The sequence below is a fragment of the Aythya ferina genome (assembly GCF_964211825.1).
Source record: "Aythya ferina genome assembly, chromosome: 29".
Taxonomy (NCBI): domain Eukaryota; kingdom Metazoa; phylum Chordata; class Aves; order Anseriformes; family Anatidae; genus Aythya; species Aythya ferina.
The window spans coordinates 1767538-1881225 of NC_140326.1; the positions used below are offsets into that span (position 1 = coordinate 1767538).

Here is a 113688-nt window from a genome sequence, read left to right on the forward strand (position 1 = left end):
GTGTGGCACAACGCACACGCACAAAAAAAAAAAAAAAAGAGTAAAAATAGAGAAACCCCTTTGGGATTTGTCATGGGGCTTCTTCCCACTGCCTGCTCGCTGCTCGCGATCCCAGGGGCTGCAGCATCCAGAAAATGCCCCCCAAAACCCAGCGAAGAGCACAAGAACCAGGGGCCAGAGCAGCGGAGGTGCGCGGCCCCGGCTGCCCTTCCCACCCCAACTTGCCGTACCTGCTGCTGCACAATGGCCCTTTGTCTCCCAGCCCATTAGCGGGGGTGCCCCGCGTTTTATTGCCATTAACGTCCAGAAAATAAATGGAAAATAAACTGTCTCTTCACAGCTGAACCGCCACAGTCCCCCCCCCTCCCCCCCACTCCCCGCATTAATACAGCGCCGAGCGGCTCTGACAAATATTCCCTTTTAAAAATGCCAGCAGAGCCGAGAAGGGATTTGTTTTCATTTAGGGAGATGGGTAATTTTTGCCCTAATAAATGTTTTTCCTCATTTCCACCGCAGTGGTGTATTTATGAGGGGCTCGTTTGATATTGCAGCCATGCGGCAGCGCGCGCCGCGGATCCGGGTGTCAGGATTATCACGACAAGGCATCGCTGCTCCGTGCCACGATTTTAAGCCTCGAGACTGGCTGAACTCCATGCTGCTCAACTTCATTTATTAACGTTTCATCTCACGTGTCATCTAAAAATACGACATTTTTATTATCCTACCTATAGAGCACGGGGAACTGCAAAGCAATTGGCTAAATTCAGATGTGGTCAAAATATTTTTAGCATATTCTTGCATGTTTTTTTTTTTTTTTTTTTTTTTTTTTTTGGTGTTTTTGTTGAATGCTCACTGGCTGTATGGATATTTCATGACAAGAAAATCTGGCTTACTGATCGAGGGTTATTTCTGTTCAAATACAAGAAGCTGTTGATTTTTATTTGATGGAAGTTTAAGAACTGTCCACGCTCCGTTAAAAAATGAAGGGCAGGATCCTGCCCCTGCCTATCGCACACCCCTGACTCTGCTCCGAGCATCCCTGCCCCATGGCCCCGCATCTGAGGTGGGTTTGCTCATCACCACCAGCCTGCCCCAGCCCCCTGCAGATCTGGCGTTCATTTTTCACCCATTTTCCAGCTTTTTGCAGCTCCCCCCAGCACAGGGCTGGGTCGACACTGCGGTTCCAGCAGCATCGGAGGCTCCTGGAGCTGCTTTCCTGTACGATGATCCCGGCTGCTCCATCACCTCCCGGTCCCAAAAACACACCCAGAGCACCCAGCACAGCTCCCTGGGTGGTTTCAGCTCCTGGGGTCCCCACGGGACTGGGGGATTCGATGGTGTCTAGAGCAGGGTGAGTGCCCACCGCCCTCTGCCTCGGCAGGGCAAAGCCACCGCCACTGCTTTTCTTTCCCCTTCTTTCCACTAAAACCCACGTTGAGGTGGCTGACCTCAGCCAAAGGGCTCCACTATTAGGGCAGGGGGAGATGGAGCTGCTCCCCATCTGATTTTTCTGGGGAAAAAAAAAAAAAAAGCACAAAACCAAACAATTCTGCTCGTAAAGAAAAAACCCCTTTCCCTTCCCTGTGCTGAGCCAAGCGTTTGGCAACAACCCCACAAGCAGCACAAGGCCCCTTTTGCCCACCAGGAATGGAGCAAAACCTCCAGGAACCGCCTTCCCTGAGCCTGGAGCTGCTTCGCCTTCCCAAAACCTCTCTGGGTGCAGGGGGGGGGGGGATGCCCAAGTCCCATTCCCTTCAAAACCCCCGCACCCTGCACCCCTGGGCACGCCGAGCACCCCCGGTTGATTTGGGTGGATGGGGAGGAGGTGGGGGGGGACAGGAGTGGAAATAGGGGGGAAACCCAAACCTGGCCAAGCCCTGGAGCTGTCCTGGTGGTGTTTTGGTGTCTCTGGGGTTTGGCTGGGCTGGCCGAGGGGTGCAAGGAAAGCTCTCGTCTCTATTTGTACACAAATCAGGGCACCCGGCTTAGTGCGTGGAGCTGGCCGGAGGATTTTCTGGTGGGAAATGACAATTCATCCAAAGCGTCATTCAGCAAAGGTGCCACGCAGAAGCCCAGCCCGTGCCTACCAAGAGTTTGTTTTGAATGAGAAATGGGGGGGTAGGATGGGGGGGGGAAGCACTGAAATGAGATCAACACTTTTCGCTCTGGGCTTTTCGAGGAACGCTGAACCTGTTTAAAAAAAAAAAATCACTTTTCATTTCAATATTCCACATTATAGAGTCTGAAGTAATTTACTTTGCAATTTCAGTCCGAGAAAAACATTGAAGTTTCTGCTCTTATTCTTTCTTAGAAGTGGAAGAAAAGGGGGAAGGAGAAGGAAAGAAAAACCTCAAGTATTGCCCATGAATTTAAAACACGCAGTTCCCCTTCCGGCTGCCTTAATGAGATCAGCCTTGAATCTGTAGGAACCCTGCTCGGGAAAACCTCATTTGAGAGGTTTTCTCTGCAAGGAAAAAAGATGAGGGATGGAAACGCTCATGGGGAAGGAATTGGAGAACAATTTTGGGGGAGATTTTGGAGAAGCCACGTGCAAGGAGGTCCCGTGGGGAGGGGAAGGGGCCAGCTGGGACCAGCGCCAGGGGCAGCACGGGGTGAGGGTGCCAAGGGGGCTCTGACCCTTCCCTCCCTGCAGCCCCTGCCCAGGGGAACCCCAACATTGGGGTCTCTGGGGACAACACAGACCCATGGTCCAGGGATCGGGTGGTTTTGCTAGGGGTAAAAGCAGATTTGAAGCCTCTCCATAAAATAAAAATGAAGGGGAAATGCTTCAAAGAGCTTGTGGACGAGGCAGAGCAGTGAGCCACGATGCTGGAGGAAGGAGGGGGCCATGAAATGCTGCAGTAGGGGTGATAGGGACCCCCACAGCCCCTCCATGCCACCGAGGTCCCCCCGTGTGCAGTGCCACTGTCCCCTTCCCACAGTGGGGAAGGAGAGGGAGGAGACCCCACACCGCACGCCATCGGTACCCAAAGCAGCACAACCAGGGAAAAAAAAAATCCCCAACCTTTTCTATTTTTTTGGACAAACCATGGGAAACAAAAAATGGGACGGGGACAGAGGGACCCCATGCCCTGCTCCTCCTCCATCCACCCCCAGCACCTGCCCCCGGCAGAGCCGCATCCACCGCGATTGTGCGGGCATGGGGACGGGGGCGATGCCAGCCGCATCCCCCTTTGTCTGAGGGCATTAAACCCCAAAAAAAGCCATCGGGGGAGGGGGGACACCGGGAGGCTGTCGGTGGCTGATGAGCGGCTGCGCGGCGCTGCCCGTCTGGCACCGGTGCCCCTCGCCACGGATGCCATTGGCAAAGCGCTGCACAAACATCTTTTCAGGGCTCGCCTGGTTCTCCCGGCTGCCATAGAAACCCCCGTTTAGCTGAAAGTATATTAAAGGGTGGCGCTGGCCCTCGGACTGAATTCATCACATTGTATTCCCCCAGAAAAAAAAAAAAAAAAAAAGGAAAAAAAAAAATAAAGGGAGAAAGCCCAAAGCCCACCCCTTTGTGCCTCCGCCGCTGCTTTCTCTGTCCGGGGGTGGTGGTCGCTGGGCTCATTTTGCACTCGTGGTTGCAGCCCCGAAGGAAACCCGCCTGTGTCCCACCAGCCCTTTGCCACCTTCCCCATCACCTAAGAAAAGGTTTCTCAGAGCGAGGAAATGTGGATATGGGAAAAGTGGGGGGTAAAATCTTCCCCGCACCCACCCTGCTCCTGCCTGTCATTGCAAAGAGCTCCGACCCGAGCACATCGAGCATCCCGAGCTGGGCTTTTCCCATGGCAAAGACACGTCTGGTCACACATCTCCCTTTCCTCTCAGGGCTGGGTTGAATGGGAAATTCCCAGTTTTTTACAGATTTTTTTTCCTGCTTAAATTCCCAGAAATTCCCAGCAGCAAAAATACCGCAGAATACACCCACATCCAAATAAAAGACCCCCAAGGCACGGTTCGAAGAGGCAAAAACCCATTTCACCCCCAAACCGCTGAGCAGCCGGAGCAGGGACGCGGCCCCAAAACCTCCCCACGGTGTCGCCCACCCCGGGCAACCCCGGAGGGCGCCGGGGGGCAAATCGGTGTCGGGGGGCGCAGGGGAGGTTGCGGGCTGGGAGGCGCCTTCAGGCAGATTTCATGCCCTGCCACCAGCCCTGCGTCTCTATCAGGAGCAGATCCCAGGCGCCCAGGGCCGAGCGATGCTCGGGGCACGCGCACCCCTCTCCAGGTCAAAAGCCCACAGGATTTGGGGATTAAAGCTCTGTTTTCACCTTGTTTCTTTCGGAATTTGCTCATGGTCGGCCATACGTTTTTCTGAAGTTTTAATCCCCTGGAAGATTTCAATTTCTTGGAAATTTCCTCCCCGTTTTAACAAAAAGGGATCACTTCTGCCCGGAATTATTGACCATTATTTTTATCCAGTTCCTCCCACAGCAGAGTCCTCAAACCCAAACCGAACTCGTCCTTCTCTGACATCCACAGAGGTGACAGAGCACAGCTGCCTGGAGGTATTTCCTCATTTTTAAAAACCCTTTTTCCAACATAATTTTGACACCTTTAATTTTACCTTTACCAACAGTAAAAGAAACAAAACCAAGCTCGTCCGTGGTGTGCCATCAGCTCCCTTTTGCTCAGAAATACCCTCGTGGAAACTCTCCCTTCGGTCAAAAACCAGTTGTAAAAAAAAAAGCCAGGTGCTTTTAGGGGTGTACGAGGGTCAGCGCGTCCGTAAAGCCACCAAACAATCCCCACACCTTGCACGAGGCAGAATTGGGTTGAATTTCCCCGGAGCAGAGGAGCACAGCGGCTGGGCCATGTCCTTGGTAGAGGAAAAGGGCGATCCCCACGCACCCCATCCCTCCTTGCTTTCCCTCTCCCTGCTGCATGCAGCACATCCCGGGCTGTAGGATCCCCTCAGGAGCACGGTGCCGGGGTTTGCTCACCCCCAGCAGCTTGGATATTCCCCACAGACACCCCGGGGGTCTCACTGGGGAGATTTGGGGTCCGCACAGCCCCATGAAACCCCCCTGAGCCCTGCAGTAAGGCTGGGCTGAACCGGCACCGGGAAGAGGGACCCAAAACCATCCCATTCCCAACCCATGCATGGGAAGGGGGGGACACGGGGCAGGCTGCGTGCCAATCCTACACCAGAGCTGAGCATCCTGCACCCCATAACCCGAACAAACCCCGTCCTCACACCACAGCCCCTCTGGCACACAGAGCCTCCAAAACCGCCCCGCGAGCAGCCGGCGGTGCCCCCACCCGTGCCCCCCGGTCCCACCGGTCCCACGCGATGCCACGGCGGTGGCGGGGACCCTGCCACGCTCATCTGGCCGCTCTGGGCCGATCTGCATGACAAAAGCCCCATTCTTGCGAACTTGGGCGACCTCCCGACCCCGCCGGCTCGGGGAGTGAATGGCTTTAGTCTGCCACGACCATCATGTCACTTTGATTAGTGCGTGAATAAACTCTCAATCCCGGGCTGGGGGAGGCAGCAGGGCTGGACGAGCTGTGCCGGGGACAGCACCCACGGCCCCGTACCCAGGGGATGCCGCCCAGGGACCCCCCCATTTTGGGCACCCTCGCCCCTTTTCCATCCGGGCACCCGGCTCAGTGCACGGGGTGGCCCCACTCCCTTCCCATCCTTGCAACTTGGTGGGGAGCGAGCCAAAATTAGGACCCACAGGGAAATGCCACCCGCTCTTGCTCCTTCAGTGCCCAAATCTCAGGAAGCAGCCCCAAAAGGACTGCCCCAAAAGGACCCCCAAAGTGGGATGGATCCAGCTCTCGCTGCCAGTAAGGGGCTTCAGGAGACCCCGAAATGCCTGAGCCGTCCCAAAACGTGGGGTTTTGGAGCTCGCCCTCATGTCTGGATGCACATGAGGCTCAGCCCCATGTTTCCGTGACAACAAGGATGTGCCCAAAGGGATGGGGCTGGGGGCCGGTGGGGCTGCCCCCAGCCCCAGGGGTGCTCCCAGGTCCCTCAGGACCAGTGGCCACATCCTGCTCCATGGGATTTGCCATCGCCCCTTGCTCCAGATAAAAAAAAACAGCGATGTCAGGGGGATGGAGGATGTCTGTGAGAGTTTCGGGGTGGGCAGACTGCTTCTAGACACTACTTTTGGGGGAAATCCTGTGGGATTTTGCATCCCAGGAGGCTCTGAGGTGTGTTCCAGTTCCCCGGCCGGGCTGGGGTCCTTTTCCCATTCCCTTTTGCCTTGGGGGAGCCGAGCTCTTGCACTCCCTTGCCTCTTGCTGTGTGTCCCACGCCACCCAATACAGCCCAAGTTGCCCAACACCTATCAAACCTGCCAAAATCTCCCCGTTCCGCGCCTCAGAATGCAAGATCTGTAGGAAGGGGTGAGGAAGACAGTAAATTAGGCCCCGCACGAAGGGCTCTACATGGGAAGCTAATGACCTTTTGTCTCTCCTGTCTACAGACGGGCCTCATTTGCATGTATGCACTCGGAATAATCTCGCCCATATTTCAAGCGGGCGGCTCCATCCCCGCGGCCTCCTCCGAGAGGTTCCCTCCCGCTGTGCCTGCCGTTACGGGGCGGCCTCCAAAGCCACCCAGACCCCCGCCAGAGGGGAGGAGAGGGCTGACACCCCGAGCTGGGGGATCCCTGGGGGCTGCAGGACCCCCGGGTGTGGGGAACAGCCCTGGGCTTCGGGGGAATTGCTCCAGCATCACCCCCCGGCCTCCTCCAGAGGCTGGATTTCAGGTTGATTTACCGAGCCCCAGCTTCGCTTTGGGGCTTCATGGTTTTTGCCAAAGTGGTTCCCAAAGGGCAGGCTGAAGATAGTGGTAGGGTAAATTTTGGGTGCTGCTCGATGCCTCCACCACCACCTGCCCACCTCCCCATGCTTTGCTCCATGCTGGGAGGTTTTGGGCCTCCAGCAGCCCAGGGAGGAGCTGTGACCCCTGCGGGCACATGGTGGGTACGGGGCCAGCGCCGCTCTCTGCATCATCCATGAACCCTCTTCCTGCAGATCAGGAGGTCCCTGCAGCACCGAGGCAGCTGCACTGGCAGCACCGGGCTCTGCACCACCCAGCCTCACCCGTGGAGGCACCGAGAGCAGGATCAGTCCCAGCTCAGAGCAACCCGGATCCCAGGAGCCCTTGGGTAACCCTGGGTGCGCCTCTCCGCGCCAGGACCCCAAAACGCAGAGCGTCAGCATCCCCTAAACCCCTTCCAGCACTAAAACCAACCAAATTCCCATTTACGCCCCTCTCCCTGAGCCCCCAGAGCTGGTCCCAGCCCCTCGCCCTGCTCCAGGATCAGGCCAGGCGGGGAGCGGCGCGGCGCGGCCAACAAAGCGGCTCCCGCTTGGGCGCTGGGAAGGCAGCGCCGCGGCGAGCACAAGACCTCAGCCAGGCAGAGCTGTCAATCCAGGCCCCGAGCCCTCAAAAGACGGATTGTTTAAGGACAAAAAAAAAAAAAAAAAAAACAAACAAAGGAGAAAAGGGAACTTATGGACGTGAGCTGAGAGGCGGGGAAAGAGGGGAGGGGAAACGAGCCCGGCCAAGTTAAAATTCCGACGGAGAAGTTGCGGCTGAACTATAGAGTCTAGACAACCATTCACCGCCCGGCCCCGATTGTTATATAGCCTCTATTGTCTTAATTAACCATTTTAGCTGAAATGGGAGCAGACAAATCTTTTCTTCTGCGCTCCACCCCTCCTCTGCCGCACACTCATGCAGACAAACACACGGCCGAGTCAAGTGCTTTGATTTCCAAACCCCTCCGCGTCCCCGCGCGCGCACACACACACACACAGAGCCCCCTTCTTTGGGGAGGGCTCCGCGAGGTCCCTTGAGAAAAAAAAACCTCGCCGAACACACCCGGGGAGCCAAACGCACCCGGGGAGCCAAACCTGAGCAGGGAGAGGGGCTCGGTAGAGGTTGGGGAGAGAGGGGGGGGGGCAAAAAGAAATGCAAATCCCGACGCAACGTGAATGGGAACAAATGGGTTGATTCTTTTAATCTCCTAATGTGCTTAATAAAGCATTATTGCGATGCAAATTTTATTTTAATGCTGTACATATTTTATTTGACGTGCCGGTAATTTTAGTTGGCTGAACAACCCGCCGCTTTGTTTTGCCGAGTTATTTCTGTTTCGGGGTGTGGGGTGGAGGGGGGGGGGATATTTTTTGAGGCCATCACGGGACTTGTGCCAACCGATACCCCCCTGGGAACCTCTGCGGCACGCTCTTCGGAGGCTTAAGCTACAAAATAAATAAATAGGAGGGCCAAATTCTCCTCTCATGACCCCGGCGGCAGCGCAGCAGCCCTGGCGAGCCCCGCTGCCTCTCGCAGCCCTCCCACTGCTCCCCTTCCTGCCCCTTTTCCTGCTGCACTGGGAAAGCCCCGAGCACAAATTGGGCATCGTCTGGGCTCCCCCCAAGGAAATCTGGGCTCCGCCAGCACTTGGAGAGCCAGCCCTGCCCCGGGGAGGGGGGCGGGGAGGGGGGAACCTGCCTCATTTTATGCCAGTGTGTCAAGGTGCAAACCTGATTGCAAAAGAAAGAAATTAGCGACAATTATAATCATCATGCCAGGCTGCGGCTCTCTAATAGAAAACTGTCATTTTGGCAGGATAAATGCAGCTCCAAGAGCTCGGGGAAGCAAACACGGGCGCGTGCAAACGTGCGAGCTGGGGAAACGCAGCCGAGACCCTTCGGAAAGGGCTCCTGGGCGCAGGGCTGAGCGCTGAAAGGTTTGGGGTGGAGAGAGACGAGCCAAAGGGCAAGGAATAACCATGCAGAGGCATCAACCAGACCAGAGGCACAGGTGGAGGAGCACCAAAAAGGGATGGAAAAGCCTCTGCTGGGTGCATCCGGGGGGTCCTCGAGGCGGAGACCCCCGGGCAGAGCCCACGACCCCTCCTGCCACCGTTCCTTGGGGGATGCAGGAGCAGCGCCGTGGGGATGGGCACCGCTTGGGGATGGCTTTGAAAAGTCCTCGGGTGCAAGCGGGGCACGTGTCACATTTAGGGTTGGAAATCCAAACCCCACAGCTGTGAGCAGCAGGTTTAGGAGCAGGCTGGAGGCTCTCTCAGCCTTCTGCTCATCCCTACTGAAGGAGGCGAGCAGAGCAGGGGTGAACAGAGCACCCGTGGCCCCCAAAAGGATCAGGCACCTCCAGGGAAATGTTGATCCCATCCCAAGGTGGGGCCAGGAGGGCTCTCGGGGGCTCCCCAGCAGCAGGGAATGGCCACAGAGGGGATTCATGGGGGGGCCAGGAGCTGCTCCAGAGGCTTTGCCCCAGCCCCTCGCCTCCTCCACCCTGCGTGCCCCTTCCCACCTTCAATCCAGGGGGGCCCCAACCTCTAAAAAGCCAATTCCCGAGGGTCCTCCGGAGGAGCAGACCCCACAGAGGTGACCGGGCTCACCCACAGCCCCAGAAAAAAAACCTTTAAGACCACCACCACCGAGATCCCAGCCCTTCTCCAAAGCACACCCCCAAAAAAAACCCCCCGAGACCAACCTGAGCACCACGGCCACATCCTGCAGGGCTCGGGGGGAGGCAGGGGGAAAGCAGAGCCCCCCCTCAGCCCAATCTGACACCGAGCAGCCCCCCGGCTGCTCCTGGGTCCTTGTGGGGTCCCCTCAGACCCCTCACCCAGCTGGGGGCACCCTGGGGTGCAGGGGGGCCCTGTGAGCGAGACACCCAGAGAGGGCCAGGAGGAGGCAGGGTGCCGAGATCCTCACCTTTTTTAAGCCCCCCAGGCATGATCTTGCCTCCCCCCCCCAATAATAATATTTCATCTACCTTATCTGATTAGGTTAGGCTCATTTGTGTGTATTTTGTTGTGTTTTTTTTTTTTTTTCAAAAACACCTTTAATCACCTCACAAGTTCCCCGCCGTCGCAAACAGAGCCACCACAAACATTTGCTGCAATCCAAGTTTTATTTTCGGCAATCTTTTTTTTTTTTTTTAATGCAAGGAAGGCAGTTGTAAAAAAAAAAATAAATAAAAATTTAAAAATATGAAAAAGACAGAGGCTGAGAAAACATTAACAAGGCCCTGTGCTTTCTGCTAAAGTGCCTTCATTTCATTATCATTAAATTTGCCTAGTAATTAGATTTCAGTGCATGAATATTTTAAAAAAAAATGTAACAGACAGGCTGTCAAAAAAAAGCACGACAACATCAATTCGGTAATTTTTTAGACAGAGACATTCATAAGCAATTAACACAGATTTCCCGGGTTTGGAGACTTTTTTTTTCCTTTCTTTTCTTCTTTTTTTTTTATTTTTATTTATTTTTTTTCCTTCCAGCCTTGTGTTCTTCACCTGAAATCAAAAGAAAAAAGAAAACCACCATAAACATGGGCATTGCTGGTTATGCCATTTTCATATTTTTTTTGTCCCCCCCCGGCTCGGTTTCCTCCCCAGCCCCGCTCAGCACCTTGGGGCCAGGCACCGGCCCCGCAGCACCCGCTTCACCCGAGGTGTCACCGAGCTCCTGGCTCGATTTTCAGGCGTTTCTGCTGAAAACGGTGATTTTGAGCATTATTTGCATAATTGTACAGTTCGCCGGCTCCCTAATTATGTGATCTGTGTTCGGCACCGCTGCAGGCGAGGGGAGGCTGGCGAGGGGTAAGGCAGCACCGGGGCCTGATCCTGCACCTGGCTGAGCATCGCAGACCCCATCCCATCGAGCGCACGGGGCTTGGACATCCCGCAGAGCCAAGGGACCAAACCCCAACCCCACCAAGCATCCCTTGGCCAAAATCACCTTGACCCAAACCCATCCCTTGACCCAAGCCCATCCCTTGACCCAAACCCATCCCTTGACCCAAACAGGGATGGATGTCGAAAACCCACATCTAGTTTTTATCAGCATCGCCGGCAAGCTTGAGACTACCCAAAACCAGCCCCACACAAAGAAAATCCGAGACCTCAGCTCGGGTCATGCCTCCCCGAAATCTCCTTTGCGAGGTTTTATCGGCAAGAGCAGGGAGTGGAAGCAGTTGGTACAAGCGGCTGAACGACCAAATCAAAAGCATGTGAGCAGATTAAAGAATCAATCTCCCCGTTTGATGCAGAGGAAATCCCGCTAATTATAAAGAAGGGGCTTATTTCCTGGAGTCACTCTGTTTGAAGTCATCAGAAACTAGTAATACTTAATTACTCGACTTTATGGACTAGGGAGCGGCGAGCCCCTTCGCCCACTCGCCGGTGCCATCGCTGGGGCTTGCAGGGGGTGTTGGGGATGTTCCTCCTGTCCCCCTGCACTTATTTATTCAGACGAAGCCCTTAACAGCCCTCGCATGAGCCTGCGGGGAAGCATTTACACATTTTAAGAGGGGAATATAATGAAAATTAAAAATAATCATTAAAAAAAAAAAAAGCAACCAACACAACAGAGTGCGTTAGCCGTGCAAGCTACCTGGGTATTAGCGCAGGTGTGTGGGCTTTGTGCTAGCAAACACCTGCGGGATCAGAAATTTGGAATGAAACCCAAGGGAAGGCGTTCACTGCGTCCGAATCCTTGGGCAGGGAAGGGTTCGGCCTCCCCCAGCTCTCCCTGGGCAATATGATGGCCATGGACTGAAAATAATGCCCTCAGATATTCTGGGGGAGAGCATGTGGGACAAGAGAGTGGCAGAGAGGCACGGGGGCTCGGCAATGGCACGGGGTAAGGTAATGTAAAGGACCTGGAGAGGTGCCACGTGCAGGGAAATGCATTTGGCACGTGGCCGGGATGGGCTTCGACTAAACCACCATGGGAAAGCTCCAGCTCCGGCCGCCAGGTCACCCACACTGGGGAGGAAAAACATAGAATAAAATAGCAGCGATCACATCGTAACGGACTGGGAGGAAAGCTCGAAAACTGAGACCCAAGAGATTGAAACGGGGAAATCCGAATAAGTTCGTTTTTATTAAGTCTTGTCCCTGTCGGTGCAATCTCAAGGGAAGCCGAACACCGAGCGCACCTCAACCACAGCCCCAGGAGAACCCGTCCCTGGCCAGGGAGCAAACCCCATGGAGCCAAACCCACTCCGAGGCTGACATTGGGGTCTCTGCGTCCCTCGGCGCCTGCCCCTCATCCTCCTAAAGGTTTCGGGCAGCTTCCACGGTGGCAGTGCCTGGAGGACGCAGCGTTGGTTTTGCTCCGGTTGGCTTTGGCTTTCCAAATTCCTCACCACCTTCTCCAAATAAATCATAAAATTTGGGGATGGGCAGCAGCTCGAGGTCTCTGTCAGGAGCAGCAGCTACAATACCCGAGATTTTTGGGGGTTTTTGTGGCTCCATCCCGGTGTCTGTTGAGTGCTGGGGGACGTGGCGCTGCCGGGCTCTGAAATTCTGCACATACCAGCTCGCCTCGGGAATGTCCCAGGAATGCTGCTGCGGAGTCATGAGGCTCCACAGCCAGGAATTGGGTGAGAAAAGGGTGGTTTATTTTGTTCCTAAGAGAGAGGAGGGCAAGCTGCTAAACCCAGGCTTGGCCTAGGTGGGAAACTGTGCTGATCGGAGCCATCCCTCCTGAGGGGGCCGAGCTTTTGTGCAAACCAGGCTGGGAGCCCTGAGATGCAAACTCTGGGGGCCTCTGGGTGCTGCGGAGGCTCACCCTAGGGCAGGACACCCACCAGCATCACCCTTGGGTGCCCTCACCACCACGCATCTCGCCGTTGTGCTGCTGGTGGGAGCGCAGGGTCAGCATTTCCCTGCTGCTTCTCGTGCCCATTCCTGGCGCTTTTTGCAGAAAAACCCTGCCCAGATGCCCCAGCACTGTGCAGAAGGCTGGATTCCTATGAATCCAGGATGAGAGCCACATTTCCCACCCAGAGGCATTTCCTCCAGTCCCCACTGGCACTTTCTTGTGCTCCAGGTTCCCCGTTTGAGGCAGGGTCTCCACCTGGAGAGCCAGTGGAGGCTGGCGAGGCAGGAGCCATGGCAGGGAAGGGAAGGGGCCGAGATGACCCCCAAGTAAAAACCTCACCCCCTGCCCAAACAGAACCCAGAAAACCCCAGGTGAGCACACCACGGGTGGGTTTTTCCTCCCCTCTTCAGCTCCAAGGAGGCGAGGAAGGGTGCGCCGCGAGGGGAACGTCCCCGCGTCATGGCTGGGAAGTGGGAAGGGAATTGGGTTTTATCCAAAGAGGCTTCCTGGGGCTGGGGGCCTCCTTCACCACAACCCATCGCTGGCACGAGCACAGCCAGCCCCGTGCAGGGCTCCCAAACCCAAACCCAGGGCTGCTTCTCCGTGTGCCACCTCAAAGCCAGGGCTGATGGACATTCCCCTGTGCCACCCCAAAACGGGCTCAAGCAGCGGCCCCATCCCTTGGTTCATGGGATCCACTGCGCTCAACGCACCCAGAAAATAAACTCATCAGCAAGAAAACCTTGCCCCAAGCAAAGCAAAGGCTTTAACGCCCCGCGAGGGCTGGGCACCCAAAGGTCCTGCTCCCCTTTAGGGGCGCTGGGGACTGCGACGGGTGCGCGGAGCCCCCCGCAGCCGGCGGCTCGCCGCAGCCCGGCCGAGGTCCGTTTGTCACTTTTCCTTCATTATTTGCAGTTTGTACACAGGCGTCATTAGGGATTCATTCGGTTTCCCTAGCAGCAGGCATTAGTCTGGCTTCCCTTTCCCCCTCTCTCTCCCTCTCTCAGCAGCGCCCTTTATTTTTAGTGTCTTATTTACAGTTTGACAGAGTAACTGTAACCCTTGCAAGCTACTCCAGCGGCTTTAATCGGGGGAATAATGGGTCCTGTCTGGCGATGAATAGAATTTAGGGGACAGATTGTTCCACACTCGCCCGGTGGGGGTAATTTATTTATGTGCGCACTTGTCAGGAGGAGAAAGGGACGGGGGGATCTGTATGCGCCGAGGACACCGCCGCCACTGAAAGGCGGAGGGGAAGGGAGAATGGAGCCAAACGCCCCGGATCCCGCTGCCCCCCTGGCAGCTGAATGCCTCCGGTGGCCGTGAACTTGGAAGGGCCGAAAGCCCCATTCCCAGGCCCTCGGCACGTCAGCGGGGCCGCCCGCGGGTGCTGCCGGGCTCCAGATGGGTCCGGCCGTGGCGCTCTGCCCTCCCCAGCGCTGCCCCGCATTGCCGCGGCGCGGGGAGCACGTCCCATGGCAACGGTACAGTAGCAGCGGCACAGCGGGGGGCTGGGAAGAGAGGCAAAGCCCTCGGAAAAAATACAGGATGGGTCCAGACAATGGCCCCCCCCTCTCATATCATAAATTACACGGCGGCCACAAAAGGGGGGAACGGGATGCTGGCGCTCGCTCGCTCCCCGTTCCCAAAGTCCCCCCTGCGCTCGCTGGGCGCCGTGGGGAGGGAGGTGGAGGAGGGATGCTGCGGCACCCATGGGCGCTGTGTTCGGGGAGAAAGCCCCAGCCCTGTCCCCACCTGCAGCACGGATCATTCGCCCCGCAGCAGCCCCGTTTCCTGCCCCAAAAATCTCCCTGAGCGCCCGCTGCCCCGGGTCCAGGCTCGCCCCCAGCACCAGGACCAGCTCCCACTGCAGCAGGCTCTCTCCCTTCGGAAAAAAGGCCTTTTTTTTCCTTCCCATTTCCTCTCTGCAGCTCAAGGGCCAGAGCATTTTGCATTTATTGCCAATGGCTCGATGCCTCTGCACGGCTTCTCCCACCCGCTTCTGCCTGGCAAGGGCTGCGGGTGGACACACAGCTCCCCATGGGACACAGGGTGCCAGAGAAGGGGCTCAGGCTGCACCCACCAGCATCAGAGGGCTCCCTGCTTGGCTCCTTTCCTCCCTGAAAGAGCAAAGGAGCCTCAAATCCTGTGCACAAGGGCACTTTCTGACCCTCTTTGCATCACCAGCACAGCACAGAGGCACCTTGGCCCCGACGCATCCAGTGCTGCTCTAGGATTGCCCTGTGTGCCCGAATTTGCCTTACAGGACGGGGTCAGCAGGACTGGGTACGAAGCACTTTCAGTTCCTGAGCTTCCAGTGGTACGGGAGAGCTGCTCGGAGCCAGGAGGGCCACAGGACTCAGCACCCCAAACCTTCTCGCCCCAGCCCAGGGCACCACAAGCACCACGGGTCCCCCACGGGCACCTCCCAGGAGCTCGAACCTCACTGCAGCGAGCCGGAGGATGGCAAAGGAGGACAGCAAAGGAGGCCTGAGCCATGTGGAAAGCACCGAGGTGTCTTCTCCAGGCAGATGCACGAGGTCTTCTGGTGGCACCAAGGGCCGTGGCGCAGTGCTGGGACGCAGGAGGTTGGCGGTCGCGCTTGCTGATTTTCAAGTTCCCTTCCAGCCCCGGTGATTCTGTGACTCTTTGGCTGCCCACGAGCTGTAGGACAGCCCACACGATGCTCCTGGTGTCTCCTACACCTCTCCCCAGGACCGAGGGTGATGGATCCAGCACCCAGAGGTTTGGATGCTGCCCTCGTGGTCCCACGGCCAGGGCAGAGCGCACTGAGACCGGAGCCAGCCCAGCACCAGTTCTATGGAAGACCTTCCCTTGGCAAGGAGACCAAAAGCTCTCCTTGCTCAGCCAAACTCAAGCCAAGAGTGCTTAAATATGCTCAAAAAAAGGCAAAAAGGTGGCCTTCACCCCAGGAACCCAGCGGCTTGCGGGCCAGCCCCTGCACCGCCGCATCCCACCGCCGCGGGACCTGGAGGGGGGACCCTCGCCCGGGCACAATGACTGTCTATTCTGCTGATCACAAGCCTAATCCTCTTTGGTTTTTAATTGGCATTTGGGCTAAGCTGATTTAAACCTCTTCACCTTGTTGGGTCCCCCCCTCCCCACTTCTTTCTTTTCTTTTTGCTTTTTTTTTTTTTTTTTTTGGACCAAATAACAACGCTGCCATCACCCAGCCCCCGGCACAATGACATCTTTGTGCGAGGGCGAGAGGAGAGGAAAGGAGAAGGGGAGGGAGGATGGAGGGGGGGGGGGGGGGTTGCGCGGCGAAATGTGCCGAACCCCCTCGGAAACAATGCGCAGTTTGTGATTCAGCCTTGACCACGGGCAAAGCACCCGCTTCAGCTGCGCCTCGGTCACCACCGCGCTGGCCCTGGCCATCGGTCCCCTCCCCAGCCCGGTCCCCTGCCCGTCACCTCCACCTGTGCACCCTGAGGTGCCCCCCGTGTCCCCCCCAGGCTCACCCACGAGGTTCGGTGCTGCCCAGCACGGGGATGCTCGGTGGTGTCCTTGCCTGTCCCCAGGGCAGTCCCCGGTGTCCCCGTGGCCGCGGTGCTGGCACCAGGTGTGCTCTGCGCTGCTCCAGCAAGAGGCAGGAGGAGGAAGAGGAGGAGGAGGAGGAGGAAGGTTCACGTGGGATCAGCCACGGTGAGGGCTTCTGGTGGCCGTGTCCCCATGAGACGGGGCTGGTGGCTCTCAGGGCCGGGCTCTCCTGGGTTTGTAGGGTGGGTTGTTCCCACTCCTGGGTTCATGCGGTAGCGAGAGGACCTGGGATAGAAACAAAAGCAACAGAAGCACCTTTATCACCTCCACGGATTTCACATTTAAAACACAAAAATAAAAGAAAATATCCTTGCGGGAGCCCTTTGTTCCTTCAGGTGGGAAGGACGCCGCTGGCAGGCTTGGAGGATTGCGAGATAACAAAACAGCTTCGAGAGGTTTTAGGAGCCAAACCCGAGGGCGTGCGAGGAGCCGGGGATGTGGATGGAGAGCAAGATGCTGCCCCCCTGCTCCCCGCAGCCAGCATCGCTCACACCCATCCCCAAGCTCCTGCCGTGGGGAAGCCCAGCCCGTGTCAGAGCCTGCTCGGCCCTCAGAGTGCGGAGAAAACCTTGAGAAATAAATTCACTCACCAGGAAATTCCCCACGAACTCTCACCGGGAGCCACGCGCCGTGAAGTGCTGGCCGCAACGCACGCAGAGCATCGCGCCGGGGGAAGCCACGCCGCTCCCTGGCAGGGAGAGAGGGGGAAAAGGGGATGGGAACGGGATGAGCGTCAGCCCCAACCCCGGTGCTTCTGCCCCGAGTTTTGTGCAGGCTCGTTCAGCACCCCCTGTCCCCGCCAGCCTCAGGGGCACGGGAATTATGAGGCTGGACCTACGGCTGTAAATCCCAGTGGAAAAAAAAAACAAAACGAAAACAAAACACATTTTTCCATCAGCTTTCTGGAGAGCCGCGAGCCCCTCCGTGCCCAGGGATGCTGAAAAACCCAAAGCTAAGGGGTTCATCCGGACATGGGAACACCGGGCAGCTCCAAGGCTCAGCCACACGATGCCCCCAAAACCAGGGTGGCCACAGCCCTCGTGCTGCCCCACATCACCCTTACGGATTTATTTTGGCTTTAGATATTAAATTTCTTTGTGTATTTTTGTGAAAACTCTGCTTTATCCGTGGCCCTTCACGGGCTACGCATGGATTTAAACATCCTGAGCAGAATTTATGGGGCACATTTAATAGAGAAAGGCGTTTGGGGCAGGGAAAGATCCTTTTTCTGCTGGTTAAACCAGGGAGAAGCCAAGCGGTGGAAAGGACGAGACACAGACGATGCCCAGCCTCAGCCCCAACCCAAACCCAGGTCCCAGGAACGAGAAAAAACGAGAAAAAGGAACAAAAAACCTCCCCCAGCACGGACAAATAAACGAAGGCAGGGGGAAATCAGCTGAGCAGCTAAGAGCCTTAGCGCATTTTTGCGGGCGTTAGGGACGGGGCTCCCATTCCTGCACGCGCTGGGCCGGGCACGCCGAGCCATCGGTGGTTTTTCCACTGGGGAGGGGGGAGAAAGAAAAAAAAAAAAAAAAAGTGATTTATTTTTCTTGAAACCATAAATTTCCAGTTGTTTCAGGTTGCCGTGAAAATTCCCCTCGCGCCAGGGTTAAGCTCGCTCCATGTATTTAGACTTCCGAGTTTCTCATGGCAACAGAGGGATGGGGAGAAGCGAAAAAAGCAAAGCAAACCCAGGCTCAGGGAGCACAAATTTCATCACCTAAAAATCACAAGGCTCTCACGTGGGGTCTGTAGAGAAAACACCCCAAAATACCTCAAGTGCCAGAGTAAAAAACCGATCAGTTCACACGTGGCCGGGTTGTGCCGGACCCGGTGATTTTCCCCTCTCCTGTCCTGATTTCGGTGCCACGAACCAGCCCTAAGCTAGGGCAGGGATGACCCCACTTGTGTTTGGCATCGATTTTTTTCCTCCCCTAAACAGCCACAAAACGTTCTCAGCGATAATTAAGTCTGTTGGATTTTTCTAATCTAAAAAATGGGGGAGAAAAAATAAAAATAACGATCGAGCAGCTGCCTCCCTAATATTATCGCGACACGTTGAAAAATCCAACCTCAGCTGGAGCCACTACAAGAAAATTCGGTGGTCGAACCAAACCCCCAACACCCCCGCGTGGCATGGAGCGCTTTTTACCGATAATTACAAAAAATAAAACCCTCGTAGAAAGGACTGGGCACCATCCCCAGCGCAGGGATCGAGGCTAAAATAAAATTGGGGCGTTTTAGGGCGCGGGTGATGCCGGTGGCGCTCGGTGGCCGCAATGCCAAGCCCATTGCCGGTGGGAAAAGGAAAAATTTGGGTGTTTGAGGCCGAGATGGAGGCGTGCTAAGCCCCGTGCCCCCATGGCGAGCACGGGGGGCCGAGGGCAGGATGCGTCCCCCCCCTTGCCCGCGGTGCCGCGTGGCGCTGAGCGGGGAGAGAGCATCGGCCATTTTACGTGTCGGCTGCCTAAAATGGTGGCTCGCACCTTTTTCCCTTTCTGCTACCGTTTCCAGCACGCATGCACCCGCGGGGAAGGGGAGGGAGAGGGGCCATGGCCCCCCCCCCACCAAGCGCAGGCGAGGGCGCCGGGAACGGGAGCCAAGCTGGAATTAGAGGGGGGGGAAATTAAAGGAGGGGGGGGGAGAGGGAAGGATGCGCTCGCCTCGCCACGGCCCATCCGCCCTTGGCTTTTGTGCGTCGAAGGGAGAGGCAGGAAGGCATCGAGAGGGGAAAAATGGGGGGAAAATTTAAAAAAAAAAAAAAAAAAAAAGGAGGGGGGGGACGTGGCATTTGGGTGAGGATGGGGGAAAACACGGAGGGGGCAGGGATGCGCGTGGGGCGCGGGGAAATCTTCCCGTCTTTCTTCGCCGACCCCCCTTCGCCCTCCCCGCAATCCCGCTTTGACTTTTCCCACAGAAGTAGCCAACCTCCAAGAATGCAAATGACATTCATTATGCAAATGCATGCAAATCAGGTTTAACTATCGGAAGAAGGGCTCGGAATTTCTAATGGCTTAACTCTTTCGCACACAACCACCACAACAAGAGCCCGCGTCCTGGTGCTTGGGCTTTGTGTTTGCTCCATCCCTCCCCAGGCACCCCGGCCCCGCACCCTCGCTGGGGTCCCCCCGGTCCCCCCCGAGCATGGGGACGAGGGACGAGGGGCACGGGGAGGGCGTCGGGGGGGAACAAAGCACCAGGAAAACAACAACAACAGCCCCAACCCCATTGGCGTGGGAGCGGCTGCCCCTTCGTTAAACAACGCCAGCAGGAGATGAGACAAAGCAGGCTGAAACGCAGAATTTGATGGGGGGAAGGAATAAAAAAAAATTGAAAAAAGGAGGAAAAAACAGGCCGCTATGGACCAAACATAAAATCCCAGAGATGCGTCGGCAATGGCAGCCACCAAGGTTTGGTGACCTGCGCACCAGGACGGCGCAGAGCCACTGTCCCAGCCCCTCCTGGCAGGAAAATAACCACCCAAACCCCACCTTTTCCTTTTTATTTATTTTTTTTCCCCTCCTTTCATGAAGAAAAAAAAAATTTACACCCTTTCCCACTATGCTGGATGAGCTACCAGGCACCCATGGCCACGATCCGCCCTGGGATGCTCCAACGCAAGAACCCGAGCCCTGAGCCTTACACACGGCGTAATTCTGAATATTTCATGGCTATGCTGTTATCGATTAGCAATAATTATGTTCTGCCTCATCTGAGCTAAAACCACCTTGTTGTTTATTTTCTACCTCTCCTTCTGATGGCCAAATTTGTGCTGTTTCCTCCCCATCTGCTCAAAGACTCGTTATTTAAGCTAGGAGCTGCTGCTGGAAGGAGCAATTATCTATGTTAGGGCAAGGAATTCTCAAAATTTTAGCTAAATGGCTAAAACTATGGCCGTAAATCAGTTGTTTTTACAATCTGGTGTGTTCCAAAATGCAGAATACTCCAAATTACTGGCCAGGTAGGAACAAAAAAAATAAGAAAAAGAAATGCTTCATTTTTTCCACCTGATCCCAGCCTGTTCAGCTAAGGCCTCTCCACAACCTAAAAATATCCAGCACTTCTGCCAGCCTCAAGTGTCTAAAAAAAAATAAATAATAAAATAAATAAAAATAGTGAGTCAGCCCCTTCCCTACCAAAAAAAAAAAAAAAAAAGGATGAGAGGGGAATAAAAATAAATAAATCAGCAACGTGGATTTCTTTATTTGTTCCCTGACTTGACACCCAGCAGCCTTGCTGGGAGGGCACCCTCCAAGCCCCAAATTTCCAAGCACACCCAGTTCCTGAAGCTGGGGGATTTTTTTGGTTTGATTTTATAGTAATTATCAGCTTCATTTATATATATATATATTTTTTTTTTAATTAGATGAAAGCAGGGAGGGCCAAGTGAAGGTCGGTGGGTGCGCCAGCGTGCGCCCCGTGCCCAGCAAGGCTGGCGCCGACAGCTGCTTATTGCTAATGACCAAGATGCAGCATCAGTCTCATCTCGCAGTGCTGAGAAAGCAAACTTCTCTGATTCTTCCTTACGAGCACACAAACAGCACAGAAATTGGTGTTTGGGCAGGGCGGTAACGGGGGGGTCACTTGGCAAATAAAACTTGGTGTCACCTGGTGCTGCTGCGGGACAGGAAGGCGAGTCCCCGGGTTTCGAACCAAAAATGGTTTGACATGGAAAACCTCCCTCGTGGAAAAACGTTAGGCACCAAATTCATCAAAATTATTATTTTTAAATTAAAAAAAATAAAAAGGGGTTTCTCTCATCCCTTTCCCATCCCTTGCCAACTCTATGTAGGTGCCTGCTCTGACCCCGTGCACACCTCGAGCATCGTTGATCGTGGGAGGAGGCGGCATTTCTGCAGCCCAGAGGCCATGAGGAAACATTTTGGGGACAGAGGAGCTGCCAACACCCATGGCCTTCAAAGCCCCACCGTGCCCAAAATCCCACTTCCCAAATGTTTTCAGCCACTTTGCCTCCAAACCCTGTTGGGGAAGCGCCGGCACAGAGCGTTTATCCACACAGGGGGTGGGATGGAGCCCAGCAGCTCCAACAGCGATCCCTTCCTCGGAGACTCCACACTGGGAAGGAGGAGGAGGAGAAAAGGAAAAATGACAAAGGGAAGGAGGGAAGGAAAAAAAAAAAAAAAGAGGGGGATTTTTTAATGTTGAGAAGTCGAAAGAAATCATTCCTTGCAGAAGTTAGCAAGGAGAGGGAGAGGAAAGGCTGCGGGCACGAGGTGCAGCATTGGTTTTTGGATAGGGCACCGGGCCTCGCCCTTTGCCTGCCAGTTTGGGGCCAAAATGTTTATTCCTGGTCATTCCCAGCAAGCCCTCAAAAAGGTCCAGGGAAATATTCATAGGGCAAGACAGGCCACGCGCTGAATCCACCTTGCCAACCTGGCTGAGCATCCATTCCCGATTCCACCAACGGCCCCATTCAGAGCCAGCCCCGCAGCCCTCAGCCCCCAACCACTTTGGGAAGGAAACCCCCTCCCAGATGAGATAGCCCTGAAAAATGAGCAGGGATGAGCAGAAAGCATCGGGCATGGAGAGAAAGAGGTGTGAACGCTGAGCCCTCAGCGGCCACGAGCATCCTGTGCTTGGACCAGGCTCCCGGGACAACCCCGTGCCTTAAATAAAGGGTTTTCAGCAAAAACCCTGCTTTGTCACTGTTCCCATTGAGAGCGAGAAGAAAAGAGGAATTTGCAGTTTGTGGGGCAAAACGGGAGGTGGAGGTGCCGTCAGGCAACCGCACCACCATTTCTCCGTGGATCCTCGGGAGCGGGGAGATTTGTGTTTCGAGCACCAGGCCTTAAAAAAGCAGGAGGCAGAGGCAGCCAACGCAGTTTTTTTTTTTTTTTTTTTTTTTTTTTTAAATCCAGATTTTCTCATCTCACACGGCCCTTTTTTAAAGCCGGCTCACGAAGTGTTCTGGGGCCAGACTCCATTTTTTTCAGCGGCTGGGGCACAGTCATCAAGAGAAAAAAAAAAAAAAAAAGCAGGCCCACCACCCTTTTTCTAATTTTTCCCAAAGACCTCGGAGGCGTGAGCACTCGAGAGTCAAATTTGCCCAGGACCCGCGTCCCCTAAGAAAGCAGGGCTCATTCGCCTTCCACAAACTCCGCAGCGGCAACAAAAGTCCCTTTCAAGCCCTTCCAGACGCAAGTCCTTCAGCTCAATTAGTCAGGCACACAGAGGCACAAAAAAGCCTCCCATTCAGGCTAGAGGCTGGCTGCGGAGGACAAGGGCGAAGAAAGGATCTTTCTCCCACGCTTTCACTGGGTGTCATAACAAGCAGAAAGCCCTCTTACCGGGGGATTATTGGAGATAAGAGCCCGGCCGAGGGGCTGGGGCTGCAGGAGGAGGGGAAGGAGGCTGCAGGGGAAGGAGGCCGCGGAGGCTGCGGCTCCCGCGCCGGCGGAGAGCGGCACCGCGCACGCTAAAAAACCACGGCCAGGCCCCCTTCTGCACGGGCACGGGAGGAATAATCCCGGTTTTCCATGGCAACCCGCTCACCGCCGGCCCGGCACCGGGGCAGGGAGAAGCCTGGGAGAGCCTCGACCCCGGCAGAGAGCCTCGTGCCCCGGGTGCCTCCCGAAACCGCCGCTGGCTTTGGAGCGGAGCACCGAGGCCGTGCGCAAAGCAGCTCCAGAAACGGGTGGCTTCAAGATAAAAAGAACTTGATTTTTATTATTTTTTTTTTTTCTTAAAAAGATAGAACAAGTTTTTGGAAGGCCTTTTGTTGCTCAAAACAAAGCAAACGGGAGGAAAGGAGCAAATCCTGCAGAGAACAGATTCTGTCCACAAAAATTGGTGGCCCGGGGCCACCCGCCTGCTGCGGCACCCACCCGCAGCATCCACCCCAGGTCCTGTAGGAATCAGGTGCCCCAAACCCTTTAACAGCTCCCTGAACCTTTCCCAGTAACTCCACACACCCAGAGGCTGGATTCCCTTTCCAGGGAGCTGGGGAAACCCAAAAGCAATAATAAATTTGGGGCTCTCCACTCCTCCTGCTCAGCCCCGAGCTCTGTGGGGTGCGAGGACAGCCAAACCCAACCCAGGCACTTTTGGGGGAGGCTCGGGGAGGGGACACAAACTCTCCAGCTCGGGCTGGCAAGCCGAGAAGCTCACTTGGAATTAATTATCCCGTAATTGTGGGGTTTCGAGCACTTTCCTCCCCAGCAGCTGGTGCCTGCTGGAGCCAGGGGAAGGCAGCTTGGCCCCGACGTGCTCCTGCCCTGCTCAGCCCAGGAAACCCTACAAGGAGTCACTCCTGCAAAACACCACAAAAGCTGAATGTTTCAATCTTGCCCAAAACATCAGATATTTACAGCCAGAAGGAACAAGCACCTCGAGGACAGCTCTCCCTCCTCGCCAAGGGGCAGACAGCGACAAGAGACACAGACCCAGGGTCCCTCACCCCCTCCCCGTTGCTCACATATTGCCTTTCAAAAGGGACAAAACAGATCCTAGGGCAGATATTCTATTTTTCTCCCCAAAAAGAGATGTTTTGGGTTGGCCACCTCAGCAGATGCCCACCATGGAGGTCACATTGAGCCTGGCACGGCTGTGCCAACACCAGTGACGTCCCTCTAGGGAAGACACTGTGCACCCTGCACGAGCCCCAGGCCACCCCCTCACCCCCTTCCCATCACCCCAGTGTAGGATTTTTTTCCCCAAACCCCACATTTTGCAGCTCCACCTGTTTTAGCCCCAAAAACCGATGGCGTGATGCCGAGTGGTTAACACACACCCGAGGCGGTGGCTCCGCGCCGCAGTGCCCTGCCACTGCCCCTCTGCCCCTGCAGGACAGGAATCCCTAAAAGTGGAATTAAAAGGGGTTTTACACCTAGCCAGAGCTCAGGCCACAGCGTTTGGGATTACATAGCTTAGCTGTAGGGTTTCAGATGGCAGCTCCGAGCCCAGCCCAGGCTGCAGCGGGGGAAATCCCCCAGTGACACCAGCACGAGACCAGCGCTGGCCAGGAGCGGCTCCAGCACCCAGGGACCTCCTGCCCTATAATTCAGGAACCAGGATTTCCCAGCTTTTCCTGCAAAACCAACCACGGCCATCACAGCCTCGCAGATGGCCGGATTCTGCCTGCCCCAAAGCCCCCCCCGCAAACCCCACTCCCCTCACATCTCCCAGCAGTGGATGAAGGCAGCGAGCAGGGACCCGCATGCACACGTCCTTTCCTATCTCCATCCCTAAAAACCCTACAGGACGAGCCAGAAGGCTGCCCTGGGAATATTTTTAGGGCCACACTGTCGGCAGCAGCGCTGTCACACCAGCCTGGGCCGGCACAGCCCTCCTGCAGCGAGGCTGCGAGCGCCACGGCTCCGCTTTCACATCCGATCACCCTCAGCGCATCCCAGCGACCTTCCCGGCTGCACCCAGCAGCCCCACAAGCGCCCAGCTCAGCATTTTCCTCCCCGCTACCCCCAGGGGAAAATGCCACCAGCTGTCCCCCCCGGGGCTGGATGCAGGGGACCCGTCCAGTCCCATTTGTTGGATGCCCTGTGCCACGTTTGCACCCTGAAAGGGGGGCTCAGAGAAAGCCCCTCGCCCTTGATTTTTTGCTCTGTGGTGCAAAAATCAGCAGCGAGCATCCCAAAGCAAGCCCCGTTGCAGGGGCATCGGGGGCGAGACCCAAATCTGGGAATGGGATGGGGACCCCCGAGGTGCAGTGAGTCCGGAGCAGGGCCCCGGCCATTCCCACACAGCCCCAAAATGAAAGTGGGGCCTGATCCAATTCCCCCAGTGGCTTAGAGTGCCTGGTTTACCATAATCCCAGCAGAAAAAATAATTTAAAACAAACAAAAAAACACTCCCTCGAAACTGTTTGGGGGTTTTGAAGCCCAGATTGTTTGGAGAGGGGCGGCTGCTGGTGGCACAAAGGCGCTCTCGTCTCCCAGCCTCAGTCCAGAGGTTTCAGCGAGCCTGCCTGACCTCCCCAGGTACCAGCAGCAGGGAACCTCGCTCCTGCCCCAAGCACAGACCCAGAGCGGTGAGGTGCAGCCTCAGGTGGCCCCAAAATGCCCCCAAACCCCCAGCATTTTGGGGGCACCACACTGGGAACGAGCCAAGGCAGGGACGCAAAAGCCAAAGCCCATCCTGCATCCGATGCCAAGCTTCAACTGCTCAGGGCTGGGGAAAAATAAAAAATAAAAAATCTCTTCATACCTATGTTTCTACACCTATACATGCACAACTTCTTTGTGATTGCCCCTTTCAACATCCCATAGCACGAGTGCAAGGGAAAGGCCGGAGACCCGAAAGCCTCCAGCCACCGGGGCCTCCCTTTGTTCCCACCTTCGAGTCCCCAACGAGGCCAGCAGAAAATTCCTTCAGTCAGGGAATGCCTGCTGTCCTCCAACACAGAAATCACATTTTTTGGGGGAAGATTTAACAGTTTGGGGCTGAGAATTTACCGTTCCTATCCCATCTACTCATTTTAGCCCTCCCAAAGGAGGGGTCGGTGCCAGCAGATCACCGCGACCCCCACGGCACCGATGGGGCTGAGGGTTCAGAGGGATCCCTGCAGCAAATGGGCTGGGGAGGAGGAGGAGGAGGCAGAGGAAGGCCAGGACAAGGACACCCAGCCTGAACCATCCTTCCCCCTCCTCCCGATGCCCCCTGAAATACACCCATTCCCCACGTCCTCACGCAGCGGGCAGGGGAGCAGCTCTCCCCAGCTATTTCAAGCTGAAACCGATGCATTGAGTAAAATAGTTGAATTCTGAATTTCCAGCAGCTCTATTTGTACAGCTCGGTTCTTCTCAATGACTTGCACATCAAAAAGTTAGGATGGCATTTCCTTTTTTTTTTCCCCTTTTCTTTCCTTTTTTTTTTTTTTTTTTTGGCTCCAACCACGCTGCTTCAAGCAGGAAAAAGGACGTGGAGAGCGCATCGCGCAATACAGGAGCACAGAACCTGCACGAGCATCTCCTCTTAACGTCCCCAGCAGTTAGGCAGACACGAGGGAGAGGAGAGCAGACAGTGCTGAGTGTTAACCAGTCACATCAGAGTGTCCAAGCAAGCTTAAACGGCCACACGTAAGCTGCAATTTAGATCAACGTCACGCCAACGCGAGGGGCTTTCCTAGCACTGCTGCGCCCTGGGAGCAAACTGGGGAGAAAAGGGAAAAAAAAAATAATAATAATAATAAAAAATGCCCCAAACGGCTGCTTGCAGCCTGCCCCAGCTCCCAAAGGCCTCCAGGACTTCCAGTTCTGGGCTGGAAGTGCTCACCTGCCACGATTCAGCCAAAATGTAAAAAAATCTCCACCAAGATGGAGAGTAGCATGGTTACAGAGCTGGGGGATGTTCCTGTCTCTCTCTCGGGGTCTCTGGCCCTCTAAAGAGCCAGAAGTGGAGGGAAAATGACCCCATTTTGGGGGGTTTTGCACCCCAGGAGGGATGGGGACGTTGGCTGGGCGCTCTCCAAGAGGGGTGCAGGACCCTGGGTGCCCCCTGCCACCACAAAACACCTCCTGCCCCGTGCGCCCCCAGATCCATCCTGCTCCCGGACAGCACCCAGGCTGCGGGGTGCCCCATTCCCCACCCAGCTCTGCCCTCGTCCCAGGCCACCAGCCCCCATTTCTGCCCATGCCTTTTGTTATCCCCAAGCAAGTGACACCGCCAGGCTGCAGCCTCCGGCGTGCCCCCCGTGCACAATTGGCCACGGCCGAAACCCAAAAGGCGAGCGCACGGCACCGCTTCCAGCCCCGGATTGGCCAAAAAACGCTGTTCCCCCCCCGGGATGAAGGCTCCAGCCAATGGTGGGTGGCACGTGGCAGCTCGCCGCCGCTCGCCCAGCCATAAAAGCGCCTCGTCCCTGCACCAGGAGCCGCCCCACGAGGATTTGGGGGTGAGAGACACGGCCGCACTCAGTGCTGGTGTCCGAGCATCGTGGGGAGCGGTGGCACCAGTGGCCATGAGATTTGGAAGGACCGAGGCACGGCGATGTCCCCCTGCCACCAGGGCCAGGGCTCTGTCCCCCGAAAGATGCTCGAGCCTCGTGCATGGTGCCCACCAGACCCCCGGAGAATTCCCCCATTCCAAGTTCCACGGCCAAGGGAAATAAGCTCATTTATTAATTTAAAAGTAACCCCAGGAGCAGGACGAGTCCTTCACACTGCACCCAGAACTCCAGCCTTTCCCTGTCCCTTTTGCCTTTTTTTTTTTTTTTTTAATAAATAAAAGATCCTGCACAAGAGCGGGTCCAGCATGGCTCAGAGGCCAGCTCTTTTTCTCCATCCCCCACAATGATTTTTTGTGAGGTTGCAATGCCATAAATACTCCTTCCCCACCTCACTTCAGGTGCTGCCACCCATACGGATTTTTATTACGATTTTTTTTCCCTTGGAATCACCATTCCAAGGTGATATGTAACAAATAACTGAAGCCACCACAAGACCTTTGTGTTCTCAGCACCACCGCGACACCTCTCCAAACAGGCTGCTGTATTTCACGGCAGCCTCTAAGCCAACCAGCCTGACCATTAAAAGCAGGCAAGAAGCACCCAGCCCACATCTTTGACCCAAAATCCCCTTCTAGAAGAGAGCAGGTAAAAAAATAAAAATAAAATTAAAAAAAAATCTGATTCCATAAGGAAAAAGATGACAGAAAATCCAGTGCAGGGGGTGACAGCCAGCGTGAATTTGCAGTCAGAGAGGATAAATTAAATAAAATCAGATTCCCTGATTAGCCTCATATGGTTTCATACCCAAGTTATAAATATATATTTTGTAAATCCCTGATCTTGGAACCTTAAATCCATTCAGGGAAACGCTCATAGACAAAGGGTTAAAAAGGAGAAAGCCAGCGCTTGGATCGAGAGGTACTGGGAAAGAAAAACAAAGAAAACTGCAAGATCCCATTTTCCAAATCACCACCTCGGTCTTTCTAGCCCCGATAGCAAGTTGTATCTGCCAGGGAACGAAATTACACATTTAACAGAGAGAAAATAGAGGGGGGAGGGAAAAAAAAATAAAAATGGGGGATGAATTCAGTATTTGTGTTTGCAAAACAAGCATTAATAAAGCGTGCTCCGGCGCTGCGTTATTGCCCAGATAATCCACGGCAGGAACCTGCATCGATTTACGGGCTCGGGGCTGCCGTGGGGCTGCTCACACGAGGAAAGTTCATCCTCGGTGTGCAGCCTGGGTCCTGCACTTCGCCAATTCCTGGCCTGGGGAAGTTTGACTTCGTTAATTCAATCACGGGCAGCGGCCGAGGGGAGAGCGGCCGCAGCCTCGGCTGACTCAAGGCAGGTTTCTTTTTTCCCCCCTCGCATGCACAGCATCACTGAACTCTTCCTTAAAACCATAAGGAGGAAATTAGGTGCTTAAAAATTTAAAAAAACAAACAAAAAAATCCTACCTCAGGTTTTAATTCCAGTCCCAAAAAGTTGTCTTTTTTTTTTTTCCCCTGTGCTTTTTTTTTTTCCGCCTCTCGTTTCCTTTCTCTTCTTTCTTTTCCATTTCTTTTTTTTTTTTTTTTTTTTCCTCTCCTTTTCCTCCTCTTCCTTCTGATGAATTTCCTTTCTTCTCCACATCCTCCTCAGGCGTGTACTGGGGTTATTTTTACTTTCGGTTATCTAGCTTTATGAAGAATTGACACCACTCATACAGCTAGATAACCAAAGATAACAACCAACCCCTGAAGTCTACAGCATCAGCAGGAAAAAAAAAGCCAGCCTCCTCTTCTCCAGGGGCTTGGGAGGAAGGAACGAGGGAGGAAACGAATAAAAAGAGAGGCAAATATTAGCAGTGCGATCTGGAACAGCACAGACACGTCAGGGTCCTCGACCCAGCGCCAAGCTCCCCTCAGCACCAGTGGGACGAGCAAGATCAGGCCCTTGAAAACGCGATTTTGGGCAGAATTTGGGGGAATCAGCACCCAGGAGCTGCTCTTTTCCCATCGCCAGCTTAAAAGCTGGTCCATTTGCAAGCCAAATGGGGCTCTGCAGGTGCTGAAAATCGAGCCCACGGTGTTTTTAGCAACCCCGAGCCCCCTCGAATTGAAGGGCTCGGCGCAGCAACGAGCCAAGCGAGCAGATTTTGTGCCCCCCAACTTCACGCAGGGGACCAGAAGGACATTTCCTCCCCCCCCCCCACCCCACTCCCCCCCCACCCCATCCCCGGGAACGCATTGAACCCTCGCGGAACAAAACGCCTGCCAAAAATAAGAATCATAAATCAATCAAAAGCCGCAGGTTAAAAATAAACGCTAACTTGCGATGCCTCGGGTTCAGCCAAGGTGTGTGTGTGTTGGGGGGGGGGGCCGGGAGGGATGGAGAGGGGCGGAAAAGGCGGAGGAAATGATGGAAGGCTGGGAAGGGAGGACAGGGGGGGAGGCAGCGAGCCCTGCTCGCACGGCTCCGCGCCGCTCCCCGCAGCCCCCCGAGCCTTCATCCCTCTTCCTCCTCCCTCCTCGGGGGCTCTGCTGCCTCCCGGGGGTGGTTTATGTTATGGGGGGGGGGGGACACCCGCAGGCAGCTCCTTCCCGGCCGAGCTCCGCGCCTCCACCCTGCCTCCCCCGGGCAGCCTCCGTCCTCCGGGGGGGGGCACGGCAGCCTCCACCTTCCTCGGGGAGCCCGGAGGGCGTCCTCCCTCCTGCCTCCACCTGCGGACGGGTCTCCCCTCCATCCATCCATCCATCCATCCCCCCCCATCCTCCCCTCCATCTCCTCCATCTCCTTCCAGCCTCCTCTCCACCCCTCAACGCCTCCATCCTTCCTTCCATCCTCCCCCCCATCCTTCTCTCCTTCCCTCCATCCCTCTCCCCATCCCTCCGTCCTCCCCTCCTCCTCTCCTCCCTTCCACCCCTCTCTCCATCCTCCCTTCCACCTCTCCATCCTCGTGTCCCCCCCCCCTCCCCGGCCCCGCCCGGCCCCGCTTATTTCACCTGCAGCCCTCCTTGCTCCGCGGGAGGCCAATTCGCACGGCTCGGCACGGCCACGGCCACGTCCTACGGGCTCGGCACGGCTCGGCACGGCCGGGGCCGCATCCCAGGGACCACGGCAGCATCCTCCGACCTCAGCCAAACCCGGCTTGGCTCGGCTCGGCATAGCTTGGCCCGGCCCGGCACGGCTCGGAACGCCTTGGCACGGGTTGGCACGGCTCGGAACGGCTCCGGCACAGCTTGACCCGGCTCGGAAAAGCTCAGAACGGTTTGGCCCGGCTCGGAAAAGCTCATCAACGGTTTGGCCCGGCTCTGGCACGGCTCGGCCCGGTTCCGGCGGCCGCCCGCAGGCTGTGCGCCGGGGGGAGCGGCGCGCGGCACTTTTCATTCATGCTTTCCCCACTCCCGGCCCTCGCCGCCGCCCCCCATTGGCTGAGCCCCGCCTGACGTCACCGGTCCCGGTTCCCACCCCTCTGCAGCGCCTATCAATGGACGAGGGGGGGGGGGGGGGGGCACACTACGGGGCGCGGGGGGTGGGGGGGGGAGGCTACGGGGTGGGAAGGGGGGGGCGGGCTGGAGCGCTCAGCACACGCCGGGATCGCAGCCCCCACCCCCGGCACCCCCTCCCCATCCCCCATAGCCCCCCCATCACCCCCCATTGCCCTCCACCCCCCCATCACGACCCCCCCCAACCCCAAAACCCCCAACCCCATCCCCCCCTAACCCCCCAAACCCAACCCCAAAACCTCCAAGCCCAAAACCCCCAAGCCCAAACCCCCCAACCCTGAGCCCCCCCCAGCCCCAGCAGCCCCACATCGTCCCCCAAGGGTCCCAGCTCCCTCGGGGGGGGGCACCAAAACCTGCATTTTTTCCCCACTTTTAACCCCCCATCCTCTTTTTTTCCCCCCCTCCGCCCTTTTATTCCCCGTTAGCACCAAAACCACCCCAGGATCCCTCAAACAGAACTGGGGCGGCTGCGATTTTTTTTTCCCATTTTTTCCTTAAAATTCCCCTTGGCCTTGGATTATTTTATTATTATTATTATTATTATTATTGTTATTTTTTAATCCCAGCCTAAAAGCAGCCAAATTTGGGGCTGTTTCCATCAATTTGCCCTCCTTCCCCGGGCCGCATTCTCCTCACCGGGGCCCTCTCCCAGTTCCCCAAACTGGGAAACCCGGAGCCCACTGGGCCGGCCCCCAGCGACGGGGACCAGGGATGACCCTGGGGGCCAAGGACAGCTTGGAATTGGGGCATTTCCTTTTTATTTGATCATTTTACAGCTTTTTTTCCCCCCTACTTTCACTTCCCGGATCCTGCGGGGACCGTGGAAAGGGCGCAACCACCGCGCGGCTCCGCGCATCCCCGCTCGGTTTCCCGCACACGACCGCGATTTTCTTTCGATTTTTTAATTGCAAATCCAGCTAAATTGATAAATCAACACCCTCCCGGAATTGTAGAATTTTTTAAAAAGCCGTCGAGAAAAAAAATAAATAAAAGAAAAGAAAACCAACGATATTTCTGCTCTTTACCCCGAGCCGCACCGCCACCAAACTTGGCCGCTCGGAGGGGTTTTCCCCGTGACCTTGCGATTTAATTTGGATTTGGGTTTGATTTGAAATTATTTTCTTAGCCCTCCCTTCGCGGGGGGGGGGTCGGGATTTGCAGGGGATGCCCTCCCGGCTTGGGTTTTGCCGTAGCTAAATGCAAACCCCGCTCCATGCTTTGCTGCCTCCCTACAAAAAGTCGCTTTCCGCGCCCCGAAGGCAGAACAAAACCCAAATACAATGAGCGGCTGCGGGGAGGGGGGGAAGGGGGGGGGTCCAGCTTTAAAAATCGCACCGAGAATTGCAGAAAACCGCAGAAAAAGCCCAAATCTGGGGGGCTGGCGGAGCTCCGCGCCTTCCCCTCTTTGCCCGGCTCCTTCCTTGGAGGCGAATTAAGGACGGGCTGCGGGGCGCGGGTCTTTGGGGGGGGGATAGGAAAAAAAAAATGAATTAAAATGAAATTAAATTTCAAATTAAAGGGCCCTTCCCCGTGCTGGGGTGAAAAAGCCGGGCGGGGGTTCTGCTGGCCCCGCCGGCTCCGGGGAGGGCTCACATCTGGGCAGCCGTGCTGCCCTCACATCTGGCCAGATGTGGCCCCCCCCCCGGGTATCCTGGGTTCGACTTCAGGCCCCCCCCCCCAAATATTTGGGGGATCGGAGCGTGCCGACAGCGGGCTCTTGGGATTAGAGGGGTTATGGGGAGGGTAAGGGGGGAGAAAACCCCGGAGCGGGGCTGGGGGGAGCGCCGAGGTCACCCCGGCCCCGGGGAGGGGGGGGGTCCATCCCCGTGACCCCAACCGTGAATATTTTGGGATCCGGACCCCCCCTTCGCTACCAGGACACCCCCAGGCCCCCGCCCCCAGCTCCTAATAAAGACGCTTCGAGAGCCAAATTCCTCCAGCGCCTCCGCCGGCTTCCCCCCCGATTTTTTTTTTCTCTCTCTTTTTTTTTTTTTTTTCCTTTTTCTTTCTTTCTTTTCTTTTTTTTTTTTTTTTTTTATTATGATTTTCTCACCAAGTCCGATAAATTGAGCGGCTCGTCTGGCCTCAGACGTGTTCAGCAACCCAAGCCCCCGGGCTTTTGTTCCGCCGAGGCTCTCACATTGTTTGGCCGGCTCCGGGCCGGGCGAGCGCAGCGCGCACACGCTCCCGGGGGGGGCGCGCTGCTGGAGGGGGGGGGTTGGGGGGCTGAAGGGGGGGGGGGTGGGCTCGGCCGCCCCCTTCCCCCGGGGCTGTCCCCGAGGTTTGTCCCCGCGTGGGGCGGGACGTGGGGCCGAGGGCTGCTGGGGCTGGGGCTGCCTGTGCCGCCCTGCTCACCTGCATCCCTCCCTGCCCGGTATCCCGGATTCCTGCCCTATATCCCCGGATCCCTGCCCTATAACCCCATATCCCTGCCCTCTATCCCCGCATCCCTGTCCCATAGCCCTGTATCCCTGCCCTGCATCCCTCCCTCCCCTATATCCCTGTATCTCTGCCCTATATCCCTGTACCCCTTTCCTATATCCCCGCATCCCTGCCCTGTATCTCTGCATCCATCCCTGCCCTCTATCCCTCTATCCCTGCCCCATATCCCTCTATCCCCACCCCATATTCCTGCCCTATATCCCTCTATCCCTGCACTACATCCCTGCACCCATCTGTGCCCTATATCCCTGCATCCTTGCCCTGCTTCCCTGCCCTATATCCTTCCATCCCTGCCCGCTATCCATTCTCTCTATCCCTGTATCCCTGCCCTGTATCCTTGCATCCATCCCTCCCCTATATCCCTACCCTATATCCCTGTGTCCCTGCCCTATATCCCTACCCTATATCCCTGCATCCCTGCCCTCTGTCCCTGCCTCCTTGACCCATATCCCTGCCCTCTATCCCTGTATCCTCACTCCACATCCCCGCTGTTATCCCTACCCGATATCCACGCACCCTATATCCCACCCTCCCTGCCCCACAAGCCTGCCCCACATCCCTGCATCCCTCCCCCCCATCCCTGCCCCACATTTCTGCCACCCATCCCTCTAGCCCTGCCCCACAGCCCTGCCCCGCATCCCGACCCCACAGCCCTCTAGCCCTGCCCCAAATCCCTCTCCCCCTGCCCCACACCCCTGCCCCACATCCCCCCCCCCTCCCTACCCTCCGCGGGCTCCCCCCCCACCTCCGCAGCCCCCGCGCCGGGGCCGGGGCCGGATCCGTCGGCGGAGGAGCGGGGCCGGAGCCGGGCGCGGGGATCCGGAGGAGCGGAGCCTTCCCCGCAGCTTTCCCCGCAGCTTTCCCCGCAGCCTCCCCGCAGCCTCCCCGCGGCGCAGCCGTGGCTCCATGTGCAAAAGTTGCGCTGCAAAACGCGGGGACAGCTCCGTCCAGGGGGGGGGGGCGATCGGGGAAGGGGGGGGGGGTCCGCCGATGGGGGTGCTGCGAGGGGGAAGGGAGCCGCGCTATTTCCGAGCTCCCTTCACCTCTGGATTTCTGGAAATCGATCGGCGAAGCGCCGCAGCCTGGCAATTAGGGGGCTCATTAGCATATATGCAAATGCGGTAAGCTATAGGCGCAGCGGCGGGGCTGAGATGCGGGGAGCGTTTCCCAGCGAATGAGCCCCGGTTCGGGGCTGAACAGGGCGCGGGGAGCTCAGGGGACTTTTTTCGGGGGGCTTTCAGGGCACAAAGAGCTCGCTGGGGCCCCCAAAAAAGCAAAACGCAGGACGGGCGGCACGGCCCCGGCAGCGGCAGCCCGGGGAAAACGGCCGCTAATTGGGGAAAGCGCCTGGTAATTAGCGAAACGCCGGGTGCCAGGATGCTGGGGGACCCGGGCGGCTCCGGCCCGGGCACGACCAACCTCGGAAAATACGGATTTCTTCCTGAAAAATAAAAGCAAATCAACCAAACCTGGGATTTCCCGGCGCACACCATCGACCGCGGGTTCCCTATCGCGATACAGAGTTACCTGCGATTTTAGAAGCGTCGCCGGCTGGGTTTCCTATTTCTTTATTTTTTATTATTATTATCATGATTATTATTATTTTTTTTTTTTGCTCGATAAGCACAGATTAGGAGCAAAATCCTCCCGGCATTTCCTGACCAAAGCCGGAGGATTTCCTCCTCGGTGCCCACCCAGGGCAGGGGGCACCTGCACCGAGGCATTTCCCCAAGTTTCCCCAGCCCCACGCTCTCCCCCCTCTCCTTCCCAAACGCCTTCTGTCCCCCCCCCTTTCAACAAACCCAAAACTTAGCTTATTCCGCAGAAAAAAAGAATCCCCCTTCCAAGCCGGACTCCAATTTTCCTCCCTGTTTGGGATTTTTTTTCCCCTTCCGTTTCATCCACAGCATTTTTTAATTTTTTTTGCAACACCCCCAAAACCCCGACAAGGCGACCAAACCCGCAACCGATCCCTTCCCCTCCGGGCGCGATTTTTAACGGCTTTCCCTGAAAACAACCCCAAAATTTTGTTCCGGCGAGCAACAGCCCCGCAGCCCGGCTCGGCCCCGCGGGGAACGAGGTAATTGCAGGGGGTCCTGGGGGTGGACCCGGGGGGGCCACTTCTTTTTTTTTAATTGGGAAAAGCCCTTTCAAGCTCCTGAATTTGCAGCTCGGCAGCTGAGCCGCTTTTCCCAGCCCCGTGCGGGTCGCTGCTCTCCGCATTCCTCTGCCCCATCCCTCATTAATTCCTCAGCCACCAGGATTTTTTTTTTCTTTTTTTTTTTTTTCCCTTTTTTTCCCCATTCATTTATTTACCGTGAATGGCCCCAAATTGGAAAATAGCTCGGGAGGCGACAGGCGGAGGGACTTTCCTCCCCCCTTTCGCCTTATCTCCTATTTTGATTTGTTTCGCGTTTCTGTTTGGGGTTAATTCCCGCTAGTTTCTCCAAAGCGCCGGCGAGTTCCCAAACATCGTCTGAAAAGGAGAAAATAAACCAAAAAAAAAAAAAAAAACCAAACCACCACAAATCCTTTCGGTTCCCCTCCTCCTGAAAAATTCGCTCTTTCGACCCAAGGTGGAAATTTAAGTGGAAATTAAAGAAATCGGCGACTTTTCGCCTCCGGACCAGGCTCGGCTGCGGGCGCTGCGCTCCGGCGGGCGCCCAAGCTCCTGGGGGGGGGGGTTGCAAAGCTCCGCGGTGCTTTGCAGGGGCAGGGGCCGGGGGGGGGCACCGAAATAAGCCGCCCCCCAGCCTGCTCGGCACCACCTCGGGAAGCAGCACAGCCCAGAGCCGAGGAGTTTTGCGCCCACCGAGGCTCGCGTTTATTTTTTAAGGCGTCGGTGGCTCGCAGTCCGAGCACTTGGGGGGAGGGAGGGGGGGGGCGTTATTTAAGGAAAACGGGCGTTTTAAACTTTATTATTTTATTTTTTTTTCTAGCAAGCCCGTGAAGGAAGGCAAATTCAGGAGGAAGGCAAATTCAGGAGGAAGGGAAATCCCGAAGGCAGGCAAATCCCGAAGGCAGGCAAATTTCGCAGGAAGGCGAATTTCGAAGGAAGAAAAAATCCCCAAACCAAGCAAATTTCGAAGCCAGGCAACCTCCGGGCTGCTGTGCAGGGGGGATCAATAATCGCAGGTGCTCGAGGCGAGTTTCAGCCCTGAAAGCCGCAGTTTTGGGCAATTGGTGTCCCGAGGGGGTGAGGGACGGGGGGACCCCACTGCACCCTCCCCATCCCCGCGGTGTTTGCGTGCACCGGGGGCCGCAGGGAAGCCCCCGGCTTAAAAAAAATCATTTTTTAGGGAATGTAAATAATAATAATAATAATTACAAACCACCACAACGCAATGCCTCGATTCTGCCCCAAAACACACCCGGCGCTGGGCTCGTGTGCGTGGCACGGTGCAGGCGTTGTGCCAGGGGGGCTTGGGGGGCTTGCGAGGGGCCGAGCCCCCCAGCCCACATCAGGCCACCCTCAGCAGGGGGTTGCGATGCCAGCAGGGTGCAAATCCAGCAGCACCAACACCCAGAGCTGCCCCGAAACCTTTGGGGTGCGCTCACACCCCATAGGGACGCGCCCTATATGCAGGATGCGTGCGGCGCTGGAGCTGGCGCAGGAATCCCACAGCGATCCCGCAGCGAAGCCCTGGGCACGCCGGGCGTGCAGCACACGCAGGTGGTGAGCGTGCAAGGCACGAGAGGGTTTGCACGGAGCTGCAGGCGTGCACCCAGCAGCCACGTCCAGCTGGGGAACGCGGGCACACGCGGGGAGCACGCAGACGGGCGAAGCGCGTGGTGGGGTTTTTGAGGGAAATTCCCTCGTTTTCGCCTGCCAGCTCGGAGAGGCTCCATTTGGGAGATGTTTGAGCTCCGGAAGAAACGCCACAGATGGTCCAAAGAAGATTTTTTTGGCTTTTTAAGTGTTTGCACCAAGATGTGCACCAACACATGTGACTCCAGACACGCTGTGTGCGTTTATTGCCTATAAACCACGGCCGTGCAACAACCGCTGCCTCCGACAGCGTGCACGGATTCTCACCCAGCCCAGCACGCCCAGGTTTTGCTCAAAATCCTCTTTATGGCCCCAAGCACATCTAAAATTGGGGTGCGGGTGTGTGAGCAGGTCAATGGCTAAGCTGATTTTTGGGGACTTTTTTGGGGCGATGCCCAGGGAAAAGCCTTCGTTTCCTTGTAAGCACCCGCCCGGCATTTTGCACTTGGCATTTTCATTCTCTGGGCATTTTTTGCTCCGCCTGGGCCACGCGATGCCCCCGTTTCAGCACACACCAGACAAAGAAAAGCGCAACAAAAGATGCTCCAGAGCCATCCCCAGGCCTGCAGGGCTGCGCTGCACATGGGCAGCCTCTGGTACCGCGTGCCCGGCTCCACCGTAGCCCAGGCACCCACAGGTACCGGGGCAAATCCTCATCCCCCAGCCAGATCCAAGCTGGGAAGCCTCCTGCCTTACTCCTGCCTCTCCCCAGCACGGGTTTCCTGCCCAAGATGGAGATTTTAACTGTTCTCCCAAAGGCCAAGCCACGGCTAGATGCCTTCAAAGCGCCCACGCCGCCAGGGAGCTCCGAAGGGGAAAGGAGCTGGAGCCTGGAAACAAATCCATTTACCCCAGGCAATCCTCACCCGAGGTGTGAGGCTGTCCTCACCGCTTCACCCCCAAACGCGCAGTAACCCCCCAAAAATATAGAGTTAAATAAATAAAATCTCCCTTTCTGCACTGAAGGCGGGGGGGGGGGGCTCTGTTTTGTCTCGGTGAAATTGGGCGAAGTGTCCCCCCGGCACCTACCCGGCTCGCACAGCTGCCCGCAGCGCTCAGTCCAGCAGGTGCCTTTTCTTCTGCTTCAAAGGGCTCTGGATGGGCTCTGGACAGCTCTTTTGGAGAATGGCGTTTGTTAGTAAGAGATGCCTGGCACGAACGCGGCCTGATTACAGCCCTGCTCGTTAAAAAAATGTTCTCTAGGTATTGAAGGGGATAACAAGGATATTTAAACATTCCCAGCGTGCACCTTTAAGCGGCGGAAAATAAGGGAAATTGCCATCGTTTAATTCAGTATTGCTCCTTTTGAACTCCCACTGGCTTTGCCTGCAATTGTTCCCTCAGCCAGGGCTTGGAGCAGGGTCTGGATTACGGGGGCGTGGGGTCCACGGGGCTGTTTTCCACCAGGGTTGTGAAAAGTTCCCCCAGAGAGGGGTTTTGGGGCTGTGATCTTGTGATTCCTCCCGGATTTTGTGCGCGAGGGAGAGGGTGGAGCAGCGTTCCTTTTTGTCTGAGTCTCCGAGGAAGCAAAACCCACAGCTGGTGTTCATGGATGAGACACAGCCATGTTCTGGCAAGGGACAAAAAAAAAAAAAAAAGAAACCCTAATATCTAATTTTAGATGTTCTGAAATGCCTACAACAAATGACATGCGCGCATCCCTTGCCCGGTGTTTGGCCCTGGCCCCAGGTGCCCTCAGCATCATCCTCAGGGGTCCCACTGCCCCCTCCGTGTGAAAAGCAGCTCCTTGGAAATTATTTGGGGTAATTTAGTCACATTTTTGCTTTGGAGGGTTCGTCCTGAGCTCTTTGGGGAAATGCTCTATCTGATCGTCCCCCAAAATCTGCTTTCTATGAAGCATCCAGAGCCCGCCTGGTGCCAGACCACGCCACACAACCACAGCTGGTGATTTATCAAGAAGTTCATTATTTCCTGGCTTTTGGGGGCAAAAGACTTGTACCATCCCCCTGCTTCTCCCTGCGGTGACACCGGTGGGCCGTGCTGCTGCCCAGACAGGGGGTTGGTGGCCCCCGGGTGCCGATGGAGCTGGGCTTTGCCCTAGCCCCACTCCCGTGCACTTTTTCTACTGCCCCAAGGGATTTTTGACTCAGACCCAAGCAGTTTCCCATTTTCCCTTCCTCTGATCCCAAGAGATCTGATCCCAAGCGTCACTAAAATAGCAAAGCTTGGACCAGGGAGATTTTTTTTCAGCCAGGGCACTGCAGCAGCACCCGGGAATTGTGCACGGAGGCAGGACAAGGAGGCTGCAGCCTCCTGCCATTGCCCTGCTGAGGCCAGGGCAGGGTCTCGGCTTACCGGCCTCTCCTAAAGGTCTCCCCCCTTCCAGCACGTAACCTTTATGTCCAGGACTAGCAAAGTTTGCTTTCTCCCTCCAGGGTTAGGCACAGCAGGAGTGAAAGAGAAAGCGACCGCTTGTAGGAGGTTCCCTCGGCATAATAACCTCAGAGGAGTTTAGGTCTAAAGACTAAAAGGCTCTATTTACTTTCACTGACAAGGAACAATCTAAGCAGATGTCCTTTGATGGGATTAGTTATTAATCCTTGAATCATGGGTAAATGGGAAAATGATCCATTATTTTCCGCAAAATCCTTCACTACTTTAGATTTCAAGGATGGGGTGGAGGATTGTTAACAGAAAGGTCTCGACCTGTCTGTTTTTGCCATTTAAAAATGTATTTTTACAGTTTGTGCCATGGAGCGTGACTGTGAAATAAAATAAAAAAATTAAAAAAAAAAAATAAAGAAACAACAAGAAAAGGTTTTTCCTTCCACTGAAGAATGAGAACAATGCGCCGTGTCAGAGATTTATCAATACATAGGCCTGAGCATCCCTCAAATAATAATCATAATGCCGACGACAATACTGATAATAATCCTCCCCCCTCCAGAAGCGCGCTCGGTGCCGTTCTCCGTGCAGCTTTGGCAACTCTGCCTAAATGTTTAGATCCTTCGACGCCTCTGTGTCATGTTAGCAGCAAAACACAGGAGGAGCCCCGCGACGCCGGCGCTGGAAGCGTTGGTTCACAACGAGCAGGGGGGCACGAGGGCTCTGCGGGGAGCTGGGGAGGGACGTGGGGGTCCGCTTCCACGACCCCTTTTTCGTGGGGATTCAGCGCCCGGTGCAGGGGAGAGGCCGAAGAGCCCCGAGATCGTGGCACAGCCCCGGCCTCTGCCTCGGAGCCTCACTGTGTTGGGCACGGAAAGCTTCCCGATGAATAATTCACTTCGCTTTCTTTTGATTTGCTTTCCGATTGTACACAGCGGTGCGGGCTCCGAGGGGGAAAAGCATGTTCTGATTAAAGATTTATACCGGGCACATGAGCTTGTTGCTGTTGTTTAAAAGATCGACTTCAAAGTTTGAGGACAGGGGGGGTGTAAAACAGGCAGGGAGTGCCTGGAGCCTGCGGACGGCTCTTGGGGCACGCAGGAGCTTTCCTTGGGGCTTTTCTTTTCACCCCCTTGGCTCTCCCGAGCTAAGACCAAACCTCTGAGCCCGGCGGCTGGCTCTGCCATGCACCAAGTGGCTCTGGAGCCATCGGTTACACGGGAAATGGCTGGAGGACACCTTGCCCAGGGGTCACCCCACACGCAGGGAGGCACCAAGGGTTTTTTTCCAGTCTTGTTGCTTGCCAAACCTTAGCAGTGCATGGGGGGACAAGCCCAGGCCTCCAGCTGAATGATGAGGGGCAAACGATTTTCTCCTTCTTCTTCCCCTCTCCCTGCGGCTGTCCCCAGAGGGCAGAGATGTTTCCCAGCACCTGCCAGTGCTGAAGCCCCTCCAGCACAAATAGCCGAAATAGAAACACACTTATCACTCCATTTTTGCAAGTTTCTTTTGATGAAACCTCCTTATTTACACCCCAAGCGTGCACTTGCTGCAGTGGGGAACCAGCTCTCGCAGCACGGAGCCAGGCCTTGTAGGAACGCGATTTCGATGAAGTGGTGGTTCACGACCTAAACAGTTGTGCTGGACATTTTGGGGGTCTTTGGGGGCCTTGTACCGGCCCTCGTGCTCCCCAAAGCCTCCAGGGGGCTGCCACCACGCTTTGAGGCCATTTGGGCCAAAGGATGGCCGCGGGTCGGCGTGTGACGACGGCCAACACAGGGCCCAGGCGTTCGCCTTTTTAATTAAATTTTCACATAATTCGCACCCAACGGCGGCAGTCCGCCGGCCTCCCCCAGCAAGGAGGCCCAAACTCGTTTTTTGGGAAGGTCCCAAACGTCCCCAGCACCCCCCCCCCGGCTCCCGGGGCCTGCCCCACAACCACGGCGCCATCGCGCGGCCATGCGGGGCCGGGCCGAGGACGGAGCTCTGCCGCCATCTGGCGGCCCGGCCCGGCCTCGACCCCAAAACCTGGGCCTTTTGGGCAAAGGGGGGGCCCAGGGGGTGAAGACCCCACGATGTGAAGGCCCCCAAGACGTGAAAACCCCATGAAGTGAAAACCCCATGACATAAACAGCCCCCAAGACACGAAGACCCCGTGACATCAAGACCCCAAGACCCCCATGTTGTGAAGACCCCATGACATGAGGACCCCACAAAGTGAAGACCCCCACAAATTAAGACCCCATGAAATAAAAACCCCACAACGTGAAGACCCCATGACATAAAGAACCCCCAAGACCCCCACGACGTGAAGACCCCACGATGTGAAGACTCCACAAAGTGAAGATCCCATGACATAAAGAGCCCCCAAGACATGAAGACCCCAAGACTCCCACGATGTGAGGACCCCACAATGTGAAGATCCCATGACAAAGTGAAGACCCCATGACATAAAGAGCCCCCAGGACATGAAGACCCCATGACATAAAGACCCCCTAAGATGTGAAGACCCCATGACATGAAGACCCCATAACCCCCACGTGAGGACCCCATGACATAAAGACCCCTTAAGACATGAAGACCCCCATGACATGGACGCGCCTCCCCATGGTATGGGGGCCCCGTGACTTGTGGACCCTTCCAGCTGTGTTTGGGATGAGGAGGAGGACATCGGAGGCCCGTGCCTCCTCCCACCCCATAGCCTCCAGGTGCGGTGCTGCTCGTCCCAGTGCCCACACCACGAGCCCCATGGGTGTTTGTGGGACCCCACAGCTCAGCCCCAAAGAATTCACCCACTTACCTGCATCTCCCACCCACACCAGAGCCCACCTCTGGGTGGAGGCCAGGAGGCCGTTTTCTAACCTCGTGCAGCTGTTGTGGGTTGAGCGTGCCCCATAAGCCCACCACAGCAGGTCTCATCAGCCATGGGGGAAGAAATTTGGGTGGGAAACGTGGTATTAGAGGGTGCCAGGACATGGGTGGCCATGGGGACTGCTGTCCCTACAGCCTCCTACGCTGCCTCCACCACCACGCCATGGTGAGGCTGGGGAACGGAGCCCATAGGGAGGGACAGGGCTACGAGGGGGGCCAGAATCGGCGGTCCTGGGGGGCACCATCCCCAGCTCGGTGTCCCCAGATGTGTCCTGCTGCCCCGGTGTCTGTGCCAGCACCCAAGGGTGCCCCAAGCCACCAGGGCTGGGTGACACAACAACCGCCCCCACGGCACAAGGGGGTGAGGAGGGAGGGGAATGAAGACCCAGAGGCACAGAAAGTTATCAGAAACGTGTATTTTTTTTTTTCCTTTTTAATAGTAAACCTCTTTACAACAAATATAGTGAAAGAGTTTCCAAACAAAACTCATAAGAATTTCTCATGATAATTATTATTATTAGCATTTTTTTTATCCTTTTTTTTTTTTCTTTTTTCCCTTTTTTTTTATTGTGGAATATACAATAACGCATCACCATACAACACAAAAAAAAAAAAAAAAAAAAAAAAAGAATATTGAAAAACCAAAACGGACGTCTCAGCCACGTGCTGCGGTCCCCGGGAAGGAGCCACTGATTGTCAGAGGTGCAGGCGGGGACGGGGGGGCCCCTTGACCAGGCGGGACCCGAGGGTGCAAACACTCAAAGGAAGATGGAGTTGGTCAAAGCTCCCGGTGCAACGCTCGCAAGTTCTTGGCGTAAACCCTCCCCTCTCCCTGCTTTGGCCCCCAAAAAAGCCTGAGGGTGGTGGCGGGACCCCCGGTCCCCCCACCCCGTGCCCCTTCCCCAGGGCAAAAGCGACGTCACACATCTGCCCCCCGCTGCCGCAGACCCCCTCGACTCACACACACACACGCACACACACAGCTGGAGGAGCATCGGGGGGGAAAAAAAGGTTAAAAATATATATATATATATATATTTATAGATACACAGTTTATCTTTTTTTTTCTTTTTTCTTTTTTTAAATTGCTTCTTGGAACAATAAATAAAACTACGAGGAGGGGGGGAGTGCACGTCCTGGTTCGCTTCTACCTGTGCAGCATCCATGGGGGGGGGCGAGGAGCGGAGCCGCCTGGGCCATGCAGGAGATCCGACTGCCCACTGCATATCTACACTTTTTGGGGGGGATTTTTATTTTTTTTTTCTCTTAGTGCATCATTTAAAGGGTCTATTCTATCTTACAGAGGGTGCTGCGGACACCCCAGAGTATGCTACTACCTACTTGAGCTACAGGGAACGGGGGACGGGGATGGGGTAAGAAGCAGGACCCGCCACTAAAGCCACCGCAGGTGACCGGAGGGACACGGGGGGGCCACGGCACAGCCGCGATGCCCCCCGCGATTTCAGCATCCTATTTGCCTGCAAATTGCTTGGGCAGAGCCGCAGGACATCGCCGCTGTCCCTGCGCCCTGGGCACTTGGCCACGGATGCTGCAGAATCCCCAATCCTAGGACCCCTCCCCCCTTCAAAAAAAGCCCCCCCCCCAGGCTGCCCCTGCCATGCCAACCTCTTCTGGCTCGAGGTTTCACAAAAGGCATCGCTCTTAGAAAACAGGGCTGAAAAATTCCCTTAGGGTTTGGCGGCGGGGTCCCCTCGGCCTCTCCAAGCCTGGGATCTCTCCAGGTTCCAGCAGTAGAACCCAAATCGGGGGGTCCTGGGCTTGTCCCCCCTCCCACATCAGCCCCATTTGGCCGCATCCTGGCGGGGTCCGGGCTGGGCAAAGCGGGACTGGGAAAGAGCCAGGGGTAAAACAAGAAACAGCTGTACAGTTCGGCCATGTCCAAAGTCAGTATTATTACAATATACTCTGACAAAAATATAATCTCATTTCATATCAATACAACAAAAACCAGTTTTCTGTACTGTTACCATTGCTAACATATCGAAACTCGCTATTTACAGTTACAGTAGCCAGGTAAAATCCTACGAGAGAGAGATCAGAGAGAGAGGAGGGGAGAAGGATGGGGAACACGAAGGGAGGAGCGGCCCTCCTGCATCCCGAGCATGGCTTCTGGCTTCGGGCAGGGGAAGGGGGATGGAGGTAGTGAGCACACGAGGCTTGTTTGGGGGCCTGGAGGGGTTTGGGGGGCTAAAAATGAAAAAAAAAAAAAAAAAAAAGTGAAAAGGAAAAATAAAAGGAAAAAAGTGAAACAACAAAAAAAAAAAAGGAAAAAAGTGAAAAGGAAAAAAAAGTGAAAGGGAAAAAATGAAAAGGAAAAAAGTGAAAAGGAAAGAAAAAGGAAAAAGTGAAAAGAAAAAATTAAAAGGAAAAAAGTAAAAGGGGAAAAAAAAGTGAAAATGAAAAAAAGTGAAAAGGGAAAAAAAAAGTGAAGGAAGGACAGAGTAAAAGTGATGCCAAGATGGGAAATGAGCAAACTTTTGGGTGCTTGAGGTCCCCGGAGGACCCCGAGTGTCACCCTCAGCCGGAGGGGACAGGCGGGGGGGCAGCACGTGCCACCACGATGCCATGGGCACCGCAGCACTGGCACCACCGGGCAAACCAGTGCAAAAAAAGGGCAGGAGGTGGAGTTTTTAAGGATTTTTTGTTGTCGTAATTCTGCATTTTCCATGGTTAGGTGAGAATTTGAAGGGCGGAAAGTGAGGGAGGGGAGAAAGCGTCCCCCTCCGCCTCGCCCCCCTCTGCAGACCACGCGCACCCTTTTTGCCACCAGCTCCGCTTCCAACGCTTCCACCCACCGGGGGTGACCTCAAATCCCCACCCTGAGCACCGGGGGCGATGGGGGGGACACGGAGACCCCTGCCTGGAGGTTTGGGGTGCCCCTCACACAGCCGCAGCCAGCACCAGCACCCCATTAGCAGGGGCCACCCCGTTCCTCCGCCGGCCGAGCCCCCTGCAGCCCCCTGCGTATTTTGGGTGCCCCTCCATCCCCTACACCCGGGTTTTTCCCTAAATACCCTGCACCCGGGTTACTTTTCATGAGCCCCTCCTTGCATAAGACGCCCCATCCAAGGGCAAACCCCGCTCGTCACATCACCCACTGCCCCCCCATCCCGGGCACCCCGAGGGGAACCGCGCACCCGGGGACCCCCCGTGGGTTTCGGCATCGCCCTGCAGAAAACCCCAGTGGGATCGGGGAAAGGCCAGCATCCCCCAAATCAGCCAGCACGGGGGGGTCCCGAGCCCAGCCCCACCTGCATGGAGCCCCCCAAGAAGAAAGAGGAGGAGGAGGAGGAAGAGGAGGAAGAGGAGGAGGAGGAAGCCGGCACCGGGGTCTTGCACCGGGTTACCTCTGGGTCCGGCCCGCGGCGTCGAGCCCCCCGGCGGTGCGCGCTCGAGGGATCCACGGAGGGTTCGAGAAGGTAAAGATCAGAAACAGGCTTTGGTAAGTAACCACACTTTTAGAAAGTAATATATCATTTTTGAAACATATCAGTGCATACTTCTTATATGAAAATATACACAATTGTATTTCATTCTCCAAAAAAGGAACAATTAAAAACAAAAGCAAACTAGCCCAAACACAATATATTAGCTGTTTTTTTCTCTTTTTTTTTTTTTTTTTTTTTTTGTTGTTGTCGTTGTCGTCATCGTTTAAAATTTTTAACGCTACACTTTGTTCAGGTTACACTTTTTTTGTCTTTTTTTTTTTTGTAAATGTTTTTTTTTTTTTCTTCATGCATTTTACACCTTTATAGCCTTTGAGAATAAATAAGCTCCATTTTGCTTCCACATCTCTAAAAACTGCAGCATTTTAACTATTGTCATTTAAATCGTGCAATTTTTTTTGCAACACCCCTTTTTAAAAAATGGAAAATATATATATATATATTTTAAAACTAAACCCTATACAACGCAAAAATTCCAAATTAAAAAAAAAAAAAAAAATTATACACAATTGTAACTGTCAACAGTACAGATGAGCACGAGAAATAAAATTATAAGATCAGAAACATATTTATAGAAGCACAAAGGAGGGTGTTGGTTTCTTAGATTGTCGTTCTTCTTGGTGTCTTTTGAAAATTAGGAGGAGTTTACTGGACTCTACAGTCTGTGGGGAAAGGAAGGATAATGGCCCGGACGAAAAAAAATAATACCCCAAGCCCCCGATGAAACCAACGGAGAGACCCCCGACAAACCAACCCCCAAATCATTTCGCCCACGAGCCGTACTTGCCCGTGGCACGAGCCGGGGGTCGTCGAGTCCCGGGGCCGTGCTGCTGCGGATCCGCTCGGCACGAATCGGCACGGCACAAAATCAGCACGGCACAGCTCGGCACGGCTCGCCCCTCCAGGTGGATCCGCGTCCGAGTGCGTTTTTCTGGGTTTGTTTTGTTCCGTTTGTGGGTTTTTGTGTTTTTTTTGTGTGTGTTTTTTTTTTTTTTTTCCCTCTTTTTTTCCAGGCTCTCAGCTTCAAGGTAGAGGTGCGAGCGCGGGAAGAGTCGGGGCGTGAAGTCCATGAGCAGAAATGTTTCGTCGCCCCCCGCGCGCGGCCGCGTGCCGCCGCTCGGTGCCGCGGGGTGCCCGGCGCTCCTCGCCTCCCCCTGGCGGGGCGGAAAACCTTTGGTTGCGGTTTGGTTTTCCTCGCAGGACGGGTGAAGAAGGAAAGAAAACAAAATGATACCGATGAGACGTCGTCGTCAATCCCGCCTAATTTCCAAAGCAAGGCCGTGCAAAGAGCTGCGCTGCGGCTCCGCGGGGCAGAGCCGGACGGTGACGGAAAGCGGTGGGGAGCGCGCGGGGGGCTCCTGCCTCCCGGACGGACGGAGGGACAGAGGCACAGCTGCCCCTTCCCGCTCGCGACACGAAGCCTCCCAGTACGCCCCAGTAAGCACTGGGAAAGGTTTGGGGAGTGGGGAGAGGGGTGCTGCAGCAGAACCGCACAAAACCTGCCGGGAGCCTGCGGGGGCTCCCATCGCCCGGCCGAGTCCCTCGGGAGCGCCGTGCTGGGTTGGGAGAGGAAAGTGAGAATTTTTCATCAAAAAGAAAAAAAAAGAATCACAGAATCACAGAATCACAGAATTTCTAGGTTGGAAGAGACCTCAAGAAGTGGAAACGGTTTGGTATTTCAAAGCTTTTTGTTAGGAAATCTCTGCCCGGCACGTCCCTGGGTGAGCTGGTGGCACGTGGCATTGCCCCGCACGGGGATTTTGGGGTGAGAAGCAGCAGGACCGGGTCAGGGAAGTTTTCATGATGCTTTTTCCAGCCAGTGGCTCGTGCGGGGACAGGAGGAGCACCCCGTGCTTCCCTCCCTGGCCATCGTTTCTCCTAGCCATTTTTTTCCACCTGATTTCTGGAGGACATTCTGTCTCCTCGCCTCAAACTACTCGCTTTAATTTGCCCACGTTCATTCCATCACAATCGTTTACTTTTTTTTTCTGCTGTTTTTCCAATTAAGACACTTTGGGGAAATCACACTGGGGGAAGAAAAAAATAATAAAGGGTGGAAAAAATTTAGAAAAACACCAATTGGCTTCTCCTTTGACATCACCCAAGCACGTTTTCACGCAACACTCCCCGTTTCAGCAGGCTGGGCTGGAAACCCCACGCTCTGCGGAGGTCTCCAGGAGGAGAAAGAGCTGGGGGGGTGAATCCCATGGTGAATTTTTGCTCCTCTCCCCAAACCGCAGGCCCCAGGGCAGCCTCTGCCACCAGCTGTGGCTGGCGAGGAGGCTTTTGGGCAGATTTTGTGCCGTTTTGCAACCGCAACTTTCAGCAGAGGGGGAGAGGTGCTGGCGCAAGGGGTGTCCTCGAGGTCACCGAGCGGGAGGCGCACAGAGAACGGGGACGGGGACAGGGACAGGGATGGGGACGGCGTCCCAGAGCAGAGCGCCTGCAGGGGAAAGCCCAAAAGGCTGCGGCACCCAGGGGACCCGCCGGAGCAGCCGGCAGCACCACAACTTCCCCCGTCTCCCTCGTGCCCTTTTTCCTGCCCCTGGCTCAGGCGGCTGAGGCTGCGGCAGATTTTCCGCGTGGCTCATCCCCAGCTTCCGAGGCCTTCGGGCGAAACCCCAAGGGCGTTATTTCAGCTGCATCCCTAACCGAACGCTATTCGCTCCTCTTCCTCTAATTTAAAGCTTTGACCCACGTGGGATGGGAATGCATTTGAAATGCATTTGCGCCTTTCGTTTGGTAAAAACCGCGATTTTACCAGGCCGGGCACGAGCCGGGCTCCACCTGCACCCCGCAGGACGCGGCCAGGAGAGGTCAGGGCAGGTTTAACGCGACTGCGGCCAGACACAGTTCCCTTATCTGCAGGAAAAGATGCTCTCTGTAGCTCAGTTTCAACCCAAAAGTCAGGATTAAGCCTTCAAAATCTGCCTCTCGTGCCCCCCGGCACCTTCCCGTGGCGAAGGACGCGCGCGCTGCGCTCCATCCCGGCAGGAACCCCGCTCCTGCCCGCCGCTTTTTGGGGACCGGCGGAGGACGTGGCCCTCGGGCGGCCTCTTTTTGGGAGGATTTCAGCCCGATTTCACACGGCCGAGCCTCCTCTCCCTGCCCCGGGCTCTTGGGGCAGCACGAGGCGTTCCGGGGATGCTCAGCGCCTGCCAGCACGCGCCCCATCGCCCCTCGCCCCCCGCAGACGCTCTGCTCCGGGGATGTCCCAACCCCGGGACCCCTCGTCCCCGCTGTCCCCGCAGGGATGAGCCCCACCAGGGACCGCTCCTTCCAGCACGGACGCAGCCACCTGATTTTTGCCACCCTCCCCCCGTCCATCCCCATCCTCGCCGGCCTCGCCGTGCGCGCCGCCCGCTGTGCTAGAATGAATGCCTACAAAATCCTAAAGCTATTTCTCAGGCAGTTTATGATAAATCTCCCCAACCCCACCCCAACCCCTAACCCGTTTCGCCCTCCCCGGTAACCCTCCCCACCCCACACACACGCCCTCCCCTTTCCCCGCTGCGAGCCGGCGGAGCCTCCCCTACCCCCCCCCCAAAAAAAAAAAAAAAAAGAAAAAAAAAAGAAAAAAAAGGGGACGGCGGGGGACCCCCGTTATGTGACCCAGGTATCCAACCGCATGCGCTTCACCGAGGGGCTCTCCCCTTCGGGCTCGCTGCCGGGGCGCAGGAGCCCCAGGGAGGTGCCGAAATCGGCGCGGGCGGGATCGTCCCGCTCGCTGCTGCCCTCGTAGGAGCTGGTGTTGCTGCTGAGGCTGTCGACGGGCGAGCGGCCGGTGGGCTCGTGCCGGGGCTGGTGGGGGAAGGTGCTGAGCGGGGTGGCAGTGTTTCGTTCCCGGTTGGGCGAGACGGGCTCCGACTTGATGCTGATGTTGGGGTTGGTGTTGACAGTCAAAGTGGTGGTGTGGGACAAGTGGCTCCCTTGTCTGGGCGTCCGAGGGCGGGGAGCGTGCGAGGAGGAGGAGGAGGAGGAGGAGGAGGAGGAGGAAGGGGGGAGGAGGAGGTGGAGAAAGGGGTGAGGAGATAATGGGAAGGCTCTCGTTACTCATCTCGTCGGTGGCCCTTCGCCCTCCAATCCGCTGAGCTCCTACCATCTCCTACCAGCTCCTACCATCGTGGACCAAGGGGCTGTGATGCTGCCGAGCCAGGATTAGACCCTGCCCAAGCCCTTCTCCACCAGCACCCCGTGTTCCAGCCCCGATCCCACCTCCAGCCCCCGGACACACAGAGAGAGGTGCTGCCGTGCCCATGTGGGACCTGGGCACCCCCGGGGGAGAGCCAAGCGCCAGCTTCTTCCTCCTGAGAGGGCTTTGGGGCCGTGGCTGAGCCCCTCTCTCCTCAATCCCTGCCTCACAGCCTTTGTGCGACTGAGGGTGAGCTGCTTAGACCTTGGTTTTGACTGAAACACCCTGAAAAAGCTCCGGGCGTGTGGCTGCTTTGCTCCTGGCTGTGAGCAGATCCATTTCTGCACAGCTGCTCCACGAGGGAACCGTGCAGGACTTTTTAATTCGAGCAATTCACCGCCTGCACTAGGAGTTACTCCCCCTGCACTAGCAGGACCGCTCTTTGCAGTCACCTCATCCTTCCACGGTCACCCAGTCACCGCTCACCCCAGGTTCTCTGCCCCCTTCTGGACCTCAGCTCCCTGTGTCAGGTGAAGAGAGCGATGCACCGGGACCCCCAAATCTCCAGCCACAGCTCTCCGAAATCCCCCCCAGGCTCCAACCTCACCTGGGGACTCCTGCTCACTGCCAGGACAGCGGGGACAGGCTCCCCTTTCCCTCTGTGTTATTTTTTTTTTCCCCTTTTGCAGCACGAACTGAGCCGCCCACGGTACCCGTGTCACTTACATTAAGTTCCCTAGCGAGACGGGAACGAGGTGCTGCTGCTGCTGCTGCTGCTGCTGCTGCTGTTGCTGCTGTTGTTGCTGCTGCTGCTGCTGCTGTTGCTGCTGCTGCTGCTGCTGTTGTTGCTGCTGCTGCTGCTGCTGCTGCTGCTGCTGCCAGGCAGAGATGTTGCCGAGGGACAAGCCCCCGGGTGAGCTGAACGCGGGCAGCGAGGACAACTCAGCGCTCGTCAGCTGATAATCTGCAAGGGAAGGAGCAGCAACGCCAACGTGAGCAGCAGCACGGCTGGCACCGAGTCCCGCGGCAGCGCTGGCCACGGGGCACCTCTCTCCCAGCTCCGAGGCAGGAGCCCCCTCCCCAGGAGCCCCCCACGCAGCCCCCACCGCCTGCTGCAGCTCCCGAAAAGCGCAGCGAAGGAATCGGCACCTTCACCGGCATGGGGGGCTGGTGGGTTCGAGGACACCCCCCCTGCACCTCCCCCAGCCCAGGCAGCACCGGGCAGGGGCAGCAGGAGCCAAAAAGGGGGTGGGTGAGGGGGGGGGACACCCCTGGGCTCTGCGCGCCCCCAGCCCCTCGCTGCGCATCAGCAGATGGCGCTGCCCGGCCGCTGCTGGGAGGCACGAGCTGAGCTGAGGCCGGGCCTCCGCGTGGGTGGAGGGAGGCTGCTGGGGTGGGAGGGAGGGAAACTGGGATGCAGGGAGGAAATTTGGGATGCAGGGAGGGTGCTGGGATGGAAGGGAGGGTGCTGGGATGAAGGGAGGCCACTGGGATGAAGGGAGGCCACCAAGATGCAAAGAAGAAAATTGGGATGCAGGGAGGCCGCTGGGGTGCAGGGAAGAAAATTGGGATGCAGGGAAGAAAAATGGGGTGCAGGGAGGCCATCAGGATTCAGGGAAGAAAACTGGGATGCAGGGAGGCTTCTGGGGTGCAGGGAAGAAAACTGGGATGCAGGGGGGCTGCTGGGATGAAGGGAGGCCATTGAGATTCAGGGAAGAAAATTGGGATGCAGGGAGGCCACTGGGATTCAGGGAAGAAACTTGGGATGCAGGGAGGCTACTAAGATGCAGGGAGGCTACTAAGATGCAGGAGGACCACTAGGACGAAGGGAGGCCACCGGGCTGCAGGGCAGAAAATGGGGCTGCGGGGAGCGGTGGCAACTCTCCCACTGCTGCAGGGCCGGGGAGGGAGCTGCTTTATCCAGGAGCCATCCAAAGCCACGACCGGCTCCGTCCTCGGAGCCACGTCTGCATCTGATACGGCCACCCCGCGGGTGCTCAGCCACCGAGCGAGCCCGACCCCGACCCCAACCCCGCTCCTCCCTCTCCCCTCTGTCATTTCGGGCGCCTGTGGTTTCAGGCGCACGGAGAGGTGGCTGCGAAGGCGCTGAACCGCTGCCAGGGCCGGCAGGCTGGCAGGAGGCACACCCTGCGCACCCTCCCCACACCACGTTCCTGCCCCACATGGGGTTTTTCTTCTCACCCCAGCACCAGCCTGTCAGGTTGGGGAGCTCCTGGTACCCCCCAGTCCCTCCAGCAGCACTGAGCTGCTGGGTTTGGCACCAGGAAGGGCCCCAGGAAGCTCCAGGTCAGCTCCACGGCCCCAAAGAGACTTCCCAGCGAGTTGGTAGGTTGGGAGAAACGAGGGCCAAGAGCCAGGGCATGGGGTTAGGGTTTTGGTAAGGACCCCGTGTTGATCCAAGCCCCCGCAGCGCCTCCACCGAACACCCCGGCCACGGACACCCCAGGCGCCTGGGTGGGCATCGCTTCTCCCCCCATGGCTCATCTCAGGAGGAAAAGAAACCCCAAAAGCTGACCTTCGGCCCCAAGCCACGTGGGCTGGCGGCAGCGCAGGGCCCAATTAAAGCCTATTTTGGGGATTTTGGCAATAGGCAGGCTCGCCGGTGGCCGAGGACGACTTCCACGGGAGGAGAGGAGCCTCCCCGCCACGCACAAACATCTCCTGGGCAACACCTACTAATTACGGCAGGGAGTTCCCAGCACGCCTAACCCGGGTTCTTCCAGCCCAGCAGCTTTCGACATTTTTTGCAAACTTCTCTCGGCGCAAACGCCAGAAGGAGTCAGGCAGGAAAGCCCTGAAACCTCCGGGAGCTTTGACAAGCCCTCCGCTTGGGCTCGCGCCCCGCCAGCCCCGTTTCTGCCCAGGAGCAGGACGGTTTGCATTCTTCCCCAACTTTTGGGTCCCCGACGCTCATTTTCCTTAAGCCCCTGTTACAACATCGCCCCCGGCTCGCCTTGAGCTGGGCGTAGCTGCAATTAGCAGCCGCTTAACAGCACCTCCCCGCGCTGCCAGCGCCCTGCAGTGGGCTGCAGCACCACAACCGTGCCCTTCCAGCGCTTCTGGCTATAACAGCCAGGTCCCACTATATTTATGTAACGAGCTTCATCTCGTTTTTAATCCCGTGAAGCTCCTGGACCTCTCCACGCCTGCTCACGGAGCTGCCCGGGGAGCCCCGGGTGCGTTTTCCCCTCGGAATGGCACGGTCGCAGCGTGCCCCCCCCTTGGGGCTGAGAGCTCCTTACCTGTGTTGTAGGCGGTGGGCATGGCCGAGAAAGGCAGCCCCTGCGTCAGCAGGCTCGGGGTGGCCACCGAAACCACCGGCGTGGTTAAAGAGTGGGTCGCCTGGGAGACACCTAACCGCTGCGTGTTCTGCTGGGGAAGCGAACGGAGAGGTTGTTACAAGGGGTTGCGCTGCGCCCTGCTGTCTCTCCTCAAAAGAAATCCCCCCTCAGGCAGGTCCTGGGGCTAAGCAAACGCTCTGGGTGTTCCTCCTTGCAGCACGAAGCCCACCGGTTAGAGGCTTTTAGGAGAGTTGGGAGGTTTGGGGGTGTTTGGGTGGGCATCGGGGCACTTCTCTGCTCGGGGCTGGGAGGGCGCAGCCTTCACTGCCACAGCGGCCTCCGTAAGGCACCCATCCTCCCAGCTCCCTTCTGATGTAAAAAAAAAAAAAAGAAAAAATGAAGAAAAGGAACAGGCACTATTTTCCAGAGGATGCATGTGACTGCTGTGCTGGGAGAAAGGCGCGGAACAAAATCAGCGCTGGCTAACGCCGCGCGGGGCTGACGCCTCCTCCTCCTCCTCCCCAGCCTCCAAGGCGAGCTGCAGCACCGGGTTTGGAAGGCGATCCGGCCTCCTCGCACCCAAAAAACCCCGTGCTCGGCAGCTCATGGGGCTGGTGCCCTCGTGGGGCTGGTGCCCTTGTGGGGTTTGGGGGGGGCTTGGGCGTCAGCGGGTGCGCTGCGGAAAAATCCTGCCCTCGGAGGGGCGCGCACCGGCCTCCCCCCGGGGTTTGAGAGGCAGCGACGTGGGCGGCTCGGCGGGTCGGCTTCAGCCCTGTTTACAAGGCAGATAATCTGCGCTGCCTCTGCTTGATCTGATTTAAACCCGACTCAAGAGGCTTGCCTCTAAGCTGCAGCACCCCGACACACGTCACCCTGCACAGGGAGGCAGTGCCCGGCTCCCACCGCGCCCGGCACGAGGCCACCGCGTCCTCCGCGGCGCAGCGGGCACCGGCGTGGGGTCCCCGGGGGTCCTGTGGCGTTTTAGGGCTGGGCACGGGGCTGGGAAATGATCTGCAGCCTCCCAGAGCCTTCCTGGGTTGAACCCTGCCCTGGCAGGGTGCTGGGTGCTGCAGCCAGGCAGGGAAGGCGATTAGCAGGGTGCTAATTGCTAAAGCCCCCGGGGCCGGCGGGGAAGGTTTGTCCTGGCGTGCATCCCGCTGGCACGCGCCCCCGCCGGCGCCCGCTGACCCCTGGGGCAGGGATGCTGCAGGGAAACGCCGTGGTGGTGGTGGGCTCAGCCCCGTCCTGTGCATGGCAAGAGCGAGCAGGATGCGACCCGCAGCCCCCAGCCCTTTCGCCCGGGGGTGCCAGCCCCGGCTGTGCTGCGGGGAGCCCCCTCCCCAAGCTTTGATCCCGATGCATGCAGGGGAAATGTGCCAAGGGGTGCAAGCTCTCCACCCCAGGTGCCAGGCAGGTTGCAAAGCGCTGCGAGCCCCCCAAAGCTTCCCCCAAACCATGCAGGCATGCCCCAAAGGTGCGACCGCCATGCTTGTGGGGAGCAGATCCTGTAGGGACATGGGGGGCACCCCTCCAATGCACCCCAAAAAGCCCCCCCGAGGAGCCAGAGGTCACCCGCAGCACCCCGATGGGGACAGCAGGGCAGATCCCGTGCAGGGGCAGGAGGTTTAGGACGTGTTTTCTGGGGAAACTGAGGCACGGCGCTGCCAGGGAGGGGAAGGCAGGAGGTCTGGAGGGCACGGGGAGCAGGAGAATTCATCCGGTGGGATTCATCAAAGCCCTGCTTGGCCCTCGCCCTGGCCAGGAGCATCTCCTTGTAGGCTGCAGAGGCTTTTGGAGAGCTGTTCCCTGGCCGTGGGAGCTGCGTCCCGCAGCGGCTCTCGCCCTCTCCTCGCTGCGCTGCCCTGCCGCCCATCTGCCCGGCACCAGAATAGCAACGGAGCCGAGTGAATCACGGCCACCAGCAAGGTGGCGTTCACTTTGCTGGCAGGAAAAAAAAAAAAAAAAAAAAAGGGAAAACTGCCACAAAAATAACAGGGAGAGCGGCCCCTGTGCACAAAGCGGGCTTGGAGGATTCGCTCGGGCTTTAAATAACATCCTCCCCACGGGAAGAGGCTGCCTTGCCCCCCGTCGCTCCGGGGGGGGCATCGGGCCAGGTTTCCCCATGCCACAAGCTGTGGTGACCCCGGTGAAGGTTGGGGGTGGCACACGGGGACCTGGCTGAGCCCCTGGGGGAGGCCAGCAGGGTTTGCGCTCACGTCCTAGCCTGCGATTGAGATCTTCCTTCTGCTTTCCCTAAAAAAGGGCTTGTTCTCGGGATTGGGGCAGCGGTGCCCGTGCCGGTGGCTTTCCCGGCGGAGAGCCGGGGCAGGATGCGGGGACAACGGGGACGAGCAGCCCACGTCCCGCCCCGCCACGATGCGCACTCAGCAGCCAACTCACCAGAGCCAAGTGGTCCTCCGTCTGCCCGCGCAGGAACGGGGAGAAAACCGAGAGGCACCGTTAACCCCGCTGCCCGTGCCCGCCGCGCACCCCCGCGGCAAAGCTCCCTCCCTCCCCGGTGCCCGGCACGGGGCTGTGAGCCCCTCACCCGTCCCCAAAAAGCCCCCCCAACCAGCTCACCAAATGGTGCATGAGCCCCTTGCCACTCTGCGAGGTGATCACGCGCAGGTCGGGCTTGCGGCTGTTGGCGGCCAGCTGGGCGCCGTGCGAGGGTGGCGGCGGCGGCGGGGACTTGGCCGGGATGATTTTGCCCAAGGTGCTGCCGTTGGAGACGGGGAGGAGGCCCGGCGAGGCGCGGGCGCTCACGTAGCCGTTGCCTGCGGGGAAAACGGGCACGAGGAGGAGGTGAGAAGGGCTGTGGCCGTGCCCCAAGGTCCCCCCCTTGTGTGCACAAAGCCCCCCGTAGCCGGGCAGCTCCTGGCCTGCAGGACATCACCACAATAACCAGCGGTAACTCTCGGGGTGATGATTCCTCGCGCTGCTCCAGCAGGGCACCAGGGCCCTGGGGAGGGGGAGGAATTACTCTTACATTCACTTTTCAGGCCCCTTTTTTGGGACCGAAGTAGCCAAAAGGGGCTGTGGCGGAGCAGAGGAGCCGGTTCACTGATCCTGCTGCCCCTTTGAAGATCTGAGCATCCCTCCTCCTCCTCCTCCTCCTCCTCCTCCTCCCGCTGCTCCACTTAAGGATTTTTATGTGCAAAGAGGAGAGAGAGAAAAAAAAAAAAAGAAGAAAGGAAAGGAAGAAAAAAATTTAAAAAGGAAAAGATTTGATGAACATCAGGAAAGGAATAAATTGGATCAGATTACTGTTCTGATGAGGGTTTTTTTTTTTTTCTTTTTTTTTTTCTTTTTTTTTATGAATAGGCCCCAAAGATAGAAAGGCGTTTAGCAATCACCAGGATTCAGCCCTCATATTCATTGCACGTTAGACCGGGAAAAATAGGTCGCTGATTGCATTATTAATCACATCCACCATGGCATTGCTACATCTGCATTTCAGCAGGCGGCTGGTGGCAGCGGCGCTGCCCCGGCACGCTGGCAACGCTTGCGGCAGCGTCCCCGAGGGAGGGGGCCGACCACCCCCCGGCCCTAAAGCATCACACGGGGTCCTGAGCATCGCCCCCGTGCACCGGGAGCTGCTCACCAGCAGCGTGCAAAGCCCCCGGCTCCGATGCTCGTGACATTTCCTGGGTGACCTTCACCACCCGCGGCGCATCCTCGGCGCCGGTGGCAGCGGCCCGGAGCCGTGCCAAAGCTCGGAGGTGGAGGCAGAGCCACCCCCCCAAAAAAAAAAGTGTTAAAAAGTGAAATTTTTCTTGCTAAGGTGGCGCTGCCACCGCTGAGTGCGCGGCTTCCATGGCAACTGCAGCTTGGAGGGACGCTGCCACCCCCCTGTGTGTAGTGCTCGGGGTGGTCTGCCCGGGAGAGAGCCCCCTGCCCTATTGGCACGGCCATCGTGTGTGGGGGGGGGGGAACGCAGAAAGGGAAAAGAAAGAAAAGTCAAACATTCAGAAACGGCAAAGAAAAAGAAGTAAAAAAAAAAAAAAAAAGCAAAAAAGGGAAAGAGCAAGTCAAAAAAAAAAAAAAGTCAGGATTGCAGCGAGGCCCCTTGCTGCTGCGCCCCCCCCCCCAGTCCCCGCTGCGGCGAGGCCGGGGGTGGGCAGGGTGCTCGCCCCCCTTCCCTGCGGCACCGGGGGCGCTGGATCCGGGGATGCCGCCCGCGTGGCTGCGGGATCGGGGCCAGAGGCACGGCGGCCGATGACTCAGAGGCAGCAGGTGACGGTGGTGCAGAGCCGAAAAAGAGGAGGAGGAGGAGGAGGATGAAGAGAAGGAGGAGGAAAGGGGGGGGAGGAGATACCCCGGGTACCCCCAAAACCCACCCGGGCTCCGTCGGCCGGCTCGGGGAGCCCCCGGGGCCACCGAGCCCGCTCCTCGCGCCCGTCGGCACGCGGGGAATGCTGCGCTGACGTCAATGCTGACATTCACCGGCCCTGCCAAGCTCTGCGCCGCCGCGGCTGCTCACGACAGCTGACGTGGGGGCGGCGGGCGGCCTCGGGGGGCCGCAGAGGCCCCCCCCCCAACCCCCTCATCCCCGGCCCAGGGCGGTTGTAGGGCTGGGAGCGCCGCCGGAGCAGCGGGATCCGGGTCCCAGTTGGGTTTTAACTGGGGAAAGGGCGAACCCCGGGTGTGGTGGTGGGTGGAAAAGCCACGGCAAAATGGGATGGTTGGGGTGCTGGGTGTGGGGTCACCTTCCCTGCTCGCCCTGGGGGGCAGCACCCATCCCAGGGGGGCAGCACCCATCCCCGGGGGGCTGCAGGAGCCGTCGCCGGGTGCTGGCTGCGCCCACGCAAGCGCCGGTCCCGGTGGCGGCCCCGAAGCCCTCGGTGCTCTTCCAGCAGAGGCAGGAGGCATTATTAGCTCGTTTTATAGCCGGGGAGCTAAGCCACAAGGGCTGAGCCTCGTTAGCGCCGGGGCTCTCGCAGTGGAAAGGGGCCTTAATGAGCTTTTTTCCTCGCAGTAAAGTTCCTTTACAGGGCCCAGGCGCGAGGAGGAATCAGGTGTTAAGTGACTCACCCGGGGTCAGGGGAGGAGCGGGTTTTGGCTCGGGGAGCTAAATGCCGAGCTGCCCAAATCCCCGCAATGTTGTTGCCCAACACCGGCCCCGTGCTTTGCAGCAATCCCAAAACCGAGGAGCCCCACAAAGACCCCAAACCCCCTGGATCTGTGCCGAAACGCCTCGAGGAAATGTGTCAGCTTGGGGCATCATGGGCAAAACCCTCCCACCAGTGAGACCGAGAGCCACCAAATCCTCCCCGGTGCTTCTCCATCCTCCCCGAAATGCTCTGAATGGGAAGGGAAACCCCTGTCCTTGTAGGATTTATGGGGAAACTGAGGCACGGGGCTGCAAACGGAGTCCGGGGAGCTGCCCCACACTTACCCACAGGGCTCGGGCAGGCTCCGTTCGTGGTGTTCAGGTCTCCGCCGAGCATCGCCCCTGAAAAGCCAGCGGAAAAGGGGGGGTCAGAGGCAGCTCAGGAACACGGGGTGCAGGGAGGAGGAGGAGGGGGGAAGGCGAGGGAGGAAGGCAGATGGAAATCAGCGGCGTCGCATTCCCGGGGAGAAAAGTCCCGGGCGAAAGCGAGCAGCATTCCTGGTGATCGGGTTTGGAAACAATATCCAGGCAGATCCGTTTCCTTTGGGCAGCAGCCAGGCGGCACGGGGGGCCCGGTCCGAAGCGCACGGCTCGGAAAACACTGCGGCTATTTTGTTCCAAGCCCTCCTGAGGGACACGGGGCCCGTGCTGCGGGGAAGGGAGCCCCCAGCTTGTGAAACCCCTCGCTTGTGAAACACAACCTGCCCTGCAACGCTCGCCCCGCACGGAAAACGGCCCCACGGCCCCGCTGCACCACGGCGAGTGCTTGGAAAGTGCTGGGAAAAGCAGACCGGGGCCCTTTTTTTCCCCAAAAACCAGACCCACCTCACTCCTCGCCCCAGATCGGGAAAGAGGAGCCGGGAACCTGCTGCCAGAGCGGGGGCTGAGGATTGCAGTGAGCCCTCGAAAGCAGAAGTGTTGGAGGGCCACTGTGTCGGGAAGGGCCTTCGCCCTCTGCGTGGAAGTGGGACCGTGGGCTGGGGTGGTCCCCAAAATAAATTATGGTGTGGTGAAGGGCACGGTGACCCCACCGGTGAAGGGCATGGCAAGCACGGCGCTGCCTTAGGGGATGGGGGCACAAACCGTGCCCGGCAGCTCCAAAACCCAGCTTGGAGAGGCAGGACCCTGTGCGCCCCCAACCCTCACCGGCACAGCAAATCCCAGGGGTTGAGAGCAGGCTCAGCCTGCTGTGGGGGCGATGCTGACCCCATCCCAGCCCCCAAAACCCTCCCTGGCCATTGCCCCGTGCCCGTGCTGTCCCCGTGCAGGCGGCAGCAGTGAGCGCAGGGACACGGAGCCAGCGCTGCCTTCGCTTTGGAAACAATCACGCAGCGCTCTGCGCCCCTCTCGAGCGCATTGCTTAAAAAAAAAAAAAGAAAAAAAAAAAAAGAGAGAGAGAGAGAAAAGAAATAGCTCTTCTAACATGCGAAGGCCTGGCTCCTATAAACAGGATTTCTTCCGTGTCCCAGGCAGCGAGTGAATGAAACGCAGATGGTTGGACTTGGAACACCTCTGAGCTCCCAACCACCAAATTATCCCCCCCCGAAACCAACGCTTCGTGAGCTGGATGGAAACTGCGAGCGTCGAGCGGGCTCTGCCTCGCGGTGAAGCCTCTTTTTTTTTTTCCTGCAGAGGCCGGCAGCAGGGCAGGGGCGATGCCTGCAGGTAGCCTCGGCACAGGGCTCGGGCTCTGCCCCGTCCTGGGGGGAGCTGCTGCCTTTTGGGACCAACTCTGGAGCACGAAGAGCCTTCCCCAAATCTGGGAGCTGCTCCTCAGCTCCAAGAGCTTTCAGCCATCCCTGAGGCTGCGCAGAAGGAGCAGAAAGCAAACGAGGCACCTCCGAACCACGGCTCCTGTCGTGTCCAGCTGAAATCCCACCCTCTGGCCCCTCCAGAGGTTGCTGGGGGCACCCCCTGGCCCCCTTCCCACGTCCTCGCCTCTGCCGCTTGCAGCCCGTGCGCCTGGCTCGGATCATCTGCGACATCCAAAATAGCAGGCGGGGGCTTTCTGCACGCTATTTACTTCTTCATATAAACTAAGCCTAACTAGCCAAGTGGTACCAAAATTTCTGACCGCATCGCGGGAGAGCCGGGCTGAGGTCACACGTCCCCAGCCCCATGTCCCCCCCCCTGCTGCAGGGGACGTGGGTGACATGAGCCTCTCCCCGACCTCCCCTCGGCCACCAGTCCCTGCTGGAAGCGGCCGCTCCTACAACTGGTGACAGCTCAGGGACCAACTGCAGCCAGAAAAACCCTTTTTACGCAGCAGTCCCGTGTCCCCCAGTGTCCCCCAGCACCGCCAGCACAAGGGACACCGATTGCCACCTCCAAGCCAGCACTGGCACGGGGTGACTCGGCTCCACCTGGCTCTGAAACATCCTGCTCTGGAGAAGCACACCCGGGCGAGGGGAGGGGACACGGTCCCCAGGACCCCCAGGAGGGGGATTTTAGGGTGTCCCTTATCGTGGGGGTGCCGCTCACCTGCGCTGGCCGGCCGCTGTGGCAGCCCCGGGGACACGGTGTTCCTCTGCAGCGCCGGCTGCTGCGGCGAGAGGAGCCGGGGGTCGGTGAGCGACGAGGTGACGAGGGACTGGGTGACCAGCGAGCTCCCCGGGTTGCTGAACTGCAGCGTGCTCTGGTTGGTCACGGGAACCGTCACCGGCATGGCGAAGTTTGGCGCGGGCACTGCGGACTGAAGAGAGAGCGGGAGGTAAAGGGGGGCCGTCGGGCAGGCGACGTCCTGCGGCTGAAGTGGGGGCCACTTCGGTCACCCCGAGCCCCCTCGCTGCTGCCCTAAGTCCCGGTGACTTGAGGACCCCGGCACAGGAGCCTGGACCCCCCAGGAAAAGCAGCCAGGGGTTTGCTCGGACACAGCTGAGCTTCGCCACCAGCCGCTTCGCCTCTCTTTGAGGCCAAAATTATTTATGTACCCCTGGTGTCCGGCCACGTGTTTCCAGAGCAGCCCCAGCAGGACGTGACTCAAAGCATCACAGGGGGGAGCAGCACCCTGGGGTGCCCCAAGGGGTGCTGGCACCTCTTTTTGTCCCACGGCAGAGGCCAGGGGGACCTCACGAGGCTGTTCCCCAGCCGGTGGTTTGGGACGAGCCCCCTAACCCAGCACCGCTGCCCCACGGACACCCCGCAGCTCGGGCAGGCTCCACTTGGTGCCGAGCCCCCAGTGCAGGCTGGTGTCACCTCATCCCCTCCTGGTGACACCGGGGGGACACCTGCCACCTGCCACCACCAGGAGCTGCAGGGCAGGAGGAGGAGGCGAGCTGGGGCAGCAGGAACGTGGCTCAAGCCCTATCCTCGGCCGCGGGTCGAGGCCCAGTTTCACCTACCAGCGTCCCCGCGGGAGCCAGGCTCGCCGTGCTTATCCCATCAGCCTCTCTTATGTCACTGATTTGCTCTTCATTAACAGGAGCAGGCACCTGCTTAGAGGCTTTAGCAGAGGCTTTGCTAAAGTCCCACTTTAATTTGCCGGGGGCTGGCACGGCACAGCACCCCGGTGCCGCTGGGCATCGCCGCGGGGCCAGCCCCGAAGGGCAAGGGGAGCAGAGCATCCCCCGTCGCCTCGAATTCCTTTAGGGGGAGAGGAGAGGAGGGGAGAAGGGAAGGTGCTCGCCCAGCTGGCTGCTGGAAACCCTCCCACCCGCTCAAGGGCATCCTGCCCTTCAGAGATCCTGCGGCTGCTGCCAGCCCGCGCTGCCCCACGGCGCCGGGAGGCTCCGGGGCACCGGGCTCATCCCCTCCTGGCCCTGATGCCGAGCCCTCCCCGTGCTCAGAGCAGATGAGAAAAAGGAAAAAAAAAAAAAAAACAAAGGGGGGGAAGGGAGGGAGGGGAGAGAGGCAGGGGGAGCAGGTTTTATTGGGCGTGTGAACAACGAAGCGGCGGCGTTGTGTAAGAAATCTCCGCGTGTCCCCGGGAAGGGGGAGGACGAGCGAACGCGGCGCGGCCTCGGCGATGCCGTGGCAAAGCCAGGAGGGCTGGGGCCGGAGAGCAGAGCCTGGCCCTAACCCGCTTCTGGCCCCCAGCACCTCCGCACCCGGTGCCAGGTCCCCCCGGTGCCAGCACCCCGGGGTGGGGGGCACGAGTGGGACCCGGGGGCGCACGGCGCGCGTCTCTGACCGAAATCTGGGGGGGAGAAGACGCAGACGTGAGCCAGGCCTCGACCGGTTCTGCTTTCACCCAAAGCCTTGGCAAACAGGCTGCGAAACGCAGAGGCTTCTTGAGCGAGCAAGGCTGCTGTTAGCGCCCCCGGTTAGTTCTGGTCACACACACACACACACAAACACACCAAAAAAAAAAAAAAACCACCGCAGCCGGTTAAAAAGGAGAAGCGGCGGCTTCCAGCGCCGGCACCGCTCCGGCCCTGGGTTTAGTCGGGGAGCCCGATGCCCTGGCCTCAATCCCCGGCGCCCGAATGCCACCCGCCGAACCGTGGCGGGCACGGGGAGCTCCCCCTGGGGTCTGCGGGGAGTTGGGGGGCCGGGGCCGTGCCCCCCACCCCACGCAAGCCCCGGCAAGGGCTTGGGACCTCGTCCTCGTCGTCGTCGCCGCCGGGCGAGCGGCACCGGGGCGAAAACGCCTCGCGCTTTGGCAGCTGAGTCAGCAAAAGCAAGGGAGGCGGATTTCACAAGCCCCAAATCTCGAGAAAAGCCCCGATTTTCACTCGCGTGGGCTTGCGAGAAGCGCAGAAGGGCAGATATGGGGTTTTTGTGTTTCTTTCTCTTTTTTTCTGATTTTTTTTTTCCTGGGGAGGGGGTGTGAAATTTTCTAACGCTGCAGCCAGCCCTGAAAACTCGCCTCCTTCGTGCTCTCGGCAGCGACTCGGGGCTAATCCCCCCTGCTCCAAGCCCTCATTGCCTTGCCCTAACGACTAATTTGACACGCTCTTCGTCCCCCCTCCACCTCCTCCTCCTCCTCCTGCCTCCTGACACAAATCCCTTCCAGCGCTGTCCCGATGCCACCCCGCTGACGGGCCTGGGATCACGGGGCTAAAACCTGCCTGGATTCCTGCCACGGCCGCCAGCTGCCCCGAGGGCTTGATGGATTTGGGGGGAATTAAGGCGGAATCGCCCAAACCGGGCTGACCCCGTCTGCTCCCTGCCGGCTCCTGGGGATCTCGGGGGGCAGGAGCCAGGGAAAACCCCTTTTAGGGGGAAAAAGGAGGCTGGTTTTTGGGGGCCAGGGAGCGGAGGCACCCCCAGCTGCCCACCCTGGGGCTGCTCCAACTCCTCCAGCTGGCAAACCGGAGGGACCCCGAGGGTCCCCGGTGCCGCCACCCCTAGGAGCCACTTTTCCCCTTTCTCTCCCCAATTTCCTGCCCTTTCGGGTGCATTCGGGGCCCTGGTGCATCGGCTCCCACGGCACAGCACGGCTCCGAAGCAAAGCCATGCAAGACCCCCGTCACCCGGAGGCGGCCGGGGAAAAGGTGGGGGGGGGGGGGCTGCAGGCCACCAGCTACTCACTGCGAGCCGGTAACTCTGCATCATTTTATCAAACTCCTCATCAATCTTTTTATATTTCTCCTCCGTCTGCGGGGTCAACGCAAACACTTCGTCCCCTTCCGGGCTCTCGCACTCCCTGTGCTTCTTGTTCAGCGCCTGTGACGTGCGGGGTGGGGTCGGGGGGGGGACGACACGGGGGTGTCGGGGACGAGGTCGGGGAGGGGGGGAAGGAAATCGAACAGAAGAAAAACAAAACAAAAAGAACAAATAATGAAGGTTTTCCGGCCACGGGGCAGGTACTTACACCGTATCGCTTGAACAGGATATCCAGATCCTCGCTGCCTTTACGGTATTTATCCTCCATCAAGGGGCTCTGGTCTATCGAGTCATCTCCGTCGGGCTCCGGGCTGTCACAGCCGTTAAAACCTTTCTTTCTTAACGTCTGAAAACACAACCGGGACACTTTGAGGTCTGGCACTGCTGGGGACAACGGGCAGCCCTCGGGGACGGGTGGTGACCCCCCAAAACGCCCCCCGGTTTAGGGCGCACGGTGGCATTAAAAATGGTCAGCGCAGGGTGGGTCCTAAAGGGGTTTTGGTGGATGGATGGAGAGAAATTTCCCGGATTTCATGTTTTTTTGGTTTTTTTTTCCTATTTTTCCTGACTGTGCTGGTGCTGAGTTCGGCCCCGCACCAGCTCGGAGGCATTTTTGTCACCCAGGGTCACCGCAGAGCCAAGGAGGGGAAATAAACCCTAAATCCGGGGCGCGCTCTCCTGCTAGAAACACAAAAAACGTTATTCCACGTAGGAAACCAAAACCAAAACCTAAAAAAAAAAGGCAAAAAGCAGGCCCGGGCTCATCACCCAGCCCCGTGCAGCAGCTTTGGGGTCCGTCCATTGCACATGGGGTGGGCACAAAGACCCGGGCAGGCTTTGGACCAAAAAGCCTCCGTCGTGCTCAGGAGCCGATCTGCAGATTGCGTTACGCAGGCACATTTAATCATTTTATTTTCAAAATACCAAAGGCAATTAGGCGTTATTATGGAACCGCCGCGTGCCAATTTTTTTTTTTTTTTTGAAAGTCAAAGCTACAGAATTTCCTGGAAGTCTTGGTCCCTTTTCATGCCAAATCCAGCAGGGGAAAAAAAAAAAAAAAAAGAAAAAGAAAAAAAAAGGCCTTGACAATTCTCCTCTTGTCTTCCGAAACAGCAATAAACAGCTCTGTTTTGGGGCCAAAACATCCTGGAGCGGCTCTCCATCTACCTGGGGGCCGTACGGGTGGCGTGGTTTGCCCCAAAATAGCTTTTTTTTTTTCGCTGCAGCCCCTGAAAACTTCACAAATCTCCAGCCAAACCCCCCGCGTTGCAGCCGTGCCTCGACGCTTTCTCCATCACCCACCCGAGGCACTTCCCCGACCTTCTGCTCGCCCGATGGCACGGGGAATTCAGCCCCAAAAGCAAGGAAAACGAGCGGATTTGGACACGATATCCCCAAAAAGCAGCCCAATTTCTTCGTGCCTCCCTCGTGCCCGGCCTTTTCACCCCCAGGACTTGGCCGCGTCCTCGCCCAAGCGCCGCGGCGCCATCCGAAGCCCCTTTTGGAATTGTTGTACCCCAAAATCCTACAAAATCGTGCCGTTTGTTGCCCTTTCCCCAAAGACTTTCCCCAGGGAAGGGCAGGCAGGGGCAGACGTGCTGGGAATGCCCCTTCCTGGCACGGCTGGGAGCGAATTTCATCGGCGTCACCCACGGAGCTGGGGCTTGACCCCGAGGGCAGCACTGAAGGGGAGGTTCCCGAGGCTGGGCTGTTTTTTGTTTTTTTTTTGAAGGTTCCCGAGGATTTTTCCCAATTATTTTGCTATTTTTGTGCGTGCCCTTGTTTGTTTTTAGAACGGGCCAGAAACAGCCCCGTGCTCCCGCAGCGGGGAAGGGACGGCTTCACCATTATTTTTTTTTTTTGGAAAGCGCTTTTTTTTTTTTTTTTTTTTTTTTTTTTGCGTGTTTCTTTTCCAAAACCTTTTGTTTCGCTGCCGCGGCTGGGAGACGGAAAGTTGAGCCTCTCTCCTTGCTCTGCAAGGAGTTTTTCCTCCCTCTCTCCCTCTCTCCCTTCCAGAGGCAAAGTGGAAAACGCTGTTCCGTGAGCCGTGGAAGCGATGAAGCCGGGTTTCCTCCAGATGTGTGCGGCAGGAGCCGTGCTGGGGAGACTCTCCGGTGTCTAATAAGGGCTGTGCCCCCCTCACGGCTCTCCAATTCTCTCTTTTTTTCACAAAACAGCACAGAAACCCCCTCGCCCCCCTGGAGATCCCCTCCAACCGCGGTCAAAGCCCCCATTGGGGTCAGCTCCTGCCTCCCTGCAGGAGGTCGCAGCCAAGTGGGACCCCCCCTCTCCTCCTTTCTAAGCCCTGAAGCCCAGAATTGGGGCAGGAGGCTTTAGGCAGTGCCCAGATGCACCAAATCTGCCCCAAACTCCCAGGATTTATTGCCCAAGCGGAGCAGCGAGTGCAGGATTACGGCTGCCATCGCCTCGCCGGAGCGGTGCCACGGCCTCTTCCCTCTCCCCGGCCACTTCATGCAATTAGTCCTGCTGTAATTAACCTGCGAGCCCCACCGGGTTCAGTCCGCTGCTAGGGGGAAAAGCAGAAGGCGTGAAGAGAAAGGAAACCTTTATTTCACCGGGCTGCAGCCAGTGGAAAACGCCCACTTCTCATTCCAAGCCCGTTGAAGACGAGCACCTTCGCATCAGGAATTTTTCCAAGGATGAAACCAGGGCGAGAAGGTCACATTCCCCCCCCAAAAAAAAGCCCTTTCCTGGCTTTCCTCACTCATCCAGGAGTGGGTTTAAACCTCAGGAGGGTGAGAGAGCAGCAGGAAACCCAGAGCATGGAGAGGAAATGATGCTGGACCAGGATGCAGGATCCTTCCCCTAAAGGAGGGCGACCGGGATCCAAACCACCCCCAACTTCAGGGGTGTCCAGGACGGGGCTGAGCCTCTGAACCCACGCGAGCACAGCCCTGGGAAGGGGAATAAAGGAAGATGCAGCTCCCCTGGGATGCTCAGAGAAAGCAGGGGATTTGCAGCCTGACTTTAAGAGCTGGAGCACCCCGGTCCCCCGCAGCTCTGCCCCATCCGTCGGGAGCTGGCACGTCAGCGGGGCTGCGGGAAACGAGGAGCGACAGCGAGAGCAAAGCCGGCGTGATCCCCGGCCGGGCGCGCACGTGGCACCCAGCGTGCCTGCCCGGGGGCCTCAGCTGTCCCCCGGCCGATTAAGGAGCCCCCCCTTCGTGCAGGCAGGGAGATTTTCTCAGACTTAAAAGCTTGCCGCAGCCAGGACTTGGCCGGGCACAGAGCGGAGGGGCTGAAACCTCTCCTGATGCTCTGGGTAAACGCAGCCCTAAGGGAGCGCCGCCCCTCGCCGGGCTTTTAATTTCAGGACCTTCCCATCCGGTGGTTTTTTGTTCCGAGGGTGCTCAGCTGCTCGCTCTCCTTTCTCTTTCAAGGGGAGAAAGGTGAAATCCTCACCTTGCTCAAATCACGGGTGTGAAGGAAAAGCCCAAATCCCCTCTGCCACGAGCCCGCGCTCGCTCCCCTTGCACCAGGAAAACCAACTCGAGGGGTTTCTCCCCGGGCTGCCAACGGCCCCACGGCCACCCTCAAACATCCGAGATGCTGTTGGGGGCTGCAGCCCTCCTGGGGGGACAGGACACGGGTGTCCCAGCCACCTCCACCCCGCCAAATCTCCTCTGCTCAGCCCCTTGCAGTCAGCTTTGGAGCAGGAAAACCCTGGAGCGGCCCCAGCCCTGCTCCAAGGGACGAGGACGGATGCTCGAGCAGCTTCAATCCTGCCCGAGCAGGATCTCCCCGCGCTCGGGAGCGGGTGACAGCAGCTCTGCGTGCCGAGCTTGGGCTCTCCTCCCCGCCATCCACCCGGATCCTTCCCCTCCCGACGCTCCTCTCTCCAGCTTTGGATGCAGATTCATCGTTTCATGTGGTGCAAACACAGAATTTCTTTGGGTGCCAAGGACTGCGTGTAACTTGTCGGCTTGGGAGTGTTTGCATCTTGGACCATAAGGGAACAGAGAATGCTGCCCAAAATGTTTACGGTATTTTTAGGCCAAGACAAATCTGTTCGACGCCGCGAGCTCCAGTATGAGCATCCTGGAGAGGCTGGGAGAGGAACCGCGGCTGTAAAACCACCGCGTGGTGCTCAGGGCGCTTCCCTGCCCGGGGACGGGGCTGCTGCGCCTCAAAAAGGGTCCAGAAAAGGCATTTTGAACAATTTAAGACAAGCATGCACAGGCAGGGAGGTCTCCAAAGGTCCATGGGGCGGGCAGGTGCTGCTGCTGGCGCAGAGGACAGCTCAGAAATGAGACGTTTCGGGGAGGTGCGAGAAAAAAAAAAAAACAATAAAAAATCTGATTCGTGAGCTAGGCTGTGGGCTTTTTTTTTTTTTTCTTTTCCTTCACGAAATCAAAGCCTGAAGCTGCTGAATTGCACCGGAGGGATTCAAAGGCAGCAGTGACAGGTCCGAGCGGCGGGGGAGGACGATCCCTGCAGCGCTTCGGGGCCTCGCCGCGCGAGGTCCGAGCGGCTCCGTGCCGGGGAGCGCCCGCGCCCCCCGCGGCACCGCTCTGATCTGCTGCTGCCTGAGCGCCTGACGGCTCGGCGGGTGTTAATTCCTGCCCGCCTGTAATGTCCATAATGCCCATAATTACCCGTCCGGCCCCTTGCGTTTGTCTGAATTTGCCCAGGCGTAAACGGGAGCTGCCCACACGCGCAGGGAGGAGCGTGCGGTGCCCTCGTGCCATCGCCGCTCTGCGGGGCGCCCGGTGAACACCCCTGAGTGGGTGTGGGCGCAGAGGCACCCAAAGGTCCCTCCCAACACGAATTAGTCGGTGAGGCAGGTCCTGGTGTCCTGCAACCCCACTGTGAGCACCTGGAGCAGCTTCAGGGGAACAGCGCTGGCTGCAGCCACGTGCCCAGCGCCGCAGCCCCAGGAGGTGCCTCTGAAACCACCCCGGGTTCGCCTGCACCATGGGCAGATCCCACAAAGCAAATCCCCAAAGCACACCTCGCTTTTGCAGCCCTAAAACAGCACCCAGCTCCAGGTGGCTTCCAACTCCGCCACCCAGAAGCGAGGATTTTTGCACGCTCAACCAAAAAGAGGCAAAATCAGCCCAGCACCGGGCATCTGCGTGTCCCCCTCCCGGCCCCGGCCCCGGCCTCACCTCGATGATGTCCGCGTTGGTCCGGCTCTCGTGGGGCTCGTTGTACTCGGTGTACTTGAGCAGCACCTTGTCCATGTCGGTGCTGGCGTACTGGAACAGCTTGTTGGAGTGGTTGAAGATGATCAAGGCGATCTCGCAGTCGCACAGGACGCTCAGCTCGTAGGCTTTCTTCATCAAGCCGAACTTGCGCTTGGTGAAGGTCACCTGGAAGCAAGAGGAGAGGATTCGGGATGAGCACCGGGGGAGAAACCAAAGGGAAGGGCAGAGGGACGTCTCCTGGCCTCGGTCCCCCACGGGGACCACGACCCCAAGCTCTCCCCTCTCACCTCCCTCTTCCGCAGGCTCACGCGGCCCAGTGGATTCGTGCCGCTGCCTATTTTTGGGCTCGGCGCGACGCAGACACTTCACAAGCACAGAGATGATTATCAGCATTGGAAATCGCATATTGCCAAATCAAGAGAAAAGAAATTTCAGCAAAATCCCCAGCAGAGCTACCATCTGTCCGGGGGCTGAGGGTTGTTGGTTTTTTTTTGTTTTTTTTCTCTTTCCCAGCCCAACATTCATGCAGCACGGAGCAATTCCTCGCTCGCCGTGGCCACTTGGACAGCACCAGACCCTGGGAGCAGGGGAGCCGGGGGCCAAGTCCCCCCCAGCACAGAAAAGGAGTGCTGGGAACAAAGCCTTTGGCCTTGGTTTGGCCCCTCTGGGTGTCCCACTCTGTGATTTGGCTCCTGCTGCCACCTCCCTGCCCCGCTGGTGACATTGCTGGGGCATCTCCTGCACCTATCCTGCCCCGGCTTCCAACAAGGTGCCCCCTAACACCTCAACAACCCCCCCCAGCACCTCATGCAGGGGTCAGGAGAAGGCGGGGGGCTGGGAATGAGGTGGCCACAGCTGCGGGGAGCAGGGCACAAGCTCCAAACCCAAGCAATTCACAGCCCAAACCCAGCCCCAGCAGGACCCCGCTGGCTGGGTTGGGGCCGGTTCACACCCGGATGCTCCGGGCGCCCTCAAGCAAATGTTGAAAAAAAACCCCCGAACCCTCCAGCATTCTCCTACTGCTGGAGAAAGGCACGATGCTTGGCCAAAGCTCCCAGATCAAGAAGAAAAAACAGGAATAAAAAGGAACAAAGAGGCCGGGAGGCTCCCACAACGCTTTGAGCGCTGCCCTTGGGGGCGAGGCAGCAGCCGGGGGATCGCCACCCATGGGCACGGGAGGGCTCAACCCCATTACGGCCTCAGAGCCCAACAGCTTCAGCTCGAAGCACGGCAGGATGAGCGTGGATGAGGATTTTGCTTCCACCAGCCTCTGGTTGGAGGAGTAAAAGAGCTGAGCCCGAGGCTGCCCAAGCTTCCCCGTCCACCCCGGCGCGGATGGATGGAGCGCGTCTCTCCGAGCCGGCCACGGCACAGCCCGGGGACTGGGAGCTGCCCGCCTCCCCCCCCCCGGCCATCTCCCGGGGATGATTAAGCATTAACGAGATTCAGCTCTAATCGCCTCGCCCGCTGCTCCCCGCCACGTGCGCCCGCTCGCCCCGGTGCTCCAGCGGCTCCGAGCGTGCGCTCACGTGGCCGGCGTCCGCGCGGCGAGATGCTCGAGGGCCAAGGGGCTCCGAACACCCGTGGGGACCCCCCCTCCTGCTCTGGGGGTCAGAATGAACCCATAAAATGAGCAGCCACCAGCAGGACACAAAGCACTGAATAAACCCCCGTGGCTCTGCAGATGAGGGGATGTTTCCCCTACAAGTTGGGCACAGGGCTCAGGAGCACCCCCGTGTCTCGGTGCCCCGCAGAGGGAAGCATAAATTTGCCCTTTAACCAGCCCCATTGTGCCACTGTCCCCGACACCACCACCCCGCACATCCACCGGGGACAGGGGAGAGAAACCCCAAACCTGGCCGAGCCGAGCCCAGGGGCCGGGGCGCACACGGGTGCGAGCCTCATCTCCAAGAATTAACCTTCTAAGGCTAAGAGGGTAATCAAATCTCATGCTTCGGGGCGTAAGCCGATCACCGAAGGGGTCAGGAAGGAATTACTGCCCCGCACAGCCCCGCGCCACCAGCGGCTTTTTGCCTTTCCCCTGATGCAAACCATATTGGCCGCTGCCAGAGTCAGCAGCCTGGCCCTGAAGGGCTGATGGTCTGATCTGTCGTGGCAAATCCTCTCCAGTAATTCCCCTAATGACATTAGTGACTCTTACTCGCTTTCCTCCCCGGGCTTTGGCTTCTGCTGTAATCCCGGTCTCCTCCGCACGGGCTCATGGACCCGAGGGAGCAGCAGCCCCGGTGGGGACGTGGGAGCTGCCACAATATTCCCCCTCTGCAGCCCTCTCCTTGCCAGCTGCAGGATCCAGCCGGGCGATGCAGGCTGTGAGCACAGGACCTCCATCTGAGCTGGCTGCAGGGCAGCAGCACAAAACCCCCGCGTAATCCAGCAGCCTCGGGCTCCCCAAACCCCGGAGCGCAGCACGGAGAGCGAGCCCTTCCCCGTGCCTGCCCTCACCCTGGTTTTAAGCCGGTTTCACCGAGCAGCTGCACACAAGGTGCCGGCACGGACATCCCTCACCTGCAGCAGCAGCAGGAGAAGGAGAAGGAGGGGAACCAACAAAATGAGGCGAAACGGGGATGTTCATGAGCCTGGTGACCTGAGCCCACGAAGCTGCTTCCCCACTGGGTCAACACCAGCTCCGTGCCACCCCACAAACGCCTGCCACCGCCTCGGCTGCTGGCACAGAGCCGCCTCGTCCCCTTCCCGACGGCTTCTAGAGCAGCACCGGGCTGTGCCACCAAGCCCAAGGGTGACCAAACGTTTGTCCTTCATTTCTGCCTCCCACGGGGAGGTGGTGACCCAAGGCCGGGCAGCGCCGGCGCATCCCTGCAGCTGCCCCTCGTGGCCCTGCGTGGCGTGGAAACGAGCGGTGCCGTGAGCATTTGGGACCTTCCCGAAACCATTTCACGCCCATCCTGTCCCCCCAGCACCACCAAATAAAGCCGTGAGGAAGCCAACCCGCGGTTTTCTCTTCTTTAGCTGCGGAGCCATAAAACGGCTCTGCGGATTTTGCCGCTTGCCACCTTTTACGCGCCAGGAACACGCAGCGTGCCCACGATTTTGGGGTTTTCCTTAGGAAAAAAAGCAGCAGGAAAGAAGCAGAGCGGGGCACGCTGCGGCACCTGCAGCTGGAAGTCTCAGAGCTACGGGGAAAAACATCGATGGATCCATCCCAGGGCAAACCTGCTGTAGCAAAGCGCTGCCACTCCACCCATCAGGCTCAGCAAAGAGACAAAACGCGGGAAAAACTTGTGTTTTTTTTTTACTCTGGGATACACGCCTGTGTTTTTCACGCATGCACACACACGCACGCGTGGCGGCGGCTTGGCTTCAGCCCAGCACAAGTCTGGCACAAGAAAAAAAAAAAAAAGATCCCCCGGGCAGTTAGAAGTTTTCAAGCGAAAAAAATAAAAATAAAAATAAAAATTGTTTGGGTTGTTTGCGTTCAGAAAAATGGAGACTTGTTGCGGCTGTTTTTTGTTGGAAAAACCTCACGGAAAATGTCAAACGAAATATATTTTCTGCAAGAACAAAAAAAAAATATAGAAAAGCAGCAGCTAAGTGGAGAAGACGCTTTTCTGGAAAAGCACTTAGATGGAAATGGCACGAGCGGCTCCAGGACGCGGCTGCGGCCGGCCCAAGAAAATGGGGCTATTCACCCCGTTTTTGAGCAACTGTCACAAGCGGCCTGAATCCAGCCCCAGGTGCTGAGCTTCGCCCGTCTCTGTACCTTCTGGGTTAGAAGGGAAAAGCACAGGTTGGCCCCAAGGGGGTGGAAATGGGGATTCTAGAAACGGGACCCTGGAAATATGTGAAAAAAGGGTTTTGGGGAGGGGGGCACCCACCTGCCGGTTGCGCTCGTCCGTGATCCGCTGGATCTGGATCTTTTTTCTCCCCATCTTCTCGGGAAATCCTCACCGCAGCGGGGCGACTCGGCTCAGGGGAGGCGAAGAGGAGCCCCCTTTTTAAAAGGCTTTCATGAAAAAGCGTTGGGGGGGGGTGGAGACGACGAAAAATGAACGGGAAAAAAAAAAAAAATCAAAGAGCGACGAGCCGCGGGGCGCTGAGCTCTCAGTTCATGGCACCCTCCTGCACGGCCGGGTCCGGCGGGGCTGAGCCGTCAGAAACCTGCGGGGAGGGAGAGAGAAAGGAGTGAGACCCAAACCCATCCGTGCCCAGGCTGTGGCCCCCCAGGATTCCCCCCCCCCAAGCACCGGAGCCCAGTTTGGGGACGAGGGACCTCGGCAGGTCTCCGATCCATCGCACGGGGTCGGGGACGTCGCGTTGGTCCCATCTGGTCTTGGAAACCCCCAGGGATGGAGCCGGGGGACCAAGGGAAGGCAGGGAACCGGGGGGGCACGGAGGCACGGGGGGGGCACAGCGCCGTCCCTCTGCGATCCCCTGGGATCTTTTTTTTTCCTCTTGATAAAGCCGTAAGCAGTGGAGCGGGGGGTGATCAGCTCGGGCCATTTCCACACGGCTCCGATTGCTGCGTTAAGCTTCCATTTGGCATTTTCAGCCGGTTTTATTCGATTGCTTTTTAAAAAAAATAACGCGTAACCGGGACACGGGGCAGGGGGAAGGATGGTGGAGGGGGGAGCCCGAGCCCGACCCCTTTGGTGAAACACCGAGGTGCGGAGGGGCGGCACGGGTGGATTTGGCAAAGCCAAGGGGCAGCGCTAACGTCGCGCTTTGACGCCACGGTGCCCCGTGCCAAGGCCCGGACAGAGGGAAAAGCCAATCCCAAAATAGCCCCGTATCTGCCTCCGCTTGGCAGCCCCAAACGCTCCGGGTTTGGCTCCGGGAGGCACGATCCCAAAGCCTCCTCCCTGCCCCTGTCCCACCCCGCAGCCCCCAGCCTGGGCCCCACGGGGATTTTCGCCCCATCCTTTGCCTCCTCGCCGGGCACTGCGACCCCAAAGCAGCCCCGACGCTCCCGCGCTTGTTTTTCGGGGTTCGTGGAAGCTTGTGAGTCACCCTCCTGTGTTTTTTTTTGGTGCAATTATTCATCGTGCCTCGCGCTGAGCAGTTTCGGCACGGATCTGAGCACCAGGCAGGGGAGGGAGACGATTTTCCCCACCGTTTGCTGCCTGGAGCAGGCGAGCGCTCAGGACCCCGACTGCTCGGGGAGGCAGAGGACAACCAAAGCCCTTTTTCCTCCAAAGCCCAACAGGATGAGGACAAATGGCCCGTTGGCTGCTTGAATCTTTCCCACTTCGGGCACTGTTTTCTCTGGACACCAGAGGCTGAGAAAGGCCCAGTGCCAGGGGTGCCATCACCTCTCCGAGCGCGCACGCGGTACCCGGGCTGTGCACCGCGCTCCCAGCACCGCAGGGAGGCGAGGGGCTGGTGCAAGGACTAGGAAAAAAGCAGGAGGAGCTTTCTGCAAAGTTTTCTTTGCAGCTTCTCCCTTCGGAGCCGTTTCCTTCAGCTGGCTGAGAACACGCACCTTCCCCAGCCTCGGCACCGCCAGCGGCAGGACGAAGCAGCAACAGCTCCGCATCCGGACCCAGGGCAGGACGCTAATTCTTTCCTTCTGCCGCAGCGCTTGGACGGAGCAACCCTCCGAAACGACGGCGGGTTTGCTATCCAAACCAGAGAGGAACTCTCCAGCAGCAACAATAAACACTGCAGAACAACGGGCCGTAAATTTAAAGCGAGTGAAAGGAAACATATTTTAACGTTACTCGGCTGTGGGACTCCTTCACAGGATGCTGTCGCAGCCAAGAGCTCACAAAGCCGGGGCCGAGAGGAGCAAAGCCCAGCCCTGCCCCGAGCCTTGCTCGTGCTTCTCGCACCAAAACCACGCTCCCTTCCCCGAGCTGCAAATAAAACCCAGGTGTCCCGACGCAAATCACCTTTTTCAACCACCACACCGCGTTCCTTGGAGCCTGCCCCGGCTGGATGGGGACGGCGCGTCCCGGCCCGGTGCTCGCCCACGCTGCCCAGAGGATGCTGCTCCTCCTGCTCATCCCCAGGGGAGAGGATCCAGAGCTGGCACCGGGGAGGAAAACACCAAATTTGGGGCTCCGATGGGAGAAGGGAAGGGATTGAGAGCAGCACTACGGAGCTTGCTGCTCTCCAAGCTCACCCACGGGGAGGTTTTTAAACTCCCCCCTTTTCTCTCCATGTTGCTGGTGGGGTTTTAGGGCGTTGCGGGGTTTCTTTTTTCCCCCGAGGTATTTTTAAACCCAGGTATTCTTTCAAGCTTCCTGGCCAGGTGGCTGTTTCAGAAAGCCCGACCACAGGCTCCACTTTCTGAGCAGCATCTGCAGGCACAAGGAACACGGAGCGAGCGCCGGGTCCCACCACGCACCTCGCCGGTGGGTCCCCTTCCTTCCCTGCGAATTATTTCAGCCCCCAGTCACCCACCCCAAAGCACTGGGGTCTCCCATCACCCTCCGGCACACTCAGGGGGGACTCAAGCACCGGGACACACGTTCCCAAGCACCCAGGGCTTGGGACTTTTAAAGAGTTCAAACTCCTCACTAACTTGTAACGCGCGGGGCCTCGGGTGTTTTAATTCCGAGTAATATCCCCGATGACCCAACCATCTTTTTGCCCTTCTAGACAGCAGCTCCTCGCTCCTCAGCCTGGTTTTCTAAGGAAACGAGGCTCGCTCCATCACAGGACAAGGAGGCACCGACCCCTGTGTGCCCACCAAGCCCAGGGGACGTCACTGTCCCCAAGCCACGGCACTCCAACGAGTCGCACACCGGGGGAAAGCCCAGCCTTTAATAAGACACCAGAGAATCCCCACAGCCCTAAAATTCAGCCCGGCAAACCACAGGCACCTGGGAATCGCTGCGAGGATCAGAGGGACCCAAAACCCCGGGGGAAATTTGGCGTTGCCCCCGCGAGCCGCGCTGGGACGGGGCCGCATCCCTCCCACCCGGCACCCCCTCGCGCGCTCGCACCAGCACGACTGTCACGGCAATTAACACACATGCCAATTAACTGCGAGCAGGTGCTGGTTAACTCCGTGCTGAGTAATTCATACCCGGCTCCGAGCAAATTGCTTCAAATTGGAGAGACGGGCGAGGGAGCAGAGTTAGCATTTTGCAAATGGGGGAAGAAAGGAGAGGAGCAGCACCTCCCTCTCAGCTGGGAGGTGTTTGCACAAAACCAGGAATTTGGGGGGTGCTGAGCCCAGGAGCTGGGAAGGCACGAGAGATGCCATCTCCCCCGAGACTTTATTCCTGCATTCCTGACCCTTTATACATATTTACAGCCTATTTTACCCATTTTTAAATATTTTCCCTTGGCACTGCACGAGCAGCGGGGTCCTTCGCACCGTCCTTTTTCCATCCCCCCAAAAATCCCTGCGTTTCCCTAGGAGCAAGCGGGGGCGCTCAGGGTCTCACACCCACTTTTTGGGGCCTTTTTTGCTATTTTTAACGCACTTTTATCGCGTCCCCTTTTCGTTGCCTCCTCGCTGAAGTCAGCCGCATTGTGAGCTCAGCACAATGTCAGCTCCAATAAACCAAGCGGCCGCCGCGCAGCTGTGAAGGCGAGATCAAAACGCCGAACCCCAAAGCCCTCGGAATAGGAAGGCAAAGGCAAATAATCGTATCCTTTCCAAAAAAAAAAAAAACACAAAAAAACACACAACAACTTTTTTCCTTTCAAGTGCTGCCCGCTCTGCACTTCTGCGTGGCCTTGCCCTTCCCGGTGCGCTCCCGGATCCCCGCTCCCCGGGGCGCCAGGGCAGAAATCCGTGGTGGAAGCAGGGGGAAAAGGGACAGCAAAATCTGGAAGGAAATTTGGAGAGGAAGGAAAAGAAGAAAAGCACTCCCCTGGGAAGAGGGTGCAGGGCCCTGCACTGCTCAGCTGGTGGAGGAGGTGAACGGGAGGGAGAAGGCCTGCCAGCGGCGCAGAAAATCCTCAAATTAAATCCAAAATTGAATCCCAAATTAAAGGGAGAAAGGCTGTTTCCCACCTCCTGCAAGGCATGAGGAAAGGAGATCTGCTGCAAGCAGCAACGTGGAGGCACCAGCGGCCGGTGGCAGGGGCCAGGCACGGGGAAGCACACCCCAAAATAAAACCACAACAGCCAAAAGCCAGCGCCTTCCCCCCCCCCCCCCCCCCAGCACCACCCGCTCCTGCAGCACAAAACCACCCTTTAATGAGGATTTGGAGGAATTATCCCAAAGATGGGCTTATCCCTGCTTGGCATCCTTCGAGCTGGGGCATCCTCCTCCGGTCAGGGCAGGGAGGAGCCGGCGCTGTGCGGGCACCAGCACGGGGCCCCCCCGGTGCCAAACCCGCAGCATCCCCCAGGAAAAGCAGCCGAGCCCGGGAGACACCACGCAGAGCCCTGAGAGCAGCCTGGCAGCACCCCCGGCCTCTCTCCCGTGGCAAAAGAGCCCTAAAAGCACCTGCAAACGAAGCAGCAAAGCGCAGCCGAGGTGTCCAAGCCCCCAGCATCGTGCGTCTCGGTCTCACCACGGCACGAACCGGCAGCGGCGCAGGGCTGCACTTCCACCTCCCAAGGCTACGGATTGAGCTCGGGTCACCTCTTGAACCTGACTGTTTAGCTGCAGTTCTTGCCTTCCTGTTTCCTTTTCTCGCTGGCGGCTGGGCCGGCCTTTTGTGCCTGAATTGTTGTTTTTTACATATCCTCTACGCTGACACCAAGGACTTTTCGTTTCCTCCTCGCCGGCTTCGGGATCCGAGGGACCCCGCTTCCTTCTCCCGTGGGGAAGGGGGGACGAGAAGCCCCCGGCGCTAACGCACGGTGCTGGCGCTCAGCTGGCACCGCTCCTCCTCCTCCTCCTCCTTCTCCTCCTCCTGCAACGTCGCCGCTTCGTGCTCGCCATCACCTCCCCAGCGAGCCATCGCCCCGCGCGGGTTCGCCCAGGATGGTGGCACCGGGCAGGACACGGCCACAGCTCCGTCGGGCACCGCGTGTCCGCGCGCCCCCGGCCCCGCTGCGCGCCGTGCGAAGGGCTAACTCACCAGCTCAGCATTGTTTAGCACCTCTTTATCTCCAAACCGAGATCAAAACCGCACAAACACGCTCGAGTCTCCTCCAAAGCTTCTATTCTGGTTTCAGGATGATGCTATCTGGGTTCCTGTGCCGAGCCTCCAGATGCAGGCAGGGGGGGAGGGGAGAGGAAGGCGGCCGAAACGCGGCTCCAGAGCAAACCTGGCTCGGAAGCGCAGCTGCAGGGCTCGCCCGAGCCCTCCCAGGGGCCGAATCCTGCTCTTGGAGCAGGTGCAGAGCCGGCACGATGCGGCGAGGAGCCTGGCAGCGAGCGGGCGGGCAGGTCCCTCCCGCGCACCCGACGCCCGGTGCGCGCAGCCGGAGCAGCGAGCGCCCGGCTCGGGCGGCTTCCCGGGGAGGGGGCTCTGCAAAAACGGCCCCCGCTGCCGGCGCAGGATCCGTCCCACCAAGCTGCAGGTACAGACCTCGGGAGGCTCCAGAGAGCAGAATCGAGGCTGGATTCAATCAGGCCCCCGAGGAATTTGAAAAGATACATATATTCCTGACCCAGATTCAGGCGTTCTCTGGAGAAAAGCAGATGCCAACCGCGCCGCCGGCTCCGCCGAGCTGTAACAAAACCGCGGGCCGTGCCAACAGCAGCCGAGCCCGGGGAAAAAAAAAAAGCACAGCCCTTAAATGAGGCTGGAGAAGCAGCGTTCGCAGGGGGGGCTTTAGAGGATTTGGGGAGAGCATTAACCAGGGGCACGCTGTCTCTCCCCCTGCAGCTCCTGCGCTCGTCTGCGCCGGCGTCACACCGGGCGCGAGGCGAAGGCGCCACGACGAGCCGGGGGTGCCCTCACAGCCCGTGGCCGACCACATCCCCGAGGTCCCTTTCTCACCCTCCCCGTGCCACCGGCACGGCCGGAGCCGACGGAGGCTCGTGGCTGCCCACACCACTTAAATGGAAAGGACACGGGGGAAGGAAGCGGGGAGGGGGCCCCCCGGACAAGGTCAGCGGCGCGCCCGCGGCCCTGCTCGGCGCTGGCCGAAAGCCAGAAGCCACCCAGGGACACTCACACTCTGCAAAGGCGAGAAGGTGGCTGCTGGGAGGAAGCACCCGCGGGACTGGGACGCCCCCCGAGGAGCCACCCCATGGGGACAGGGCAGGGGAGCACGGGTCGGAGGCGTCAGGCCGGGCAGAGCTTTGCCAAGCGACCTCCGAAGCGCCCTTGGGCACAGGACGGCTTTCGCCGCCACCACAGCCACCACCTGGAGCGGCACGACCTTGGCGGTGGCATCCCCGCAGTGGCACCCACACGGTGGCACCCCCGGAGGTGCCACCCACACGGTGGCACCCCCGCAGGTGGCACCCAGCCCTCCCAGGCGCTGTCGGGGCCGCGGATGGTGCCAGGGAGGGTCCCGCGCCCACCCCGCGCACCCGCCGTCACCTGCGATGCCGGGGTCCCATGGCGAGGCCGCTTCGCCTCCCTCCTGTCCTCCATCCGTCACCAGCTCCGGCGTTGGGGAGCGGGGTAATTTTCCCTCGGCACTAAGTACAGTTTTCTAAATGAAGGGAAGCCAGAGCCCATTATCCGGCTCCGTCGCCCACCCCCACGGCTCCCTGCAGGGCACGAAATAACCACCTGCCAGCTCCCCGTAGCCATGCGCCGCGGCAATGATATCGCAGCTTCCCCTGTCACTATTGTCAGAGCAAAATTTAGATACCTGGTAATGAGGAGGTTTAATATGACAGATGAGAGGTTGACTCATTAAAAAAAAAAGGGAGAGAAGGAGAGGGAGCTGAGTTAGGGGGGATGGATCCTGCGCTCCGAGCCCGGATGGAAAGCAGGAGGCTGTCAAATCGTCCCCGTGCTGGGGGGGAGCAAAAACAGGGCTGGATCCCAAAGCAGAGGAAGAGGGGGGGAGTTTGGGTTGAGGACTTGGGGAGGAAAGGGGAGGAAAGGGGAGGAATGGATGGGGAGGGATGGATGGGGAGGAAAGGGGAATGGATGGAGAGGAAAGGGGATGGATGGAGACGAAAGGGGATGGATGGGGACGAAGTAGCTGCAGTTTTGGGGTCACCCAGCCCTGCTCCCCCCAGGGCAGCTCAGCTCCTGCACCCGGCGGTGGCGACGCTTCGGTGTTTCGCTTTGAGGTTTTCTCTCTCGAATGGGAAACCGTGCAGCACCACACCAAGGAGGGGTGGGGGAGCCGAGGCAGAGCGGTGCCGCGCGGCACCAGCGCCTGTTACGGTAAGCGCCGGGTATCCACCGTGAGAAGGGTGCAGCAGGGACCCAAACCTCTGCTCCTGAGCACGAGGGTGCACCCCTGGGCCACCAGAAGGATGCTGACGGCTCGAAAATCCCAAAATACAACAGGCCTGATGGGCACCGCCCCTGCCTCCGGACCCCTGCCTCGACCAGGACACGGGAGCGCGGCTCCGCACCGAGATTCTGCAGGGGGAGGAGGGCGAAACCTGCCCAGAAGGAAAGTCTGGGGCTCTCCAGGAGCGGGGCCGGGTTTTCCCCCCGTGACAACGAGGACAAATCTCTCCCCAGGGTGGGTTTTACCCAGGGGAAACTCCACGAGACCTGGCGGTGGCTGCTGCTGCGCCGTGCCATCCAGGAACGCGATGGGAACGCAGAGCCTGCTGCTGTGCTGGATGCCCGTGGGGCTCAGCACGCCAAAGCATCCCCGAAAAGGATGAGGGAAATCGGGCAGCAGCACTGGGAACATCCAGGGCTGGGTTTGCGCCTCCATCCCAGCCACCAGACCCCATTCTCACGGCACAAGTCAGCCCGTGGCACGTCCGCGTGCCTCCCTGCCCAGTTCCAGCCCCAAACTCTGCTCCCCAGCCCCTCGGTGGAAACTTTCCACCAGACAGAGCGATTTGGGGAGTAAAGGGAACAAAGATCCACGTGCAGCCCTCACTCCTCGGGGCGAAGACGGCGGCAAAGGCTGGCCTGGGGGTGAGGATACGGCCCCGGCTCGCGGAGACAGCTGGCTGTCAGCTGCTGCCGCTCGCTCTCCAGTGCCCCGTTCCCATTCCCATTCCTGTTCCCGGCACAGAACCTGTCCTCCCCGCCCCGTGCAGCTGGCCCTGCTGCAGGCGATGACTGGGGCCGAGCCGGGCCAAACTGGAAAGCCAAAACCAAACCGAGCCGTGCAGGGTCCCCGTGCCGAGGGCCGCTGTCGGCTGCGCCAGCCGGCCCCGCTGCGGTGTGTTTCCTATTAGTGGGGAAGGCAAAAGTGGAGCTGTTTTAACCCCATCTGTGTCCCACGGCCCTGGAGCTAATCCTTGGGTTTTGAGAAGCTTTGGGGTTTGTTTTTGACACGTTTACATGGCTGCTTGCACCCCGAAAACGCCCGGCCCCGTCCCTCGCCGCGGCGTCCCCGTGACTTGCTCACGCGCACGCCCACGTCACATCACGCCTCTCCCCGAGGGCGTTCGGGAAATGCAAATAACCCCAAAACAATGCAAATCACCCCAAAACTCCGCGAGGGATGGGCGGCCAGGCTACGAAAAGCCTCGGCACGCCGCAGGGCCCGCAATTTTGGCCACCCCAGCGAGCTGCAGGGGCGAGCACGAGGAGATGCCCGGCCCGGCAGCGCTGGGGACGCTGGCTGCAGTCACGGCCCCGTGAGCCCGACGCCGCCCGCGCTCCCGACGCGTTTCCTGGCCCTGCCAGGAATAGAAAGCAGGAGCCTGAGTCACCGCCCGGCCCCGTGCCCGTGCCCAGCTCGCCCCCGAAGCCCCCCGAGCGCGGGGAAGCTGCGGAGATGCTCCCGCACCCAGCGCCGGGGGCACCCGCGGGACCCGAAGGCAGCCGGGAGCCATCGGGGTTGCCCAAGTGTTGTGGGTGAAGGCGAATCCCAGTAGGGGAAAGTCCTCTTGGAAAAGGGAAAATGGGGAAAAAAAAGAGAAAAAAAATGTGGCCACAAGGCTTTTTTTTTTTTTTTTCTCTGCAGGCTTCCAAATTGTGGGGGGGGAGAAAACACGTGGTTTGCAGGAGGAACAAGTTGGCGGGTAGAAGTTAAAGCGCTTCAGCCAAAATTTTGGCTTAAGAAAGGGGATTTAAAAATAAAATTTAAAAAAAAAGAAAAAAGAGGTAGAGCAGGAGGAGGGAAGCAGTCTCCCAGCAGGCCAGGAGCAGGTAGCGGGACCTGGGTTTGGTTTCCAAAGATCAGGGATGGGACCCGCGGCCACAAACCCCGGCCCCAAACGGTGCCAAACCCAGAGCGAAGACCCCACCGAGCCCCCCCAGCACTGGCTAAACGTTGGTTTTTAGCCCAAATTGTGGCGTTTCTCACCCACCCCATGGTTGTTGCCACCAAGATCTCAGTGGCCACGGAGAAGCCTCTGAGCTGGGTTTGGTCCTTCCCCAGATCCTCTTCCAAGGGCAGCGCGCTAAAGAACTAAAAGAGCTGAAGAATAAAACTCGTCCTAAAAAACCCTCCCTCCTACAGGCTTTGCACCTGAGTTTTCACAGAAATGGATCTTAAAATCCTTACTGGAATTAGCAGAATTATTACCGGGGTGATTTGCCCTAACCCAGGTCCATCCGGGATCAGAGCAGTCCTGGCCCCAAAGCCATGAGGAACCCCAAAAAAGCGCAGGGGCAGAGGCGTCCGTCCCCAAACCCCTGGGGTCCCTGCGTCCCCACACCAGGAGATGGTGAGGGGAAATCCCCAGGCTCGGACACCTCCGGGACTTCTTATTCCTGGGGGGCAAGCCCACATCTGAGACCCCTCCACCTCCGTTGGTCACCCTCAGCCCCCTCGGATGGCACCACCAGCCAAAATCCCTGGAGAGCTCACCCCACTCCTCCTGCACACCCAGCAGCTGGGGAAATTTGGGCACAGCACCGCCAGCACCGACCCCTTTTGGACCCCAATTCACCTCCCTTCTCCCCCCAAAAAAAACCCTGGAGAAGCCACACCAGCCAACCTCAAGCATCCCTGCATCCCGCAGGGCCAAACCCCTACCCCGAGTTCCTCCACATGCGCTGGAAGGAAAGCAAATTTTGGGTCCCCCCCCCAAAAAAAGGGCCCCTTCCCACCCTGGGGGGGCCCCGAACCGGGGCAGGGCCGAGCAGGAAGGTGTTAAAAAACCCCAGCACCGACCTCAGGGGGGAACCCCCGGTAAACAAGCGAGCTGTGGGCGAGTAAATAGGGTGGGCTGCTCCCCGCTCGGCTTCCTGTTTGCTTTCACAGATCCGGGCTGCCACGGCCACCGCCGAGCACCGGCCCCGGGGTCCCCTCGGCGCCTGCGAGCCCCCGGGGTGAGCGGGGTCCCCCCCCTCGGGGCATCCTCCCCGAGCCACGTGGAGAGGGGACAAGGACGGATCCGTCCCGTGCCATCGCTCAGCGTCCCCCTGGGGGGCTGTGGTGATGGGTGGGGGGCAAAAGTGGCCCCCACCCGGATGGGTTTTAGCCGTGTTAACCAAGCAGCCGGGCTCGGAGCGAGTTTTCCTACAGTTTTTGGGGGAAATCCCAACTCTCCCATCCCAATCCCATAAGCGAGGCGCATCCTCCCCCCCCGTGCCTCAGTTTCCCCTTCCCTGTGCAGCTGATCTCTCCGATATGGGACCCCCCCACACCCCAAAAACCCCAAGTTGTGGGTACGTGGGGCTAACGGGATGCTGGAGCTTCGTGCCAGAGCAAACGGGGGGTGTAGGGGAAGCAGCCCCCCCCCCAGGCACAGCGGGGAGGCTGATAAGAGATAAGGGCTGCAAATCCCAGAAGGTGATCGGGGTGGGGGGCCCCGAGCTGTTTGTTTGGCTCCAAACCCTGCCCCCGCATTACCAGAGAGGGACAAAAAGGGGGAAAAAAATAAAAAATAACTAAAAAAGGAGGGAAATTAAAAAAAAATAAAGAAGGGGGAGAAAAGCGCAGCACCCGCCCCACAACAACAACAAAACTCCAGAGAAAAAGGAGCTCGGGGAGGAGGTGGCGGCGGGCTGGGGGGGGGGGCAATAAAAGGAAACCCAGTTGGGCTGGCAGGGCTTTTAAAGCGACGCCTGTTTTAAAAAAAGCAGCTGCTAATTTTAACTCTCCAGTGGAAAGAGTGAGCGGGGCCTTCCAGGAGACAGCCTGGCTGCGGCCCTTCCACGTCCGCGGGGCGCTGGCGGCCGGGAGGAAACGCGGGACGGGGCGCAGGGCAGGGGGGGGACAGGGCAGGGGATGCAGCCCCCGGTCAGAGCCACGCGGCCAGGGCAGTGGTTTGGTGTGGCGGGGCTGGCTCTGCCCCCAAAGTTGAGGATTTCAGCCCCAAAAATGGTTTTCGCCCCCTCCCCGCCGGCGTCGGGATGCCCGCGGGTTTTGGCACCCGCTCGGAGCCCCCCGGAGCTGAAAGGAGACCTCAGGGTGCAGGGCTGGAGGAATCGCCCTGCCAATTCCTCCTCTCTTTTGGGATGAGAAGGGCATCCCAAAAACCCCCGGGGGGGTTGTGGCGAGACCCTACAGCTCCTCCAGCGCCCCCCTGCCCCGTGCCAAACCCAGCGGGTGAGGGGCTGCTCGTGGCTACGGCACGGTGCGATCCCAGCGGCCGCAAGCCCAGGCGTCCACCAGAACTAAACCTCCAAAATTCATAAAAAGAACGTGGCGCCAGGCCCGGCAACCTCAGGTCTCTTCTCCATGAGAGGGAAATCAGCCTTTTGCTGCAAAATCCCATAAAGAGAGAGAGGCAGCAAGCTGGCACAGCCCCTGCAGCTGGCGCACGCGGTGCCGGGCACGTGATTTCCTGAGCGGCGATGCGACTGTCTTCAGGACACGGAGGAGTCGATGCCGTTAAGGTCACGGTCCCAAGAAGAGCTCCTGCATCAGCCCTGCTCGGGCAGAGCAAATTGGGGCACAAAATGCCCATCGATCACGGGCACTGAGCGCCACGGGATGCAAGGATGTGGCTTGGAGGGGACAAAAGCGCCCGGCGCCGGTCGCCGCACGCCTCCGAGGCTGGGCCGATTCCTCTGCTCCTGTCACTCGGTGAGCCGGGGGGGGGACGAGGTTCAAAGCAGCCCCCAGAGGTGTTTTTGGAAGCCACCAGCTCCACGTGCCGGCCGTGGAGGTGCGGGGATTGCTGAGCTGCTCCTCCTTGGATCCAAACTCAACGCCTGCACCTCCAGCGGCGCCTCCAGCCCCAAACCCGAGCGCTTGTGCTGACGTAAAACACGCAGAGACACCGGCCTCCAGCAGCATTTGGGGACGAATGAAGGCTTTTAGAGATCCCGCTGCTGCCCCCCGGCATCCTGAGCGGGGCCGGGGGTGCCTCAGGACCACGGTGCTCGGGAGCCAGCCCTGTCCTCACCCAGCCCTGTGCCGTGTCCCCGGGCTCACCACGTCGCTGTCACACGCGGCAGGACAACATCGCCCGACGCTTCGCCTGCCCCCATACAGCAGGACCATCCACCGCTTCGCCCCGCGGATTTACGGCAGCAGGAGAAGTCCTTGGCCCCGACCTTGCAGGGAAATGGGCAAAGCTCTTCCCATCTCCCAGCCCCAAGCCTCCAAACAGCTCACCTGCCCCCACTCCGGCACTAAAAAAGCCATCTCAAGCCAGCCAAAGTGCTTGCTAAGCGAAGGGAAGAGAGTCCCCTCCTTTCGGGAGCTGGGCTCGGATTATTTTTAAGACCTTTCCTTTTATTGATCCGAAGAGCAGAGAGGGAACATGCATTACACGAAACCAAAGATTCCGCACGAGCGAGGGACGCGGCTTCGGCTCTCCCACAAGCTCGTTACAGCCGGCGGAGATGCAAACATTTACCGTAAGAGCAATAAAGAGGCAAAGAAGGTCAGGAAGGGAGAGCGCGCAGACACCGAGCCCTTTCTGAGCCGCACCGCAACGCCCTCCCTCCCTCCTCGTTCCTGGGGAAGGCGAGGGGACAAAATAACAGCGGCTCCTGCCCGCAGGGCTCGTCCAGCCGACTGCCCTGGGACAGCCTTGCCCACAAAATTCCCTGCCACGGGGGCTGGAAGCGCTGCCAGCCCCGACCCACGCCGCCGTGTGCCCAAGAGGCTGCTCCAAGGAGCGTGGCCGCGGTGCTCAGCCCCTCAGGTGCCCGCTGCAAAAAATTTGGAGGTGAGCTCCCGGCGAAGACGGGGCCAGGGGGAGATGCTCGTCCCGTGGAAAGCAAATCTGGGAGGAAAAGGGTTTTTTCGTCCCCCCTACCTGCTACGCGGACTCCTGCATCTTCGGATCCTGCCAGCCGAGGAGCTGCGGCCACCGCTCGTCAGTCAAGCTGCAAGAGGAAAAAGGGAACGGCCGTGAGGCTGAGGGGAGGGAGGCAGCAAATAGGGCACGGCACGGCCGGGGGGTCCCCTCCCATGGTGACCCCGCAGCCAGAGCGGGGACAGCCTGCACGGAGCCCCGGGGAAGCAGCTGAAAGCCCTGATCCTAAGAGGCGTCGGTGCCAGGAGGTGTGACGGGGCACAAGTGAGGGAAAAGGGTGACAAGAGCAAGGTGAGAGATGAGTGCAAGGACAGTGGGGAGAAAAAGAAACCGAGAAGAGCCTGGGAATGAAAGCAACCATAAAATCCAAGTGATCATTAACCCAGGGCAGGGGCAAGCGGCCGCTCCGCGCGAGCAGGGCGCTGCGGCGCGGCGCCGGGGCTCCGGCACCGACTTCCCCGTTTCCCTGCAAAGCCTTGCACGTGCCCACCGAGGAACGGCACCGACCTGCAGGCTCGGGACGCTCCCCCCCAGGGAACAAAACGCACGAGCTGGGCCGACGGCGGCCCTGGCGGGGAACCCAACGAAGCAGCCCGGGAGGAAACGCGGCGGCGAAGCTCATCCCACTCGTGACTCAGAGGCCGGCCACGGAGACGACCCACGCGGGGCAGAAACGGGCTCGCAGCCCGGTGCTGGTCACTCATTTACCAGCTGGCTTCCCGGTGTGGCCGCCACCGTCCTCCAGGTGACAGCAGCTCTGCTCCGCGGGCGAGGGGAAGGTTTCGAGGGGAAACTGAGGCACGGAGAAGCGCGCACGCGGGGCGGCGGTGGCGCAGCGCGCGCCTGCGCTCCCGAGCCGAGCTGCAGCCTCCCCCCCCCCGGCGCCTGCGAAGCAAAGCAAGGAATTGTGCTCGGCTTTCCGGCGTCCGCGTCCTCCGCTTCGACCACAAAACCAGCCTTCCTCTCCCCGGCCGCCTCCCCCCTCCCACGGCCAGCTCATTTCCTGGCATTACAAAATTCAGCCCCAACAAAGAGGGACCCAGGAGCGCGCGGCTCGCACCGGGGCTGCGCCTGCCCCCCAAAAATAACGGGGGAGCTGCGGACGGAGGGGTCCCGGGGTGACCCCGCAGCAGCTCCCGGCCACATTTTTGTCCCCACGCCACGCAGGATGGGGCCCTGTGGGCTGCAGGACAGACGGACGGGTCTGGCTCCTTCCTCTCCGCAACGGGAGAGCTGCGGGGCCGGGGATGCCGCGTTCGGCCTCTCCCCCTGCTGCACCTGCTGCATTAAAGAATTCCCAGCCCGACCAACCTGTTGGCCAAGCACGACCCTCGAGGGCCACCCCTCGGTCTCCTGTTACCAAAAAGAGCCGTGTCCTGCCACGCCGGGCAGCAGGACGGACAGACAACCAGCGGGAGCTTCGCCCTGCCCTTTGTGCCCTTTCTACCCGGCCTGGTGTCACCGCAGCAGAGCCAGGTGTCACCCACAGCCCGGGAAGGGGTGGGTGGGGAGCACCAGCGGGCCCACGGCACCACCCTCACCCTGGGGGCTGCACCCAAACCCCGACACCAGGCTGCGAGGTGTCCCCGTCCCCATCCTGCCCCGGGTGTGTGCGCCAAGCCCCTCTCCCAGGGGGTTTCTCCTTCCCTCAGCCCCCCGGTGAGGCTCAGGGCGCTGCTGCGTGGCAGAGCCCCGTGCTCCAAGCAGAGAGCTGGGTGGAGGATGTGCTAACACGGGGATTGTGCTACGAGCTGCTGCTTTTGGTTGCCAGCTGATCCCCTGAATGCAAAAAAAAATAAGGAGGGGTCACATCGAGACTCCACGGGGACCCCAAGTGCGCCCACTGGAGCCTGGAGCCGTGCCCGTGCCCACCAATACAGAAACACCTCTGCTAACGCAGGTGGCAGCACCAGTGCTTGGCCACTGCCCCCAAACGGTGGCAAAAAGGGTTTTATTTCCCCCCCCCAGGGCAAAAAAGTATTGGGTGTTCCAAACCGTGCGTTAAGCTGGAAAAAAAAACAAACAAACATACGGGAGCGGTGGAGGCGGCACAGGGCAGCGAAATCCCTTTTCGGAGTGAAATGAGGGGAGGAAAAGGGGGAAAGGGAAGGAGATTTTTGTGTCCGGCCGCACAGAAGTGCTGACCAGGCAAAAAAAATAAAAAATAAAAAAAAGAAAAAAAAAAAGAAAAAAACCTGTTCCTGTTCGGAAGCCCGAGCTTCGGTTTCGCCCCGCGTGGTGAGGGCAGAAGGAGCACGGGGCTGAGGCATGGCACTGACACCCCGACCTCCCAGCAGGATCGGTCCCACCTCGCTGCTGGAAGCCAGCCTGAGGCAAAACGAGGCGGAATTGGGCAAAACGAGGCGAAATCAGGCAAAATGAGGTGAAATTGGGCAAAACAAGGCGAAATTGGGCAAAATGAGCCTTGCTGCCCCACCAGCCTCGCGCCGCAGCTCTTATCCCCGAGGGCCTGCTGGAGGAAGGTGGCCAGGACAACCTTCCTCGCCTGGCACAGGGGGCTGGAAGGCCCTAAATCCCACAAACGAGGCCCCAGCCCCCTCATTAGATCAATCCTGAGCTAATTAAGCCGCCACCATCAGAGGAAAGCCCTGCCATGGCCGGCTCCTCACGGGGTGCCCACATCCTCAGGGCCACCAGCACCCCGTGCCACCACGGGGATGGCTGAGAACTGGGGGGGCAGTGGGAAGGAGGGGGGGGCCCATGGGGCATTTTTGCCCCCCCTTGGGGCTTCTCCATGCCAAGGGGCCAAGACGGAGGCGCAGATTGCGGAGGGGAAGAGCGGCCCGACCGCAATCTCTCCTTCCCTTTTTTCACGTTTCCTCTAGCAACGGGCCGGGGCCGCAAACATTTGGGCTCCAAACCCAAACTTCCCCCTGAGCCACTGGCCGATCCCACTCGGGGGGCTCGTCCCCCAAACCTTCTGCTGGCCCCAAACCTTCTGCTGTTTTTCTCCAGTGCCTCCAGCCCGCAGCGGCCGCTGGAAAAGAAATTAAACCCGAGGAGCCCGCGGAAACGGGGATGGGAGAACAGCGGGGGGAAGGCGTGAGGGACGCTGGATGGGACGGGAACGGGGACAACACGGGGACAAACCACGGCCCAGGTGCACCCAGGACACCTCCACGCGGTGCCCGAGGTGCCCCCAGTGCTCCCCCAGCTCAGGGACGGAGCGGGGCAGCTCCCAGCTCCAGGCAGCGATCGCCGAACCCCAAAACCATCCCCGGGCTCTTGGGGAGGTCGCCGAGCTCACGGCACGGCCCCGCCAGGAGCTGGGGGACGTGGAGGGGGGTGCCGGGGATGGGGCCGGGGAGGGGGGGGGCGGTGCGCCCGTGTGCGACCGTTGCAGCCGCCGAGTTTCGCTCTCGCCAGCTGAGTTCCCCCTTGGGCGGCGGAGATGCAGAAGCGAAACCTGCAGCTGGATGGACGCGGGTTGGGGGGGGGGGACGGCAGGGTGAGAGGCACCGGCGGGGGTCCCGGAGCACCCCGGGGTGCCGTGGTTGGGATAGGGATGCCTGAGGGGGGGACACAGAGGTGGGATGAGAGGGGGGCTCCTCGGAGGCTCGGTGCGCTCGCCCTGCTCCTGCTCCATCCCCGGCACAGCTGGGGCAGGAACGCGCCTCGTAACCCGGGGGGGGCTGCACCTGGGGTGGCCCCGTGAGCTCAGCTGTCCCCAAAAGCCCTCCTGGTGGCGACAGCGCCCCAAGGAATCCCCAGGCACCCGCTGAGGCTGCAGGGAGGGACCTGTGTGGGGTGGTCCTGGGGTCTCGGCCCTCCCCGAGCAGGGAAACTGAGGCACGGGGGGGGCCACAAAGCAAACAGCAGAGCTGGGAACGCAAATTCCCCCTCTGCAGCACCACCCCGGTGCCCGAAACAGCCCCAAAACACATCAGGACATCCTGGGGGAGGAGGGGAGAGGGGGCTCCTGGCCACAAACCCAAACGGGGGCGCCCCGTACCCCACATGCTCAGCATCTGCCCTCGCCCTGCGCTGCCTCGGGCCACATTGCCACCTGCTGGCACCATCCCGGGGGGCCCCAAGCACCCACGCACCCCGTCACGGGTGGCACCTTCCCCTCCCTGCACCCAAAGGACCGAGCAGCTCCCCGGGAAGGCCGCCCCGCAGAGGTTTCGGGGGTCGGGATCGGGGTTTTCCCATCTCCCACGCCAGGACTTCGGCTGCCCGAGGGAGGGATGTGGGAAAAGGCGGCTTCCCCCCGCAGGGTTTAACCCACGAGACCGGCAAAAAGCCTCAGAAAGGCTCCCCACAAATCAGTGCCTCCAGATTTCGGCAGCTGAAAGCATGCTACACCCCCAAAAGCAGCTGTCCCCCCAAAAAAAAAAAAAACAAACATAGCTCAGCATCTGTCCCACCGGCGTGGGCAAAAAGGGCGCCAGGTGCCCGGGTCCCATCTCAGCAGCCACAGCTTCATTTTTTGATTTTTTACTGATTTTTTTTTTACCAAACTGATTTTTTCACCCAGGTACGGGCAGCCCGGGCTGGCTGAGGAGCCCACGGGGCTAAGCAAAGTCCCGGCACCGCTCTGCTCCCTCCGAATTTCCAGCTCCAGCTCCCGCAGCGCGGCTCCGAGGCACGTCCCCAGCAGCGGGGGCAGCCCTGGCCATCCTGCCCCCGCGCAGCCGCTCTGCGACCGCTCCCCCCACGGCCTAAAAACCCCACACCCGACGCAGGGGACACGAGCCCAGTGTGTTTGTGGCCACGAGAAAATCACCTCCGAGCTTTTCTCTGCAGGGAGAGGGAAGGAGGGAGGGGGAAGAGGCGCTGGGAACGGTCTCATGGTGCCGGCCGGCCAGGAGCTCGCTGCACCACGAGCCGTGGTGGTGCTGGAGCTGCCGTGTGGCTCCGAGCCACTGCACCATGGGGATGGGAGGGTGAAAGTGCAAAGGATCCGTCCAAAATGCCCCCAAATGAGCCAGGGTGCCAGGGTGCGTATCCACGGGGCACGGATCCACGCACCAGGGGACGCATCCACGGGGCACGGACCCATGCACGGGACAAGCTCCAGGTGACCCCACGCCCGCCAGCACCGCTCGGCTCATCGGGTCCAAACTCCAGGGCCACCGGGTGAGGCGGGGCAAGAGGCAGGTACCGGAGACAACGGGAGTGAGAATGGGGAAAAAAGGAGGATAATTAGGAGCCCGGACCCCTCGCCGCCCGCACTCGGCTGTCGCCTGAGTCAGCAGCAGCAGCCGCCGGCCCCCCCCGGGAGGTTTTGTAGGGCCGCAGCCTCCCCGGGCAGCTCAGCCCTGCTCTCCCTATGGAAACCAAACAAACACGCTGGCCCTGACAGCCCTGACAAACACGGCAGGGTGTCCGGCACCCTCCGGCCGCAGCGGGGGAGCTGGGAGGGGGCCAACGTCTGCGGTGGTCCCCCGACACCTCGCAAACCACCAGGAGGACGGAGGCAGGGTGGGCACGAGCCGGGTGCGGGGACCCCCGCACGCTCGCCCGGGTTGGGAAATCGCAGCTCAGCTCCACGCTGGGAGCCAAAAGGGGTTTTTAAACCTGCTTCTCCAGGGAAAAATCCTTCGTTGAGCCTCCAGTGAGGCACGGGATGCCTCGGAGGGGTGCACCTAAGGCTGGCTCGCACTCCGGACCCTCTTCGTCCCCCAAAACATAGCAGGAACCTCCAAAAAACAGCCAGGACCCCCAGGAAAAGCTGGGGGCTAAGCAGCAGCCCCCACACGGAGAAGGAAACCAGCCCCAGGGGTACCCACACCGTGAGTCCAAGCCCCCAAATGGCTCTGGGGATCCCCACGGCACAGCGGGGCTGGCGAGCGTCCACATCCACTCTACGGGGTGAGGACGAATTCCTACAGGGGTTTCACCACCTCCACCCCACGTCCACCCCAACGGCAGCTCCCGGCCTCCACCTGCTTCTTCCCCGGGCTGGAAATCCGAAAAAAAATCTCTGCAGGAAGGATTCCGAGGCCGCTCGCCGTCGAGGCGCGGCGCTGGCGCATTCGGTGCCGTCGTCACCGACTCCCACACCGCCCCCGCCACGCGTCGCCGCGAGGGGAAAGCAGAAGGGGGGATTTTGTGGGCACCTACGGAGCAAGCAGAAGATCTCGCTGGGTAATTTGGTTAAGCAGCCAACCCAGCAGCACGGATCCGTAGGAAATGGGGCTTGGCCGCCCCCCTCGGCCCCTTCCAAGCACCAAAACGCAGCCCCCGGAGCCACGGGAGCTCTGGGCACTCAAAAATCGTCTTCTGTGGCCTCTGGTCGTAGCTGGGAGGTCTCTGGCACAAAGCTCAGCTTCACAGCGCGGCACCCTCGGTGCTTTTTTTTCCTCCCCTTAAAGCCCCAGCTTCGAAGTCCTGTAATTTACAGCGAAAATCACAGCTTTCCGATTTGAAAGGGAGGGAGAGAAAAATCTCCCCGGCCCGGGAGCCAATTAAAACAAGTGGAAAGCGGTCGGTTTGCTTTGTAATCTCGGGATTTTTTTACTTTTTTTTTTTTTTTGGAGCTAATCTCCAGGCAGGGTCGTCTGCTGCAGCACGCGCCGTGCCGCCCTGTCCAGGCCGGCAGCTCGAGCCCTCGCTCTCCCCTCCTGCCCTCTCTGCTCGCATTTATCCCGAGTTTTTTCTCAGAATTACTCTGCGAGGCCAGAGACACAACATCGGGGCGGCTGGAAACCTTACAACAGGGGATTTTGCTCTCTTGCCGCCTCTCTGTTTTATGAAGAAGGGAGTTTTGTGCTTTAAAAATACTCCTCTCGCTTTGAGTTTTCCCTGCTCGGCACGGGAAGGCTCAGAGGGAGGAGGAACCCATCCCTGGCCCTGTTTGCTCCCTCCTTCGTGGGAGAAAAACGTGATCCCGCTCCTAACCCGGCTGCAAAAAAGGCAGCTCCCAGGAACCGCAGGAAAATGGAAAGTTTTAGGAGTGCAAAGGCCCAGAAACACCCAGGGACTGCACTAAAATGGAAAGTTTGAGGAGCGCAAAGGATCAGAAACCCCCAGGAATGGGGTTTGACTTCTTTTTCCAGCCCGGACCCGGCAGCATCTCAGCCTGGACGCCCCGAGCCATCCGTCCGCTGCCCCCAGCACCGCGGTGGGGCGAAGCTGCCCAGGAATTCCAACCGGGTTGCATTTGCCCTATTTCTTTATCAGCCTGGAAACCGCGCTGCTTTCCCAGCTGCAGAGGCAGCTCCGTTCCCAAGAACCACCGAAAAGCCGCGACCTCTTTCCAGGATCGTGCAGCAGGCGGTGGCAGGGAGCCAGCGCTAAGCAAAGCGCAGGAAAAGGGGAGCGAGGCACTCACGGGACCCCGCAGAAATCGCCTGGAGAGGGGCACCGCAGCGGGACGGGCGGCCACAAGGGCACACGAAGCCCAGCTGATCATCCACACGCTGGGAATTTCAGCATTTGGGGTTCCCCGTGGAGACCCCGTTACGCCAGGCGGTGCCGGACCCCTCATCCGGCTCGTGCCGAAAGCACGAGCTGCAAAACGGGCCAAGAAACGCCACGGCGGGGGGAGCGCCCGAATTACCAGCTTCTTCTTGTGATTTTTAGGGCTTTTTGCTTTCCGTCGAGGCGAGGAGAGGGCCCTCGGCTCGGCTGGTGGGGACAAGGACGCGCGGACACGGTGCCCTTGGGATCCACCAGCAGCAGAGGTCGGGCAGGAAGGCGGTGGCAGCGGCGGCGACGTTTTCGCCACCAAAGCTCCTCTTCAGGGCCACGTTCCTCAACCTCCAGGACAAAATGAGAAGCAGGGAGAGAAAGAAATCCCACCAAATGTTGTTTTTTTTTTTTTTCAGGGGTGGGAGGAATAATACAAATAAATAAATAAAGCCAGGAGCCCTCTCCCTCGCCGCAATGGTTTTTCATTTTCAACCAGATAAAACTGAGCCTAAACTCTGACTGCTCGCTTATCCCTTTTATGCTCGCTTCCTTGTTTGCATGCGCATGTGGGAATGTGTGGGTGTGTGGTTTTTGTTTTGCTTTCTGCAATCGCTCTGCAGACCATCTCCCGGTGCCTTGCAGCTCGCAGCTTCCTCAGCCCCGCTCCATCATCCGGCCGGGCGCGCTTTCCGCCCCTCTGCTCTTCTCCCTCTGCTCTTCTCCCCCTCCAGCGCAGCTCCCGGACCCCAGCTCGGAGCATTTTGGGGACAGGACATGGGGAAGAGGGACGGAGCAGCAGGCACCAGCCCCAGCCTCCCTGCGGGAAGGCGGCTGCTCCCCCAGGGAAGGAATCCGCCCCGCGGTGCGCCCCTGCCCGATGCCCTCTTTAAAGCTCGGAGCAAGGGGAAGGATTTGAGGATTTGAGGGGAAGGATTTGAAGGATTTGCAGCCCCCCAAAAATACCCCTGAGAGCACCCAAACCGAACTCCAGGAGTGTTTAACATCACGGCACCACGACAGCACGGGGAGCGATGGATGAGCCAAAGAATTGAGATGGCCACGATGACGCCCCACAGCGAGGACACGGGGACAGGGGGTGCCCCCGTGCTGCTCGTGCCCCTCCTCGCCCCCCACCAAACCCTGGAGGGGCGCTTTCGGCCCTGGCCGTGCCACCCCGGCTCCACCAAATAACGCCCCGCGTGGCTCGAAGCCCTAACTGGATAACGAGCTCCCAACGAGAGCCTAATGAAGGATTAGCAAAAGGCAGTTTAAAGAGATTAAGGCAGGGCGCAGCACCCAGCTGGCCGGGGGGTTTTACGGGTGAGGGTTTATCCGAGCCCCAAATTTCAGCCCCTGCGAAAGGCAGCCTCCACCAAGGGGCTGTGGATTCGGGGTGGCTTTTAGGGGCTGAGGCTCACGCCGGGAGGACGGCGGCGCACCAAAATCGCGAGCGGCGTCGCAAAGCCCTGCCCAAGGCGCCCTAAAACGGAGCCGGTGGCTCCCTTGATCTCTCCCCTCCCACACCCAGCCCTTCCATCTGCATCCCAGCTGCGAGCGCCGCGATGCTCCGGCCCCGGCCGGCCCTAATGACTGCTGATGTTATCCACCCCGGCCCCGAGCCTTGCGAGGAGCCCCAGGGAAGCAGGTACTCAGCTCTCCTTCGGGGAAAGGGATTAATATTCATTTCTTGGCTCTGCACAAAGCGGAGCGAGGAGTCAGCCCTCGCCTCAAAAGAGCTCGGCGCGACTGCCAGCCCCGCGCGCTCGCAAAGGTCAGGAAGGAGCCTGCCTCGGCCGAAGGCAAGGCACCGAGCTTCCAAAATAGAAAGCGGCGGCGCGTTGGGGGTTTGCTCTTTGTTTGTTTTGCCCGGCGCTTTTCTACTCCGGCCGCAAACACCAGAAACTTTCAGCTCCCAAGAAGCGGCCGCCCGACGGCCTCGCGCGCGCCTGCACGAGGAGCCGGGGCTCCGGGCCACGCGCCCGAACGGCGGCCATGCCCCGAAATGAAAAAAGGGTGGAAATTAAAAAAAAAAAAAAAGGGGGCAGCGCCCCACGGCCGCGTCCCACCAGCCGGGGCCACCTCGAAAACCCAGCCCAAAATTTGGAGGCGAAGCGAGGCGACCAGGAGGGATCTGGGGAGGGCCGAGAGGGGATCTGACCGCCAGCCCCCGCCAGGGCCCTACCAAAACAAATCAAAGGAAGATGTTTGGAGCGGCTCCAGCTGTTTACTGGTGACGCAGGCGGAGGTATAAATAATTAGCCGGCCGGGATTCTGTTCGCAGGCTCCTCGCCCTTATCTAATCGCATCTCGCGGCGACGCGGCCCCGTCCCCTCCCTGCCCGAAACGTCTCGAGAAAACCAGATGCGAAACGGAATTAAAAAACCAGCACCGAGACCACCAGTTCAAACCAGCAATCCCACTGCACGCTGGACACTCGGCCCCGAGCACCCGGGGCTCCAATCCCACCCTTTGGGTAAAAGGGAGGATTTTTCCCCAGTGGGAGCCCTGCCCGCGGGCCGGATCCGGCCCCGCAGCCCTCTCGCCCTGCCTGTGCCAGCCCCGCTCGGGCAAAACAGGGCCTGGGGACGGTGACAGGGCTCAAAACGCCCCCCCCAGCACCACCCTCCTGTGTCCAGCCACCGCGGAGAGCAAGGAAGCGCTCGGATGCTGCCGGTCCCCAAAAATAACCCACCCGCCACGGCTTCGGCACCGCGCGGCGACGGCACCCGCACCCAACAATCCGATTTTGGTGATTTTGACAGCTCGGGATGACCTGAGCCGATCCCCTCCGGTCTCAGCGGGGTTCAAGGGGAGGGGAGAAAGCAACAGCCCCCTGCCCCGACGCCCCCACCTCGGTCCCCCCCGAGGATGCCCCAAAGCCACCGCCCGCCGCGCGGCCGGAGAACCCAAGCCGGTGTTGGAAACTTACTGAGGAAATTGGCCGCCCAGCTCCACCAGGCTGCTTGTCCCTACTGGTGGGAAAGTCTATAAATCTCTAATAAAGAAAAAAAAAAAAAAAAAAAGAAAGAAAGAAAGAAAAAAAAAAAAAAAAATCCCCTCCCATTTTATTCCTCCCCCCACCCCGCTCCCTTCCCCAGGATTGCGAAACCGAGAGGGCAGCCGGGGCTTGGATCTGCAGCATTGCTGAGTTCCTACGGAGTCTGGGCTTCCTGCCACCAGCAACAGCGGCTCTGGGGGTGTGGAAAAAGGGAGGAAAAAAAAAAAAAAAAAAAGAAAAGAAAACGGGGAAAAAAAAAAAAAAAAAAAGTCCTGTTTATTTTGGGGGATGAGAGAGAAAACTTGCAATGCGCAAGCCGTGGGGAGGCGGGGAGCGCGGCTCCGGCGTTCGGGACGGGAAGGTTTGTGCCCCCCCTGTAAGGGTCCTCCCCATGGGGTCTCCACCACGTCCCCCTTTTTCCAGCTCCAGCCCGGCCATGGAGCTCAGCCAAGGGCACCCCGACCGGGTCACGGCCACCCCGGGGTGCTCGGGGGCACCCAAAGGTGCCGAGGGCGGCTCTGCCCCGCGGCGGCAGCGGGAATTACCGGGGACAGGCTGGCAGAAAAGCCTGACCCAGATTCCCCTCCAGCCTGATCCCTCGGTGAAGTCATAATCCTCGGAGGGCTTCTGGTCCTTTTTTTTTTTTTTTTTTTTTTTTTTTTTAAATACATCCCCGAGAGTTGCCACGGAAACGGCGGTGATGCCATAATTTCAGCATTATAGACTTCAGCGCGAGAAGAGGAGGGAGAAGAAGGCTGAAATATGGACGAGCTGCGCCGGGGATGCTTTTAGGGGAAAAAAGCAAGCAGGGGCAGGCGGAAAGGTCCTGGCACGGGACCCTTGGGTGCTGTTGGGGCAGCAACAGGGGAGCTGCCGACCCCGTAGGGCTCAAAGAGGGCGGCAGAAGCTCCCCAAAGCAGGGCAGGGTGTGGGGTCCCAAGGCCCCAGTGCCCTGTTTTGGGGCAGCCCCAGCTCCATCCAGCGCTGCAGCACCCGGTGGGTGCCAAAAGCAGCTGGGTTTTGGCAGGAAGAGAGGCCCGGCCTTCCTGATTCCGTCCCATCCCATCCCATCCCCTTCCCCATCCCCATCAGGACTCGAGCCACCAGCTCGCCCAAGAGCAAACCCAGCAGCTGCTCCCCATTTCTGCAGGGCCAGGAGACACCCCTGGGTGCTCTCAGCTCCAAACTTAGGGATTTTGGCCCCAAACAACCCTTGGGCAGGTGCCGGCAAGCTGTAGGGTTGGAGGTGACCTGCGACCAGCCAGGAACCAAACTGGTGCCACGGGGACTTCAGCACCCAAAGGCCAGGAGCCTGAAGCCCCCGCTGCCACGCAGGGATGGGAAAATCAAACCGATTTAAGCCACGTTTCCATCTCCCCTCCCGCACCCCTTCCAACCCCACCGCCGGGCACTGAAGCGGCGCCGGCGGTGATGCAAACTTTCCGAAAAGGCTCGCAAATAAAAATAAGGTGACACACAACACAGCTCCGCGCGAACGCCGCCCAACGGCCCATGACCCGCGGGCTGCCTGCGCTGCGAGGGCTCGCGGGTCCCAGAGGAAGCCCGAAAACCCCGGGGACGCCGCGCCCCGTGCGCCCCACGCCGCGCTCGCCCACGCGGGGAGGCGAGGACGAGGTGCCCTGCTCTGGTGCACGGCACCCAGCACCGTGCTGGCACCCAGGAACCGGCCTTGGTCCCGTGTCAGATCTCGGGTGCAGCCCAGCGAGGGGCTCGAGGTCCTGGACACGGAGCCACACAATAAAAAATCACACTTGGATAAAAAAATCACGGTGTGTTGGGGCCGAAATGTGGCCACGGCGCAGGGCAGTTGGTGGCGCACAGCAGTGATGGGACTCTGCAAAAATCCTGCTCCTTGTGCACAGCTTCAGGACGGGGGCAGAGCCCCCAAAAGGGGCGTACGGCCTCGGGGAGGAACCGTTTTGTTCCAGTCCCCAAACGGGAAGCAACCCCCAAAGCCGCCAGCCCCCGTGGCTGACCCCGCAGCCCTTGAGCCACCAGGGTTGCTTTGAGCAGTGACCCGAGCTCCGTATTTAGCCCCGGAGGCATTCATCTCCGCCAGGCTAAAAACAAATCGGCATTTGCATCACAAAAAGACCCCCTGTTCGCTCTGTGCCTGTGTAGCATCGCCCCGAGGACGCATGCAAAGCAGCCTTCCTCCCTTGCCAAGCAGAAGGCGCTGAAGGTCACGCGAGCGGATGCCGAGCTCGCCATGCCTGCTCCTCGCTGCTGGAAAGGACGAGGCAAGAACGTCCTCCCTCGCGGGGAGCCTCTCCCGACCTTCCCGGGCACAAGTGCAGCTGGAGCAGCGCTTTTTGCCGCCCAGCAGCACTGAAAATGCTGTTGGAGAAACACACGGCCGCCTTCTGGCCTTGGAGACCGCCAGGACCAGAGGGCTGCCAACGCTCCTCGCTCCTTCAGCCTCTCCTCCTTGCTCCTAGAGCCAGCCTCATCCCTGAGGCAGCAAATCCCATCCCCGCAGGGCACGGTGCGGGGCTGCTCGCCCCGAGCACCTCTCCAAGGCACGAGGGCGAGCTGGTGGAGGTGAAACCAAGCCCTGCAGGAGGATGAGGACGGTGCCACGCATCCCAGCGCTCACCCGCGGCCACGCGGGCTCGCAGCCGTGCCCCAGCTCATCGCTGTTTTGTTTTGGGACCGAGTCCCTCGGCGAGCCTGCAGCAAACGTGCTGCTCCCAACGCCCTTCTCCCTCGTGGCACGGGGACCTCGCTGTCCCCACAATCCACTCAAAACCCGGGCGCAACGCGAGCGTGCGGGGAGCGCGCCAACCCCCCGAGGCACCGGCACCGCCCCAGAAGACAGATGCCTCTCTCCCCCTGCAGTAAAATGCCAGCTATATCGAGAGGATTGATGAAGGGAGCAAGAAGCAGCATACCAGCCACCAGCTGCCGCGGGAAGAGGCTTGGCTGCCTTCGCCACCAGCATCCTGCTCCAACCATTTGTTCTGCTTCTATTTTAAAAAGCGCAGGGGCTCGGCGCTCCGCGGCTCCCAGCCTCCCCACCGCCGAGGGAGGCGGCGGATTTCTTGCAAAGCCAAGAGGCAGCGACGGCTCCGCGAGCGATCTTGGCAGCGGCTCCGCGCGGGGCCGGGGATATTTTGGAGCCAGCGAGCGGAGAGGTGCTAGTTTTCCCCGCGGCGTGTCGCGGGCGCGTGGGAAGGGCGGGCGCGCCGAGGTTGGGGACTGCTCCGTGATTGATCGGTGCCTCGAACCCAGGAGCTGGGGCTCCTCCAGCTCGCTGCTAGCCGAGTTGGTGCCCAAAAGCAAAGATTGGGGCCGGCGAGGAGCACCCCAGGAGTTGGAGGGGACCGGAGCCCCTCGGTGGCACACCAGAGCAGTGCGTGAGGTGCCTGGGCACGCGGCTCGGCCCCCTCGCCTTTGTCTCCTCGCTACCTGCGCACGCTCGCCTCCAGCCCAGACTTTTCTCAAGGGCAGGGACCGGTCCCCGGGGAGCCCTCGGCGCGCTCCTGGCAAGGAAGAAGGTGAAAGTGCTGGATTTTTAACAACCTGCCCCATTTCAGCCGCTCGAACCCGCTGTCCGGCACCGGGATCACGGCTCACGCAGCAACGCGGACCCAAGGGTGCCCTGGGTGTCAAAACATTCACAGCCACCAGCAGGCAGGATGGGCACGACGCACGGCAGCTCCAGGCCACCAAACCCCAGGCTCTGATCCTCGTTATTTATCATCACAGCCCCCCGACACAGCCCCAAATGGTTTTGTTTCATCCCGAGACGCTGCGTTCGGTGCAGACCACCGGATCCGCACGGTTACAGGACAGGATGTTCTCGGTGACTGCAGCGTGTAAAAAAAAAAAAAAAAAAAAAAGTCAAGCTGGTCAAAATAACTCGTCCACATTTTTCTTTTTCTTCTTTTTTTTTTTTTTTTTTTTCCCCTCCCTGTCAGTGGAAACTTCTGCCGCGGCCCCGTGTCTCAAGGTTACTGCTCAGGGTGGGGGAGGATTTCAGGTTTTACAACTGAAAAATTCCAGACAGAAACACAGAAATGTTTCTTTTTCTTTCTTTCTTTCTTTTTTTTTTAACCAAACGGCAGCCATTCATCCCATTTTTTATCGTTGATCTCCAGTTCGGTGCAGCAGGTTTTCGGCAAACCCTGCTTTTTCCACCCTCCCCGATTTTGATGGTTTTGGTAGGATACCCTCAGTGACCGGGGAACGCTTGGCATTATCAGCTCCTGCCTGGAAGAAAACCACTCAAAACAAATTTAAGCCCCGACCCTTTCCCCACCTGCACAACACGAGGTGAGTTCCTGGGGCCTGGCAGTTTTTCCCCTGAAATCTTCCGATAATTGGAAAGGGAAAAACTCGCTTTCGAAAACGTTTCATCTTAAAAATAAAAAAAAAATAAAAAAATAAAAAAATAAAAATAAAAATGGACACCTTCCAAAAGGATGGAGAAGAGGCACGCTGTTCCAAAAGGCACTCGCGTTCAAAAAGGAAGATGAAAAGTTTCAGCCAGGGCTATTTATAACCCCTGCTCATCCCCAGCGGCGGCACCTTTCAGCCGTACCGTGCGCCCCGGGCAGGTAATGCCCCACGATCCCACGACAGCCCCGGCACCGTGCCGTGCCAAACCGTGCCAAAGGACCCCGTGCTGCTTGGGAAGGGGCAGCAGATACAGCAAAAACTGCTGAAAATAAAATAAAATAAAATAAAAAATCCCATAAGGAGATAGGGAGCTTGTTACACCCTCACCCTATTTATTGCCGTTGCTTGCCCCTGTTATACCCAGCAGGGAACACGGCAGCCCCCTGCCCTTGGGTTCAAGCCGGTGTCAAAACCAACTGCTGCTGGCACGCGGGGAGGTTCGGGAGCTGTGGCTTTGCCACGTGTGCCTCCAAAAAGTGCCGACGTGGCACCGGCACCGCGTGGGACGCCGTCCCTCACCCCGCTCCCCGAGCAGCCCCGTTGGAAGGGGGCACCCGGGCAGCTGCTCCTGCTGGAAAGGATCCTTGCCCAGGATGCTGGCTGGCAGCTGCCTGAAGTTCTGGAAAGGGAACCGACTCTTCTCTTCCTCCCTGCTCCTAAATAGGTCATTTAATTACCACCTTCCCAAACCCAAAACAACGCTGACTCAAGGCGCGAGGTGGGAGCGCTGCAATTCCACGCCACACAATGCCCAAGAGCAGCCCAGAGGCACGGTGCCGGCCTTTCCTCGACGTGAGGGTCCCCCCGAGTCCCCCACAGACCCCCCTGGCACGGGGGCACAGACGGCGAGGCCCTCCGGCTTTCAATTAGCCCCGTTTAATTAAACCGAGGAGGGTTGGGAACGCAGGTGCCCGGCGCACGGTGCCGGCCGAGCCCGCGGAGCAGCGATGCTCCGAGCGCAGGCACGGAGGAGCTGGAGGAAAAAGGAGGGGAAGCAGCGTTTCAGCGGGCGTTGCGCAAACGGCTCCGTGCCCTGCTCGTCCTCGTCACGCCGCCACGACTTCACCGCGCAGCGCCCGGGTGCCTGCAGGGTGGTGGCCGCCGCCTGACACATCCCCACGCAGCACCGGCCGGCCCGACCGGCTCCCACCGAGGCTCCTCTCATGCTGAAGGGCGTTTTGGGGACGGGATCCCTCCTCTCGCACCCCCCAGGACCACGCTGCAGGGTTTGCATCCCCGCTGGTACTCAGGGGATGAGGCTGGGGCACGCGGGGGCAGGATGCGCCCGCAGCGTTGCTGTCGGAGCAGAGCTGGAGGCGCTGGGGGACACCCCCTTGTTGGAGGGGGTCACGTTTTCCTGTTTTCCTGCAAGCTCTGGGGGCCAGCACGCGGCCCCCCTGCAAAAAATCATCCCAGGAGGCAAAGGGCTCAGGCACTCACCTGCTCCGGGGTCACTCCTGCATTAAGGAGCAGCCTCGTCGCTGCCTCTGCACCGCGCACGCCTCTCCCCACCACGCATCCCCCTCGGGAAGGGTGCAAAAACGGGACGGGGCTGCCCAGAAAACTCTCCCGACACTCCCCCCTTTGCCAAGAGAAAGCAAAGCCGCGGCCCTCCCCCAGAATAAATCCCTCCGAACCTATTTCCCCTGCGCTTAACAAGCCCTCGCTCCACGCAGGCACTTTTTTGGGTTAAGTGATGCAAGCCCTCGTCCTTTTTTTTTTTTTTTTTTTCAAGCGCTGGGGAGCTACAGCAGGGAGACACCAGGAGCGAGGGCAGGAGAAAGGAGAAATTAAAGAGAAAAAAAAAAAAAACACCACAGGCAAACAGAAGTGGAGTGCGAGATGAAAAGCGACAGCTCGGTGAAGGTAGAGCTGCTGGCAGGCAGACGGCTAGATCCATCTTGAAAGCAAAAGCAAACTGCTGCTCAAACAAGGCAGAGGGAAAAGCTAGAGGTCTGCCGGCACTGCCTAAGCTCTGATCAAACAAAATGATTAACAAATTTCGGCTCTTTATTGAAAGCTTCTCTAATTAGAAGAAGAAAAAAAAAAAAAAAAAAAAAAAGATGGAGGAGGAAAGGGGGGGGGATAAATAAATAAAAAAAAAACCCTTGAGAGGAGCGTCGGGTGGAAAAGCGGCGGCGCCAGGGACCGATCCTGCTCCTCGTCCCTGCTGCTGCGGGAGGGACGAGCGGCTCGGTGTGCGGGATCGTGGCCGAGGGTACGGGATCGTGGCTCTGCCTCATCCTCCCCGTTCCTCCCTGCCCCTGCTCTGACTCACCCCGGCTCGGCTCGGCTCGTCGCTACGGCCGCGGCCTTCCTGGGGGGAAGGACTGTCATCTGCAATCCGCTCACCTCCGAACTCCGGGGCAGCTCAGCCTCTAGGAAGCGCTAAAATAACCAGAATTAAAAAAAAAAAAAAAAAAAAAAAAAGAAGAAAAGAGTCCCTGGCCCGAGGAGCTCGCCCTCCGAACAGATGGGACGGCTACGGGGCGAGGCACGGGGATATTTTTAGCTCTGGTTGCAGATGGGGAAGTCCGGCACGGCGAGGCTCAGCCAGCATCCACGCGGCAGCCCACGCCGCTGCCCCTGCCCTGGTGGGCTGAGCTGGGTGCGCACCCCCCCGGGCTCCCCCCCGGGATTTAACGGGGCGCTGCCAGCTCCGTTCCCAAACCCCGAGCGCCACGGCCACGCCGCAGAGCACCTATGGTGGGATTTTGGGGGACGGGGATTTTGGGGGACAGGGGTGATGCCGGCGACGCGCGTCCCTCCTCTCCCGAAGCTGGGGGCAGCCACGGCGAGCCGGCGGAGGCTGCTTGGAGAAAAACACCTCGAAAATCGCTGCCCCTCGCCGAGGCCCTGACACGTTTCGGGGTCGAAACGCAAAAGGGCCAGGCTGGGATGCCTGCGGCGGAGCTGGCACCGAGCTGTCCCCTTCGGCCAAAAAACCCCAACGGGCCCCAAACAAGGGCCGGGAGCGTCGGCCTCGCCGTGCCGAGGAGCCGCAGCCTCTACCTGGCCTCCCGGGCGGCCGGGGCCACCGGGTCGCGCGTTGGACACTTTGGGCTTTGTTCTCCCGTGCACAAAGAGGCTTTTACACGGCCCTGGAAGCACGGAGGGACCTCGGAGTGGATGCGGTTTATGACCATATTTAGGCTCCTTGACGTCGCCAGAGTCGCGCTAAAGGGCCGGGGGGGATTGGAGAATCGGGGCCCCGCTCCTTTCGCTTGGAGCAACCGGGGGAAAAAAATAAAAATAAAATCCACCCCGGCACCGGCCGCGTCCCCACCCCGGCACCGAGCGCCCGCCGCGGCCAGCGCCGTGCGAGCAGGGAGGGGGCACCGGCCCCCCCCGGCCTGGCCCAGCACGGCCCCACGGGGAAGCTGAGGGACTTCCCAAGGTGACCCCGTGACAAAGCCGGCGCTTCGTGGGGTCCCCAAGGTCCCCCCCAAGCCCCCCGCCGGACCGAGCGGGTGGGCAGGGAGGGGGACACGCGGGTGGCCGCGGGGTGGCTGGTGCCAAAAGGCAGCACCCGGCCGTGCCCAGACCCTCACAGCCAGGCCTTTCACCTCGACCCCATTAAATCCCCTCTTATCCCTCCCCGGCAGGACCCCCAACCCCCGTGCCACCAAAACCCCGAGCCCCCTGCCCGTTTTCGCCCCGGCGGCGCCGTCCCCCGAGCAGCGGGGCCGCCAACCACCTGCTCCCGAGCCGGCACAAGTGCGGATGCCTCAGCCTGGCAAAGCCATGACAACTGCAGAATTTGAAGGGCACGGGGAGGAGGGAGGGAAAAAAAGGAAAAAGCCGCCAGGCCCTTCCAGAGGGCCGTGACCTTCAGGAGCCCGCCGCCAGCGCTCCCCCACCGCCCCCCGCCCGCAACCGGAGCGGTCCCGGGGGGGCCGCCGGAGCTGGTGCCGTCCCCCAAGTTTGGGGCTGTCGGCACCGAACCGGTCCGGGGATGGGGAGAAAATAGCGAGAATCGAGCTTACCTGCACCCAAAAAAGCGCTGCTCCTCGCTTTGGGGGGGGGGGGACACATGGGGGGGGGTCCCAGCCCGCGGGCACGGCCCCGTCCCCAGCGAGGTTTGGGGCTGGTGAGCCCGGGTCCAGCTCGGCCCTAAAAGCCCACGTGGGTGCCCTAAAAGCTCAGAGGTTTCGGAGGGGCAGGATCAGGCCCTCCCCAGGAAAAATGGGGGGGGGGAGAAGGGGGCAGGAGGCTCGCCCCGGGGGGATTTGCAGCAACCCGGCCGGGGGGCTGTGGGGGTGTCATCATGGGGGGGGACACAGGAGGGGACACCCCGATTTGTGGCCGGGGCTCCGGGATGGGGAAGGAAGCCGTGGGTGCGTACGGGGGGGGGGGAGGGGGAAAATATTAAAAAAATATAAAAATGAAAATAAAAAAAGGCGACGACAAAGCTTGGGGAGGGGGGGGGAAACGGCTGGGAAGGAGACGGCGGAGGGCGAGGAGGCCAAACGGCGGATGGAGGCCCCCCCGGCAGCGAGCGGGGGGCTTCGTGCCCCAAACCCCGAGCCCCACGAACGGCAGCGGCGGCGCTGGGCCCCCCCCCAAAATGTGTCCCCCCCCCCCCCCCCAAGGAACAAACAATCCCAGCTGTCAGCTCCAGGCCGGCAAGCGGCCAAGGCACGGGAGCTCCTCGACTCCATTTACCGCCGGCTCCTCCGAAAAGCTGCCCTTGCCACTCAAATACCCCGCAGCGGGGACCCCCCCATGGACCCCCCCCAAAAAAAAAAAACCCACCGCATTTCCCCTCAGCATCGCCCCCATCTCCCCGCTCCCCCCCAGCCCAAACATCGCGGCCCCGCATCAAGGGGATGGATGGGGGGGGGGGGTTAGGGTGGTTGTAGGGTTTTGGGGGGCTGCCAGCTCGTGTCCCCCCCCCCTTTAAATAACGGGGCGAGCCCCCCCCGGCGCCTCTCACCTGGCCCCCCGCTGCTCAGCGCCACCTCTTCCCCTTCCTCCCTTCTGGCTCCCTCCTTCACCTCTGCACCATTTTGGTTTGTTTTGAAGCGGCGGAGGGGAGAGGGGGGGGGGTGAACGGGGAGGGGGGGGGGGGAGGAAGAGGAGGAGGAGGAGGAGGAGGATGGGGAGGGTGGTTATGGGGTGGGGGGGGGAAGGATGTGCTGCTTCTCCGCCCCCGCCGCCACGGCTCGGCTCTCGGCTCGGCTCCGCCGCCCATCCCCGCCGCCTCGGGGCTTGGGGGGGAAGGGGGAGGATTATTTTTTTTTGGGGGGGGGGGGTTTAAGGGGTCTTTTGGGGGGGTTTAAGGGGTTTTGGGGGGGTTTAGGGGGGTTTGGGGGGGGTTAAATGGGGTTGGGGGGGAAAGGGGAGTGGGGGGGGAGGGAGGAGGTAGGGGAGGGGGGGTAGGGAGATTGGGGGGTGGTTAGGGGGATTTGGGGGGGTTATGAGGAATTGGGGGGTTTGGGGGGATTTGGGGGGGTTTGGGGGGTTAGGGGGAACTGGGGGGGGTCTAAGGGATTGGGGGGATCTTGGGGATTGGGGGGGGTTATGGGGATGGAGGGGGTTAGGGGAAATTGGGGGTCTAGGGGATTGGAGGGGTTTTATCGGGGTGGGGGGTTTAGGGGGGCTTTGGGGTTTTTAGGGGGACTGGGGGGGGTTACGGGGGTTGGGGTGGGTTTATGGGGGTTGAGGGGGTGTTAAGGGAATTGGGGGGGCTTAGGGGAACTGGGGGGGGTTAGGGAGGGTTTAGGGAGACTGGAGGGGGTTAGGGGAACTGGGGGGGGGTTGGGGAACTGGGGGGGTAGGGGGATGGGGAAGTTTAGGGGTATTGGGGGGGGTTTAGGGGGTTTTAAGGGGGTAGGGGGGCTTTAGGGGGACTGGGAGGGTGCTGCCAACTCCCCCCCCAGCCTCCAGCTGCTCGGCACGGGGCCGCCTTTCTCGGAAGTAACGCCAAAAAAAAAACCCCGGCGGAGCCGTTTCGAAAAAAAAAAAAAAAAAAAAAAAAAAGCGAAAAAAAAAAAAAAAAAGCCTATTTAAAAAAAAAAAAAAAAAAAAAAAAAAAAAAAGGTCAGAAAAGTAAAACGGAACGGCCGCGGGGCCGCGGGACCCTACCTCGAGTCCACGGAGCGGAGCGGGGGCCTGGCGGAGCCGCCTCCCGGGGCTGCGGCGCTGCCGGCGGGGAGCGACCATGACCGGGGCCCGGCCCAGCCCCGGCGGCGGGGCGGGGCGGGAGCAAATGGCCGCGGCCGGGGAAGGAGCCGCAGGCCCCGGCCTGGGTCCGGCCCCGCTTCGCTCCCCTCGCGGGGGTCCCCCCCGCAGCCCCGACCCCTTCATGTGGGGGGGAATTAGGGAGAGGGGGGTGGTTCTGGGCTCTTCCCGGGGGGTGCTGTTGCCCCGCGGCTCGGTTGCCAGTGGGGGGGTTTGGGGTTGTGGGGAGAGGGAGGGGTGTTGTGGGGGGGGTAATAAAGGAATAAATTGCAAATAAATGTTGAATTGGATTGAAAATGGGAGGTAAGGGGGGGAGTGGGCACTTGGAGGGGCTTGGTTTGAGGTCCGGCACCTCTGTGGGTGCTGGGGGGGGCACTCGGAGGGGCTCGGTTCAGCCCCCAGCCCCATCGTAATATCTCTACCCTAAAGGCCAAGGAGCATTTTTGAGCACATTTTTAAACTTCTGAAGCCTATGCCGTCAGAATTGGTCCCAAAACGAAATGCCTGTTGGAAGCTGAAGGATTTGAACGGAGATCGTGCGAAAATTGAGGGGAGGTACGGATTGGAAATGAGGAGGCATTGCTGCTCAGGCATTGCCCAGGGACATGGTGGGGTCACCGTCCCTGGGGGTGTTGGACATGGTGCTTGGGGACATGGCTCAGGGGTGACATCGGTGGAAGGGGGTGGTTGGTCCAGATGAGCTTGGAGGGCTTCTCCAACCCTAATGACGCTGGGATTCTGTGGAAATAGAAACGGAGCTGCCATGGGACTTTGCTCATCCCAGAGGAAGCAGGCTTGCGCTTGGGGTCAGCAGCTCCTTGGGAAGTGTTTTATGGTCCCCCAACCAGCTGGCACAGGTCCCATGGGAGCCCAAAGCCCCCAAGGATGCTGAAACAGTGGTGGCTGCGTCCCCACAAGGAAGGGTCCCCAAGGCCGCTGTCCCTGCACGAGGGCCAAGTGACGGGGACATCCCAGCCCCATTGGGTGCACCCAGCTGGAACACCACAAAAAATGGGTGCACGTGGCCTCCCACCTGCACCCACCGACCAGCAGCTGCCAGCCCCAGTTCCACCATCCCATTCCAGGCAGGAAAATGCCCCCAGTGACTCAGAAAAGGGGGACGAGCGAGTGGTATGGGGACGTTTTGCAGAGACGGGACCGGCACTGGTGCGTGCCCCCGGTGCCAACGCGTGGCCCTGCACTGGGCAAACCCAGCCATTAATTAGCAAGTTAATAACCCGAGGAAGCTGCCGACCTCTAATCTTTGCTCAGGCACCGAGCAGCACATCAGGGCCTTGCTCCGTGCCATCCCCATGGCCGACAAGAAGCTTTACGCTGCCTTAATTTGGGACTAACTAATCAAAGACTCAAAAATCTCCGCCAAGGTGACGGGTACGAGCACCCGTGCCGTCCCCACCCCTCTGGCTCAGTGACACAGTTCCCTGCTGGCTCCTTCCCACATCACCACACACATTTCCAGTGGACTTTTCTCTGTGTTTGGCTTTTTGGGGCTGTTTGTTGTCAGTGAGTTATTTTATTATATTTATTGTTAGAAATAGCGCTATTTTTAGCACCCTGTTGGATTAGATAGAGATGGGATTAGTCATCCCACCAAGAGCTGTTTGCAGCCTTTCCTCAAGGATTCTCTGGGGTTTGTTTTCCAATCAACCGAGATCGCGTATCCAAAGAAATAAAAAATAAAAATAGTCATAATAATGTGCACCAGCCGAGCTCCGGTGCCGCTCCATGAGATACTGGTGGAAACGCGGGAAGCATCCAGCCCAGGATATTTATGAGACGAAGACAAGAACAGTACTATGAACCTCAAAGTATTTTGGAAAGTCGGTTCGGGCTGCGTTTTTTTTTCTCTTGGGAACCAAATGCTGAGTAACTCCCTTCCCACACCAGGCTGATCGTTTCGTACAGCTGGTACGCAGCCTCTTGACAGTGGAAATTGCTTTCCCTTGCCCTATGCCAGCGGGTAGGAGGGAGGAGGACTCCTGGGTCTGCGAAGATACGCAGCCACCTACACCCTCTGCAAGTCAGCCTATTAAAAAAAAAAAGAAGAAACACCCCAAAATCCTGAAGCGTGAAAAACGTTCACTCCTTTCACGCACCGCACGCAGCTTCTGCTGGTGGCTGCGTGGCACGGAAAGGCAGCGGGACCAGCGGACGCACGGCTTCCCAGCACTGGCACCCATGGGTGGCTCCGCCAGGGCTGCACGGGGACCCATCCCCATGTCCTTGCCCCCAGCACCCCGCTCACTCGTCCCAGTATTGCTCCAGAGGTTGCTACCAGGATGGAGACGAGGAAACCAGGATTCTCATTCCCCACGGGACCGGTACTGTTTTGGGGCCAGCAAAACCCCACTGGCACCAGGATACAGTGTGTAGGGGACGTTCACTTGCACCAGGACTGCACCAGCCCAGGGCAAATCCAGCACCCACCCAGTGGGCCAGGAGGCCAACGCCACCGGTCCCGTGCCGTGGAGGAGCTGTGGGATCTCTGCTCCCTTGGGTGCAGCTCTCGATATCTCCTTGCCTCCATTTCAGCCTCCTCTAGACCAAGCAGGAGCAGAGCTCCCATGGCGGTTTTGGGGACGCTGCTTGGGTGGTTACAAAACGTGGTGGTTACACGGGTGGACACGGTGGGAAACCCAAATCTGCGGCTGCGCAGACGTGCCACTGCCAGCTCGACCCCATTAACACCGGAGCCCTCAGGATGCTACAGATCCTAAAAGAAGGGAAGATCCTAAAAAAAGGTGGGACGCTGGCATCCCACCAACCCCACAGCTCAGGACAGAGGGGCGTGGGTGGCATTTTGGAGACACAAACACCATCCCGAGGGGCACCAACACCATCCCCGGGGGGGGCACATCCAGCCCCGCTCCCTGCAGCGCCCTCTCTCCCAGTGCCCACCCCGCAGCTTGGCAGGGTGAGGGTGGCACACGTGCGGTGACAACGGGTCGGGGACACACGGGCAGGGAGGAAGCGTCACCTTCACGTGCCCCCCCCCCTAGCAGGGGTGCGCCTGAGCGGATTATTTGCCCCAGCAGCCAAGGGTGGCCACGTTTGCCAGAGAGGGGTCCATGGAAAGGGGTGGGGGGGGGACAGCGCACAAAGGGATGCTCTAGGGAGCTGGGGGGCCCTGCTTGGCTGGTGCCGGGGGCCTCCTGCCCAGGCCCCCAGCCCGCCCCGCTCCCTCCCTCCCCCCCTGCCCCCCCCTTTCCTCTCCCAGGCTAAATTCTCCCACAGCCTCCATTGACGTCCTGCCTGCGTCACCGTCTCCAGCACAACCAGACAGCACGTGGGAGAGGCAGGTTTAAAGCGGCAGGGCCACGCCACGGCTCCAGCTGCGCGCCCCGGCAGCGGGGTGCCCCGCAAGGGGGGGTCACCCCCCAAAACCCCTCTGCGCCCCACATCTCCCTCCCAACCCCCCCCGGTACCCCGCAGCCCTACTGGGAGGGGGTTCCCCAGGGCAAAGCGCACGGCACGGGGCGAGAGGAGGCTGCTGTCCCCCGCAGCAAGGCTCGCACGGGAGCGTGTAAACATTTTGCTTCCAGGTCTGCGCCCGCATCCCCTCCCCGCCGCTCTCCAAACCGAGCCCCGAGCGGGGGCCAGGAGCGCAGGAGGCCGGTTTGTGCTCCAAGTGCAAGCTCGCAGCCCTGGCTCCAAAACCCGGAGCCAGACTCTTGGTGGTTTTGATTTTTTTTTTTAATTTTTTTTTTCCCCTCCCCGCTTGGCCCCGGGCCAGTCCTTTTGCCTTTCTACATCTGCGCTTCGCATGTGCTGAACCCAAGGTGCGGCTCGGCTGGGTCCCAAGGGCTGCACGCCCCCAGGGACCGGGGTGGGGGGGTCACGAGCGGGGAGCTTTGCGAGGGGTGGGACGCGGGGTGCCGTGCGGGGACTCGGCCCCGGGTTGCAAGAAGCTTTTTGAGGTCTCGTGTGCTCGCCCCAAGGCCCACTCACCGTTTCTGCCCCGGGATATTGTCTTACAGCGAAGGACGTCGGCTCACCCGTGACTCAGGGCTTCGGGCTGGGTGGGAGCGCAGCCCCCCAGCCCTCCCCAGCCCCGCTTCCTCTCCGTGTCAGCCCTACAACCCCGGGTCTATTTTTGGCTCTTCCCTTCTATTTATTGCACCAAATCCGCGTGCGGTTGGAGAACGCCGCGGTGTTTGCTTTATGATTGCTTCCTTCCCAGCCGTAACCTTTTGCCTTCAAATGGGATTCGCCCGGCTCCTCAGCCCACGGGAGCTGGAGCGGGCGCTGCGTGCCCAGCTGCCCTCTCCCGGCACGGCGGCCGCGTGCCACTGGCGTTGGGACACAGATCCTTGGCTCAGCCCCAGTTTTTGGTGCAAAGCCGCCCCCCTGCGCTGCCCTCCCTGCACCTCCGGCTGCTTTTGGCTCCCCGGGGCACAAACTCCCCCCCAATGCATCACCCCTCCATGAGGACCTGAGCCCCTGCTTGCAGCCAGAGCTGCTCGGTGCTTTGGTTTCAGGCGCAGACGGGTGGGAGAGTGGGAACCACCGCGGCGAGCCCTCAAACGGGAGCCACCAGCAGAGAAAAAGCGACAAAACCAGCGAGCTGCTGAAGGCAGCCACCCTCAGCGTCCTGCCCGCTCCCACAGACCGTCTGCGGCCGCCAGAGGAGCTGAGTCAGGGCCCCCAGCGCTCTGCCCACAAGTGGCCCCCAGGGGACACCGCCAAGGGGGACAGAAGTGAGGCCACCCCCATCCCAGGGCTGGCCCCAGCCACGTCCCCAGGCCCCTTTCCAGGACACACAGAGGGTACATGTGGGGTGCACCCTGTGCCAGCCCCCAGTTTGCAGCACCCAAGGGCTGCTGCAGGCACCAAACCCCCCTGGGGCGAGCTCAGCCCCGGTGGGGCTGCTCCAGAGGTTTCTACCCCGGATTAGAGCGGTGCTGGGGGCAGATCCTGCAGGCACAGCGAGATCCAGCGCCCGCTGCTGCGGGATTTCTTGGCACGAGGCCTCTTTTAGCACCCCCGAGGGTTAAGCCCAGCACGCAGCTTATCAGCTAAACAGGGCTGCGAAAACGGCTATCTCGGAACCAAAACCACGGGGCGCCTTTGCAAATTCCCGTTAGCTGGATCTCTTCTCTCCTTGTCCCTTCCCAGGCACGAAATCGCAGCTCTGCTCTCCTTTTTCTGGCGCGCGGAGCGAGGGAAGCAGCCGGCAGAGGACGGCCCCAGCAGGCTCCCCGAGCAAGAGCGCAGCCTTGGTGTGTGTGGGAGTAGCTGCTGATCGGGAGCAGCCCAATTTCAAGGAACTCCCCGAAGTTGCATGCCTTCATGCCTTGCTGAATCAGAGCTCGAGACGCAGAGCGGCTCCGCAGCCTGCAGAAAAGCCGGGCTCAGAGTCAGGCCCTTGGCTTTCCGCACCCAGGACACCCTGGCTGCACCCGGCGGTCTCCACACCCCCTGCTACGAGACCCAGACCCTCCCCGGAGCCTGCAATTCCTGCCTGCACGCCTGGCCCTAATGACAGGGCCCGGCTCCTTCCCATCACCCAGCCAGTCCAACCAGCGCGAGCTCTCCTGGGTGAGGTCCTTATCACCCACAGCTCGAAGCAGCCTCCCGGCCCCGCTCCTCCACCACACTGGGGGGCACAGAGGTACCCAGGGGCCCCGAACTGTCCCGCTTTGCCCCCATTTCGCACAAAAAGATGGGGGCAAGAGGGCAGAATCAGCACGAGCCCCCCCCGCCTGGCTGCCCTTGCTGCTGCTCACTTGATCCCATCGCCTCCTCCCCGCGTAATCCCCGCTCGCCTCCCGGTGCCCTGGGCTCCGCGCTAATGCCGAGGGCTGGCCGGCGGCCACCCGGCGCCTCTCCCGGTTACACAACGCGGCACCGAGCCGCTCACGGCCACAGGATGCCAGGGAGATCCTCGGGGCCACGGCCCTGGGAAGCCCTCATCCTGCCCTGGTGCTGCGTCCCTTCCTGCTCCCTTTCCCTGCTCGCTCTCGCCAGGCGTCCCAGCGCCCCGTTCCCAAAGGCCTCGCAGGGTGCCCGGCACAGCAACGCTCCCCCCCCAGCTCCTTCTGCCCAAGGAATTAATTTTGCTCTCTGAACAGCCGTGTCACATCGCCCGCTGCTCACCCTGCCCTGCCCGGGTGCTCCCTCTCATCCTTCACCCCCATTTTTTGGGACCCAGCCACGTCCCAGGCCGCAGGGACCCCCGATTCAGCCACCCGGTGGCTGAAACCGAGCCCCAGTTTGCTCCTTCCATCCCAGTTTGCTCCTTGCAAGGGGACAGATGAACACAAGCCCTCCCTGGAGGGACAGTGTGGCACCCCAAGGAGCCAAGTCCCCAGCCCCATGCCTCCCCCCAGCCCTCTCCCTGCAAGCAGAGGCTGGAGCAGAGCATCACCTCCCCGCCACGCGCTTATCTGCTCCGCCGCAGACCTGCTCGCCTGCTGGGGAGCTTTGAAGATAAGCAAGGGCTCGGGAGAGCAGGGATTGAAGGCTCAGGCTGCCACGCCGGGGGCTGCTATTCCCAGCCAGACGTGACCGTGGGCCGGGTGGCCGGGCCACCAGCCTCTTTTGGGGACCACCTGCGGGTGCCCAGGTGGAGAAGCCTTGGAGCTGGGATGGGTGCCCAAACGCGCACCCCTTCCTCGCCGCAGCGTGGGGACCCCCAGCCATGCCCTTCCCAGCCCCAGCACGACACAAGAAGTGCTGTTGGAGCCTCTTTTGCAGAAGAAGTCTCCCCAAAGCCCCATTGCCCCGCGGGGTACCCGGCTCCCCACCGGCACGGTCCCCGCTCCCATCGAGTCACCGCGAGGGGCCGGCGCCGGGGGGGAGGTTAGGACAGCGAGTACATTTCGTTCCCTGCTCTCC

The 113688-nt window shown here is 59.2% G+C and overlaps 1 protein-coding gene and 1 long non-coding RNA gene across 12 annotated transcripts; both read right to left on the reverse strand.

Moving 5' to 3' along the window:
• Positions 1-9900: 9900 nt before the first annotated feature.
• Positions 9901-28744, reverse strand: LOC311425070. Its single transcript, XR_014686222.1, has 4 exons — positions 28561-28744; positions 16770-16867; positions 16101-16404; positions 9901-10304 (listed from the first exon to the last, which is right to left on the reverse strand). It is a non-coding gene; the product is annotated as an uncharacterized lncRNA (long non-coding RNA).
• Positions 28745-49014: 20270 nt separating this feature from the next.
• Positions 49015-110850, reverse strand: MEF2D (myocyte enhancer factor 2D). Of its 11 annotated transcripts, none has more exons than XM_084500569.1 (12): positions 106735-106916; positions 85851-85920; positions 72603-72885; positions 68710-68913; positions 63506-63640; positions 60515-60725; positions 58319-58375; positions 55501-55697; positions 55321-55341; positions 52882-53011; positions 50345-50582; positions 49015-49420 (listed from the first exon to the last, which is right to left on the reverse strand). In XM_084500569.1, the coding sequence occupies exons 3-12, from the start codon at positions 72654-72656 to the stop codon at positions 49090-49092; spliced, it is 1578 nt and encodes a 525-aa protein (XP_084356695.1). In that variant the 5' UTR covers positions 72657-72885; positions 85851-85920; positions 106735-106916; the 3' UTR covers positions 49015-49089. The 11 variants fall into 11 exon arrangements, with proteins under 11 accessions (XP_084356695.1, XP_084356688.1, XP_084356692.1 ...); XM_084500566.1 differs by lacking the exons at positions 63506-63640; positions 106735-106916 and adding exons at positions 63789-63926; positions 110800-110850 and having other exon boundaries at positions 49019-49420; XM_084500568.1 differs by lacking the exon at positions 63506-63640 and adding an exon at positions 63789-63926 and having other exon boundaries at positions 49019-49420; positions 52882-53008; positions 106735-106910.
• Between the last annotated feature and the right edge of the window lie 2838 nt (positions 110851-113688).

Coding starts and splice junctions, on each gene's coding strand:
- MEF2D (XM_084500566.1), bottom strand. CDS start 72,656: ATGGGGAGAAAAAAGATCCAGATCCAGCGGATCACGGACGAGCGCAAC. Junction 68,914..72,602: donor CGGACGAGCGCAACCGGCAG/GTGGGTGCCCCC, acceptor TCTTGCTTCCAG/GTGACCTTCACCAAGCGCAA. Junction 58,376..60,514: donor ACAGCGGCCGGCCAGCGCAG/GTGAGCGGCACC, acceptor CTGGCTTTTCAG/GGGCGATGCTCGGCGGAGAC.